The sequence below is a fragment of the Oncorhynchus clarkii genome, chromosome 26 (assembly GCF_045791955.1).
Source record: "Oncorhynchus clarkii lewisi isolate Uvic-CL-2024 chromosome 26, UVic_Ocla_1.0, whole genome shotgun sequence".
Classification (NCBI taxonomy): Eukaryota; Metazoa; Chordata; class Actinopteri; order Salmoniformes; family Salmonidae; genus Oncorhynchus; species Oncorhynchus clarkii.
Genome location: NC_092172.1, coordinates 22,380,391 through 22,524,569, shown reverse-complemented (window position 1 = coordinate 22,524,569; position 144,179 = coordinate 22,380,391). Strand labels below are relative to the sequence as shown.

The following is a 144,179-nucleotide window of genomic DNA, read 5'->3' as shown; positions in this document are numbered from 1 at the left end:
CACCGGTTAGATGTGGTAATATGTACATGTTGGTTGTAATGATGGTGTTGGAGTCGTGCCTGTCCATGCAGTCATGAGTGAACAGGGAGTACAGGAGGGGACTGAGCATGAACCCCTGAGGGGCCTCTGTGTTGAGGATCAGCGTGGCTGTTGTGTTGCTACCTACCCTCACCACCTGGGTGCGATCCGTCAGGAAGTCCAGGATCCAGTTGCAGAGGAAGGTGTTTAGTCCCAGGGTCCTTAGCTTAGTGATGAGCTTTGAGGGAACTATGGTGTTGAACGCTGAGCTGTAGTCAATGAACAACCTTCTCACCTATTTAACCCCTCTATCTCTTATTTTTTCAGATGTACCGCTTAACACTAAGGACAAGCAGAGATACTGTGTCGCAGCGCCTGTGTGATCTGCTCTCAGAACAATTCTGAACCGCTTTCAGATCAGGTCTTCTTAACTGATATACTACAGAGCTGTACAAGCTCCCCCTGCCACTTGTGAAGACACCACATGGTTCATTACAAACAGGTCACACTTATCCTTCCCGTCTGTCTCATTTAAATTGGAATTGATACAGTGTACAGTGTAAATTCTTTTTTATATTTGACTTATTATAAATGTACATCAAATTACTTTCACTCACTACTAATATTTCACTGAGTTAAATCTGCCATATGTCCATGTGCGCACAGAATATTTACGGCTTTGCTTTTGTTGTGGAAAAAGCTTAGTCCTCTCCCTGTTCTTTAAAGACATTGACTGGAAGAATTGGAGTTCAGGGGGACTGGCAAGAAAATGCCTTAATTGTCTGACCCTCTTTTCCAACTGAGCAATGATTGTGTCCATAGATGTTCCTATTTTGTGTTTCAGATCCAGGCTTACAGTTACACAAGCATACATGAAAAGATGTTGTCTTATTTAGTTCTAAGGATGGCAGCTGTCTTCTCTGCTCTTGTCTTACCTGAAAACAAGCCCTGTCCCTGAACACGTCATGACCCTATTGCAAACCCTAGCCATTGTGTATGATTTTTTTTGTGTATGTGGATAAGATTTTAAATTGCAGCGGTCATTATGTAGATATTAAGGGACTCTTATGATAAGTCATCTTCTTGCTAGTAATGTGTGTGTGTGTGTGTGTGCTTATGTTCAAAAACAAACCACTAAGGAATTAAGTGGTGGCATTATATTCAAATATGCATACAATTGTGTGTCCAACCAAAGTTCTTCTCTGTCCCAAATCAGGGGGTTATTCGTATCTAATATGTCTCTCAGACATGTTTTGTATCTAATGAAATATATATTTTTTAAAGATAGGCCATTTAATAGAGCACCGAAGAACAATTTACAACAGGGTTTCTTGACGCCTGTGGCCTTTGCAATCGTATGGCTGTTGGCAGTCTAGTTTAACTTGTAGGTACATACTGAATCACGTCCTGTCCTTCCAGTGCCTTTAAGTTATTTGGGTTAAAAACTACATATGTATCAACGGCCAAGGCTTCTCTGCTCCCAATGATATTACATGTGTTGCCAATTAAAGTTGATTGTGTCACTTTTACTCTTTTGACCTAAATATGTCCTATTGTTGAAGTGCTAATGCACGAGGAGCCAGTGTTTGGAGGATATATTGGCACAGGTGTTGTTAGGTCCGAGGCGAAGTCGAGGGCTGGCAAACCGTGCCAATGTATCCTCCAAACACCGGCTTCGAGGGCATTATCACTTTTATACAACAGGTTAACAACATTTTCAAATAATGATTGACATATTTTGATTAAAAAGGTTATTTTTATGAATTTATTCATACTATTTCATCCTTCCACAAAATATACACTGCTCAAAAAAATAAAGGGAACACTTAAATAACACATCCTAGATCTGAATGAGTGAAATATTCTAATTAAATACTTTTTTCTTTACATAGTTGAATGTTCTGACAACAAAATCACACAAAAATTATCAATGGAAATCAAATTTATCAACCCATGGAGGTCTGGATTTGCAGTCACACTCAAAATTAAAGTGGAAAACCACACTACAGGCTGATCCAACTTTGATGTAATGTCCTTAAAACAAGTCAAAATGGCCTCCACGTGCCTGTATGACCTCCCTACAACGCCTGGGCATGCTCCTGATGAGGTGGTGGGTGGTCTCCTGAGGGATCTCCTCCCAGACCTGGACTAAAGGATCCGCCAACTCCTGGACAGTCTGTGGTGCAACGTGGCGTTGGTGGATGGAGCGAGACATGATGTCCCAGATGTGCTCAATTGGATTCAGGCCTGGGGAACGGGCGGGCCAGTCCATAGCATCAATGCCTTCCTCTTGCAGGAACTTCTGACACACTTCAGCCACATGAGGTCTAGCATTGTCTTGCATTAGGAGGAACCCAGGGCCAACCGCACCAGCATATGGTCTCACAAGGGGTCTGAGGATCTCATCTCGGTACCTAATGGCAGTCAGGCTACCTCTGGCGAGCACATGGAGGGCTGTGCGTCCCCCCAAAGAAATGCCACGCCATGACTGACCCACCGCCAAACCAGTCATGCTGTAGGATGTTGCAGGCAGCAGAACGTTCTCCACGGCGTCTCCAGACTCTGTCACATGTGCTCAGTGTGAACCTGCTTTAATCTGTGAAGAGCACAGGGAGCCAGTGGCGAATTTGCCAATCTTGGTGTTCTCTGGCAAATGCAAACGTCCTGCACGGTGTTGGGCTGTAAGCACAACCCCCACCTGTGGACGTCGGGCCCTCATACCACCCTCAAGGAGTCTGTTTCTGTCCGTTTGAGCAGACACATACACATTTGTGGCCTGCTGGAGGTCATTTTATAGGGTTCTGGCAGTGCTCCTCCTGCTCCTTCTTGCACAAAGGCGGAGGTAGCGGTCCTGCTGCTGGGTTGTTGCCCTCCTATGGCCTCCTCCAAGTCTCCTGATGCACTGGCCTGTCTCCTGGTAGCGCCTCCATGCTCTCGACACTACGCTGACAGACACAGCAAACCTTCTTGCCACAGCTCGCATTGATGTGCCATCCTGGATGAGCTGCACTACCTGAGCCACTTGTGTGGGTTGTAGACGCCGTCTCATGCTACCACTAGAGTGAAAGCACCGCCAGCATTCAAAAGTGACCAAAACATCAGCCAGGAAGCATAGGATCTGAGAAGTGGTCTGTGGTCACCACCTGCAGAACCACTCCTTTATTGGGGGTGTCTTGCTAATTGCCTATAATTTCTACCTGTTGTCTATTCCATTTGCACAACAGCATGTGAAATGTATTGTCAATCAGTGTTGCTTCCTAAGTGGACAGTTTGATTTCACAGAAGTGTGATTGACTTGAAGTTCCATTGTGTTGTTTAAGTGTTCGCTTTATTTTTTTGAGCAGTGTAGTTCCGTCACAAATCTAGGGTTACTACCTAAGCCGGCTGGTCGTTAGTTCTATCGGTTTGGTTGCTAGACCCAGTTCAGTCGTTTTGTTCTGTATCTATGGACGTGACCCAGTTGTTCGTTCTAAATGTTCCATTGCAATACTGGCTGGCAACGTTCTTCTCCTTTGCTTGCTACCTAGCCAACTACGACTAACTTACTGTCACGTCAAAAAGTGCTGCCAGAATAACAGCGGAGTAGCTGTATTTGCATTTGTTTTCAAATCAAATTTTATTTGTCGCATACACATGGTTAGCAGGGATGAAGAATATGTACATAAAAATATATGAATGAGTGAACAGAACGGCATAGGCAAGATGCAGTAGATGGTACAGAGTACAGTATATACAAATGAGATGAGTAATGTAGGGTATGTAAACTTTAAAGTGGCTAGTGATACATGTATTACATAAAGATGGCAAGATGCAGTAGATGGTATATGGTACAGTATGAGATGAGTAATGTAGGGTATGTAAACATTAAATTGTGGCATTGTTTAAAGTGGCTAGTGATACATTTTTACATACATTTTTCCATTATTAAAGTGGCTGGAGTTGAGTCAGTATGTTGGCAGCAGCCACTCAATGTTAGTGGTGGCTGTTTAACAGTCTGATGGCCTTGAGATAGAAGCTGTTTTTCAGTCTCTCGGTCCCTGCTTTGATGCACCTGTACTGACCTCGCCTTCTGGATGATAGCGGGGTGAACAGGCAGGGGCTCGGGTGGTTGTTGTCCTTGATGATCTTTATGGCCTTCCTGTGACATCGGGTGGTTTAGGTGTCCTGGAGGGTAGTTTTCCCCCGGTGATGCGTTGTGCAGACCTCACTACCCTCTGGAGAGCCTTACGGTTGTGGTCGGAGCAGTTGCCGTACCAGGAGGTGATACAGCCCGACAGGATGCTCTCGATTGTGCATCTGTAAAAGTTTGAGTGCTTTTGGTGACAAGCCAAATTTCTTCAGCCTCCTGAGGTTGAAGAGGCGCTGCTGCGCCTTCTTCACCACGCTGTCTGTGTGGGTGGACCAATTCAGTTTGTCCCTGATGTGTACGCCGAGGAACTTAAAACTTACTACCCTCTCCACTACTGTCCTGTTGATGTGGATAGGGGGGTGCTCCCTCTGCTGTTTCCTGAAGTCCACGATGATCTCCTTTGTTTTGTTGAGTGTGAGGTTATTTTCCTGACACCACACTCCGAGGGCCCTCACCTCCTCCGTGTAGGCCTTCTCGTTGTTGTTGGTAATCAAGCCTACCACTGTAGTGTCATCTGCAAACTTGATTATTGAGTTGGAGGCGTGCATGGCCACGCAGTCGTGGGTGAACAGGGAGTACAGGAGAGGGCTCAGAACGCACCCTTGTGGGGCCCCAGTGTTGAGGATCAGCGGGGTGGAGGAGATGTTATCTACCCTCACCACCTGGGGGCGGCCCGTCAGGAAGTCCAGTACCCAGTTGCACAGGGCGGGGTCGACACCCAGGGTCTCGAGCTTGATGATCAGTTTTGATTGTACTATGGTGTTAAATGCTGAGCTGTAGTCAATGAACAGCATTCTCACATTGGTATTCCTCTTGTCCAGATGGGTTAGGGCAGTGTGCAGTGTGGTTGCGATTGCGTCTTCTGTGGACCTATTTGGGCGGTAAGCAAATTGGAGTGGGTCTAGGGTGTCAGGTAGGGTGGAGGTGATATGGTCCTTGACTAGTCTCTCAAAGCACTTCATGACGAAGGAAGTGAGTGCTACGGGGCGGTAGTCGTTTAGCTCAGTTACCTTAGCTTTCTTGGGAACAGGAACAATGGTGGCCCTCTTGAAGCATGTGGGAACAGCAGACTGGGATAAGGATTGACTGAATATGTCCGTAAACACACCAGCCAGCTGGTCTGTGCATGCTCTGAGGATGCGGCTGGGGATGCCGTCTGGGCCTACAGCCTTGCGAGGGTTAACACGTTTAAATGTTTTACGCACGTTGGCTGCAGTGCTTATGTCTGAGCCATTGAATTGAGACTCTACTTTGTCTGTATACTAACGCTTAGCTTGTTTGATTGCCTTGCGGAGGGAATAGCTACACTGTTTGTATTCGGTCATGTTTCCGGTCACCTTGCCCTCGCTAAAAGCAGTGGTTCGCGCTTCAGTTTTGTGCGAATGCTGCCATTAATCCACGGTTTCTGGTTTGGGAATGTTTTAATAGTTGCTGTGGGTATGACGTCGCTGATGCACTTGCTAATAAACTCGCTCACCGAATCAGCGTATTCGTCAATGTTGTTTGACGCAGTGCGGAACATAACCCAATCCACGTGATCAAAGCAATCTTGAAGCGTGGAATCAGATTGGTCAGACCAGCGTTGAACAGACCTGAGCGCGGGAGCTTTCTGTTTTAGTTTCTGTCTATAGGCTGGGAGCAACAAAATGGAGTCGTGGTCAGCTTTTCCAAAAGGAGGGCGGGGGAGGGCCTTATATGCATCGCAGAAGGTTTTACCAGCCCTGGTAGCACAATCAATATGCTGATAGAATTTAGGGAGTCTTGTTTTCAGGTTAGCCTTGTTAAAATCCCCAGCTACAATGAATGCAGCCTCAGGATATGTGGTTTCCAGAGTCAAATAAAGTTTGTTCAGTGTCGTCGATGTGTCTGCTTGGGGGGGAATATATGCGGCTGTGATTATAATCTAAGAGAATTCTCTTGGTAGATAATGCGGTTTACATTTGATTGTGAGGAATTCAGGTGAACAGAAGGACTTGAGTTCCTGTATGTTGTTATGATCACACCACGTCTCGTTAATCATAAGGGCATACCCCCCCCGCCCCTCTTCTTACCTGAAAGATGCATGTTTCTGTCGCCGCGATGCGTGAAGAAACCAGCTGGCTGTACCGACTCCGATAGCATGTCTCGAGTGAGCCATGTTTCCGTGAAGCAAAGAACGTTAGTCTCTTATGTCTCTCTAGAATGCTACCCTTGCTCGGATTTCATCAACCTTGTTGTCAAGAGACTGGACATTGGCCAGTAGTATGCTCGGGAGCGGTGCCCGATATGCCCGTCTCCGGATTCTGACCAGAAGACCGCTTCGTCTGCCCCTTTTACGGCGATGTTGTTTTGGTTCGCCGGCTGGGATCCGATCCATTGTCCTGGGTAGTGGTCAAAACACAGGATCCGCTTCGGGAAAGTCGTGTTCCTGGTCGTAATGATGGTGAGTTGACGTTGCTCTTATATCCAGTAGTTCCTCCCGACTGTATGTAATGAAACCTAAGATGACCTGGGGTACCAATGTAAGAAATAACACGTAAAAAAACAAAATACTGCATAGTTTCCTAGGAACGCGAAGCGAGGCGGCCGTCTCTGTCGGCGCCGGAAGGTTTCTAGTGACATTTATTTGGATACATCCATAACAATGAGATAATCAGGCGTGATTCTGCCTGGCTTTGAAAACATGCTCACTCGTCAGGACACTTGTTCAGAGGAGCTAGCCAACACAATCACTTCAAACTGAAGCTGGAAAGACTGCAATCTAGCTGCACTTTGTTTCGTTTGACCTGTTTTCCATTGACATTTCTTTGTATATATCCATAAAAATTGATGCCAGCTGATTCATCATTTCGATTGGCTGAGGAATGCTGCCTCTGTCTCGTCCCAACATGTTCATTTCTATGGGACAGCTGGAGAATGTTTCAATATTCAGAATGTTTCAATATTCAAAATGTTGCAGATGTCGGAGAGACAGCAAGTTTTATTCAAATCTCCGCTGTTGAAAACTAAATATTAGTCTTAAAATAAATGAGAATGTCTAGATGCTTTTTTTGTGGAGATCAAGTTTATTAAGTACCTGGCTGGGCTGATGAGACAGTGGATTGCACAGTCAGATGGAACAGAGTAAATAGGCATTTTAATGTCGTCATAGATTTAGCCGGTGGGAACTTGTGGAATAGACACTGGCTGGAATGCGGTTTTAACCAATCAGCATTCAGGATTAGACCCACCTGTTGTATAATCATAGATATTACACAACCACACCAGCATCTGTCACCACTACGGAACCTTGCTAGAACAAAGGCTGGAACTCTTCTATGTATTATTTATTTAATAGGGAAATAGGCTATTTACACAGTTGGCAAAGGTTTTAGGTTGTTAGTGTACCATCAGAATACTCACCAGATTATTATTTTTTCAATTGAAATGGTAGAATGCAATATACAATGTATATGTAATACATGCAGCCATTAGGTTTGCGTATTCCAGTTAGTCCTATATGCCAGAGAGAGCACCTTTTTATGCTCATAAAATAGGTGGTTGTTGTGTCTGAAAGTGTTCAACTTAAATAAGACATTCAATTACAAACTTTGGACATGTTGATGGTTTCGATGATTATCAGAATTACGAATGTGTTCTTGGTTTTGGTAAGCAGGGTTTTGGTAAGGACCCTTAACTTATCCGTGATGACAAAACAGACATGTTTCCTGCAGCACATAGTGGTAAATTATCTCTTGGCCTCTAGAGAGTACTCTTCACACAGCAGTTTAATGATGTTTCAGGAATGAGTTTCAGGGTTAGCCCTATGCTTGTACACTTGGAAAATGTTGAATGAAACTTGACTAATAGTGGAATATGTGACGGCCACAATTTAGTTCCGTGATGTGTAGGGAGGAGCCGTTTAATTTTATGCATAGATATTTACCCTGAATAATATAATTCAGATTAAATTATGGGGTAACTGGGCAAAATGTCTCCATGTTATTAGCACATAATCTCATCCTGGAATGTAAAACGCTACTGAAATGTTATGTTTAGTATGTTTCACCATTATATTTCACATGGGATCTATAGTACTGGTATTTGGTTATACTGTAGCAAATGCAATGTAATATTGAAGGAAACATTTTTTTAAAGATTAAGGAATTTTCTAGCATCACCAACACATCTGAGAGGTATACTACAAAGCAGGCTCAATGAGTTGGCCAAGCTAACTTTGATAAAACAACTTAAATTACTATTAAATAACTATTGAAAGCTAAGCTTAAATATGTGTTTTTGGTTTTTAATCAATTAGACCATGCCCATGTCAAGTTTGTCTTTCCCAAAAATAAGTAGGTAGTTCAGAATATTTTGGCAAGTTAGCTGGCTAACTCATTAATCCTGCTTTGTAGTATACCCCTCAGGATATCTTGTCAATAGTCCATTAAGCCCCAGCCGGACCTAGGCTTTAAGCCACACCCATCTGTGGTTTGTGGTTCCTCCCTGGTCCCCATTTACTCAATAGAACCACTCCTGTTTGTTAAACAGTGCTCACCCAATAGCACAATGCCAAAAGTTGGATAGCCATCAGCTACCTCTGATAAACTTTGATACAAACTGATATACTTTATTAATCTGTCTGTTCTATCACAGCTGTAGAATCAAATAGGAGGGGAAGCCCACATGAACATGCACAATTTCAGACACATCCACTACACGTGTTTCTCAATAGCACATGATACGATCCCCAAGCACGTGTGGAAATTCAGTATAGGCTTACTTGCACACAATCTTATATTTGCTTCCATAAAAACATACATTAAAGGCCCAGTGCAGTCAAAAACGCGATTTCCTGTATTTAAATACACTTAAGTGTTCAAAATATTTGTAATATATAGCCTCAATTTGTCAGGGCATGGACTCTACAAGGAGTCGAAGGCGGTCCACAGGGATGCTGGCCGATGTTGACTCAAATACTTCCCACAGGTGTCAATTTGCCTGTGAAAAACCCAGCAGCGTCGCAGTTCTTGACACAAACCGGTGTGCTTGGCAGCTATAACCATACCCTGTTTAAAAGGACTTAAATCTTTTGTCCTGCCAATTCACCCTCTGAATGGCACACATTCACAATCCATGTCTCAAGGCGTAACAATCCTTCTACATTGATTTAAAGAGGATTTTAACAAGTGACCCCAATAAGGGATCAAAGTTTTCTCCTGGATTCACTTGGTCACACTGTCATGGAACGAACAGGTGTCTTTAATATTTTGTACACTCTGTATATTTCCACACTATGAGGTTGGAATAACACTGAAATTGAACGAATTATAATGTCCTTTAGGTTTAAGAGCGGTTTGAAAAGACGACCTGAAATTTCAGCCTGTTTTGGTGGGATGGAGTTTTGGCGTTTTGATGGTGATATCATCATGCGGTAAATTACACTGAACAAAAATATAAACGCAACATGCAACAATTTCAGATTTATTTCAGATTTTACTGAGGTACATTTCATATAAAGAAATCAGGCAATTGAAATAAATTCATTACACTAATCTATGGATTTCACATGACTGGGAATAGAGATATGCATCTGTTTTTGGTCACTGATACCTTAAAAAAAAAAGTAGTGCATGGATCAGAAAACCAGTCAGTATCTGGAGTGAACACCATTTTCCTCTTGCAGCGCGACACATCTCTTTCTCATAGAGATGATCAGGCTGTTGGTTGTGGCCTGTGGAATATTGTCCCACTCCTCTTCAATGGCTGTGCAAAGTTGCGGGATATTGACGGGAACTGGAATACGCTGTGGTACACGTCGATCCAGAGCCTCCCAAATGTGTCCAAACATGTTCAATGGGCCAGCATTATCATGCTGCAACATGAGCTGATGGCGGCGGATGAATGGCAGGACAATGGGCCTCAGGATCTCATCATGGTATCTCTATGCAATCAAATTGCCATTGATAACATGCAATTGTGTTTATTGTCTGTACCTTATGTCTGCCCGTACCATAACCCCACCGCCACCATGGGGCACTCTGTTCACAACGTTGACATCAACAAACCACTCCCCCACACAATGTCTGCTATCTGCCCGGTACAGTTGAAACTGGGATTCATCTGTGAAGAGCACAGGTCTTCAGTGTACCAGTGGCCATCGAAGGTGAGCATTTGCCTACTGACATCGGTTACGACGCTGAACTGCAGTCAGGTCAAGACCCTGGTTACAAGGGGTTTGCGGGTGTGAGGCCGGTTGGATGTATTGCCAAATTCTCTAAAATTATGTTGGAGGTGGCTTATTGTAGAGAAATGAACATTCAATTCTCTGGCAACAGCTCTGGTGGACATCCCTGCAGTCAGCATGCCAATTGCACACTCCCTCAACTTGAGACATCTGTGGCGTTGTGTGACAAAACTGCACATTTCCATGTGACTTTTTATTGTCCCCAGCACAAGGTATACTTCTTGATATGCCACACCTGTAAGGTAGTTGGATTATCTTGGCAAAGGATAAATGCTCACTAACGGATGTAAACAAATGTGTGCCTATATTTTGAGGGAAATAAGCTTTTTGTGCGTATGGAACATTTCTGGAATATTTTAATTCAGCTGATGAAACATAGGACCAAGACTTGTTGCGTTTATGTGTTACGTTTATATTTTTGTTCAGTATAGGTAGTCCACCAACGTTTAGAACGCTTTTAGAACATGGGAGCCAAATGCTGAAACTATGGATACAACTTTTTTTGCCAGTGGGGGAGGCTGCCATGCAGATTATATTTGTTTTGCCCGCCTACAGACATCTATATTTGTCTGCTAATACAGGACTAGTAAAGGCCCAGTGCACTACTTTGTGAAAAAAATGTAAACTAAATGTATTTGTTTATGAGTGGTTACCAGCATTTGGAGGCATGCAGAGGTCATATTGAGCGTCTTACTGCATTGCTGTGGCAACCCACATTTTGTTGCAATGTGGAGGGCTCCGTATAGAAATTATTGGTTGATGGTAGGTGGAGGCGGGTGGTCCAGTATAAATACAAACTCACTTCCTTGACAACAGCTCTGACTTCTGCAGAGGCCGTATCCCAGTAAATGCTGTACGGCCACTGCAGACATCAGATTGACCATCTTTTATTCAGAGAAACATAAAACGTTGTGAGTGCATACTTTTTCGTACTGATGCCCCGTCGGAGTCGAACCGAAACCCATAGCATTGCAAGCACCATGCTCTACCAACTGAGCCACATCATCACAAACCACTTTGTGTCAATGTACTCAATTACTGTATTGTGCATTGTTCTTCTTCATGCTGATGGAAAGTCTACAGGGACAAACCTAGATGACCAGCCTATGTACTATACAGTAATGTACATTTACATTAAGTGAGTTGTAAGGATGGTAAATTAATAATGCACATAAAGTGGTTGTTTTCCATGTTATTTGATCAAGAACAAATATTTGATGTGGATGTTTTGGGTCTTTGCCATAACCTTGCACCTATTGATGTACATTTTTGAGGACAGGGTTTTGTTCTTTCTGGATTCCATTAGAATGATGATCGCAGAGAAACGGAGAGAGCAACAACTCTTACAAATCTGACTATTGAATCCTGCAAGATACTGTTCTTAATTGTACATCTGCCTTTTTTTTTTACCAAAGCAGAGATGCTGATTAAAAATAAATCTATGCTACAGACGTGTATAACACTCAGCTAATACAGGACTAGTAATATATTTTTCATTACGATTTTTCAGGGGGTACTGCAGCACCCTCAGCACACCTACTTCCACCGGCTATGTGTGCGCCACTAGAAATCCCTGTATTTGCATGTTTCTGTTAGTTGATACATCATGACAAAATACACACCATATTACTGTCCTGCTAATGTGACCTTGTAGGCTAACTGATCCAAATGGTTTCCCAATAAGGCAGACAAGATGCAGTTATTTTGAAATTAATATGCATTCAAAACGCCAGGCTTTTGAGCGAAATGTTTTTTTTAAACATTTTTTTAATTTAACTCTTGTTTTACCAGGTAAATTGACTGAGAACACATTCTCATTTACAGCAGTGACCTGGGAAATAGTTACAGAGGAGAGGATGGGGGATTAATGAGTCAATTGTAAACTGGGGATGATCAGGTGACAGTGATGGTATGAGTGCCAGATTGGGAATTTAGCCAGGACACCGGGGTCTTACGATAAGTGCTATGGGATCTTTAGTGATCACAGAGAATCAGGACACCCATTTAACGTCCTATCCGAAAGACGGCACCTTACACAGGGCAATGTCCCCAATCACTGCCCTGGGGCATTGGGATATTTTTTTAGACCAGAGGAAAGGGTGCCTCCTACTGGCTCTCCAATACCAAATGACATAGGTATATGTCCTGCTTTGTTTCATGCCAAAATTACTCAATATGCCTAGGCCGGATATTGCAACCATTTCGATCAGTTTGGGTGCATTCTTGACAGTCTAGCGAAGGCCCCGAAAGTTACATTAGCAGGCCACTCATATGGTGTAGGCCTATTTTGTCAGGATGTAGCCCGGTGTTAAGATAGGCCTACTTTAGGAAAATATGAGCTTTTCCTTCCAACTACCCGCCCCTTAATGCTGTAGCCTCTTTTACATTCAGCAAGCAACAGCAAACGCGTATCTTTCCTCCGATAGGCTATTAGTAGGCTAATGAAAATATTTTGAAATAAGTGTCCAACAAGCTTTTGTATTCTGGCTTTTCCTGGGACTCCACAATATTTAAAAGTAATATCCGTGGCAGCGGAGTGGCCAGGTGCGCAATTGCGCAACAGAACAATGAAGACAGACTGGCTCGAGATGTAGCCTATAGCCTAAATTAGAAGCGTATGCATATTAGCCCATAATTCAGAAACTCAATGTTAGACTTAATACTGCAGGGGTTTAAGGCTGAGTTTTTGTAAGGCACTTTGTGACATCTGCTGACGTAATAAGGACTTCATAAATAAATGTGATTGATTGAGTGAATATATCCAGTCAAATTACACGGCGAAAGAAAAAAATGTTTATCACGTTACGACATAGTTTAGGCTCCCTATGTGCGCTCCCGAGGTTGAGCTAATTGCGCTCATTCCCAGTCCGCGGTACACAGATGGAAAAGCTACTTTATTGTTTTAATTTTTTTAGGGACAAGAAATGTATCCTACCTAGGCTACAACAACACAATGTAATAAAGAACGTTATTGTTTTCAAGTGAGCACAAAACTCTAGTCTAGGCTATAAACTGCAGTGAATGTGTGAGTGGCTATTCAAATTAGCCTACATCAGTTTACAATAATTATGTATTCACTCGATAACAATAATACATTCCTCATTGCACTGTGTTGTTGTAGCCCAGGTTTAATAATTGTATTTTCTAAAAAAGTAAGCCTAGGCCTAATCAATTGTGAAGCTTTGAGCGCAGCCTGGAGGAACGCCCTACAAATTTGTAATTTCATAATCTGTTAACTGTTATTTTTCTTGGACTTTGACAGGTAAATGTTTAGCCTATAGCCCTAATATTTAGTTAACGAATAGCCTAATATCTAGATCATATTTAGCTTCTTACTTCGGCTTCACATCACTAGCCACTCTCTTCCAACTGTTCCCATGCCCAACAGGCTATAGGCTATGCAAGCCTTTCCAATAGGCATTCCTCTTCTCGTGACATCCCAGGAAAAGCTATAGGCTGCAAAAGCTACAGGACATTTATTTTGATATTTTTTTAATACTAGGCCTAATAGCCTATTTGGGGAAAGAAGCAGGCTTGCTCTTGCTAATTGCTGAATGTGGCCGCAGCATAGAACATGTATGTTGGGGAAAGTTAAGGAGAGAACGTGTATTGGTGTGATCACTTTTGTCAGGTTATGATAACATTGTTTTGTTTATAAAGGGGTGGATCAACTTAATATTGCGGAAAGAATGTTGCTTCAAATGTAATTGTCTGCATCATTTCCAATCCCCCATATTTTTTGGGTAAATATATATATATATCCATACACACATGCATACATATACACATATACACATACCTATATAGACATACATACATACGTTTTTTAAAAGAATATACCTTTATTATTATTCCGCACAAACCCTACTGCCGATCCCCCAATTGGAGTAAACTAATAAACACTTCTGCTTTTACCTTCAATTTCTACATTTTATACAAATTTTACAGGCACAGTCTACTTTACAATAGTTCTCTCGTTTGTTCTTAGTCCTTCCTCTATTTCTGATGTCCATCCAGTTTGATTTCTATTTGTAACTATGCTATTTCACAAACGTTCCGAACCTATATACATTTTACAGATCCCGTATGCTTTACATTGTTTATCTTGTTATTAGTATATTTTTCAACTGTGTTGTGATGCTTCACAAAATAATTGAACCTTCCTATTCTCATAGCTTCTACAGATTGTAAATTAAAAATAAACATTTTTGCTAAAATAATTATATTATTGATTGATTGACTATGGCTTTTCAAATCACCCAGTATTGCTATCTGTAGCGTTAGTTCTAGGCAAATGTTGCAATTCTTCAGCCATTCCTGGACCTGTGACTAAAAACGAGCTACATATGGACAATACCAAAATAAATGATCTAATGACTCTGCCTCCTCACAGCAGAATCTGCAGAGCTGGGAAGATTGTATCCCCCATATATATAACATTCTATTAGTTGCAAGAATTTTGTATAGTAATTTAAATAGAAAAACTCGAAGTTTTGAATCCGGCGTTGTTTTGCGTATCAATTCATAAACCATGTGCAATGGAATGGGTACATCGAAAATCTCTTCCCAACTATTTTGCAATTTATATGACACAGCTGTCAGTTTTTTGGTCCTTAAATTGGTATATGTTTTTATTTATCACACTTATTTAACCATTTATGTTATTTAATACAGGGCCGACATACAAGTTCCTTACTTTTTTCCCCCTTCTATGATAACATTGTTGCACTGATGCATAGCAAATATTCTGAACAAAAATATAAACACAACAAGTTTTGGTCCTATGTTTCATGAGCTGAAATAAAAGATCCCAGAAATGGAGCATTTCTCCTTTGTCAAGATAATCCATCCACCTGACAGGTGTGGCATATCAAGAAGCTGATTAAATAGCATGATCCTTACACAGGTGCACCTTGTGCCAGGGCCAATAAAAGGCCTACCTAAAACATGCCGTTTTGTCACACAACACAATGCCACAGATGTCTCAAGTTTTGAGGGAGCCTGCAATTGGCATGCTGACTGCAGGAATGTCCACCGGAGCTGTTGGCAGTGAATTGAATGTTGAGTTCTCTACCAGAAGCTGCCTCCAATGTTATTTTAGAGAATTTGGCAATACGTCCAACCGGCCTCACAACCACAGACTACAAGTAACCACGCCAGCCCAGGACCTCCACATGAAGCATCTTCATCTGTGAGATCATCTATGATCAGCCACCGCTGACAGCTGATGGAACTGTGGATTTGCACAACCGAAGAATTTCTGCACAAACTGTCAGAAACCGTCTCATGGAAGCTCATCTGTGTGCTCGATATCCTCACCAGGGTCTTGACCTGACTTCAGTTCGGCGTCGTAGCCGACTTCAGTGGACAAACGCTCACCTTCGAGGGCCACTGGTACACATTGGAGAAGTGTGCTCTTCACAAATAAATCAATTTATTGCCTTACATACCTTATCCTACCTCATTTGCACATGCTGTATATAGACTTCTACTGTATTATTGACTGTATGTTTGTTTATTCCATGTGTAACTCTGTGTTGTTGTATGCGTCAAACTGCTTTGCTTTATCTTGGCCAGGTCGCAGTTGCAAATGAGAGCTTGTTCTCAACTAGCCTACCTGTTTAAATAAAGGTTAAATTAAAAAATAAAAATCCCAGTGTCAACTGTTCAGGGCAGATGGCAACAGATGGCAGACAGTGTAAATGGCGTTGTGTGGGAGAGCGGTTTGCTGATGTTGTAAACAGAGTACCTTATGGTATGGGCAGGCATAAGCTACGGACAAAGAACACAATTGCAGGTTATCGATAGCAATTTGAATGCACAGAGATACCGTGATGAGATTCTGATGCCCATTGTCGTGCCATTCATCCGCCGCCATCACCTCATGTTTCAGCATGATAATGCACAGACCCATGTTGCAAGGATCTGTACACAATTCCTGGAAGCTGAAAATGTGTCCTGCATACTCAACAGACATCAAATCAAATGTTATTTGTCAAATGCGCCGAATACAACCTTACAGTGAAATGCTAACTTACAAGCCCTTAACCAACAATGCAGTTTTAAGAAAATACCCCCAAAAAGTAAGAGATAAGAATAAGAGTACAGAGTCTATGTGTGGGGGCACCGGTGTAGAGATAATTGAGGTAATATGTACATGTAGGTAGAGTTATTTAAGTGACTGTGCATAGATAATAACAGAGGGTAGCAGCAGCGTGGAGGGGGGCAATGCAAATAGTCTGGGTAGCCATTTGATTAGCTGTTCAGGAGTTTTATGGCTTGGGGGTAGAAGCTATTTAGGAGCCTCTTGGACCTAGACTTGGAGCTCCGGTACCGCTTGCCGTGCGGTAGGGAGAGAACAGGAGCACCCTCCATCCACATCTACGGGGCAGTAGTGGAGAAGGTGGAAAGTTTTAAGTTCCTCAGAGTACACATCACGGACAAACTGAAAATGGTCCACCCACACAGATAGCGTGGTGAAGAAGGCGCAACTGGGCCTGAGAGACTCAAACAGCTTCTATCTCAAGGCCATCTGACTGTTAAACAGCCAACATTAACATAGAGAGGCTGCTGCCAACATACAGACTTAAATCTCTGGCCACTTTAAGACATGGATTTAATTAAGGTATAACTAGTCACTTTAAATAATGCTACTTTAATCATGTTTACATATCCTCCATTACTCATCTCATATGTATATACTGTATTCCATACCATCTACTGCATCTTGCCTATGCCACACGGCCATCGCTCATCTATATATTTACATGTACATATTCTTAATCATCCCAATACATTTGTGTGCATAAGGTAGTCGTTGTGAATATGATAGATATTACTGCAATGTCGGAACTAGAAGCATAAGCATTTCGCTCTACTCGCATTAACATCCGCTAACCATGTGTATGTGACCAATAAAATTTGATTTGATTTGATGACTAGGGTGGCTGGAGTCTTTGACAATTTTTAGGGCCTTCCTCTGACACCACCTGGTATAGAGATCCTGGATAGCAGGAAGCTTGGCCCGGTGATGTACTGGGCCATACGCACTACCCTCTGTAGTGCCTTGCGGTCGGAGGCCGGGCAGTTGCCATACCAGGCAGTGATGTAACCAGTCAGGATGTTCTCGATGGTGCAGCTGTAAAACCTTTCTAGGATCTGAGGATCCATGCCAAATATTTTCAGTCTCCTGAGGGGGAATAGGTTTTGTCATGCCCTCTTCACGACTGTCTTGGTGTGCTTGGACCATGTTAGTTGGTGGTTAGTTGTTGGTGATGTGGACGCCAAGGAACTTGAAGCTCTCCACCTGCTCCACTACAGCCACGTCGATGAGAATGGGGGAGTGCTCGGTCCTCCTTCTCCTGTAGTCCACAATCATCTCCTTTGTCTTGATCACGTTGAGGGAGAGGTTGTCGTTCCTGCACCACACGGTCAGGTCTCTGATCACTTCCCTATAGGCTGTCTCATCGTTGTCGGTGATCAGGCCTACCACTGTTGTGTCGTCAGCAAACTTAATGATGGTGTTGGAGTCGTGCCTGGCGGTGCAGTCATGAGGGAACAGAGAGTACAGGAGGGGCTGAGGATGCACAGCTGAGGGGCCCCTGTGTTGAGGATCAGCGTGGTGGATGTGTTGTTACCTACCCTTAACACCTGGGGGTGGCCCATCATGAAGTTCAGGATCCAGTTGCAGAGGGAGGTGTTAGCTTAGTGATGAGCTTTGAGGGCAATATGGTGTTGAACACTGAGCTGTAGTCAATGATCAGCATTCTCACTTAGGTGATCCTTTTGTCCAGGTGTGAAAGGGCAGTGTGGAGTGCAATAGAGATTGCATCATCTGTGGATCTGTTGGTGCGGTATGCAAATTGGAGTGGGTCGAGGGTTTCTGGGATAATGGGGTTGATGTGAGCCATGACCATCCTTTCAAAGCAGTTCATGGCTACAGACGTGAATGCTACGGGTCTGTAGTCATTTAGGCAGGTTACCTTACTGTTCTTGGGCACAGGGACTATGGTGGTCTGCTTGAAACATGTTGGTATTACAGACTCAGACAGGGAGAGGTTGAAAATGTCAGTGAAGACACTTGCCAGTTGGTTAGCGCATGCTCAGAATATACGGCCTGGTAATCAGTCTGGCCCTGCGGCCTTGTGAATGTGGACCTGTTTGAAGGTCTTACTCACATCGGCTGCGTGATCACACAGTTGTCCGGAACAGCTGAGCCTCTCAAGCATGTTTCAGTGTTACTTACCTTCGAAAGCGAGCATAAAAGGGATTTAGCTCGTCTGGTAGGCTCGTGTCACTGGGCAGCTCGTGTCAGGGTTTCCCTTTGTAGTCCGTAATAGTTTTCAAGCCCTGCCACATCCGACGAGCGTCAGAGCCGGTGTATTTTGATTCAATCTAATCCTGTATTGATGCTTTGCTTGTTTGATGGTTCGTCTGAGGGCATAGTGGGATTTCTTATAAGCATCCAGATTAGTCTCCCGCTCCCGCTCCCAGCTCTAGCCTTTAGCCCGATGTGGATGTTGCCTGTAATCCATGGCTTCTGGTTGGGATATGTGCGTACAGTCACCGTGGCGACGACGTCCTCGATGCACTTATTGATAAAGCCAGTGACTGATGCAGTGTACTCCTCAATGCCATCAGTAGAATCCCAGAACATCTTCCAGTCTGTGCTAGCAAAGCAGTCTTGTAGTTTAGCATCTGCTTCATCTGACCTCTTTTTTAATGACCGAGTCACTGGTGCTTCCTGCTTTCATTTTTGCTTGGAAGCAGGAATCAGGAGGATAGAATTATGGTCAGATTTGTCAAACGGAGAGCAGGGGAGAGCTTTATACGTGTCTCTGTGTGTGGTGTAAAGGTGTTCTAGAGTATTTTTTTTCTCTGGTTACACATTTATCATGCTGATAGAAATTAGGCAAAACTGATTTAAGTTTCCCTGCATTAAAGTCCCTGGCCACTAGGAGCTGTGTGGTCTACAGCTTATCATGAGATACTCTACCTCAGGCGAGCAAAACATAGATATCGTGCACCAGTTGTTGTTCACAGGAAGGAAGGCAGGGGCAGATTAGCCACCTGATCCTCACAAATTCATTAAAAATCCTACAATGTGATTTTCTGGATTTTTTTTCTCATTTTGTCTGTCATAGTTGAAGTGTACCTATGATGAAAATTACAGGCCTCTCTCATCTTTTTAAGTGGGAGAACTTGCACAATTGGTGGCTGACTAAATACTTTTTTGCCCCACTGTATGATAAGTCAAGATAGTATTGGGTTCATTGTAACAATGAGACCTATTTTATGTTTTTTTTTTCAACATTAGACTGTTGTTGTAGAGTATGTATATGTAAAAGCAGCCACATACAATTGAGGAAGAGGGGTTTCGACCTTCATTGTGTGAGGTCCTAGCCACATGACCCTTGCCCTGACTTCCACAATGCTCCAGGGATGAGATCTGTCTGTTGGTCGGACGGTCTATCCAGCTGTCCAGTTGTTACAACTTATGTACTTATGTAAAAATATGTTTTAAAGATAATGTTGGACTGTAATTTTGGCAAAGTGGTGTATACTAATATTAGTGTGAGAGATTGGAAGTTTTTTTTGTCTCACCAAGTGTAATTCATGTGTATCTTGGAGGGTACCAATGAGCTACAAATATTTGCAGAAGAAAAGGGCTGACAAATATTGAAGTATGGACACCCAGCAGAGACTGTGTAATTGCATACGCAAACAGACGTATATGTTAAGTGTTTCACCACATAAAGTCTAATGTCCAGAACTGTTGCAACAAATCTGAGTCACTGCTTCCTGACGCTCCCTGCGGGCAGCCACTCCACCTGTGTATCTAGAGGTAGGTAGAACCTTGTCATTAGTGATAGAAGCCAAAGTACGAACTTATGCTCGAACGTTCCACAATTCCTCAAACAATTTGAGGTTTCTAAATTCTTTATAGCTACGTATAAGTATATATAGCAAAAAGTCTTTAAAAAAAAACATTTGAAGAATATTGTTACTTCTTGGGAGATTAACAAAGCCTTGCATAGTATTACTAATTAATTTTCTGCATACTAATTTAGGTAACAGCAATAACATCTAAAGTGGGAATGAAAGGCTCCTTCTTGTAAAGTTAAGATATGCAACAAAAAAAGTGATTTTTTCAGTTGTGAATATCATAGCATCACACCAAATGTAGCGTATGTAGCTACCACACTTTGTTTAGTTATGGCTACATATTGTTTTGTCTGCTTGGTTACAAAAAAGACGTAGACAAACGCCCAGGTTTGTCTGGCTCTCAGTGACACGCAATGTACACTGACAATCTCCTCCCAGAAAGAAATCCCCACTCCACCCATGGAGATCTAACCACAGACCTATGGGTTCTAACTGTAAAATGAAAAGCTCTGCGTGCAAAATATCGGAGAGAGGGACACATTGCTAATCATTTCTAAACTGTAAAACAAATATGTATGAAAATACCCTAAAATAAAAGGTGACATTCTGTACTATTGCCTCATGTAAAACATTTGATATCAAATTCAAAATGCTGGAGTATAGACCCAAATTAAAAAATGTAGCTTCACTGTACAAATAAATACAAAGGGGAGTGTAAATACACTACCAGTCAAAAGTTTTAGAACACCTACTCATTCAGGGGATTATCTTTTTTGGTAACTATATGATTCCATTTGTGTTATTTCATAGTTTTGATGTCCTCACTATTATTCTACAATGTAGAAAATAATAAAAAGAAAGAAAAAACATTGAGTAAGTAGGTGTTCGTAAACATTTGACTGGTAGTGTATATATTTTTTGCTTTACAGCAGAATTGATTAAATAATTCTCCTTTGCACTGCTCTTGAGAAATTGTTGTTCTAATAACTCATGGCTAAATATAAGGCCTACTGACCTACATATAAGGGAGGTCTCCCATGAAATTATTAATTTCAAATTATAATTATATCACATAAATGACATTAACTACAGCTTTATTACGTATTAAATGGACATGTATTCATGAGTGCCAAGATCCAGATCCTGTTCTTGGAAACGTAATGCTTACACGTTCTGGCACCGCAACCATTGCTATGACCAGCGTAAATATTTACCCTGGTGAGTCTAAGGTGTGGCAGTGAATGAAGTGGGAAGGACCATTTTTTCAGGTGATTAATGAGCTATGGGATGATTAGATTGCTACACCTTTCAATTAAGAGGTTAGGGCATCAGTGCAGAGTCCAAATTCTCTAGATGGGCTGACATTTCCTCCTATTGATTAAATTAAAATGTTGATATAATTTCAAGATTAATTGAAAGCTGCAATACAGTATATACAGCAAGACATAAAGTTGTTAGATGGTTCCTCATCCAAATAGTAGTCTGTGGGCCAGGAGAAACTGTAATCCATTCTCTAAACAGCCACTGTAAATGTCAGCTAACTTTAGCCACCGCTTGCAAAAAATTGATGGAACTGGTGGGTGCATGTGTGCAATTGTCAAAATGTCACAGTCAAATAAACGGAAATAATCATCATATTTGGTTTGATGTTAATAAAAGGGGATTTGGCTCATATTGAGGCTCAAACCCAGGACATCTGCCTTGTGAACCTCCTGAAATGTGAACCTCCTGAAATGCATTACCGTGCAACTGAGGACACTTCAGGCTGAGGAGTAAGTTTCACACAACCCCATGTGCCTTACAAATGTCCCTTCCATTGATTGTTAGTTAGTGGTGGCTAATGTTAGCTGAAGTTTGTAGTGGCTGTTTAAAGAAAACCGAAGCATGAAATACATTTTCTCCTGGCCCATAGACTACTTCCAGGGTGAGCAACCATCTAACATCAAATTGTTGTAAATTACCGAATTTCCAATGTGAGGTTAGGGCAAGCCTAGTTTGCACTATTGGGACTATTCCATTTGTTCCATTATAACAGGCAAGTTAATCTAATGCAACTCAAGTATTTGATGTATGTATTTGACCCAGTTCTGGTATTTGACCCAACTAACTTTGATGTATGGTATATGTACCGTCCTGGATATCTGTACCGATGACCCAAAATAATTATTAAGTTCATTATTGGCCATAGCGATATACAGCTGTTGTGTCCAGGTGTGTATGGCCCTTCTAGTGTGTCGTCTCCATGGCACTGTGCGCAAATGACTGAAACCAATTATTTTTCTAAATGTTATGGGGTAATTACGCATTATTCTTCTTGTTGCGTTAAACATGAATACTGGTATAATATACAAACTGATTTATTTGGTGACACTTTACTTTAAGGTAGGCTACAAATACAGTATGAACCACGTATTTGTAGTATATACAGTGCCTTGCGAAAGTATTCGGCCCCCTTGAACTTTGCGACCTTTTGAGGCTTCAAACATAAAGATATAAAACTGTATTTTTTTGTGAAGAATCAACAACAAGTGGGACACAATCATGAAGTGGAACGACATTTATTGGATATTTCAAACTTTTTTAACAAATCAAAAACTGAAAAATTGGGCGTGCAAAATTATTCAGCCCCTTTACTTTCAGTGCAGCAAACTCTCTCCAGAAGTTCAGTGAGGATCTCTGAATGATCCAATGTTGACCTAAATGACTAATGATGATAAATACAATCCACCTGTGTGTAATCAAGTCTCAGTATAAATGCACCTGCACTGTGATAGTCTCAGAGGTCCGTCAAAAGCGCAGAGAGCATTATGAAGAACAAGGAACACACCAGGCAGGTCCGAGATACTGTTGTGAAGAAGTTTAAAGCCGGATTTGGATACAAAAAGATTTCCCAAGCTTTAAACATCCCAAGGAGCACTGTGCAAGCGATAATATTGAAATGGAAGGAGTATCAGACCACTGCAAATCTACCAAGACCTGGCCGTCCCTCTAAACTTTCAGCTCATACAAGGAGAAGACTGATCAGAGATGCAGCCAAGAGGCCCATGATCACTCTGGATGAACTGCAGAGATCTACAGCTGAGGTGGGAGACTCTGTCCATAGGACAACAATCAGTCGTATATTGCACAAATCTGGCCTTTATGGAAGAGTGGCAAGAAGAAAGCCATTTCTTAAAGATATCCATAAAAAGTGTTGTTTAAAGTTTGCCACAAGCCACCTGGGAGACACACCAAACATGTGGAAGAAGGTGCTCTGGTCAGATGAAACCAAAATTGAACTTTTTGGCAACAATGCAAGACGTTATGTTTGGCGTAAAAGCAACACAGCTCATCACCCTGAACACACCATACCCACTGTCAAACATGGTGGTGGCAGCATCATGGTTTGGGCCTGCTTTTCTTCAGCAGGGACAGGGAAGATGGTTAAAATTGATGGGAAGATGGATGTAGCCAAATACAGGACCATTCTGGAAGAAGAACCTGATGGAGTCTGCAAAAGACCTGAGACTGGGACGGAGATTTGTCTTCCAACAAGACAATGATCCAAAACATAAAGCAAAATCTACAATGGAATGGTTCAAAAATAAACATATCCAGGTGTTAGAATGGCCAAGTCAAAGTCCAGACCTGAATCCAATCGAGAATCTGTGGAAAGAACTGAAAACTGCTGTTCACAAATGCTCTCCATCCAACCTCACTGAGCTCGAGCTGTTTTGCAAGGAGGAATGGGAAAAAAATTCAGTCTCTCGATGTGCAAAACTGATAGAGACATACCCCAAGCGACTTACAGCTGTAATCGCAGCAAAAGCTGGCGCTACAAAGTATTAACTTAAGGGGGCTGAATAATTTTGCATGCCCAATTTTTCAGTTTTTGATTTGTTAAAAAAGTTTGAAATATCCAATAAATGTCGTTCCACTTCATGATTGTGTCCCACTTGTTGTTGATTCTTCACAAAAAAATACAGTTTTATATCTTTATGTTTGAAGCCTGAAATGTGGCAAAAGGTCGCAAAGTTCAAGGGGGCCGAATACTTTCGCAAGGCACTGTAAGTGTGTATATACAGTCGAAGTCGGACGTTTACATACACCTTAGCCAAATACATTTAACTCAGTTTTTCACAAATCCTGACATTTAATCCTAGTAAAATGCCCTGTTTAGGTCAGTTAGGATCACCACTTTATTTTAAGAATGTGAAATGTCAGAATAATTGTAGAGAGAAGGATTTATTTAAGCTTTTATTTCTTTCATCACATTCCCAGTGAGTACACTCAATTAGTATTTGGTGGCATTGCCTTTAAATTGTTTAACTTGGGTCAAACGTTTCGGGTTGACTTCCACAAGCTTCCCACAATACGTTGGGTGGATTTTGGCCCATTCCTCCTGACAGAGCTGGTGTAACTGAGTCTGGTTTGTAGGCCTCCTTGCTCATACATGCTTTTTCAGCCCACAAATGTTCTAATGGATTGAGCTCAGGGCTTCGTGATGGCCACTCCAATACCTTGACTTTGTTGTCAAAGTATTGTTTAGCAATTCTGCCATAACTTTGGAAGTATGCTTGGGGTCATTGTCCATTTGGAAGACCCACTTACGAACGAGCTTTAACTTCCTGACTGATGTCTTGAGATGTTGCTTCAATATATCCACATACTTTTACTGCCTCATGACTCCATCTATTATGTGAAGTGCACCAGTCCCTCCTGCAACAAAGCACCCCCACAACATGATTCTGCCACCCCTGTGCTTCACGGTTGGGATGGTGTTCTTCGGCTTGCAAGCTTGCCCTTTTTCCTCCAAACATAGCAATGGTCATTATGGCCAAACAGTTCCATTTTTGTTTCATCAGACCAGAGGACATTTCTCCAAAAAGTACGATCTTTGTCCCCATTTGCAGTTGCAAACCGTAGTCTAACTTTTTTTATGGTGATTTTGGAGCATTGGCTTCTTCCTTGCTGAGCTGCCTTTCAGGTTATGTCGATATAGGACTAATTTTACTGTGTATATAATACTTTTGTAGCTGTTTCCTCCAGCATCTTCACAAGGTCCTTTGCTGTTGTTCTGGGGTTGATTTGCACTTTTTGCACCAAAGTACATTCATCTCTAGGAGACAGAACGTGTCTCCTTCCTGAGCAGTATGATGGCTGCGTGGTCGCACGGTGCTTATACTTGTTTGTACAGATGAAAGTGGTACCTTCAGGAGTTTGGAAATTGGAAGAACCAGACTTGTGGAGGTCTACAATTTATTTTCTGAGTTCTCTGCTGATTTCTTTTGATTTTCCCATGATGTCAAGCAAAGAGACACTGAGTTTGAAGGTAGGTCTTGAAAGACATCCACAGGTACACCTCCAATTGAGTCAAGTAATGTCAATTAGCCTATCAGAAGCTTCTAAAGCCATGACATAATTATTATTTTTTTGATTAAATAATCTGTCTGTAAGCAATTGTTAGAAAAAATACTTGTGTCATGCACAAAGTAGACTTGCCAAAACTATAATTTGTTAAACCCCCTACTTTTTTCAATTTCCGCATGAAGACATACCCAAATGTATGCCTGTAGCTCAGGCCCAGAATCAAGGATATGCATATTCTTGGTTTCATTTGAAAGAAAACACTCTGAAGTTTGTATAAATGTGAATTGAATGTAGGAGAATATAACACAATAGATCTGGTTTAGATAATTCAATGAAAAAAACATATGTGAAGGTTTAACGCAACAAGAAGATGCGTAATTACCCCATAACATTTAGCAAAATAATTGGTTTCAGTCATTTGCGCACAGTGCCATGAAGACGACACACTCGAAGGGCCATACACACCTGGACACAACAGCCAGAGAGCTCCAAAAAACGGTACAAGACAAAACAAACATTCAAATAGGATGATGGGGACAATTTCAGTGAAAAACATAAGAGGGCAACAGTACTTGTGCAAAGTTTCAAAATGATAACTTCCAAAACGAGTGTGCTACATGACATTTATCATGAAGTCACCCAGGTGTCCCACACAAGTAGCCAAAAATGTATCCAAGCTTCCAAATTGGTGAAGTTATACATTTTGAATGGAATAACTATATACAAAATACCAAAATGGTATTCTAACACACCCCCCCCCCAAAAAATGGAGAAAAAACATGAAAAAAATATATACATTTACAAAATAACACTTTCAATATTTGGAAGACCCTCAGTCCTCTACACAATATTGTGCTGCTGATGCCAGGTGCCATAGCAGTCTTTTTCTGCTGTAAAGCAGAGGGTCACCAAGCATGTGGTGCAGGTGATGGGGGACTTTATTTAGCAAAGAACACAGCAACGCCTCCATGCTGTGCCCTTTTGACCCTGAGGCACATCCATGCCTGCAGAAATACATTTGGGCAGATGAACACCACTTGTGGCAGGAGCAGAAGGGACAGAAGTAGAGGGGCCACAACGTGGTGCTGTGGTGCTGTAGCCAGCAAGCTCCTTGATGAGCAGCTCTCTGAAGGCTAGCTGTGACATTGGGGGCTTTCCACAGCTCTTAGCCATTTCCTTGTGTAGGATGAATGCATTCACCACAGCAATGTCGATGAAATGATAGAAGAAGGTCTTGTACCATTTCATCGTCTTATGGAGAACATTGTAATAGCCTATCAGCGCATCTGACAGGTCCACACTTCCCATGCTCTTGTTGTAGTCCTTTATTGCAGTTGGAATGGGGACATTTTTTGCGGTCCATGCCCCAGTAGCCATGAGACAACAGGTGTCCGGCTGGATGAACCAGCTTCAGTGGGGGATGGACACCTTGGCACTGGGGGCTCCCATTCGACGTCAGTGTCACTGTGAAAGAAAATGTTCAGTTAGAATAGTTTCACATATGACCCCTGTATCAACAGGTATAATAAACATATATATATATAGAGTACAGGAAACATAAGGTTGAATATATTATTATAGACCTGCTAGATCTACTGTCTCATTTATATTATGACATTTCAGCTAGATCTACTGTCTCTATTTTATTATGACAGACCAGCTAGATCTACTGTCTTTATTATATTACAACAGACTGTCACGAGTCCGATCGAGGGTGGTTTCCCTTCCCGGTCGGGTGGTGCTCGGCGGTCGTCGTCACCTGCCTATTAGCTGTCACTGATTGTCTTTCCTCCCCCTCCTTGTATGTTTATTGTTAGCACCTGTTCGTGAATCATTAGTTGGGCTTTATTAGACAGCCGGCCCGCCTGTTTCTTTGTGCGGGATCAATTATTGTGACCTTCGGTTATGTAGTAGAGGAACGTGTTTGTTCCTGGTCGTGTATTCTGTTGTACTATTTTCGTCCCCCGTGTTCGGGGCAGTTTGGTTGTGAGCACCCTGTGTTGCGTTAGTGCATTAAAGAGCACAGCATTGCACTCTCTGTTTCCTGCGTCTGACTCCACACCCACGACACCCGGAGCGTTACAGAATCCCTCACCGGTATTGAATGGAGTCAGCAGGAGCAGCAGCCAACCCTCTCCCATCGATGGAGGAACGGGTTCTCCACCACACCACCGTCCTCCATCGGATCGGATTGGCGATGGATCAAGTGATGGAGAGAATGGACCGATGGGAGAGGAGTAGTCTCCTCTCTCCACCTTCGGACCCCCGGCTCCGGACTCCCCATCTCCCGACTCCAGCACCCTCCGTCTGACGCTCCCGAGGGCTTATGATGGAGCGGCGGCGGGTTGCCAGGGGTTTTTACTCCAACTGGAGCTATACCTGGCCACCGTCAGACCCACTCCCTCGTGAGCGGAGAGGGTGCGTGTCCTCATCTCCTGCCTCACGGGTCGTGCTCTGGAGTGGGCGAACGCAGTCTGGAATGGCCCAGACTCAGCGAGGGAGAGACCAGAGCCAGAGTTTTCCCGCCGCTTCCGTGCCGTGTTTGATCACCCTCCAGAAGGGCAGTGGGAGAACAACTATTTCATCTCAGGCAGGAGAGGAGGAGCGCCCAGGATTACGCGCTGGAGTTCCGGACCTTGGCAGCAGGATCTGGGTGGAACGACAGGGCCCTTATTGACCACTACAGGTGTAGTCTCTGGGAGGACGTCCGCAGGGAGCTAGCGTGTTGGGACACCGCTCTTTCCCTGGATGAGCTGATTGACATGTCCATCCGACTGGACAATCTTCTGGCTGCCCGCGGGCGTTCGGAGAGGGTCCTGTGTGTTCCACCACCCAGCCGCTCCGCTCCCATTCCGATGGAGTTGGGAGGGGCCGTGCCGAGGGGTACCGGAGGAGGAGGCCTTCCCTGCACCAACTGTGGTCGGAGAGGACACACGGCCGATCGGTGCTGGGAGGGGTCTGTCTGGGAGTAGAGATGGCAGGCGGAACGCTTCTCGATCACCCCAGGTGAGTCAGCATAAAACTCACCCAGAACCCCCTGTTGGCCACATGTTTGTCTTAACTTTTTTCCTTCACTTTTTTCCCTCTTCCCAGCATAGGGCGCTAGTCGATTCAGGCGCAGCTGGGAACTTTATGGATCGCGGACTCGCCCTTAAGTTAGGGGTTCCGCTGGTGCCGATAGATTCTCCTTTTCCCATGTACTTCCTAGATAGCCGGCCATTAGGGTCAGGGATGGTCAGGGAGACCACGGTTCCACTGGACATGGTGACGCAGGGGAATCATAGGGAGCGTATCAGTCTTTATATTATTGATTCGCCTGCGTTTCCAGTGGTGCTAGAGATTCCCTGGCTGGCCAGGCACAATCCTAAAATTTTGTGGAGACAGGGGGTTCTCCAGGGGTGGTCAGAGGAGTGTTCTGGAAGGTGTTTGGGAGTTTCCATCGGTGCCACGTCGGTGGAAAGTCCAGACCAGGGTTCCACGGTGTGCATTCCCCCCGAGTATGCCAATTTGGCAATCTCTTTCAGTAAAGTGAAAGCGACTAAATTACCACCTTATCGACCGGGAAGGGTTAGATCTCCAGGTAAACGCTGCGCTTCCCAAGAGTCACGTGTACCCATTGTCCCAGGAGGAGACGTTGGCGATGGAGACATATGTCACGGAGTCGCTGGGACAGGGGTACATTCGGCCCTACATCTCACCCGTCTCCTCAAGTTTCTTTTTTGTGAAGAAAAAGAAGGGAGGTTTGCGTCCGTGTATTGATTATAGAGGTCTAAACGCCATCACAGTGGGGTATAATTACCCTCTATTTCGCATTGCTACAGCGGTGGAATTATTTCACGAAGCGCAGTTCTTCACAAAACTGGATCTCAGGAGCACGTATAGTCTGGTGCGTATTCGGAAGGGAGACGAGTGGAAAACCGCATTTAGTACCACATCGGGCCACTATGAGTACCTCGTCATGCCGTATGGGTTAAAGAATGCTCCAGCCGTTTTCCAATCCTTTGTAGACGAGATTCTCAGAGACCTGTGCGGGCAGGGAGTGGTTGTTTATATCGATGACATTCTGATCTACTCGGCCACTCACACCGCGCATGTGTCTCTGGTACGCAAGGTGCTTGGTAGACTGCTGGAGCATGACCTATACGTCAAGGCCTAGAAATGCGTGTTCTCTAAACGAGCCGTCTCCTTCCTGGGTTATCGCATTTCCACCTCGGGGGTGGTGATGGAGGGTGACCACATTAGGGCCGTGCGTAATTGGCCGACTCCGACCACGGTAAAAGAGGTGCAGCGGTTTTTGGGTTTTGCCAACTACTACCGGAGGTTTATCCAGGGTTTTGGCCAGATAGCGGCTCCCATTACCTCACTGCTGAAGGGGGGCCCGGTGCGGTTACAGTGGTCAGCAGAGGCGGACGGAGTTTTCAACAAGTTGAAGGCGCTGTTCACTGATGCACCCGTGTTGGCGCATCCGGACCCCTCTCTAGCATTCATAGTGGAGGTGGACGCGTCCGAGGCTGGGGTGGATGCCGTGCTATCACAGCGCTCGGGTACGCCACCAAAACTCCGCCCCTGCGCTTTCTTCTCAAGGAAGCTCAGCCCAGCGTAGCGTAACTATGATGTGGGGGACCGGGAGTTGCTAGCAGTGGTCAGAGCTCTGAAGGTGTGGAGACACTGGCTTGAGGGGGCTAAGCACCCCTTTCTCATCTGGACCGACCACCAGAATCTGGAGTATATTCGGGCAGCTAGGAGACTTAACCCACGTCAGGCAAGGTGGGCCATATTCTTCACCCGGTTCCGGTTTACATTGTCTTATAGACCGGGCTCCCAGAACGTAAAGGCTGATGCACTGTCCCGCCTTTACGACACGGAGGATAGGTCCACCGAACCTACTCCCATCCTTCCCGCCTCAAGGCTGGTAGCAACAGTGGTATGGGAGGTGGACTCGGACATCGAGCGGGCATTACGGGCGGAACCCGCGCCTCCTCAGTGTCCGGCGGGGCGAAAGTACGTGCCGCTTGGTGTTCGGGACCAACTGATTCGGTGGGCTCACGACCTACCCTCCTCGGGTCACCCTGGGGTGACGAGGACAGTGGGGAGCCTTCGGGGGAGGTATTGGTGGCCTACCTTGGCTAAGGACGTTAAGGTTTATGTCTCCTCCTGTTCGGTGTGCGCCCAGAGTAAGGCTCCTAGGCACCTTCCTAGAGGGAAGTTACAACCCCTCCCCGTTCCACAACGGCCATGGTCACGTCTATCCGTAGATTTCCTGACCGATCTTCCGCCGTCTCAGGGGAACACCACGGTTCTAGTGATTGTGGATCGGTTCTCTGCGTCCTGCATCTCCTCCCGTTGCCCGGTATCCCTACAGCCCTACAGACTGCGGAGGCATTATTCACCCACGTCTTTCGGCACTACGGGGTGCCGGAGGACATCGTTTCTGATCGGGGCCCCCAATTCACGTCCCGAGTATGGAGGGCATTCATGGAACGTTTGGCGGTCTCTGTCAGCCTGACCTCCGGTTATCACCCCGAGAGTAATGGGCAGGTGGAGAGAGTGAACCAGGAGATGGGTAGGTTTCTGCGGTCGTATTAACAGAATCGGCTAGGGGAGTGGGCACAATACATTCCCTGGGCTGAAATGGCCCAGAACTCACTACGCCACTCCTCTACTAACGTGTCCCCTTTTCAGTGTGTGTTGGGGTACCAGCCGGTCCTGGCACCATGGCATCCGAGCCAGACCGAAGCTCCTGCGGTGGAGGAATGGGTACAGCGCTCCAAGGAGACCTGGAGGGCCGTCCAGGAATCTCTCCAACAAGCGAGTGGACGGCAGAAGAGGAGTGCTGACCGCCACCGCAGTGAGGCCCCCGTGTTTGTACCGGGGGACAGGGTCTGGCTCGCGACCCGAAACCTGCCCCTCCGCTTGCCCTGCCGGAAGCTGGGTCCGCAGTGTGTAGGGCCCTTTGAAGTCCTGAGGAGAATAAACAAGGTGTGTTATCGATTACAACTCCCTTCCTATTATCGTATCAACCCCTCGTTTCATGTGTCTCTCCTCAGGCTGGTGGTAGCTGGTCCCCTGCAGGACAGTGAGGTGCCGGAGGTCCCCCCACCCCCCCTCTGGACATCGAGGGGTCCCCGGCGTATACGATACGGGCCATTCTGAACTCAAGACGCCGGTGTTGGCGCGCGTCGGGGGGGGGGGGGGGGGGGGGGGGTACTGTCACGAGTCCGACCGACGGTGGTTTCCCTTCCCACTCGGCGCTCGGCGGTCGTCGTCACCGACCTATTATTTGCCACTGATTGTCTTTCCTCCCCCTCCTTGCATGTTTATTGTTAGCACCTGTTCGTGAATCATTAGTTGGGCTTTATTAGACAGCCTGTTTCTTTGTGCGGGATTAATTATTGTGACCTTCAGTTATGTAGTAGAGGAACGTGTTTGTTCCTGGTCGTGTATTCTGTTGTACTATTTTCGTCCCCCGTGTTTGGGGCAGTTTGGTTGTGAGCACCCTGTGTTGCGTTAGTGCATTAAAGAGCACAGCATTGCACTCTCTGTTTCCTGCGTCTGACTCCACACCCACGACACCCAGAGAGTTACACAGACCAGCTGTGGCCATTGTTGTGGGCCTGCCCTCCCCTCAACAGCCTCAAATAGGCTATTTCATGTGGGGGTGGGTTGGGGTGGAGCGGCAGACACACACATCTCGGCCATGCTCCCTCTAATCCACAATATGTATATATACACACACAAACGTAGGCTATGGGTCATACACATACATACAAACGTACCCCCACCCACAATGTATAGCCAACGTGTACTTTACACATTTCATTACATTTTTATATATTGCTACTAAAATAAAATAAAAACCACAAATATTTTTTTCTATTATTAATTTCAAACAACGACATTAGCATGAGAAGAACTTACCAGTCCAAAACGATGTCCTCTCCGTTCAAAAAATATTCCTCCATTTGGGAATCAAAGCTATGCTAGCTAAATGAATCGTCCTCCAACAATCTCTGTCTCACTTTCCCGATCAATTTATTCTAAAATTGTGTGTACATCTGTATTTCTAGACTTAGATTTAGCTTTCCCTGACTTAGTCGCCATACTGATTGATATATAAACAGCTGAAGATGCGCTTTACCAAAAAAGTGCTGTGCGTAACATGCGCTCCTTCCAGTATGAATCTTCAATGGCGAATGACCCTCTTTACGCCAGAGTTTACTACATGGGTTGGTCGTCCAACACATAACCATTACATATTGCCATTTACCTCAGCTCATTGTCTATCTACCCAGCTAGATTTCAAGACGATCAGTGGTCATTGGGTTAAAATATAGTCAATCAATGAAACAGCGGTCAAATCATTGGTGCACAATGATGTCATTACTTGTTGTCTTCAAATCGCTTTCTTTCAGTCAATACGTCCCGCGAAATGACCCATAAAGTTTGGTTGTGTTACAAACAAACCAGTTGATTGCAATGAAACCAAACATGACTTGAAAAGTCACGTTTAGTGTGTGTATTTACATCGAATGTGTCGTCAAAAATTGAATGAGACGGAATTCACGACACAAGCGGTTCACAAAATGTTTCGTGTTAGGCTATAAAAATGGATTTTATGAAACAAAAGACCAGTCATTGTGTAACAACGAGCATTGGGATTGCAAACAGAGGAAGATCGTCAAAGGTAAACAAATTATTTTATTGCAATTTGTGATTTTGTTACGCCTGTGCTGGTTGAAATAGTTTCTTTTTATGTGGCTCTGTGCTCAGATAATCGCATCGTATGCTTTCGCAGTAAATCCTTTTTAAATCTGACAACGCAGTTGGATTAGCAAGATTCTAGGCTTTCGAAACATGTGAGACACTTGTATTTTCATGAATGTTTAATATTACTATTTATGTAGCGATCACCGTATGTTGTCGAATTTAATCCCGCTAACTAACGGGTTCGGTGCGCAGAGGTTAACAAGAAATTTGTGGAGTGGTTGAAAATTAGTTTTAATGACTCCAACCTACGTGTATGTAAACTTCCAACTTCAACTGTATATACTGTATTTTATACCATCTATAAGAGAGACTGGGAAAAGCAGGAGCTGAGACACAAAAACGCTGGTTGACTTGACAAACAAGACGAACTGGCAACAGACCCAACAGAGAACATAGGTATAAATACACAGGGGAAGACGGGTGACATCTGGAAGGGGGTGTCGACAATCCCAAAGTCAGGTAAAACAGATCAGGGTGTGACAGAGACAGCCTACAGGGAGGAGGTGAGGGTACTCAGAGTGTTGTCTCAGGAAAACAACCTCTCATTCAACGTCAATGAAACAAAGGAGATGATCGTGGACTTCAGGAAAAAGCAGATGGAGCACCCCCCTATCCACATCGAAGGGACAGCAGTGGAGAAGGTGGAAAGTTTTAAGTTCTTCGGCGTACACATCACAGGCAAACTGAAATGGTCCACCCATACAAACAGTATGGTAAAGAAGGCACAACAGCGCCTCTTCAACCTCAGAGGGCTATTGTGGCACATTTTCTGTAGGGAAGCTAATGATCCATCATGTATGGCATTCCTGGGAGTGTGTACACTTACATTCTTTATTACCATAGCATTTTTGTATGTTCTTTAAAGTTATGTACTTGAAAATGTATACATTGACCACTTTGGCACCTTTGGGCAAACTCCTGGCAGACTTGATACAAAATATTGTGTAGTGATGTAATTCTTCACTGGATTAGTCTGAAACTTTGCACAAACTGCTGCCATCTGACTCTTATCTCAATGTATGATATTTCTCTTGCATTTCAAAGATGATACTTTTTTTTTAAACGCATGTTTTTTTCTATGTATTTTCTTTTACCCGATCTTATGTGTTATTTTCTCCTACATTCATTTTAAATTTCCACAAACTTCAAAGTGCTTTCTTTCAAATGGTATCAATAATATGCATATCCTTGCTATAGGTCCTGAACTACAGGCAGTTAGATTTGGGTATGTCATTTTAGGCTAAAATTGAATCGGACCCCCGTAGCACTCCCTTCTGTCATCATGAAGTGCTTTCAGAGGCTAGTCAAGGATCATATCACCTCCACCTTACCTGTCACCCTAGGCCTAGACCCACTTCAATTTGCTTACCGCCCCAATAGGTCCACAGACAATGCAATTGCCATCACACTGCACACTGCCCTATCCCATCTGGACAAGAGGAATACCTATGTAAGAATGCTGTTCATTGACTAAAGCTCAGCATTCAACACCATAGTACCCTCCAAGCCCATCATTAAGCTTGAGGCCCTGGAGTCATTAAAACTAGTTTTTGAACCACTCCACAAACAAACTTTAGTTTTGTCATGTCGGTTAGGACATCAACTTTGTGCATGACACAAGTCATTTTTCCAATAATTGTTTACAGGCAGATTATTTCACTTATAATTCACTGTATCACAATTCCAGTGGGTCAGAAGATGACATACACTAAGTTGACTGTGCCTTTAAACAGCTTGTAAAATTCCATAAAAGGATGTAATGGCTTTAGAAGCTTCTGATAGGCTAATTGACATCATTTGAGTCAATTGGAGGTGTACCTGTGGATGTATTTCAAGGCCTACCTTAAAACTCAGTGCCTCTTTGCTTGACATCATGGGAAAACAAAAGAAACCATCCAAGACCTCAGAAGAAAAACTGTTGACCTCTTCAAGTCTGGTTCATCCTTGGGAGCAATTTCCAAACGCCTGAAGGTACCATGTTCATCTGTACAAACAATAGTACGCAAGTATAAACACCATGGGACCACGCAGCCGTCATACCGCTCAGGAAGGAGATGTGTTCTGTCTCCTAGAGATGAACGTATTTTGGTGCGAAAAGTGCAGATCAATCCCAGAACAACAGCAAAGGACCTTGTGAAGATGCTGGAGGAAACAGCTACAAAAGTATCTATATCCACAGTAAAATTAGTCCTATATCGACATAACCTGAAAGGCCTCTCAGCAAGGAAGAAGCCACTGCTCCAAAACCGCCATAAAAAAGCCAGACTATGGTTTGCAACTGCACATGGGGACAAAGATCGTACTTTTTGGAGAAATTACCTCTGGTCTGATGAAAGAAAAATATAACTGTTTGGTCATAATGACCCTTGTTAAGTTTGGAGGGAAAATGGGGAGGCTTGTCAGCCAAAGAACACCATCCCAACCGTGAAGCACGTGGGTGGCAGCGTCATGTTGTGGGGGTGCTTTGCTGCAGGAGGGACTGACGCACTTCACATAATAGATGGCATCAAGAGGAAGGGAAATTATGTGGATTTATTGAAGCAACATTTCAAGACATGTTAAAGCTTGGTCGCAAATGGGTCTTCCAAATGGACAATGACCCCAAGCATACTTCCAAAGTTGTGGCAGAATGGCTTAAGGACAACAAAGTCAAGGTATTGGAGTGGCCATCACAAAGCCCTGACATCAATCCCATAGAAAATTTGTGGGCAGAACTGAAAAGCTTGTGCGAGCAAGGAGGCCTATACAAACCTGACTCAGTTACACCAGCTCTGTCAGGAGGAATTGGCCAAAATTCACCCAACTTATTGTGGGAAGCTTGTGGAAGGCTACCTGAAACATTTGACCCAAGTTAAACAATTTAAAGGCCATGCTACCAAATACTAATTGAGTGTATGTAAACTTGTGACCCACTGGGAATGTGATAAAAGAAATAAAAGCTGAATTGAATCATTCCCTCTACTATTATTCTGACATTTCACATTCTTAAAATAAAGCGTTGATCCAAACTGACCTAAGACAGTACATTCTTACTAGGATTAAAAGTCAGGAATTGTGAAAAACTGAGTTTAAATGTATTTCGCTAAGGTGTATGTAAACTTCCAACTTCAACTGTATGTCCTGTTTTGTTCCATGCCAAATTAACTGCATAGGCCAACAGCCTAGGACTGATTTTGCAACCATTTGGTTCAGTTTGGGTGTATTTAGGTTTAGGTCTGTCTAGAAAGGTCTGTCCAGAAAGGTACATTAGCAGGCCACTCATATCGTGTAGACCTATTTTGTCAGGATTTAGTCCGGTGTTAAGATAGGTAAATATGGACTTCTCCTTCAACTCCCCGCCCATTAATGCTGTAGCCTATTTTACATTGGTGTATGCTAATATTAGTGTGAGAGATTTAAAGTTTTTTGGGGGGCTCAACAAGTGTTATTCATGTGTATCTTGGAGGGTACCAATGAGCAACAAATATTTGCAGAAGAAAAGGGCTGACAAATGTTGAAGTATGGACACCCAGCAGAGACTGTGTAATACGCTAACAGATGTATATGTTAAGTGTTTCACCACGTCTTCTGTCCAGAACTGTTGCAACAAATCTGAGTCACTGCTTCCTGATGCTCCCTGCGGGCAGCCACTCCACCTGTGTGTCTAGAGGTGGGTAGAGCTTTTGAACCAGTACCTTGTCATTGGTGATAGAACCCAAAGTTTGAACTGATGCTCGAACGTTCCACAATTCATCAAACACTTGTTTGAGGTGTCATGGTGTTGGCCTGGGGGATAGGTTTATGACAGTCATAACTACCTCTTCCCCCTTTCCTCTCTCTACCCTACTGATGTTACATTTGCAAACCCCTTTGGTTAACATAGAGATTCTGGGAGCATCAGAAGATGGGGGGAAATGAGCTATATTCTGGTAATCCGACCAATTGAACATATGCGGTGGAACTTAATGAATATGATGTCAGTTCGGTTGTCATCTGAGACATTCTCATCAATGATAAGATGACATAAACTCTACAGTGGAAAGTCTACACATCAGAGTTATCGGATTCACATGGAATTGTTGTTCAATTTAAATGTTTGAATATGAAATTATTCGTGATGGGATGAAATATGATTTTAGCTTCTAAAATGTGAGATTTGGGTTTTCATAAGGTTAGGGCTATGCTCAATCAGTGGCCCGCCCCTGTGAAGGGACATGGGCTATAAAACTTCTGGGCAGCACGGCCTTCCATCTACCACCAACCTACTGAAGCACAGCTCAGAGTAAATATTTATTACATTTTCCTTTTCCAAATGGGCGGTAATTTAGAATGCATAAGATACTGTATTTACGATAGCACAGCTTCTCCCTGTGTCCCTCAGTCTTCCCGCTCTTTCACTCAAACCCAGCCCCTTTTCTTTTGTGTAACCAGGTGTCATATCTGTTCTGCCCGCTAGGGACGTTTTCCTTTATGATGTAATTTGTAATCAAGTTATGATTAATTATGTGTATGTGTAATTCTGTGTGATTAGTTAAACCCAATTTTGTATTTCTGATTCAACTTGTTAGCCAGGGTTCGTGAAGATAACCAAGAATTTACAACTTTCAGATGAGACTGAATTAAGGTGAGGATTAATATTGATTGCTATTGATGTAAAATATTACTAGGTCTTTAAGAGTTTATTCGGAAGATAACAGCTCTATAAATATTATTTCATGGTGCCCCGACTCTCTAGTTAATTACATTTACATGATTAGCTCAATCAGGTCATATTGATTACGGATAAATTATTTTTATAGAATAGCATGTCATATCACTTAATCCGGCATAGCCAAAGACACGACAGAGGTTTCTAAATTCTTTATAGCTACACATATGTAAAGAAAAACTCTTCACACATTTTTTGAGGATATTGTTACATCCTGAGAGGTAAACAAAGCCTTGCATTGTATTATACATTTATTTGCTCAGAACTAATATAGGCAACGGCATTAACATCTAAAGTGGTAATGAAAAGCTCCCACTTGTAAAGTTAAGATATGCAAGCAAACAGAGTTTTTTTTAGATGTCAACATCATAACATCACACCAAATGTAGCGTATGTAGCTACCACACTTTGTTTAGTTATGGCTACATATTGTTTTGTCTGCTTGGTTACAAAAAAGACGTAGACAAACGCCCAAGTTTGTCTGGCTCTCGGTGACACGCAATGTACACTGACAATCTCCTCCCAGAAAGAAATCCCCACTCCACCCATGGAGATCTAACCACAGACCTATGGGTTCTAACTGTAAAATGAAAAGCTCTGTGTGTAAAATATCGACATGGTGTGAAGAGAGGGACACATTGCTGATCAGGGTTTTTACTTAGCATATGTTGTATTAGGCTGAAATTATACTCCCCTAGACATTCTCAGTAGAGGCTTTGTGACATCACCTTTCACTACACAGAGGGCTAAGTACAGAGATTTTGGTGCATGCCGTAAGTTAAAGCTTTAAGTACTGGTGTCTTGCTACGGTGAACGTTTGGTGGAGTATAAACCCAGCCTCAGTCACATGTTTGTTTAAATACTTATAAAACCTTCAAATGGGGGAGACAATATACATCAAGTTATTTAATTTCTAAACTGTTAAACATATGTATGAAAATACCCTCAAATATAAGGTGACATTCTGTAGGCTGGACAATAGAATGAGTCAAAATTCACCCAAGGCTGAAAAACGGCATTAGAACGTTGGCTACGCTGGAACACTAGCGTGAGCCTTGGAATCGAAGGTTCGCAGGACCTGTTTTGACTGGAATGATTCTTAGATTTCCATTTCGCCTAAATGGCACAAAAACATTCATCCCTTTTTATTTTACCAGTACAATCTGTTCGCTGGACAAAACTGGAAAAAAACAACTTGTGAAGAAAGTGAACATCCGCACTTCGATGGTGTCAACTGTGCTTATGCCTGCGTAATGAGTTGGGAAAAAGGAAAACTTTTGACTATTTCTGGTCTAGTGATCGATGACAAACGAGCTCACTGCCCAGACTTACAGAATTACAAAGAGGAGATTCTCTTGATTAAATTGTGCCAGACTTGAAAAAATCCAAATATATGCATTCTGAGATATTTGGCGAAATAGACTGGCATGCCTTTCCATAGGAAAACAATGGGGGGAGCTCAGCGTTCCAGGGGCAAAAAGTATTTTGGGGCTAGCATTTGATGACAAACGAGCTCGCTGCCCAGACCTACATAATCAGAAAGAGGAGATTCTCATGATTAAAATGGCATCCGACTTGAAAAAATCTAAATATACACATTGCTATATTTCCCCTATAGGAATTAATGGGACGACCTCAGAGTTCCATGTGTCATTTTTTGTTTTTGTTTACATTTTAACTATAAACAACGTGAGCAGGTCTCATTCCCAACAATAGCGAAGCAGGCATTGTGACGTAGAACAATAAGTTGGGAATAGAATGTTCGGAATGCAAGTTGGTGCCACGGTGCTCAAATGAACTAATAGGATCTGGCAGGGTGAAAAATACCCTAAAATAAGGCCTGTTTTTAAGTAATTACTTACAAAACGACGGCAAGCAGCTGGGAATATGGTCATATTATGAAACTGGGCTCCATGGCGGATGCAATGAACTAGTTTTTATCAGAAAAATTTCACATGTCCAGCCTACATTCTGTACTGTTGTCTCGTGTAAACATTTGATCTCAAATCCAAAGTGCTGGAGTATAGAGTCAAATTTTAGCTTCACTGTACAAATAAATACGAAGGGGAGTGTCTATATATTTTGATTTACAACCGGATTGATTGAGTCTCTGTAAGACTGCCAAAGCGATTCTCCTTTGCACTGCTCTTTAGAAATTGTTGTTCTGATAACTCATGGCTAAAAATAAGGCCTGCTGACCTACATATAAGGGAGGTCTCCCATCAAATGATTAGTTTCAAATTATAATTATATCACATCAATGACATTAAATACAGCTTTAATACTTATTAAATGGACATGTATTCATGAGTGCCAGGATCCATATCCTGTTCTTGGAAACGTAATGCTTACACATTTTGGCACCGCAACCATTGCTATGACCAGCGTAAATATTTACCCTGGTGAGTCTAAGGAGTGGCAGTGAATGAAGTGGGAAGGACCATTTAATGGCCATTTTTTCAGGTGATTAATGAACTATGGGATGATTAGATTGCTACACCTTTCAATTAAGAGGTTAGGGCGTCAGTGCAGAGTCCAATTTCTCTGGTTAGATGGGCTGACATATCTTCCTGTTGATGGAATTAAAATGTTGATATAATTTCAAGATTAATTGAAAGTTGCAGTACAGTACATACAGCAAGACATAAAGCAAGACAGGCTTTATTAAAGGGGACGTTCAGGATATTACAACTTGTTAGATGGTTCCTCATCCTAATAGTAGTCTGTGGGCCAGGATAAACTGTAATCCATTCTCTAAACAGCCACTGTAAATGTCAGCTAACTTTAGCCACCGCTTACAAAAAAAATATGTAACTGATGGTGGCATGTGTGCAATTGTCAAAATGTCACAGTCAAATAAACGGAAATAATCATCATATTTGGTTTGATGTTAATAAAAGGGGATTTGGCTCATATTGAGGCTCAAACCCAGGACCTCTGCTTTGCCGGCCCTCCCGAAGTGCATTTCCGGTCGGTACCATGCAAAAAGCTGACTATTTGCTTGTGCAAGTGGGGACACTTCTAGCTGAGGAGTAAGTTTCACACAACCCCATGTGCCCTTCACATATGCTTCCATTGATTGTTAGCTAGTAGTAGCTAAAGTTAGCTGAAGTTTGTAGTGGCTGTTTAAAGAAAAGTGAAGTAAGAGTTACATTTCTTCCTGGCCCACTGACTACTTTCAGGGGAAGAACCATCTAACATCAAGTTGTAAAATACCGAATTTCTAATGTGAGGTTTAGCCAAGCCTAGGTTGCACAATTGGGACTATTCCATTAGTTCCATTATAACAGGCAAGTTAATCTAGTGCAACTCAAATATTTGACAAATGTATTTGACCCAGGTCTGGTATTTTTCTTGCTTCAACTTTGACACAGCTAACTTTGGGATCACTAGAAATGTCCTTGTTTTCCATGAAAACATACATAAAATGAGTTGCAAAATGAATACGAAATATAGTCAAGGTTATAAATAATTATTTTAATTTAAATAATAATTGTGTCCTTCAAACTTTTCTTTCGTCAACGAATCCTCAATTGCAGCAATTACAGCCTTACAGACCTTTGGCATTCTAGTTATCAATTTGTTGAGGTAATCTGAAGAGATTTCACCCCATGTTTCATGAAGCACCTCCTACAAGTTGGATTGGCTTGATGGGCACTTCTTACATACCATATGGTCAAGCAGCTCCCACAACAGCTCAATAAGGTTGAGATCCAGTGATTGTGCTGACCACTTCATTATAGACAGAATACCAGCTGACTGCTTCTTTCCTAAATAGTTCTTGCATAGTTTGGAGCTGTCCTTTGGGTCAATGTCCTGTTGTAGGAGGAAATTGGCTCAAATGAAACACCGTCCACAGGGTATGGCATGGCGTTGCAAAATTGTGAATTTGCTTCCTTCTTCAAGATGCCTTTTACCCTGTACACATCTCCCACTTTACCACCACCAAAGCACACCCAGACCCTCACATTGCCTCCACCATGCTTGACAGATGGCGTCAAGCACTCATCCAGCATCTTTTCATTTTTTCTGCGTCTCACAAATGTTCTTCTTGTGATTCGAACACCTAAAACTTAGATTTGTCTGTTCATAACACTTTTTTTCCCCCAATCTTCATCTGTCCAGTGTCTGTGTTCTTTTGCCCATCTTAATCCTTTCTTTTCATTGGCCAGTCTGAGGTATGTTTTTTTCTTTGCAACTCTGCCTAGAAGGCCAGCATCCCGGAGTCGCCTATTCACTGTTGATGCTGAGACTGGTGTTTTGCGGGCACTATTTAATGAAGCTGCCAGTTGAGGACTTGTGAGCTGTCTGTTTTTCAAACGAGACACTGTAATGTACTTGTCCTCTTGCTCAGTTGTGCACCGGGGCCTCCCACTCCTCTTTCCATTCTGGTTAGAGCCAGTTTTAACCTGTTCTCTGAAGGGAGTAGTACACAGCGTTGTATGAGATCTTCAGTTTTTTGGCAATTTCTCGCATGGAATAGCCTTAATTTCTCAGAACAATTATAGACTGATGAGTTTCAGAAGAAATGTCTTTGTTTTGGGCCATTTTGAGCCTGTAATCAAACCCACAAATGCTGGTGCTCCAGATACTCAACTAGTCTAAAGAAGGCAAGTTTTAATGCTTCTTTAATCAGAACAACAGTTTTCAGCTGTGCTAACGTAATTGCAAAAGGGTTTTCTGATGATCAATTAGTCTTTTAAAATGATAAACTTGGATTAGTTAACACAACATGTCATTGGAACACAGGAGTGATGGTTGCTGATAACGGGCCTCTGTACACCTATGTAGATATTCCATTAAAAAAATCTGCAGTTTCCAGCTACAATAGTCATTTACAACATTAACAATGTCTACACTGTATTTCTGATCAATTTTATGTTATTTTAATGGACAAAAAATGTGCTTTTCTTTCACAAACAAGAACATTTCTAAGTGACTCCAAACTTTTGAACGGTATATGTTGTATATGTTAGGGATGCAATGGTACAGTGGGCCCACGGTTCGGTATGTATCATGGTTTGTGGGCCTCGGTATGGTTTTGGTATCTTTATATTTAAGAAAAGTGTGTGCTTGTATGAATCTCATACGAGTTTGCAACACGTAGCTCTTCATCTCCCAATCCAGTACATAGTGAACCGTCACAGTGAGGTAGCTTCCAGTACATAGTGAACCGTCACAGTGAGGTAGCTTTGAGTTGCTCTGGAGGTCCAACTATCAATGGTGTGAGCTAGATAGGGTGTCTGTGTCAATTCGTTTTCAATTTCTCTTTGTGATGTCTCATAGAGTTTGGGAATTACTTTGCCGCTGAAATGTGTACTGGAGAGGACATTGTAACGCGGTTACATTTTTACAAATCTTTGGCTATGAATACTCCCACTGCTTTCGTTATTTCATTATGTTTTTCTGAATTTGTTGGAAATTGTTGTTGGAAGACAGCAGCGAGAAATTGTTGTGTTTTCACTAACGAGTGAACTCTCCTAGCTCCAGCTCCACCTGCAAGGGATATGGCCGGGTGATGGTGACGTAAATGACACATTATGTTAGAAGTGTTTCCACTCGAGTAGAGGACAGTGTCAAAGCAATGCTTGCAGACTGTACTTTGTTTGTTTACGGTCTTTTTACCCTCGTCATCGTATTGAACGCTGAATACAAAAGGTTCCCACACAGCGGACTTGAAAGACGGCGGTGCCTCTTCAAATTTGCTTCTCTCTGTCTCGCTAGCACTCGCCATTGTCACGTTGGAGCTGAGAGAATATTTGTTTTTAGTTTCCCATATCTTCATGGGGCCCCTTTAGGGAGGTTTCCTACTGAGATATCATTGCACGTCGTCCATTGGTTGTTTAATGGGGAAGGGGTTGTGGTCACTGCGGTTGCCACATTTGGAGACATTGCTGTGGAGTAAAGTTTGTCACCCCTCAGGAGACCCCTAACGGCCTGTGGCCCCAAGCAGTTGCCTGCCAAGCCTGTTCACAAACTCCGCTTCTGGTTCTGTGGATCTGAATGTAAAAAGTGTATGTAGTCTGCAATGCAATAAGCAATTTTGGAAATGATCGGAAAATGACAGGCATAACGTAATTCCGTGGTTCATGTGTGCGTATTGAACCGTAGGAGGCGTACAGAACGGTCCGACAACATACTGTGTACCGTTGCATCCCTAGTATAAGTACCGTCCTGGATATCTGTACCGTTGACCCCAAATAATTATTAAGTTCATTATTGGCCATAGGGATATACAGCACAGAGCTCTCTGGTTGTTGTGTCCAGTTCTAAATGGCCCTTCTAGTATGTAGTCTCCATGGCACTGTGCGCTAATGACTGAAACCAATTATTTTGCTAAATGTTATGGGGTAATTGCGCATTATTCTTCTTGTGGCGTTAAAAATGAATACTGGTATAATGTACAAACTGATTTATTTGGTAACACTTTACTTTAAAGTAGGCTACACATACAGTATAAATCAATTATTTGAATATAAGTAGCTAAAATGCCTTTATTGTGTCCTATTAGCGATATATTAGGCTCTGGTTAAGTGTTTTCTAATTCAAGTATTATACGTCATGTGTTAGCCATAATAAAGGCAATATTATTTAATAATTGAGAAAGTTACACAAGAAACATACTTTTTGTAGACATTCTCCCATTCCTCTCTTCCCTCATCAACTCATCCCACCCCTCTGACTTCAAAATGGCCCGAGTTGCTTTCCCCCTCAAGAAACCAACACTCATCTAATGTCAAAAACTATATACCTGTATCCCTACTTTCTTTTCTTTCCAAAACACATGAGTGTGCTGTCTCTGATCAACTTTCTCGTTATTTCTCTCCGAACGACCTTCTTGACCCTAACCAGTAAGGCGTCAAGACGGGTCACTCAACCGCGAATGCTCTTCTCTGTTTCACGGAGGCTCTCCGCACTTCCAAAGCTGACTCTCTCTCCTCTGTTCTCATCCTCCTAGGTCTATCTGCTGCCTTCAACATCGTGAACCATCAGATCCTCCTCTCCACCCTCTCAGGGCTGTGGGTGTCAGGATCTGCACACTCTTGGATTCCACTCCGCTCCTACCAGGTGACATTGAGAGGATCTGTGTCTGCATCACATACTCTCACTACTGGTATCCCCCATGGCTCGGTTCTAGGCCCTCTCCTCTTCTCTCTATACGCCAAGTCGGCTCCGTAATATCCTCACATGGTCTCTCCTATCATTGCTACGCTATGACACTCAACTACTTTTCTTCTTCCCCCTTCTGACACCCAGGTGGGGGCACGCATCTGTGCGTGCCTGGCAAATATCTCAACGTGGATATCAGCCCACCACCTCAAACTCAACTCAACAAGACGGAACTGCTCTTCCTCCAGGGGAAGGCCTGCCTGCTCAAACACTTCTCCATTACGATTGACAACTCCGAAGTGTCGCCCTCTCAGAGTGCAAAGAACCTTGGCGTGACCCTGGACAACATCCTGTCGTTCTCTGCAAACATCAAAGCAGTGACCCGCTCCTGCATGCTCTACAACATCTGTAGAGTATGACCCAAGTTCTCTCATGTTACCCCGCTCCTCCGCACCCTCCACTGGCTTCCAGTCAAAGCTTGCATCCACTACAAGACCATGGTGCTTACCTACGGAACAGCAATAGGAACTGCCCCTCCCTAACTTCAGGCTATGTTCAAACCCTACACCCCAACCCAAGCACTCCATTCTGCCACCTCAGGTCTCTTGGCCCTCCCATCCCTACGGGAGGGCAGTTCCTGCTCTGCTCTGCTCAGGCCAGTCCTAGCTCTTCTCCTCCCCACTGAAAGCTACGTTATTGAGGAAAATTTTACTTTCTATGCCTGTGATATGTGGTTGTCCCACTGAGCTATCTTAAGATGAATGCAGTAACTGTAAGTCGATCTGGATAAGTGCGTCTGCTAAATGACAAAAATGTAAAAAATATGCAAATGTATTAGCTATCTCAATGTGGAAATAATAATGACATAGTGTGCTACTTGCAGAAATATTGTCCAGAAATTTCCTCATTGGGCAGATCAAATACATACAGTGCCTTGCGAAAGTATTCGGCCCCCTTGAACTTTGCGACCTTTTGCCACATTTCAGGCTTCAAACATAAAGATATAAAACTGTATTTTTTTGTGAAGAATCAACAACAAGTGGGACACAATCATGAAGTGGAACGACATTTATTGGATATTTCAAACTTTTTTAACAAATCAAAAACTGAAAAATTGGGCGTGCAAAATTATTCAGCCCCTTTACTTTCAGTGCAGCAAACACTCTCCAGAAGTTCAGTGAGGATCTCTGAATGATCCAATGTTGACCTAAATGACTAATGATGATAATTTCAATCCACCTGTGTGTAATCAAGTCTCCGTATAAATGCACCTGCACTGTGATAGTCTCAGAGGTCCGTTAAAAGCGCAGAGAGCATCATGAAGAACAAGGAACACACCAGGCAGGTCCGAGATACTGTTGTGAAGAAGTTTAAAGCCGGATTTGGATACAAAAAGATTTCCCAAGCTTTAAACATCCCAAGGAGCACTGTGCAAGTGATAATATTGAAATGGAAGGAGTATCAGACCACTGCAAATCTACCAAGACCTGGCCGTCCCTCTAAACTTTCAGCTCATACAAGGAGAAGACTGATCAGAGATGCAGCCAAGAGGCCCATGATCACTCTGGATGAACTGCAGAGATCTACAGCTGAGGTGGGAGACTCTGTCCATAGGACAACAATCAGTTGTATATTGCACAAATCTGGCCTTTATGGAAGAGTGGCAAGAAGAAAGCCATTTCTTAAAGATATCCATAAAAAGTGTTGTTTAAAGTTTGCCACAAGCCACCTGGGAGACACACCAAACATGTGGAAGAATGTGCTCTGGTCAGATGAAACCAAAATTGAACTTTTTGGCAACAATGCAAAACGTTATGTTTGGCGTAAAAGCAACACAGCTCATCACCCTGAACACACCATCCCCACTGTCAAACATGGTGGTGGCAGCATCATGGTTTGGGCCTGCTTTTCTTCAGCAGGGACAGGGAAGATGGTTAAAATTGATGGGAAGATGGATGGAGCCAAAAACAGGACCATTCTGGAAGAAAACCTGATGGAGTCTGCAAAAGCCCTGAGACTGGGACGGAGAATTGTCTTCCAACAAGACAATGATCCAAAACATAAAGCAAAATCTACAATGGAACTGTTCAAAAATAAACATATCCAGGTGTTAGAATGGCCAAGTCAAAGTCCAGACCTGAATCCAATCGAGAATCTGTGGAAAGAACTGAAAACTGCTGTTCACAAATGCTCTCCATCCAACCTCACTGAGCTCGAGCTGTTTTGCAAGGAGGAATGGGAAAAATGTCAGTCTCTCGATGTGCAAAACTGATAGAGACATACCCCAAGCGACTTACAGCTGTAATCGCAGCAAAAGGTGGCGCTACAAAGTATTAACTTAAGGGGGCTGAATAATTTTGCACGCCCAATTTTTCAGTTTTTGATTTGTTAAAAAAGTTTGAAATATCCAATAAATGTCGTTCCACTTCATGATTGTGTCCCACTTGTTGTTGATTCTTCACAAAAAAATACAGTTTTATATCTTTATGTTTGAAGCCTGAAATGTGGCAAAAGGTCGCAAAGTTCAAGGGGGCCGAATACTTTCGCAAGGCACTGTATGAAGAGCATCACTATCCAAATGTACATGGAAATCACTGTACACTAGCAGCAAATGCTAATACATAGAGGTCATTCTAATTTAAAGATACTATCAAAGTTTGTTTGCTAATTGTTATTAGATTCTTATGTGCATGCTTTTGAGTACCTAAAAATAACTTGTTACCATTTACTTTCAAGGATACGACTGTATGTTTAAATTACAAGATGGTATCAATATCCTTAATAATCTTGGCAAAGGTCTAGTTGGGAATACAGTTTATGTAGAATCTTTCTAACCCTTGTGTGAAATTCATGAATAGCTCAGTGACAATTGCATTTTCAAATCATCAATCACATTATGCTTTGCAACAAGAACACAGTTTTCAACAATACCTTCCGTTCAATCACAGTTTTAATGGCTGTATTTTTAATCCTAAAGGGGGTTTTCATGCCAAAACACTCATTTTGAACCTCAGTTCTGGGTCATTCCATTTGATTTCATTCACTTTTTGTCCACCCCCCTTTTGATTTGAACAAAACCTTCCATAAATATTTGCCCATGGTAGAAGTGGTCAGAAAGTGGAGCTAGAATTGCTCAAAGTTGACCTATTTTGCATACCCCATCTTACCATGAGACATCCATGTCTTCAGCACTGAAAAGGGTAAATGGTTGAGTATGTCATAATTTAAAACCTTGCAGACAGTGTTGTAAGACTATTTCAACTTAAATAGGAATGACTGTTCTATTATCTATATTTCTATGATGTCAATAGGTTTGTATGGAAGATTGACAAAACAATTTAAAACAATTGATGTTCCCATTCAAGTCAACATTCTCTAATGTGGGGACCTCCAACCATCTTTGTGCTACCATTTGAAAGTAGAAATGTTGACTTTATCTGTCAAAACATGACACCGTTGTCAGTCACAACATAAACCCCTCAGATGTTCTAAAATATGTTCTAAAATACACTCTTAAGCTACAACATATGCGAAGATTGGAGTACATGCATTTTTAGATAATTGATGTTAGAGGTAAAAAATGTATTAAAATATTTTTTTAAATTATTATTATAAAATAGTTTGACTACCCTGTTTGCAAGCTTTTAAATAATACCAAACTAAACCGCTGATCTTTTCAAGTGACGAAGACATGGATGTCTTAGGGTAGGGTGGGGTATGAAAAAGGGGTCAACTTTGAGCACCTCTATCTCCTAAATGTTTTGGCATTCAGGTCCAAAGGGTTACTTTCTGACTACTTCTACGATGGGCAAAAATGTATAGAAAGTTTTGTTCAAGTTAAAAGAGGTGCAGTCAAAACATTATTGAAATCAAATGGAACGACCCTTATACAAGAATATTGATATAAGGACATGAGGTGGTGGAGCTACATTCCACAGCACCACATAATCACATTGTGCATTACAACAATACTAATGGCATTTTGAAAACGTTTCGTGTTTATAAAACAATTAATTAGTAATGTAACCAAGGGTTTTCTTTCATATTAAGTCATGAGCAGCATTGCCATTGTGTGTAAAAACTCTTTATGATAAGAGAAACAATAAGAAATCGTAGCCTCAGTGTAAGGACAATAGATTGAGTCAGTAATCACTCTTATCAGAGGAACACACCTGCAGCGTGTTATTTTGGTCTGTTGAATGAGTCATCAAAAGATAAACAAAACATATTAACACAAACACTTTTTGACCTGTTTTGGTGTTTATTCAGTCCATATATATATTTTTATAAATAAATAAAATAATTCTAATAGATAACTAATGCAACAATAATGGTTATGGACAGTGTCTCCTGAATGATGGGTCAGGGATATATCCTCCTGGGCTGTGGCTCAACTCAAGACTAGGTTGACACATACATTTGGTTTATTTGGTTGGTCTCAATAAATATTGGAACTTGGTCACAAGGTAAACAAATCTAGGAACCACTTGTTGATGACACCTTTTTCTGTGCAATGATCAAATGGGGTTTAAACCTCTTATACTGAATTGAGAGGGCCATGAACTCCTTTGGATGGAGCCAATCCTTCTGCCACACCTTCACGTCTGTTAGAACTTAAGACCTTCCTTCCACTCAGGTGGTATAAAACCAAGCTAAATACCTTTCTCATACCACCTGTGTTCACTACCCAGAGGATGACCATGGGGACAACACAGACGCCCACATGGGTGTTAATATGGATGGCTCTGGCGATTGGTTTAACTGCCTCTCAAAGTGGTAGGTAGAATCCATGATTTTGATTTACATGAAACCTTGTACTTTAGTGTTGACAGGGCTAAACTGTATGTTACTGTATGTCATAGCGCTCTCATAATAGCTCCAATGTTTATCTCATTGGACAGCCTAACAATGAGGGAATATGCTCAGTCCTGCCTTTATGTGCCTTTTAAGCATGGGTTATGATTGATGAACAGGTAAATGTAGGATTGGCAAGAGAACTACATAACAGAGCCTGAAATATACAGGATTCCACAATGATTTACAGTACAACTTTATGTAACTTATTAACATACACTTTGATTTCAGAGGATACATCAAAGGCCACAGTTAACATCATCCCCTCAATGTCAAGGATACCTGAGATTGCAGGTAAGCTTCATAATACATGTGCTATACAGATGCATGAGCCCTGAGGATGATGACAATGATTAACACTGCAGCCTTACATATCCACAGACAATGGTGAAAGGACAAAAACCATGATGGAGACAGTCATAGCAAGTAGTGCAACAGGTTTTGTGGATTAGTTGATTTAAAAGCGTGAAGCAGCACTAGATTATTCATTTGTTGTTCAAGTTCATAAACATTATAGAGATTGGAAAGTCTTGGTTGTTTAGTTGATCAAATATTGAATTTTGCGTTTACTACTATATCCCATAGAAACGCCTTGAATAACACATTCGTAAATGCCAAAAAATGTATCCTAAGGAATACGGTTTTGAAGTGTCTGGAGACATAAGAAATCTCAGGAAATATTCGTGTTTTTGTACACATATTTAACCACCTTTTTATGTTGGCACAAAACTACCTCCATAATTCCAATCATTTGTATGGGTTAACTTCAGACGAGTCCCGTGACACTTGTGGAGGTCGAAGACCAAACTGTTCAGACGCTACAGACAGTAGTTGGCACATCGGCGGTACCGACATAAGACGAGTTCCATGACACCATAGAGTGGTCATATTAGCTAGTAGGCAAAATCGTTTGGACGCTAAAGACGTTTTTGTGAGAATACCGATTTTCAGGATGTCCCCTGGTGTGACAAACAGCTCTGTAGCTCTGCCACTTTCAACCTCAGATGCGGAAGGTGCACATAGGTGGATGCAGTGGATTGAGACGCAGCCCATGCAACAAAAAACACATATCCTTAGCTTAAACTGACAGATTTTGGTGGGGATTTTTGTATTATGTTAATTAGATTGACACACGGGTGTGTCAGTAGACTCTTATGGTGAGTGAGTGAGGCCAATCTAGCAGTCAACCAATGGACTCCTAGTTAAAAGCAACGTTTTACGAGGGGCAGGGTTTTACGTTACCTATTCATTTCTTTCTAAATATCTAAAGATAAAACCTGTTGAGTTGTATGCTATCATAGCTGAATTGGTTGTCCTTTTTCCCAGGAGTGAGTCCTATACATAATGGCCAAGTCTGCAGTACGTGGGGTAACTACCACTTCAAGACCTTTGATGGAGACATCTTTCAGCTCCCCTCCACCTGCAACTATGTTGTGACCTCACTGTGCCATAGCAGTTATGAGGATTTCAACATCCAGATGAGGCGGCAGGTGGTGGACAACCAGCCCACCATTAGCAAGATCACCATGAAGCTAGATGGCACAGTGGTGGAGCTATCCAAGGGTTCCGTTGTTGTTAATGGGAATAAGTAAGTTCCTCAAGAATTTCTCATGTAGCTGTTTTTAAATCAGTGCTCAAGTAGTTGGATGTCATATTGTTGTCCCAGTCGCGTTGATTTAACAGATAAGACTCAACCTTATACTGTGTAGTTATGCTCAAGCACATAATTACAGTGACAGAGATGAGAATGTTGTTTTTAAAGTACCAATGAACATGTCTCAAAATGAAGTCAATTGAGTTAATGTAAAAGTGGTTGGTCTGACTAAGTTCTAGTTGAATCTAGTGCTTTGTCTTCCTCTTCCTCCAGTGCCACCTTACCATTCAGCCAGTCTGGTATTCTCATTGAAGAGACTCCCTCCTACATCAAGATCAAAGCAAAACTGGGATTGGTAGCCATATGGAACCAGGATGATTCCTTCTTGGTAGTACAACAATTATGCATTTATGAATATTTCTAGGTGGAGTTAGGTTTTTGCGGTGTGGTCAATGTCTACATTTGAAGGTCTGTGCTGTGGTGGGCACTGTGTTAACAACAGTTAAGGTAGTCCTAATCTATAGTTATTTTATTAAGGAATAGGTTGTCACTCCTGTTAAATCCTTGTTTTGTTACAGTCATTTCCCGTTTTTGTCAAGGGTAATGGAGGGAAAATGTCACCCTAAAATGTCTAATGGTCTTCTATTTCAGGTGGAGATGGACATCAAATTCAGAAATAAGACCTGTGGTCTATGTGGAGATTTTAACGCAATTCAGCAATTTGATGAGTTCTATAGCCATGGTACATTTTCACTGACAATATCAACACATCAAAAATGGCCTATTATTTGGAATACAGTTGACATTTAACAATAATTGGATTTATTTTTATGCCAAAGGTATGAAATTGTCCGCTGTCGACTTCGGAAACTTCTGGAAATTGGATGGTCCCACTGAAAGCTGTACTGAAAACATACTGCCTTCAAATCAGAAATGCCCCAATCTGGTAGGTTACACTTTATCGCTTATGATAAGAATAGGGATATTGGCTAGGCTGCTGTGTACTTAACAACATGTGGGGTCCGAAATGACTGACTCCCTTGATAAAGATTTGCAAACATGACTGTATACTTCTACAGTATATTGTGTGCTCCATTTCTTTGAAAATTATATTATTTTATACTAATACAATTGCTCTGAGAAAGAGATTTTGTTTAAACGTCATATTTTCTTTCTCTCCAGTCACCCCTGTTTCCAATACCTTTCAATACCACACCTTGCAAATAATGGCACTGAGCCTTTTTCTAAAATGAGTTGGAGAACACATTCTGAGGGATTTTAGACCATTCCTCCATACAGAATCCTTCAAAATCCTTGATATCCATTGTCTGTGCTTATGGACGGCCCTCTTCATTTCAAACCACAGATTTTCAATGGGTGTCAAGTTCGGAGACTCAGTTTATTTATATAAATATATATAAATATATATTTATTTTAGGATTTTGATGTGTGCATGGGGTTATGGTATTGCTGGAAGATCCACTGAAGGCCAAGTGGCAGTGCCAACAAGGATTTTGCTAAAATATCCAGGTACTGGGTAAAGTTCATGATTGATCTTTACAAGAGCCCCAGGACCAGTGGAAGCAAAATAGCCCCTTTTTGCAATGGCCATCTCAGTCTCTCTTTGAAACCCATTGGACATCTGGGGTTTGAATTAAAGAGGGCAGTCCATAAGAACAGACAGAGGACATCAAAGATCCTAAACAGTGAAGGCTGCTGAGGGAAAGACGGCTCGTAATAATGTCGGGAACGGAGTAAAGGGAATACCATTCCACTAATTCCGCTCCAGCCATTACCACGAGCCCGTCCTCCCCAATTAAGTTGCCACCAACCTCCTGTGGTCCTAATTTGTTCTCCAACTCCTAAAACATTTTGGAAAAGGATTATTGCAGTTATCCTCACAAGGTGAAGTACTGAAAGACAGTGAAAATAGGGATGGCAATCATTTTGACCCCTACCTTTCTAAGATTATTTTTATTTACTTTTTAAACAAAATCTTTTTCTAGAAGCAATCGTATTAATTTTATACAGTAATTTCTGCTCGTCTTTATCAAGGGTGTCAATAATTTCAGACTCCACTGTATATGTCCTAATTATAACATCTCTCTGTTTTTGTTTGATAGAAACCAGTTTGTGAGCAGTTGCTCTCCGGTCCTGCCTTCAGCAGCTGTAAGGACTTGTTGGCCATCGACTCATTTGTTGAGGCCTGTGTATCTGACCTGTGCCACTGTGATAACAGCACCAACTCCTTCTGCCTGTGCAACACCATCTCAGAGTACTCCCGTCAGTGTGTTCATGCAGGGGGGAAGCCCAAACAATGGAGGACTGAACAGTTCTGCTGTAAGCATGCCCTTACTCCCCGTATCAACATTCAAATCGCACATTGGTTAGTTGCAACAGTGTACTCATATTTTGACATAACCGTATCTTTGCAGATAAGACATGCCCCTTCAACATGGAGTACCAGGAGTGTGGAAACCCCTGTGTTGACACCTGCTCCAACCCAGAGAGAGGCCAGCTGTGTGAGGAACACTGCTCAGATGGCTGCTTTTGTCCTCCAGGTAGGCAGACATATTTAAACGTTCTCTGCACATCCTCTTCTTCAAAGAGATGTAATAAAAATCCATTGGAATGGAGCAGACTGTATACTGAATTGCAAAGCAATTGATTCCATATTGTGGACTGGACTCTGTTGAGTTACAAAGGCAATTACGAGTTTGTTGTTTTGTAATGGCCTGGTATACTATCTGATTCATGTGGTATTTAGTTCCTGACACAAGGACAAGCCAGTTGATCAGAATATATCATGGAGTTTCAGAAATTGTCTGTCGAGACAGAAAAATACTGTGAATGTAGATTTTGGAGTAAAACAAAAGACATCGTTAATAGGTGTTGCCTATGAAGGGCAGTAGGTTGGGATGGAGACATAATAAACACATGTATGCTCTCACCCAAAGGAACCGTTTTTGATGACGTCAACAAGAATGGTTGTATCGCCTTGAGTCAATGCTCCTGCCGCCACAATGGAAAAACATACGCACCCGGAGAGTCTTATTCAAGCACTTGTAAAGATTGGTAAGAAAACCAGGCTAAGAATTCTGACTTGAGTCTAAAAGTTATTCCAGGGGTGACCATATGTAAGTTCCATTGAATAATTTATATTTTGCCCTTAGTTCTTGTGCTGGTGGTCAGTGGAAGTGTGTGGACAAGGACTGTCCTGGCACCTGTGCTGTGGAGGGAGGATCCCACATCAACACCTACGATGGAAAAACCTACACCTTCCATGGGGACTGCTCTTATGTTCTGACCAAGGTACAGTACAGTTTCCTCACCAAAGCTCTGTGTGCATGAATCTCAGTCACATTAAATACATTTTGAAACTTGCTACCTTCTTTGTAGTTATTATGTCTGTATTACAGCTTTGCCTCCATCTTCTTTATTTTTCTTCTGATATATCCAGTTTGTATGATGAAAATTGTAATATAGAAAAGGGCTTTCCAACCATGTTCCCTGAGTGCTACCTCCCTGTAGGTTTTCACTCCAACCCTAATTTAGCACACCTCATTCTAATATTAAGTTGGTTGATGAGCTGATTCAGGTTAGTTACAACTGCTGAATGAGCTAAAACCCACAGGAGAGTAGCTCTCCAGGAACAGAGTTGGGGAGCCCTCATATAGAACAGTACTATTCATCTTGCATTGATACATTTACCTATGGAGATATGTGGGTTGTTTACTCTGTCTCTTGTTTTACACTGAGATATTCCTTTTTCAAAAGAATTCGAAGGATATTTCCTTTCATTAAGGGAAATATTTGTAACAACTTATTTATGTTTTTTTCAGGACTGTGATGGGATGCAATTCACTGTACTGGGTGATCTGGTGCAGTGTGGGCTTTCTGACAGTGAGACTTGTCTAAAGGCTGTTACCCTGTCCCTCTCAGAAGGAGCCACTGTAAGTATTATTTGACTGACATGCTATCAGCCTTTGACTGCAGTAAATGTTTTTTCCCTAGTGTTGTTAGGTTTTAGACTTTAATGCATTGTTTGAATATCATGAATAAGCATATGGTTAAACAATGACCCTCTATGCAGGTGATCAACATACAACCCAATGGAAAAGCCTTTGTAAATGGAATCTATTCTCAGCTGCCCTTTTCTGCTGGTAAGTTACAGTTGCACAATAAACATACAGTACAATCAATGTAGTCATGACTAGGCATACATGAAACTTGTGTCCTACAGTTAAAGCACATCATTGTATGGGGAATACATAATGATACATGGGAATGTTGTGATGGTGATGCAGCTTTATCATTCAACACTGACACATATATTTCCTTAACATCATAATTCTGAATCTTACTCATTCCTTCCTCTTCCCTTTGTTCCTTATAGCTGGAGTAACTATTTTCAGAGCCTCCTCATTTTTCATCATTGTCCAGACCACCTTTGGCCTCCAGTTGGAAATCCAACTCTCACCAATCATGCAGGTCTATATTGCTGCAAGCATCGTTTGGCAGCAGAGAACTTGCGGTATGTCTCATCATCCATTGACCAACCACCACAGTCCACTGAGGTGTTCATGTTCTGGGAATGATTTATTTTCCCTGTATATAAATACATGTTCACCCTACAGGTCTTTGTGGAAACTTCAACAACAACCAAGGAGATGATTTCAAGGTCCTGAGCGGAGTGACTGAGGGCACAGCCATTGGTTTTGCAAACACCTGGAAAACACGAGCCAGCTGCCCAGACGTCAAGAGTAGCTTTGAAAGCCCCTGCAGTTTAAGTCTTGACAATGGTATCTGCATGGTTTATCACCTTTCCATGTCTGTTTTAATTGTTATGGAGAACGGTGCAAGTGTTTCTTAAAGTTGGCCTAACTGTGGTTTATTTTTTCACTTTTTCAGAGAAATATGCCCAGCACTGGTGCTCTCAGCTGGCTGATCCTAAAGGGTTGTTTGCTAAATGCCACACAGCAATAAGCCCAGACATGTACAAAGAAGTGAGACCATTTCACCATACTATTCATTTCACACAATTTCCTGAGGATAACTAATTTACAAATGTATGTAACGTGATGCCAGCTGTTATGGGGAATTTGAGAATTACGTTGCTTGCTGTTAGGTATTGTGTATCTGCACAGAACTTGTGCATATTATGCACACACAATTAATTAAAACTATTGTACAGTATAATATGGATGCTGTTCTGACTGTGGTTTTCTATTCAGAACTGCATGTATGACAGCTGCAACTGTGAGAAGAGTGAGGACTGCATGTGTGCTGCCGTCTCTTCTTATGTCCACGCTTGTGCTGCCGAGGGTATCCAACTCAACGGCTGGAGAGACACTATCTGCAGTGAGTGACAATCACACAGTAATACCTAAGAAGATGTGTAAATTGTGGGAGAATAAGATACAAATATTATAAATATTTACATCAAACACTAATTGTTGCCATCCCCAGACAAATACTCCACCTCGTGCCCTAGCACCATGGTCTACAGCTACAGCATAAAAAACAGTGATCGCTCCTGCCGCTGCTACAGCGACTCTGACTTTACCTGTTCAATCACCTTCGAGCCTGTGGATGGGTGTGTCTGTTCTGAGGGAACCTACCTGGATGATGAGGGCAAGTGTGTTCCACCAGCCAGCTGCCCTTGTTATTACAAGGGCTCAGTGGTGTCCCCTGGAGAGGTCATCAGCAAGGATGGAACCATGTGGTATGGACCGAGTTATTTACCTACCTATACTCAAGCTGTATATCAATGTAATTCACTACACATTTTATTGCATATTTTTGAGACTTTATGAACCAAGAGCCTTGGGTCTTGCTTTCCCGTAGTGAGCATAGCGACATTCAAGTACCATTAACAACATTTTATTTCAGCACCTGCAAGGAGGGAAAACTCCGTTGCATTGGAGATTCACCCGATCAGCCATGTAAGTTCATGTATATTAATTGTCAAAACAACTCACAATTTTGAGCTATTGTACTGTGCCAGGCAACACTGAATTTGAAATAAGTCCATTCTTTTAATGGCAATCTTCCAAATCCTATATACATTTATGGTGTGTGGTAATAGTATGCTATTGGCAACATAATCAGGCTATGTGCATTTTGAAATATTATCTCTCCATCCTAGTACACACTTTACAGAGCATATAGATTTGGTGAAAGACAAAACAGAGTCATGACACATGAATTCCCTTTATTTTCACAGCATGTGTTGCACCAATGGTTTTCTTCAACTGCTCCAATGCAAGCCCAGGAGTGAGAGGGTTAGAGTGTCAGAAGAGCTGCAACATTCTGGATATGGCCTGTGTAAGTCCCCTATTCACCTCGTCTCCAGGCCATTCTGCACAACGGATATAAGCTTGTGTACAAAACATTAAAAACACCTTCCTAATATTGATATTAATACACAATCCGTCTCAATTGTCTCAAGGCTTGAAAAATGTTCTTTAACTTTCTCCTTCTCTTCATCTACACTGATTGAAGTGGATTTAACAAGTGACATCAGTAAGGGATCAATGCTTTCAACTGGATTCCCCTGGTCAGTCTATGTCATGGAAAGAGGAGGTGTTCTTAATGTTTTCTACACTCAGTGTATAGTCAGTCATATAATGCCCATAGGATTGTGAATAGAAATTGAGTGTAAAATATAAACTTTCCTTTTTTTAAATATATATTTTTATATTAACATACAGGTAACCTCATATCCAAGCTATTGCACACAGAACATATAAGCTTGGTACATCAACGATTTAATTTTGTCCTTAGTGGGAGTAACCATATACTTCCATGGGAGTATCTTTACTGAGTAAAGCATGTGTTATCATTTAATTTGAGCGAACCATACGACTGCTAGGCGTAGCTCTGTGCTTGTGGTGTGCTAACGTATGGGGGAGGGTTAGGGGTAAGGTGTTGTGGGAGATGATTGGTTGGTAGATTAAGCTGAATAAGCCAATGCCTATGCCCTGGGAGTTTCTCCTGGTCTTTCTGTATTGGCTAATGGCTAATGAAGGCCAAGTTTGACCTTCTGGTCCACCAGACTCCACGCATTTGAGCGGAAGTTAACACAATTTTTACACAGTAGATTTTCAAATCAATAATTTTCACTTTACAGATCAGCACAGAGTGCATATCAGGCTGTATGTGTCCCTCTGGACTGGTATCCGATGGAAAAGGAGGCTGCATCAAGCCAGACCTTTGTCCTTGTTCTCACAATGGAGCTACTTACCAACCAGGAGACAGAATCAAGGTCGACTGCAATACTTGGTAAGGTTATCTTGCCTCAATTGGCGTTTTAAACCAATTAAGACTTCAGTCTGATATATCTGTTTTTGCCACTTTCAGCACTTGTAAAGACAGAAAATGGCAGTGCACAACTAACCTGTGCCTTGGAACCTGTGCCATTTATGGAGATGGACACTACATTACTTTTGATGGGAAACGATTCACTTTCGAAGGAGACTGTGAATACACACTTACAAAGGTATGCTTGCAGGGTTTCTTGATAGTCTAAGTGATCATCACCAATATTACATGCTGAACAATAAGGGTTTGTGTTAATTGTTTTAAGGTATATATACTGTAGGTGTTTCTGCGGAGTCTGAATAGCAATATTTGAAACTGTTTGGCCATGATCTGCTGTTGCTTTGTAGATGTTGCTGTAGCATTCCCAACAAGCTGAACCTTTTCACTATTTCAGTGATTGACTTACAACATGTATTGTTGTAGATAATGCTCCATCCACCAAAATACTATGTTGGCTGTTGTTAAATTTATGACTGAAACCTTAAACAGGACTACTGTGGTAGCAACAATGCCAACGGCAGCTTCAGAGTCATCACTGAGAACATCCCTTGTGGAACGACAGGCACCACCTGCTCCAAGGCCATTAAGCTCTTCCTGGGGGTAACTAGATTCCTGCTTTCTGCCTGGCACATACCATTACTGAAGCCAAGACTACTAATATTCGGTCATACATATATACATACATACATACATACATACACACACACACACACACACACACACACACACACACACACACACACACACACACACACACACACACACACACACACACACACACACACACACACACACACACACACACACATACACATACACATACACACACATACACATACACATACACATACACATACATACATACATACTATAAAGCACACAATATACACATAAATCAAAGCTTCATGAGGCCTGGCAAAAAAATGAACATTATGGCATACATTATAACATGATGAGTAATTACATAAATTAATATCTTAACTGCATACTCAAACTATTTAAAAAAAAATCTCTTTCAGAACAATGAACTAATTCTGACAGACGGGAACTACCAAGTCGTTGAGAGAAATACAGGGGAGGCGGTTCCTTACCAGATTCGCACAATGGGCATCTACCTTGTGATTGAAGCCAATAATGGGTTGATTCTCATGTGGGACAGGAAAACAAGCATGTTCATCAAACTGAACCCACAGTTCAAGGTACATTTCAACTTTGATTGGATGACACATTAGATATTAAAATATGGGTGTAGTGTTCCATCAACTGATATTCACAAGTCTGTTATGACTCCTTTTAATCACTCAACTGAATCTTTTGCTATGTCCTCTTCAGGGACATGTCTGTGGTCTGTGTGGAAACTATGATGGCAATGCAAACAATGACTTCACTACCAGGAGCCAGGCAGTAGTTGTCAACCCTCTAGACTTTGGAAACAGCTGGAAAGTCTCTGCAAGCTGCCCCGATGCAAAGAACAAAAGGAGCCCCTGTACTGCCAACCCTTACAGGCAGTCTTGGTCACAGAAGCAGTGCAGCATCATACAGAGCAACGTTTTCACAGACTGCCATTCTAAAGTAGGTTTAGACTTTAGTCGTTCACTGAATGTTTTGGGATTTGATGTGATCATGTCAAATAAGATCTGTTTTCCAATTAGGTGGACCCCTCTCCTTTCTACGATGCGTGTGTGACAGACTCGTGTGCTTGCGACAGTGGTGGAGACTGTGAGTGTTTCTGTACTGCTGTGGCAGCTTATGCAGAGGCCTGTAATGAGGCTGGAGCCTGCATAGCCTGGAGAAGCCCACAAATCTGCCGTGAGTTTCTAAATGTTCCATTCATTTAAGTGCTGACATAAAAATAGGCTTAATCCAGTCAGTTTAAACCGAATTGAAGATAGTACTTACAGAGAGCTTTTGTCCACCACATACAGCACTGTTCTGTGATTACTACAACCCCCCTGGAGAATGTGAGTGGCACTACAAGGCATGTGGAGCTCAGTGTATGAAGACCTGCAGGAATCCCTCCGGGAGCTGCTCAACTCAGATACCACCTCTTGAAGGTACAGTAGACATTCATTTAGGATCTATTTTGGGTAACTACAATTTTCTATAACAGGTACTTAGTATTTATTTAATGTTGAAGATAGAGTCCTTAATTGAAACAATAACAAAGTCGCCACCCCGCCTCTGTTTAGGTAAAAAGCTGAGGGAAGGCCCAGGAAAATTGTAACCACTCTCAAATCCATAGACAGAGCTATGGATGCAAGGGCTGACAATTCATGACATAAAAAGTTTTGTTTTAACCATGTTTTGAGGCTATAAAGTGTTTGATTTCATTTGTTTTGTTTACAAATATTGGGGTTAAACAAGTGTATATTTTAGGTTATTTTATGGGGCACGACATGCTTTCGTGACAAAGGATTCTAGCTTTAAATTACTATCAATTTTATCTGAATGGAATTGGCAGTGTGAAAGAAATGCAGGCTACATCTTTTACCAAACCATGCTAACTGAAAAGTGATCCAGCAAGTATATGGCTCAGCTTGATAGTAAAGAGTTTGTGTACCTGGTGTTGGTGGTATAATTATAGTATAAACTTGATCTCTAGAGAACTTGATCTGTAGTCTATTCATTTATTTTGTCTTTTTGTTGGACTATTCCAGTTTTACAATCATCAAGTATTTAGAAGAATAACTGTCTGAGGTCAATTTAGATATTCTTACATTTTCACTCCCTTTCTATTCACTGCGTTTCTTCACCATATCCCTCTATCAAAAAATAGCTTTTTGATCATTAATATTTGAATATTTTTCTTCTTCTTTAGGTTGCTATCCAAAATGTCCTCCTGCTCAACCCTTCTTTGATGAAGATATAATGAAGTGTGTGGAGAAGGAGCAGTGTGGCTGCTATGGCAGAGATGGAAAACACTACAATAATGGAGAAAAAGTACCGACCACAGAAAACTGTCAGACATGGTATGCCTTTAGTAATGCAGAGAATCTTGGTCTTGGCTAAAATTGTGAACACTGTAACTGTGTTTGAGTGTCAAGAATGAAACTAAGTAGAATTGTAAATGCTTCTTTTTCCAAAGCTATTGTAATTCTGTGACAGTGGACTGCAAATACGATGTACAAGGTATGAACAGATCCTTCAACCAAAACAACAACACATACATGATTTCTGCAACATTCCAGTACCCTAAAATATATCTTACCCTTTCAGCTTGCACTTGCACCTACAATGGGAACAAATACCCCAATGGGCATATCATCTATCACACCACAAATGGGCACGGCAGTTGTATCACAGCCATCTGTGGGAAGAATGGAACCACTCAGAGGGACATTTACCCATGTTCAACTACAACTCCAACTTTAACTCCATCTGTTCCTAACTCTACTCCATTCTCAACAGTGACAACAACTGTCTTTACTTTCTTAACACCCACAACTGGTGGGTACTTGAGACTAAGACTTGAATGACTGTGAATTAGTTGATGTGTGAAATGTAAAAACTACAGCAGGTATCTTTTGTGATCAAAATGGCTAAGGACATTGCTATTTATGCCCCATAATTAAATGTTTTTACATCATTTAAAATGGTTTGTTTGTTTCAAGTTCAACCAAATAACTGTAATGTAATCCCTGATTCTATAGCGCCAACCACAACTTCAACTTCAACAGAGACAACAGTATCTCCAACAACCTTTACTACTACATGTGGCTATCCATGTGTGTGGTCACAGTGGTTTGATACCACATTCCCTACACTAGGAACTCCAGGAGGAGACTCTGAAACCTACAACAACATAAGAGCAGAGGGACACGATATATGTGAGAAGCCAAGCAAGATCCAATGCAGAGCCGAGAAGTACCCAAATGTTAGCATAAGCCAAGTAGGCCAAGTGGTGCAGTGTAATGTAGCAGAAGGGTTGACTTGCAGAAATGAAGACCAGTCAGGCAAATTCCCACTGTGCTTTAACTACCAAGTTCGAGTCCTCTGCTGTGATGAAGATCTTTGTACATCTAAGCCTACAACCATTTCACCAACAACTACAAGACCACCTGTTACAACAAAAACTACTAACGCAACCACCTCCACTATATCAACAACCACGTTGAATACAAAACCCCCTAACTGCACAGTTTGTGAGTGGTCACCTTGGTATAATGTGGATTATCCTCAATTTGGTCCTGGGGGTGGCGACAATGAATCAATTAAAAAGATTCTAGAATCTGGAAAACATATTTGTGAAAAACCAGTGGATGTCATGTGCCAAGCAGTGCGATATCCAGGGATCCCATTGTCTGAATTAGGACAGAATGTAGACTGTAATACGAAGGTTGGACTAATATGCCAGAACAAAGATCAAGGCATTCCTCCAATATGCCTTGACTATGAAATTAAGGTGAAGTGTTGCAAGACTGTGAAATGTCACACTACAACACCAGTCCAAACAACTAAACCTACTGTCACAACAACAACAATGTCAGCATCCACATTACCTACAACAACAAGTAAACCAACAACAATCACTACTCCTCCAACCTCAACTCTACCTCTAACCACAACTACAACTCCTACCACTACTCCAACACCAAATACCACAATCTTAACATCGACTACACCACCTACCACATCAACAACAGTTACTCCCATCACTACTCCAACACCCACTACAAAGACCTCAACATCGACAGTTACATCGACAACAAAAACAACAACTCAGACTCCCAGCCCTAGTACAACTCTAACCACTACTCCTACATCAACCTCAACAGGAGTAACACCGACCACATGCGGTGGTGAAGAAAAATGTGTGTGGTCAGACTGGATCAACCTTGGTCAGCCAACGTCTGGCTCTGAAGGTGGAGATAATGAATCCATTAAGAGCATCATTTCTGCTGGTTATCACATTTGCTCAGCTCCAGAGGCAGTTGAATGTAGAGCAAAACAATACCCTGGACTTCAGATCTCGCAGCTTGGCCAAGACGTGACTTGCAATCCATCCGTTGGACTGATTTGTGAAAACAATATGCAAGGTCTTCAGCAAAAGTGCTTTGATTATGAGATTCGGGTGAAATGTTGTCAATGTGGAACCACAACACACATCCCAACCACCACCACAACAACGACAGGTCCTCACATCACTACTCCTACACCCACTACTACAACGTCAACATCAACAGCTCCACCTACAACAAAAACAACAACTCAGACTCCCAGCCCTGGTACAACTCTAACCACTACTCCTACATCAACATCAACAGGAGTAACACCGACCACATGCGGTGGTGAAGAAAAATGTGTGTGGTCAGACTGGATCAACCTTGGTCAGCCAACGTCTGGCTCTGAAGGTGGAGATAATGAATCCATCAAGAGCATCATTTCTGCTGGATATCACATTTGCTCAGCTCCAGAGGCAGTTGAATGTAGAGCAAAACAATACCCTGGACTTCAGATCTCGCAGCTTGGCCAAGACGTGACTTGCAATCCATCCGTTGGACTGATTTGTGAAAACAATATGCAAGGTCTTCAGCAAAAGTGCTTTGATTATGAGATTCGGGTGAAATGTTGTCAATGTGGAACCACAACACACATCCCAACCACCACCACAACAACGACAGGTCCTCACATCACTACTCCTACACCCACTACTACAACGTCAACATCAACAGCTCCACCTACAACAAAAACAACAACTCAGACTCCCAGCCCTAGTACAACTCTAACCACTACTCCTACATCAACCTCAACAGGAGTAACACCGACCACATGCGGTGGTGAAGAAAAATGTGTGTGGTCAGACTGGATCAACCTTGGTCAGCCAACGTCTGGCTCTGAAGGTGGAGATAATGAATCCATTAAGAGCATCATTTCTGCTGGTTATCACATTTGCTCAGCTCCAGAGGCAGTTGAATGTAGAGCAAAACAATACCCTGGACTTCAGATCTCGCAGCTTGGCCAAGACGTGACTTGCAATCCATCCGTTGGACTGATTTGTGAAAACAATATGCAAGGTCTTCAGCAAAAGTGCTTTGATTATGAGATTCGGGTGAAATGTTGTCAATGTGGAACCACAACACACATTCCAACCACCACCACAACAACGACAGGTCCTCACATCACTACTCCTACACCCACTACTACAACGTCAACATCAACAGCTCCACCTACAACAAAAACAACAACTCAGACTCCCAGCCCTAGTACAACTCTAACCACTACTCCTACATCAACATCAACAGGAGTAACACCGACCACATGCGGTGGTGAAGAAAAATGTGTGTGGTCAGACTGGATCAACCTTGGTCAGCCAACGTCTGGCTCTGAAGGTGGAGATAATGAATCCATTAAGAGCATCATTTCTGCTGGTTATCACATTTGCTCAGCTCCAGAGGCAGTTGAATGTAGAGCAAAACAATACCCTGGACTTCAGATCTCGCAGCTTGGCCAAGACGTGACTTGCAATCCATCCGTTGGACTGATTTGTGAAAACAATATGCAAGGTCTTCAGCAAAAGTGCTTTGATTATGAGATTCGGGTGAAATGTTGTCAATGTGGAACCACAACACACATCCCAACCACCACCACAACAACGACAGGTCCTCACATCACTACTCCTACACCCACTACTACAACGTCAACATCAACAGCTCCACCTACAACAAAAACAACAACTCAGACTCCCAGCCCTGGTACAACTCTAACCACTACTCCTACATCAACATCAACAGGAGTAACACCGACCACATGCGGTGGTGAAGAAAAATGTGTGTGGTCAGACTGGATCAACCTTGGTCAGCCAACGTCTGGCTCTGAAGGTGGAGATAATGAATCCATTAAGAGCATAATTTCTGCTGGATATCACATTTGCTCAGCTCCAGAGGCAGTTGAATGTAGAGCAAAACAATACCCTGGACTTCAGATCTCGCAGCTTGGCCAAGACGTGACTTGCAATCCATCCGTTGGACTGATTTGTGAAAACAATATGCAAGGTCTTCAGCAAAAGTGCTTTGATTATGAGATTCGGGTGAAATGTTGTCAATGTGGAACCACAACACACATCCCAACCACCACCACAACAACGACAGGTCCTCACATCACTACTCCTACACCCACTACTACAACGTCAACATCAACAGCTCTACCTACAACAAAAACAACAACTCAGACTCCCAGCCCTAGTACAACTCTAACCACTACTCCTACATCAACCTCAACAGGAGTAACACCGACCACATGCGGTGGTGAAGAAAAATGTGTGTGGTCAGACTGGATCAACCTTGGTCAGCCAACGTCTGGCTCTGAAGGTGGAGATAATGAATCCATTAAGAGCATCATTTCTGCTGGTTATCACATTTGCTCAGCTCCAGAGGCAGTTGAATGTAGAGCAAAACAATACCCTGGACTTCAGATCTCGCAGCTTGGCCAAGACGTGACTTGCAATCCATCCGTTGGACTGATTTGTGAAAACAATATGCAAGGTCTTCAGCAAAAGTGCTTTGATTATGAGATTCGGGTGAAATGTTGTCAATGTGGAACCACAACACACATTCCAACCACCACCACAACAACGACAGGTCCTCACATCACTACTCCTACACCCACTACTACAACGTCAACATCAACAGCTCCACCTACAACAAAAACAACAACTCAGACTCCCAGCCCTAGTACAACTCTAACCACTACTCCTACATCAACATCAACAGGAGTAACACCGACCACATGCGGTGGTGAAGAAAAATGTGTGTGGTCAGACTGGATCAACCTTGGTCAGCCAACGTCTGGCTCTGAAGGTGGAGATAATGAATCCATTAAGAGCATCATTTCTGCTGGTTATCACATTTGCTCAGCTCCAGAGGCAGTTGAATGTAGAGCAAAACAATACCCTGGACTTCAGATCTCGCAGCTTGGCCAAGACGTGACTTGCAATCCATCCGTTGGACTGATTTGTGAAAACAATATGCAAGGTCTTCAGCAAAAGTGCTTTGATTATGAGATTCGGGTGAAATGTTGTCAATGTGGAACCACAACACACATCCCAACCACCACCACAACAACGACAGGTCCTCACATCACTACTCCTACACCCACTACGACAACGTCAACATCAACAGCTCCACCTACAACAAAAACAACAACTCAGACTCCCAGCCCTAGTACAACTCTAACCACTACTCCTACATCAACATCAACAGGAGTAACACCGACCACATGCGGTGGTGAAGAAAAATGTGTGTGGTCAGACTGGATCAACCTTGGTCAGCCAACGTCTGGCTCTGAAGGTGGAGATAATGAATCCATTAAGAGCATCATTTCTGCTGGTTATCACATTTGCTCAGCTCCAGAGGCAGTTGAATGTAGAGCAAAACAATACCCTGGACTTCAGATCTCGCAGCTTGGCCAAGACGTGACTTGCAATCCATCCGTTGGACTGATTTGTGAAAACAATATGCAAGGTCTTCAGCAAAAGTGCTTTGATTATGAGATTCGGGTGAAATGTTGTCAATGTGGAACCACAACACACATCCCAACCACCACCACAACAACGACAGGTCCTCACATCACTACTCCTACACCCACTACTACAACGTCAACATCAACAGCTCCACCTACAACAAAAACAACAACTCAGACTCCCAGCCCTAGTACAACTCTAACCACTACTCCTACATCAACCTCAACAGGAGTAACACCGACCACATGCGGTGGTGAAGAAAAATGTGTGTGGTCAGACTGGATCAACCTTGGTCAGCCAACGTCTGGCTCTGAAGGTGGAGATAATGAATCCATTAAGAGCATAATTTCTGCTGGTTATCACATTTGCTCAGCTCCAGAGGCAGTTGAATGTAGAGCAAAACAATACCCTGGACTTCAGATCTCGCAGCTTGGCCAAGACGTGACTTGCAATCCATCCGTTGGACTGATTTGTGAAAACAATATGCAAGGTCTTCAGCAAAAGTGCTTTGATTATGAGATTCGGGTGAAATGTTGTCAATGTGGAACCACAACACACATCCCAACCACCACCACAACAACGACAGGTCCTCACATCACTACTCCTACACCCACTACTACAACGTCAACATCAACAGCTCCACCTACAACAAAAACAACAACTCAGACTCCCAGCCCTAGTACAACTCTAACCACTACTCCTACATCAACATCAACAGGAGTAACACCGACCACATGCGGTGGTGAAGAAAAATGTGTGTGGTCAGACTGGATCAACCTTGGTCAGCCAACGTCTGGCTCTGAAGGTGGAGATAATGAATCCATTAAGAGCATCATTTCTGCTGGTTATCACATTTGCTCAGCTCCAGAGGCAGTTGAATGTAGAGCAAAACAATACCCTGGACTTCAGATCTCGCAGCTTGGCCAAGACGTGACTTGCAATCCATCCGTTGGACTGATTTGTGAAAACAATATGCAAGGTCTTCAGCAAAAGTGCTTTGATTATGAGATTCGGGTGAAATGTTGTCAATGTGGAACCACAACACACATTCCAACCACCACCACAACAACGACAGGTCCTCACATCACTACTCCTACACCCACTACTACAACGTCAACATCAACAGCTCCACCTACAACAAAAACAACAACTCAGACTCCCAGCCCTGGTACAACTCTAACCACTACTCCTACATCAACATCAACAGGAGTAACACCGACCACATGCGGTGGTGAAGAAAAATGTGTGTGGTCAGACTGGATCAACCTTGGTCAGCCAACGTCTGGCTCTGAAGGTGGAGATAATGAATCCATTAAGAGCATCATTTCTGCTGGATATCACATTTGCTCAGCTCCAGAGGCAGTTGAATGTAGAGCAAAACAATACCCTGGACTTCAGATCTCGCAGCTTGGCCAAGACGTGACTTGCAATCCATCCGTTGGACTGATTTGTGAAAACAATATGCAAGGTCTTCAGCAAAAGTGCTTTGATTATGAGATTCGGGTGAAATGTTGTCAATGTGGAACCACAACACACATCCCAACCACCACCACAACAACGACAGGTCCTCACATCACTACTCCTACACCCACTACTACAACGTCAACATCAACAGCTCCACCTACAACAAAAACAACAACTCAGACTCCCAGCCCTAGTACAACTCTAACCACTACTCCTACATCAACCTCAACAGGAGTAACACCGACCACATGCGGTGGTGAAGAAAAATGTGTGTGGTCAGACTGGATCAACCTTGGTCAGCCAACGTCTGGCTCTGAAGGTGGAGATAATGAATCCATTAAGAGCATCATTTCTGCTGGTTATCACATTTGCTCAGCTCCAGAGGCAGTTGAATGTAGAGCAAAACAATACCCTGGACTTCAGATCTCGCAGCTTGGCCAAGACGTGACTTGCAATCCATCCGTTGGACTGATTTGTGAAAACAATATGCAAGGTCTTCAGCAAAAGTGCTTTGATTATGAGATTCGGGTGAAATGTTGTCAATGTGGAACCACAACACACATTCCAACCATCACCACAACAACGACAGGTCCTCACATCACTACTCCTACACCCACTACTACAACGTCAACATCAACAGCTCCACCTACAACAAAAACAACAACTCAGACTCCCAGCCCTAGTACAACTCTAACCACTACTCCTACATCAACATCAACAGGAGTAACACCGACCACATGCGGTGGTGAAGAAAAATGTGTGTGGTCAGACTGGATCAACCTTGGTCAGCCAACGTCTGGCTCTGAAGGTGGAGATAATGAATCCATTAAGAGCATCATTTCTGCTGGTTATCACATTTGCTCAGCTCCAGAGGCAGTTGAATGTAGAGCAAAACAATACCCTGGACTTCAGATCTCGCAGCTTGGCCAAGACGTGACTTGCAATCCATCCGTTGGACTGATTTGTGAAAACAATATGCAAGGTCTTCAGCAAAAGTGCTTTGATTATGAGATTCGGGTGAAATGTTGTCAATGTGGAACCACAACACACATCCCAACCACCACCACAACAACGACAGGTCCTCACATCACTACTCCTACACCCACTACGACAACGTCAACATCAACAGCTCCACCTACAACAAAAACAACAACGCAGACTCCCAGCCCTAGTACAACTCTAACCACTACTCCTACATCAACATCAACAGGAGTAACACCGACCACATGCGGTGGTGAAGAAAAATGTGTGTGGTCAGACTGGATCAACCTTGGTCAGCCAACGTCTGGCTCTGAAGGTGGAGATAATGAATCCATTAAGAGCATAATTTCTGCTGGTTATCACATTTGCTCAGCTCCAGAGGCAGTTGAATGTAGAGCAAAACAATACCCTGGACTTCAGATCTCGCAGCTTGGCCAAGACGTGACTTGCAATCCATCCGTTGGACTGATTTGTGAAAACAATATGCAAGGTCTTCAGCAAAAGTGCTTTGATTATGAGATTCGGGTGAAATGTTGTCAATGTGGAACCACAACACACATCCCAACCACCACCACAACAACGACAGGTCCTCACATCACTACTCCTACACCCACTACTACAACGTCAACATCAACAGCTCCACCTACAACAAAAACAACAACTCAGACTCCCAGCCCTAGTACAACTCTAACCACTACTCCTACATCAACATCAACAGGAGTAACACCGACCACATGCGGTGGTGAAGAAAAATGTGTGTGGTCAGACTGGATCAACCTTGGTCAGCCAACGTCTGGCTCTGAAGGTGGAGATAATGAATCCATTAAGAGCATCATTTCTGCTGGTTATCACATTTGCTCAGCTCCAGAGGCAGTTGAATGTAGAGCAAAACAATACCCTGGACTTCAGATCTCGCAGCTTGGCCAAGACGTGACTTGCAATCCATCCGTTGGACTGATTTGTGAAAACAATATGCAAGGTCTTCAGCAAAAGTGCTTTGATTATGAGATTCGGGTGAAATGTTGTCAATGTGGAACCACAACACACATTCCAACCACCACCACAACAACGACAGGTCCTCACATCACTACTCCTACACCCACTACTACAACGTCAACATCAACAGCTCCACCTACAACAAAAACAACAACTCAGACTCCCAGCCCTGGTACAACTCTAACCACTACTCCTACATCAACATCAACAGGAGTAACACCGACCACATGCGGTGGTGAAGAAAAATGTGTGTGGTCAGACTGGATCAACCTTGGTCAGCCAACGTCTGGCTCTGAAGGTGGAGATAATGAATCCATTAAGAGCATCATTTCTGCTGGATATCACATTTGCTCAGCTCCAGAGGCAGTTGAATGTAGAGCAAAACAATACCCTGGACTTCAGATCTCGCAGCTTGGCCAAGACGTGACTTGCAATCCATCCGTTGGACTGATTTGTCAAAACAATATGCAAGGTCTTCAGCAAAAGTGCTTTGATTATGAGATTCGGGTGAAATGTTGTCAATGTGGAACCACAACACACATCCCAACCACCACCACAACAACGACAGGTCCTCACATCACTACTCCTACACCCACTACTACAACGTCAACATCAACAGCTCCACCTACAACAAAAACAACAACTCAGACTCCCAGCCCTAGTACAACTCTAACCACTACTCCTACATCAACCTCAACAGGAGTAACACCGACCACATGCGGTGGTGAAGAAAAATGTGTGTGGTCAGACTGGATCAACCTTGGTCAGCCAACGTCTGGCTCTGAAGGTGGAGATAATGAATCCATTAAGAGCATCATTTCTGCTGGTTATCACATTTGCTCAGCTCCAGAGGCAGTTGAATGTAGAGCAAAACAATACCCTGGACTTCAGATCTCGCAGCTTGGCCAAGACGTGACTTGCAATCCATCTGTTGGACTGATTTGTGAAAACAATATGCAAGGTCTTCAGCAAAAGTGCTTTGATTATGAGATTCGGGTGAAATGTTGTCAATGTGGAACCACAACACACATTCCAACCACCACCACAACAACGACAGGTCCTCACATCACTACTCCTACACCCACTACTACAACGTCAACATCAACAGCTCCACCTACAACAAAAACAACAACTCAGACTCCCAGCCCTAGTACAACTCTAACCACTACTCCTACATCAACCTCAACAGGAGTAACACCTACCCAATGCAGTGGTGAAGAAAAATGTGTGTGGTCAGACTGGATCAACCTTGGTCAGCCAACGTCTGGCTCTGAAGGTGGAGATAATGAATCCATTAAGAGCATCATTTCTGCTGGTTATCACATTTGCTCAGCTCCAGAGGCAGTTGAATGTAGAGCAAAACAATACCCTGGACTTCAGATCTCGCAGCTTGGCCAAGACGTGACTTGCAATCCATCCGTTGGACTGATTTGTGAAAACAATATGCAAGGTCTTCAGCAAAAGTGCTTTGATTATGAGATTCGGGTGAAATGTTGTCAATGTGGAACCACAACACACATCCCAACCACCACCACAACAACGACAGGTCCTCACATCACTACTCCTACACCCACTACTACAACGTCAACATCAACAGCTCCACCTACAACAAAAACAACAACTCAGACTCCCAGCCCTAGTACAACTCTAACCACTACTCCTACATCAACCTCAACAGGAGTAACACCGACCACATGCGGTGGTGAAGAAAAATGTGTGTGGTCAGACTGGATCAACCTTGGTCAGCCAACGTCTGGCTCTGAAGGTGGAGATAATGAATCCATTAAGAGCATCATTTCTGCTGGTTATCACATTTGCTCAGCTCCAGAGGCAGTTGAATGTAGAGCAAAACAATACCCTGGACTTCAGATCTCGCAGCTTGGCCAAGACGTGACTTGCAATCCATCCGTTGGACTGATTTGTGAAAACAATATGCAAGGTCTTCAGCAAAAGTGCTTTGATTATGAGATTCGGGTGAAATGTTGTCAATGTGGAACCACAACACACATCCCAACCACCACAACAACGACAGGTCCTCACATCACTACTCCTACACCCACTACTTCAACCTCAACATCGACAGCTCCACCAACAACAAAAACAACAACTCAGACACCCAGCCCTAGTACAACTCTAACCACTACTCCTACATCAACCTCAACAGGAGTAACACCGACCACATGCGGTGGTGAAGAAAAATGTGTGTGGTCAGACTGGATCAACCTTGGTCAGCCAACGTCTGGCTCTGAAGGTGGAGATAATGAATCCATTAAGAGCATCATTTCTGCTGGTTATCACATTTGCTCAGCTCCAGAGGCAGTTGAATGTAGAGCAAAACAATACCCTGGACTTCAGATCTCGCAGCTTGGCCAAGACGTGACTTGCAATCCATCCGTTGGACTGATTTGTGAAAACAATATGCAAGGTCTTCAGCAAAAGTGCTTTGATTATGAGATTCGGGTGAAATGTTGTCAATGTGGAACCACAACACACATCCCAACCACCACCACAACAACGACAGGTCCTCACATCACTACTCCTACACCCACTACTACAACGTCAACATCAACAGCTCCACCTACAACAAAAACAACAACTCAGACTCCCAGCCCTAGTACAACTCTAACCACTACTCCTACATCAACCTCAACAGGAGTAACACCGACCACATGCGGTGGTGAAGAAAAATGTGTGTGGTCAGACTGGATCAACCTTGGTCAGCCAACGTCTGGCTCTGAAGGTGGAGATAATGAATCCATTAAGAGCATCATTTCTGCTGGTTATCACATTTGCTCAGCTCCAGAGGCAGTTGAATGTAGAGCAAAACAATACCCTGGACTTCAGATCTCGCAGCTTGGCCAAGACGTGACTTGCAATCCATCCGTTGGACTGATTTGTGAAAACAATATGCAAGGTCTTCAGCAAAAGTGCTTTGATTATGAGATTCGGGTGAAATGTTGTCAATGTGGAACCACAACACACATCCCAACCACCACCACAACAACGACAGGTCCTCACATCACTACTCCTACACCCACTACTACAACGTCAACATCAACAGCTCCACCTACAACAAAAACAACAACTCAGACTCCCAGCCCTAGTACAACTCTAACCACTACTCCTACATCAACCTCAACAGGAGTAACACCGACCACATGCGGTGGTGAAGAAAAATGTGTGTGGTCAGACTGGATCAACCTTGGTCAGCCAACGTCTGGCTCTGAAGGTGGAGATAATGAATCCATTAAGAGCATCATTTCTGCTGGTTATCACATTTGCTCAGCTCCAGAGGCAGTTGAATGTAGAGCAAAACAATACCCTGGACTTCAGATCTCGCAGCTTGGCCAAGACGTGACTTGCAATCCATCCGTTGGACTGATTTGTGAAAACAATATGCAAGGTCTTCAGCAAAAGTGCTTTGATTATGAGATTCGGGTGAAATGTTGTCAATGTGGAACCACAACACACATCCCAACCACCACCACAACAACGACAGGTCCTCACATCACTACTCCTACACCCACTACTACAACGTCAACGTCAACAGTTCCATCTACAACAAAAACAACAACTCAGCCTCCCACCACTACTATTATTCCTACAACTCCCTTTTTTGTAATAACTGGTGAAACAGCGAAACCTTCGATTCCAGTCACATTACCCCATCATTGTTCTTTTTGCCATTTCAATCATACTGATTTCCTCATTGGTAAGTTTTATTTTTCACCTTTCCAAGTTTGAAACCTTTTGTACTATTAGTTCAGCTATTAGTGATGTTCAATTTGTATGTCATTTCACATGTTAAGTTGGAAAACTTGCTTAATGATTACACCTCAAATTACTTTCAGGCTCAATTGTTTATAATGTCTCTGACCATGATGGATGGTGCTACATTGGTCTCTGCAACAAGACTTGTGAAATAGAAACACATTTGACCAGCTGTGGTACATCAACTACCCCAGTTACTCCTACTTCACCAACCACTTCACAGCCCCCAACAATAACAGTTCCGCATGTAACATATCCATCTGAGAAGAACTGTGACCATGACCATCCTCCAAGACAGGTTTTACTCTGCTATAGATAATAACTTTTGTTGCATAGGAATTATTATGTACAAAGGGATGATTACATTACAAAAATAATTGAATGATTTTATGGACATTTCATGTAGGCCTAATATATTTCTGTGTTTGTAGAATGGTGACAGCTGGAAACATAACCAATGCACCAACGGAACATGCACCAACGGGAAAGTTAGTTATGAGCATGTACATTGTGAGACTCCGAAGCCTATAACATGTGAAAATAACTATCCTCCAATCCAAGTGTTTGACGAATCTGGATGCTGTTTCCACTATGAGTGTCAATGTAAGTTTACCACCCCCCCCCCCAAAAAAAATAGATATGTTTACTCTTTGTGTCACAAATTCTACTTTAGCCATTGATTTTAGTTTGACTTGTTTAGGTTTATCTAATAGTTACCAGCAGTAAATGTATATGCATGTCTAACATTGGAAAACGTTCAGCACAGCACCATTAATTTTGCATAAAACATTCCACATCTGTGTCCTTTTAAATGCTAATCATTCTCTTCTTACAAAGGTATCTGCTATGGTTGGGGAGACCCTCACTATGTCACCTTTGATGGAACATACTATGGCTTCCAAGGAAATTGTTCTTACGTCTTGGTCAAAGAAATCCTGCCAAAGTACAACTTCAGTGTTGTAATCGACAATTACTATTGTGATGCCCCAGATGGACTTTCCTGTCCTCAGTCTCTGACAATTTATTATCAATCTTACAAGATATTCATGACCAAGAAGGACGTTGATGGAGATTTCACAAGTCTGGTAATTAAAATATCTCAAATACTGTATGTTCAAGACATTTTCAGTCGTTTTTTCATTTAAGAGGGATTCGTTTTGGGTTTAGCTTAGATATTGATTAGCTTCCATTTAAGATTGATATACTTCCTTTATGTATTAGATATAGGATACAGTTCTAGAATACTATTGGGTATAAAAATATTGAATTATTGTAACCATTTTGTCCATCTCTTAATATTTTGGTCCTAGATTTATGTCAACCAGAAACGCATCATCCCAGCATATGAGACCAAGGACTTCCGCATCACAGACAACGGAATTGAGACCCTTTTAGTCATACCAGCAATTAATGCCAAGGTGTCATTCACTGGTCTTATGTTTAGCATATACCTGCCCTGGGACAAGTTCAGTGGCAACACTGAGGGACAGTGTGGTGAGTACAGGTGTTTTATGGTCACTTTGTTAAGATGATTACCCCATGATGTCTCATTGTCTAACAATGGTTTTCAATCTTATTCAGGTACATGTGACAACAACCGGACAGATGACTGCCGCTTGCCAAATGGGACTATCGATTCATCTTGTCCTGACATGGCACACCAATGGCATGTTGCTGACCACAATAACAGTCAGTGCACACCACCACCACCAGAGCCGACACCACCACGAGGCTGTGATCCACCCATTTGTCATCTCATTCAAAGCAAGTAAGTAGCAATTAGTATTTACAGTAAACCTAGCTCTTATGTCGGATCGATAACCTCCCAATCATAATAATCTCAGTGCCAACAGTAACTTGACATACTAAAACACGGCAATCATTTGACAAAGCCTGATGACAAAACAAAGTGAATTATCATATTTAAGTATCTACTCTAACTGAAGCGTGACATCTTTTCTAGGGTCTTTGAGAGTTGCCATAAGATAATCCCCTACGAGCCATTCCTTGTGGCATGTATCTTTGATGCGTGTAATATGGATGATGTTACCATTGGCTGCACCAGCTTGCAGACCTATGCTGATGCATGTGCACAAGCAGGAGTCTGTATTGAGTGGAGAAATTATACAAATGGACAATGTGGTAAGTAGGTCACTCCTCAAGACCATAAAGCTCAGATAGCTTTTCTATGATGTTGCTTATTGGTTATTAACCTTTTTATCTCCCCCGCTACAGACTTCACATGTGAGAAACCCAAGGTTTATAAAGCCTGCGGTCCACAAGTTGAACCAACCTGTAATGCCTGGTATGTATAATGCTGTTGTTGTTCAGTGGATGGGTATAATAATGGGCAAAAGTCTTTCAGCTATTGAAACATTTTTTGAATATCTCTGCAGGTACAATTTCAAATTCATCCAGACTCAAAATGAGTTCAGTGTCATGGGAGATATACAATTGGAGGGATGTTATTGTCCCCCTGGGACCACTCTTATGAGTTCCAGCTCAAACTACTGTATCCCCAGCTGTGGTAAGAATGGTCAAATAACAGCATTGTATAATGAGGGTGTGGTGACTTACTGTATGGTGCTGTGATAGTAGCTACATCCTGCTGACCTTCACTTTGGGAAGGACAAAGTGTTAATTGTTCGTTGCTACTGTAGTGGTCTTTTGAAAGCTGGATCAGCTTTTTGTATAACAAACAAAAAATATCCACAGCATTTTTCACAGATACTTCAATTGTGCGGGTTTTGGTTTATTTTGATTGATATTGATTTCCTCAAGTGCTTCCGGTAATATAAAATGCATCATCAAAATGAAGTTGTGGAATGTATTTCAATTACTTAGTTTTTGTAATGTATTTTTTTCTCTTTGGTTCATTAGATATTTGCCCATTGCCAAATGGAGAATGGAAAGAGGTAAAATTGTGTTTGAATTTCACTCACAGGTTTAAGCAGGGAAGAGAAACTATTCATTTCTGATATACACATTAACTTAAGGATCGGCGTCCCATCAATGGGACAGTTGTAAATCATGCAGCGCGTTATGTCAAGATCGCAGATTTTAGAGAAACAACAAATGTCGGTAAATATAAGTGTCTTATATCGGCTGAAAGCTTAAATTCCTGTTAATATAACTGCACTGTCCAATTTACAGTAGCTATTACTGCAAAAAAATGCCATGCAATTGTTTGAGTAGAGCTCCTAACAACAACACAATTTTTTCACTGTGATAGGTTTGATAAATTCACCTCTGAAGGTAAAATGTATACTTATATTCTGAAATCTTGCTCTGATTTACTATCCAAAGGGTCCCAGAGATAACATGAAGTGTCGTTTTGTTTAATAAAATCCCTTTTCCTATCCTAAAAAGGTCCATATAGCACGCACAATCTATTTTATATTTCCACTCGTTCAATTTGCAAAGAAAGGAATCTGTGAAAATCTCACCTTAAATGTTGTTTCAATGAGTCAAATCACATTCGTATGTATTCCTCAGAGATCCTAGAAGGTAACAAGACTTCACTATATCATTAGGGGTGTAGTATATCCTATAGAACACCATATTTGGTCAGAGAGCGACGCCTTCATGGCACGCCGATGACTCGGGCGACCATCACTTGAACAACTGTATCTTTGTCAAATAAGCACCAATCGGGGTAAAACAAAGCTAGCTAGATATCCAATGAGCTGGGCTTAACGGGAGTATCCGGAAACCATGTATATGTCGTAAACTGTAGCTACTAACCTTGTACGACAGCATGCCTTTTTCATTTTTGACAAAAATGTCCACAAACTTCAAAGTGTTTCCGTTCAAATGGTACCAAGAATATGCATATCCTTGCTTCAGTGACTGAGCTACAGGCAGTTAGATTTGAGTATGTAATATAGACGAAAATTGAAAAAAAAGGTAATGTAGCTTGTATTTCACTTTTGGCAATCATGTATAGTAATGTATGCAATAATAATAATTATAATAATAATAATAATAATGTATTACAATTCTATAGTGCTTTCATAAAACCTCAAAGCGCTTCAGTAATTACTAATTCCACACACTGAATGATTGAACTTTGTACTGGTAGTGTCCATACAAGCCTTAGTGTACTTAAATTGTTCCTCATTGCAGGCTAATGAGACCTGGGTGAGCAACTGCCAGGAGTGTGTGTGTGACCCGTACAGTCTGGAAATCCAGTGCCAGCCTATGGCATGCCAACATCAGCCTCCTCTCACCTGTGATCAGGAGGGCCAAGTTAAGGTCGTAGAAACCGTTGACTGTTGTCAAAAGGACAAATGCGGTGAGTGACTTGTTTGGATAATGTGCTTTATATGTGGGCTTTTTAACATCTCGGTAAAAAAAAAAATCCAACCACTGTGGCCATTCGCATAGTTTTTAAAACAATAGTTTTTTCTTTCCAAACAGAGTGTGATGTCACACGATGCTCTACTTCCAAGATAACTTGCCCAGTCGGATTCGAGACAGAGGCAACTATGGGAGTCTGCTGCCTAACTTATCAATGCGGTGAGTTTGCGTCTGCATGTGTTTGAGTGTGCGTGTACAGTATTTGTGCATATCCTAGAAATCCCAACAGGTTAGTTGCATTATTGAATGATTATCCATGTTCTTTGCCCCACAGTGCCAAAGGATGTCTGTGTGTTTAACAACACTGAATATCAGGTGAGAATGCATTCTATGCTATTTTCATTTTGGCCAGTCCCACCACTTCTAAATTATCAACTTAATTAAAGAGTACAACGTTATTTTTACTTGCATACATTAATTAAAAAACAAGTTAAACTATGCAAATTCCTCCTTTAAGCAATTAGAGGCCTCTATCAGGGTGCCAACAATGTTTTTGGTCAATCCATTTATGAGATTAGATAGGACAAAAAAAGTGTCTCAATTCATAGACTTTAGATACAAATATCATATTTTCTCATTCCAGCCTGGTGCCAATGTTCCTGAGGACAAGTGTAAGAATTGTGTGTGTGGTGACAGTGTAGATGCCCAAAGCCATCTACATATCATTGAGTGTCATCCTACTGAATGTGACACTCACTGCCAGCAGGTAAGTGATCTCCATTGACGCATCGACACCCTTTGGCCTCATTATGTAATTCAACATACTTAGTGTAATGTGAGTTCTTATCCATGTCAAAATATTATAATAACACTGATTCCTCTGTGTTTTCTCCTCTCTGGTCTGTCTTCTTCCTTTCAGGGCTATGATCATCAAGCCGTTCCTGGGCAGTGTTGTGGGAAGTGTGTACAGACAAGCTGTGTGGTTATGCTGCCAGATAACACCACACACACTATTCAGGTAAAATAGCATCAAGACGCATTATTTATCTCTCACAGATTCTCAATTTGTATTTTTTTTTTTTTTTACAATTCGTAAAACATATCAGTCCTATTTCACTTGATTATTTAAAAACATCAACATGTAATTTTACTGTAGCAATAAAGTTTTATGCAAAATAACTATCTTAGCAATGATACAGTATATCGTATATCATTTGAAGAATCTCCTGTTGATATCTTTCATATTCTCACCTCTACAGCCTGGTTCCATCTGGATACCATCGGGAAACAAGTGTCTCAAGTATGAGTGCGTAAAGATTCAGGACCAACTCATCCCAATCGAGGCTAAGACTGTGTGCCCTGTCTTCCACCCAGAAGACTGCGTACCCGTGAGTTACAATAACCATCTGGCAAATTATCTGGGCCCGGATAACTGGCCCATTTAAAAACAACTGGACAATGTGCAAAATCATTTGTGAAATAAAGTTTAAACATGCCCAGTCACTCAGACCAAGGCCTGTTGCTTAATATAGTATGCCTACTGTGTATTTATGTGAGGTTATTGACACCTGTTGCTTAAAGTGAACAATACAAGAACACTGCACTGAAAAATATGTGGAGACAGTTTGGTAAATGCTACGTCAGTGACTTAAAAATGTTCTTGTTTTTTCTTCCATTTTCTTGTTTTTAAGGGAACTGAAGTCATTGCTCCAGATGGTTGCTGCCATGGCTGTGAGTGTCTTTTTAACACCATCCTTTTTGATAGACATTTGTAAATCATTCTTGCCCTTTATCAGGCATTGGGGAAAGTGTTTTAGCTATTGCCATGGTCCTCAGGATGATTAACGTTAATTCATTTGAAAATGTCACTTTTATGTGCAGGTATTCCAATAACTAAGCCATGCAACGTGACAAAGAGCAAAGTGTACCTGGACAGCAATGGCTGCAAGTCTGCAAACACGGTGGAAGTGACAACATGCAGTGGATCCTGTGTCACCTACGCCATGTGAGTATTTTGATCATTCCTGAAATATTTCAGGAACACTAACACATTCCTCCCAATAAAACAGAATCCGGCTGCCTGTCTAAATGCAAACTACAAATTATATTTTCAGTAATATGTTATGTTACAATGGCTGTGTTTACAAAGGCAGCCCAATTCTGATATTTTTCCCAATTATTGTCAAAAGAGCTCATCTGATTGGTCAGAAAGATCAGAATTAGGCAGCCTGTGTAAACGCAGCCAATGTTACATAATTACAACTGCTACAATCATTACTTCCACATAATGACATCATCTCTCCTTTCTGTTTTCAGGTATTCTCTTGAGGCCAACATGATGGAGCGCTCTTGTACCTGCTGTCGGGAAGAATCCACCACCAAGAAGGAAGTGGAGATGATCTGCCCAGACGGTTCAAAGTTCAACCACTCCTACATCCACATCAATAAATGTGGCTGCCAGAGGACAGAGTGCGTGACCCCGGAGGAGACCCAGGTCACAAGGTCACGACGCAGGAGAAGATGAATGACTCTCCACTACCATCCCTTTACTGCTTAGATTAGTTTTCTATTTATGTTCAACTTGTTCATGTTCCTGCAAAGTAATCTGCTAAAAGTAGGAGAAATTGTTTCAGCTTCGTATTCATTTTTTATTTTATTTTTGCCAAAATAAAGTTGGCAATAGGCTGTGCATATATACCACATTCTCGTTTTCATTCCTTTTTGAAATTCTGTTGAGAAATATTTGATTGCAGACACCCAGTTCAACAATGGCCTATCCTCTTCCAGACAAACAACCACAATTCAAAGTGTCAAACACTTATTTCAATTTGAGATGGTGTTAGGTTAGAGAAACGGATCAATAATCAGAAGGTTGCTGGTTTCAGATCCCTGGCACCACTTCCTACTGTTGTTCTTGAGCAACACACTTAGTTAACCTCTACATATCTCCAGGGGCAGCACTGAGGCTGACACTGTGCTCCTCCCTATACAGTACTAAAGACACATTTTCCACTTTGATGGACAAATAAAGTAATCAAATATTTGTCCTAACTCATCTATCATATTAAATACTATACAAAATAGTATACAAAATAGAAACTGTATTGTCCGGGCAATAATTGTCCTTCGGCTTCACCGAAAATGAAAATCAGATAATTTCATTTTAACTGTACCAAGTGTACAAAGTACAAAATGTAAAAAATGCAAAGGGAAATACATGGGGCTTGTGTGATTATATAAAACAAAGTGAAATACATGGGGCATGTGTGATTATATAAAACAAAGTGAAATACATGGGGCATGTGTGATTATATAAAACAAAGGGAAATACATGGGGCTTGTGTGATTATATAAAACAAAGTGAAATACATGGGGCATGTGTGATTATATAAAACAAAGTGAAATACATGGGGCATGTGTGATTATATAAAACAAAGGGAAATACATGGGGCTTGTGTGATTATATAAAACAAACACAGTATTATTATGCACTTAAACGATTTCTTTCAAATGATTTTGATAGTGTTTGTCAAACTGCGTGAACAGAAATGGGAATGTTCCCACCTTAGTTGGAGGGAATTATAAAACTATTTTGCTGTTATAACCAGTCCTCTGTTACAGATGACTTATCTTACTGATGTTGTAGCCTCACAACAATCACACAAAAAGTGGATCAATATACTCATTCAAATCAAAACTAATATTGCAGAAAAGAGCACTCTGCCTGCTTTATAGCATGATCATGTTATACTGACTTGTCTACAACTGGCACGACAAGTGTTGGTGTCCAAAGGGACATTTTGCTGACAGCTTTTGGTTAGTTGAGGCTTCAATGGCTCTTTAAAATGAGAAATACTCTCTACAGTTTCTTGAAACCCCTTATATTAAATAGAATGATAGATAATGGAATAATGGGCCCTTCAATAGACCACCACAGTCAAAGCACTTGACAAACAATTTCGATTTCAATCAAAGTCAGTGTAGTGCCAATTGCTATGGACAGGACATGACAGATATTTAGAAGATTATGCCTTGAAGTGCCACAGTGGATTGGATATGCATTTAAATTGTAATTAGATCAATAATTGTATTGACTCTGAATCAACATTGAAAGTCCCACCTAAGAAGGTAAACAACATTCCTGTGAGATGAAAAAGTATGCAGTAGAACAGGTAGGGTCAACTTAATAGGGACCCCATTGCCCAAAGGCCATAATACTAGGACTGTTTATTAGTTTTACCTAGGCACTGTATATTTGCTGCCAAGTCATCAAAAAAGGAACTCTGAGCTCACAGAAAGTGGGTTATATGTGTGACATAATTAGACCAGGGACAGTAAAATACACATGAAATAATATAATGGTCAAATAAATAAGCTAATGTATTTTTATTTTATTTTATTAAACATAGTGTTGTTGGGGAGCCTATATAGCCAATAAAACAGTAACATACAGTGGGGCAAAAAAGTATTTAGTCAGCCACCAATTGTGCAAGTTCTCCCACTTAAAAAGATGAGAGAGGCCTGTAATTTTCATCATAGGTACAGTTCAACTATGACAGACAAAATGAGAAGAAAAAAAATCCAGAAAATCACATTGTAGGATTTTTAATGAATTTATTTGCAAATTATGGTGGAAAATAAATATTTCGTCAATAACAAAAGTTTATCTCAATACTTTGTTATATACCCTTTGTTGGCAATGACAGAGGTCAAACATTTTCTGTAAGTCTTCACAAGGTTTTCACACACTGTTGCTGGTATTTTGGCCCATTCCTCCATGCAGATCTCCTCTAGAGCAGTGATGTTTTGGGGCTGTTGCTGGGCAACACGGACTTTCAACTCCCTCCAAAGATTTTCTATGGGGTTGAGATCTGGAGCCTGGCTAGGCCACTCCAGGACCTTGAAATGCTTCTTACGAAGCCACTCTTTCGTTGCCCGGGCGGTGTGTTTGGGATCATTGTCATGCTGAAAGACCCAGCCACGTTTCATCTTCAATGCCCTTGCTGATGGAAGGAGGTTTTCACTCAAAATCTCACGATACATGTCCCCATTCATTCTTTCCTTTACACGGATCAGTCGTCCTGGTCCCTTGGCAGAAAAACAGCCCCAAAGCATGATGTTTCCACCCCCATGCTTCACAGTAGGTATGGTGTTCTTTGGATGCAACTCAGCATTCTTTGTCCTCCAAACACGAAGAGTTGAGTTTTTACCAAAAAGTTATATTTTGGTTTCATCTGACCATATGACATTCTCCCAATCTTCTTCTGGATCATCCAAATGCTCTCTAGCAAACTTCAGACAGGCCTGGACATGTACTGGCTTAAACAGTGGGACACGTCTGGCACTGCAGGATTTGAGTCCCTGGCGGCGTAGTGTGTTACTGATGGTAGGCTTTGTTACTTTGGTCCCAGCTCTCTGCAGGTCATTCACTAGGTCCCCCCGTGTGGTTCTGGGATTTTTGCTCACCGTTCTTGGGATCATTTTGACCCCACGGGGTGAGATCTTGCGTGGAGCCCCAGATCGAGGGAGATTATCAGTGGTCTTGTATGTCTTCCATTTCCCAATAATTACTCCCACAGTTGATTTCTTCAAACCAAGCTGCTTACCTATTGCAGATTCAGTCTTCCCAGCCTGGTGCAGGTCTACAATTTTGTTTCTGGTGTCCTTTGACAGCTCTTTGGTCTTGGCCATAGTGGAGTTTGGAGTGTGACTGTTTGAGGTTGTGGACAGGTGTCTTTTATACTGATAACAAGTTCAAACAGTTGCCATTAATACAGGTAACGAGTGGAGGACAGAGGAGCCTCTTAAAGAAGAAGTTACAGGTCTGTGAGAGCCAGAAATCTTGCTTGTTTGTAGGTGACCAAATACTTATTTTCCACCATAATTTGCAAATAAATTCATTAAAAATCCTACAATGTGATTTTCTGGATTTTTTTTTCTAATTTTGTCTGTCATAGTTGAAGTGTACCTATGATGAAAATGACAGCCCTCTCTCATATTTTTAAGTGGGAGAACTTGCACAATTGGTGGCTGACTAAATACTTTTTTGCCCCACTGTATGTTGCTCAAATGTGTGCGCCACACTGGATAGTTAATTATGATTAATTTCTCCCACTCTATTCAACATGTTTTAATATTACACTTACTTTTACATAAAGGTTCCTCTTTCAACCTACCTCAATCTAACCTGTAGTTACACTTAATATTAAGCTGTCACCCATAAATCATCACAGTTGGTTTGAGTTATTCAGAGTGCTCATCAGCTTGCTCTGTATGATATTACTTCTGTATGCTGAATTGAGTTTACTCTCAACCTCAGTCTATTTACTAAGATCTTGTGTAATAATGGTTCCATACAAAAACCAAGTATAGCTATGACGATAGAAAAGCCAAATATGTAACACAGAGCTGCTAAAATCATCAAGCCTTTGGGTAAGGTTGAACCGCACACAGCCTCTGGCAAGACCTAGGTGGAGATGCGTGGGGAAGGGTGGATAGGCTATTCAGTCAGCGAAGGCTTTGTTAAGAAAGAAACCACCTGGGGTGTAGACACAAGGGCACATGACATAGCCTAGGCAGTGTGAAAGACATTTAAAGGTTGGGCCAGTTATCAGGCATAAATCAGTCAATAGCATTTTGGAAGAGCGCCCTAGGTACGGTAGTGAGGTTTGAGCTCTGTATGAATTCCAGACTGACCACTATGAATATTCCATTGTCAATGTAAAGATGGGTCAGATACAAAAAGTACTAACCTACAAGCCTGTAACAGATTCTTTCTTCCCTTTAGCAGATTAATGTAGACATGATCATATACAGATATGATAATTTCACACATAGGTCGACTCTGTCAGCAATGGATCATAGAATTCCTGTTAGGCAAGTTAGATGATTGACTTAATAAGAAAATGCAATTCTTCAACAAAGATGAATCAACTGACAGTATCATATTTCATGTCATGTGTGGAGGGATGAAACAACATTTCTATCATGCCAAGGTGGCGTCACCCCGAACTAGCGGAGGATTCTCTACCACGAGTCGAACCAGCGAGCCACTACGCCAGCCTATCCATCAGTCTGCCCAGGTCAGTGATGGCCGATTGTGCCTCCCGGACAAATATGACGGGACGCCATATAAATCCTGTGGCTTTCTATTCCAGTGCTCCCTCTATATCGACCATCAGATGGGAGCCCCCACCACCGAGAGGTCCAAGGTTGCCACGGTTATTTCCCTGTTGACCGGACGGGCGTTGGAGTTGGCTACGACCATCTGGGAGAAGATGAGCTGGGTTCCTATGAGAGGTTCATGGCTCTGTTCAGGGGTTTCTTAGATTATCCACCGGAAAGTAGAGAGGGGGGTGAGCTCCTACTCCAACTACAGCAGGATGGCCAGATCGCTGCGGAGTACCCACTCACTGTCCGGACAGTGGAAGCATCCAGAGGATGGAATGAGCCGGCACTCTACACCCTATTCAGAAGGGGACTGCACGAAGAGGTCCAGACAGAGTTGGCCTGCCAAGACGACACCCTCTCTTTGGATGCATTCATCACGATGGCCAGCCGTCTGGATAACCTCCTTTGGGAGCGTCAACACCTCCATCACCTCTCTCCTTCCTCCATTGACCATTCTGAGTCAGAGCCTGAACCAATGGAGGTAGCGGCATACGCCTCCCCGCGGCTGAGTGACACCATCGGCGACAGCTTTGGGTCTGTCCCTATTATGGTCAAGAGGGGCACCAGCTTCAACGGTGTCCGCTATGTTCCAACCCGGGGTTCACGAGAGGCAGAGGGACAGCCCCATGATCATCTGTCTCCTGGGTTGGAGTGAGTATTCCATCACTTTCTGCAAAACCCTTTCTAGTATTGATTTCACTGGCTGCCTGTCCCTCATTTGTTGTTTCTACAGCTCTAGTGGACTCCGGTGCCGCAGGGAATTTTATGGACCAGGTCCTTGCCTCCTACCTGAGCATCACCTCATATCTGCTTTCCTCTCCTTTTCCGATTCAAGTGCTGGATCGTGGGCCACTGGGATCCGGGACTATCACACACATCACAGCACCACTCAGCCTCACCGATGACCTGCTTTCTCTTCCTCTGTGGTTCCATGTCAGTCAAGAGTCCTGTGGTTGCCCTTCAGCCCAACATCCCAGAGGTATACCAAGACCTGCGGGAGGTTTTCTCCAAGACCCGTGCCATCTGTCTCCGTCCTCATTGCCCCTTGGGACTGTGCCGTTGATCTGCATGTAAGCTCTGCGCCTCCGTGCAGCCGCATCTACCCTCTGTCGGTGGCTGAAACCAAGGCTATGGAGGAATACATCCATGAGGCTCCAACAGGGTTTCATTCGCAGTCCTTCTTTTTCATGGCCAAGAAGGATGGAGGGTTATGCCCATGCATTGATTACAGAGGTCTGAATTCCATCACCACAAGGTACCACTACCATCTCCCGTTGGTGCTGACCACAATCAAACAACTCTTTACCAAATTGGACCTGCGGAGTGCCTACAATCTTATATGCATTCAGGAGGATGAATGGAAAATGGCTTTCAGCACAATGTCTGGTCACTACGAGTACTTTGTGATGCCTTATGGATTAGCCAATGCTCCGTCAGTGTTCCAGGCATTAGTCAACAAGGTGTTCTGGGTCATGCTCGGAAACCAGGTGGCCATGTATATCGATGACATCCTGGTCTACTCGGCTAACTTGGAGGATCACATCGCTCAAGTCCAAGTAGTCCTGGAACGCTCCTGGCCAACCATCTGTATGTCAAAGCGAAGTGCCATTCCATCAGGATGCTGTCTCCTTTTTGGGTTACCAGATCGGCCTTCAAAGAGTGGTGGATGGTAAAAAGGTCGATGCTGTCATGTCATGGCCAGTCCTAACCACCATAAAGGTGTTATGACGGATTTTGGGGTATGCCAACTTCTATCGGCGTTTCATTAAGAACTTTAGCTCTATCGCCTCTCCTCAAGGGTGGTCCCCGTAAGTTGGGGTGAAGGAATGCAGCCAACGAAACCTTCCACCTACTGAAGGGACGTTTCACGTTGCTCAAACACCCAAATCATATGCTGCCCTTCGTGGTGGAGTTGGACGCTTCAGAAGTGGATGTGGGGGCTGTCCTGTCACAATGACAAGGTAATCCACAGAAATTGTATCAATGTGCATATTACTCAAACAACTGTCTCTTGCTAAGAGGAACTATGATGTCTGAGATCGGGACCACCTGGTGATGAAGTTGGCATTAGAGGAGTGGAGACACTGGCTGGAGGGCGCAAAGGATTTATCATCCTCACTGACCATCGGAACCTGGAGTACATGCGGACAGCGAGGCGGCTGAACCCGCGACAAGCAAGGTGGGCGCTTTTCTTCACTAGAGTCTACTTCACTCTGACATATTGCCCAGCTTCAAAGAACATCAAAGCCAATGCCCTGTCCCTTCTCTACGATTCAGGAGAGGTTCCTGTCCTGAGTGCACCCATAATTCCGCCCTCTTGAGTCGTAGGCCCCGTGCTCTGGGACATCGATGTAGACATTCGCCAGGCCAAGGAAATGGAACCCGCTACCTATCCTCCTGAGCGAACCTATGTTCCCAGAGGGATAATGGATCGGCTGTGGACCTGGGCGCACACAGCTGTCGTTGCTGGACATCCAGGTATCACCCGCACTATTCAATCTCTGGAAAGTACTGGTGGCACACCTTGGCGCAGAACATCACTCGCTATGTCAACTCTAAATCTCTCAGTCACGCCATGATCGGTTTCACCTGTCCTTGTGATTGTCTCCACCCCCTCCAGGTGTCGCTTATTTTCCCCAGTGTATTTATCCCTGTTTCCGGTCTCTCTGTGCAAGTTTGTCTTGTGTGTTTCCAAGTCAACCAGCATTTTCCTGTTCTCCTGCTTTTTGCATTCTCCTTTTTCTAGTCTCCCATTTTTGACCCTTGCCTGTTTCTGAACTTTGTACCCGCCTACCTGACCATTCTGCCTACCTGGACCACGAGCCTGTCTGCCACTCTGTACCTCCTGGACTCTGATCTGGTTTTGACCTTTTTGCCTTTCCACGACCATTCTCTTGCCTACCCCTTTGGGATTAATAAACATTGTAAGACTCCAACCATCTGCCTCCTGTGTCTGCATTTGGGTCTTGCCTTGTGCCTTGATACTCCCTGGCACGCCCTAGCAGGGAAACTCCTTCCTCTTCCTGTGCCTCAGCGTACCTGGTCTCATCTATTGATTTGTCACTGATCTCCCCTTTGATGGTTTCACCACCCATTTGGTGGTTGTGGACAGATTCTCTAAATCCTGCAGTTTTATCCCTCTTTCTGGTCTCCCTGCCTCTCTCCGGGTTGCTGCGGGACTGTTCCAGCAGGTCTTCCAGCAATGACATTCCGGAGGACATCATCTCCGACCGTGGCCCCCAATTCACGTTAAGGGTATGGAAAGCCTTCATGGAGAAGCTGGGGGTCATGGTCAGCCTCACTTCTGGGTACCGGCCTCCATCTAAAGGGCAGGTGGAGAGGATGAACCAGAAGCTGGGGAGGTTCCTGAGGAGTCACTGCCAGGACCGGTAGTGGGAGTGGGCCCAATTCCTTTCCTGGGTGGAGTACGCCCACAATTCATTGCGTCACTCCTACAACGGGCTGACTGCCTTCCAGTGTGTTCTGGGATACCAGCCAGCCCTGGTTCCATGGACCCTGAGCCAGATCAAAGCTCCTGTGGTGAATGAGTGAGTGGTTCAGGCGCACTGAGGAGGTTTTGAACGATGCCCAGGTGAGGCCCTCCGCAGACAAAAGGAGCAGGTAGATCGCCACCGCAGTGAGGCTCCCGTGTTCGCGTATGGCTCTCCACCAGGAACCTCCCACTCTGCCTGCCCTGTATGAATCTGAGCCCCCAGTTTGTGGGGCTGTTCAAGGTTCTCCGGAGGGTCAACAAGGTAACATATAAATCAAGCTCCCCACGAACTACCGGCTCTCACCCTTTTAATGTTTCCTCCCTCAGGCTGGTGGTTCCTGGTCCCCTGGCTGATGCCGTCCTCCATAACACCCCTTCACCTCCCCTGGACATAGAGGGGAACCCCGCCTATGCCATCAGATCCCTCCTGGACTCCCAACGTCATGGGGGCCGACTCCAGTACTTGGTGGACTGGGAGGAGTACGGTCCAGAGGAGCGGTGTTGGGTCCCGGTGGACGATATTCTATATTGCTGAGATTTCCCCCTTCACCCACTGGCCTGCCCCTCTTACTCGGGGACATCCTCCTGACCGGCATCCCCCTGGGGCTGGAGCCGCGCATCAGGGGATTCTGTCATGCATACTCCCACACCTAGACTTTATCACTACCTTGATTACTTTCCCTTTATCTAGCACTCTGTAGCCTTACTCATCAGGCAGTATTGGTTCTGTTTTCTTGTCTAGACACTTCTTTTGTTTTGTATCTCTCCATGTTCGTTATTAAACTCACCAACTGCACCTGCTTCCAGACTCCCTGCATCTCCGTTACAGGCATGCAGGTATAGCAAACTTCTTTAATGGGTTTTTAGTAAAATGTCTACTTTTTGGTAATTTAGTAAAAGAAAATGGAGCATATTTCCAGTGTTGAGACTTTACATTTTTTTAATGTATGCTTAAAGTGAGGGTTTAAAGGTGTGTCTAAACTTAACAATAACCATAAGCCTTAAAATGACAACCACCAATTGAACAGGGATGGTTTGGTTTGACATAAAAATTAATGTTATATTTTCAAACATAAATGTGGAAAATGTAGATAGTCCCTATGCTGTTGCAAAAGGAACTTATGCTACTAAAGCTATGTGCTTTATGTGCATGTGCATACCAACAAGTAATTCCTGTTGAATTTAAACATTTTTCAACCAAAAATAATAGGTTGATAGACTTAGTGGTCATATATGAAAGCTAAAATGATTAACACAGTTGTGAAGAAATGCACATCAGTGTGTCAAAATTATTTTGAAAACAATGGCTCATCTTTTTTTAATCAGGATGCAGTTCCTGGATCAGCATGGTGAGTCACACTAGCCTATGAATACTAACTATGCATACAATTAGTATGATCACTCCTTTAAGCAACAGCAGAGAGACAAATGTTTGCATTTGGACAATGTGTGCTCAAGCTACTGAGCCAATAAAGTGGATGAATGTATTATTAATCCGTTATACATTGCCAGAGTTTGGGATGGCCATGGAGATGGCCATACAACTTTTTGTTCTAACAAACCTCACTACGTATTATGAATGCATCTGTAATTATACATTAAAATATACATTACATAAAGAAAAAGCATGTATTGTGTTGTGGACACCAGGAGGAGTATCTGCTCCTTTCGGAATAATGGGGATCCTAATACAATACCAAATACCAAAAGCTCAAACCACTGGAGTGGAGATGCTGCCTGAGATAGATACTGAATGAGGAAGGGAAGGAAATCACATAAGACTAAGTAAATGATCTTGTGCAATATAGATGTATAATAGGAGTATAATAAAGGACATTATGAACCACCTAAGTTTATAATAACAATAGGGGTACACAACGATTCCCAATGATAGAATACTTAATGAACAGCTACATCTGTATGTAAATGCTCATGCTTAACATACTGTTAATGTAATTAAAAACCTCATAAGACAGAACATTGAAGTCTTAAAGTCATCATTGAGTCATGTTTAACCTTTGGCCCCACCTTTGTTTTAACCTTTAAGGTCCCTCCTCAAATACAGGTGGTTATAAAGACCAGATCCATCCTAAGCACCTCTCTCATATCACCTGTGCAGGACCTGTTCACTACCCACAGGATCACCATGGGGACAACCAAGGATACACCGATATGGAGGCTGATATGCCTGGTACTACTGATCAGATCAACACAAACAGGTTGGTAGAATATTCATTCATTTGCCTATATCAGAAACTGTTCTGATTAATACTATAATATAATTATTCTACATTTTTAAAAGTGTGACAAATCTGTAAAATCTACATATTATGTCATAAATCAGACTGAATGTTAATTACAAATAGTAAGTATTCAGGACAACACCAAATTATTATGATTATTGATGCTTGGAATGTATGTATGGAAGAATGTCATCGACATGTTAATTCAGCAGGTAGGTTTAAAATCTATAGGTTTCCAATCTGTAACCACAAGTTTAGTTTACAAATATACCCTATCAATATATGATTTGGTGACTTTCAGATTTGATAATATATCTATATATATTTTATGCAAAATCTCATTATCAAAAAAATGTATGTATTAGCTACTCATAAATGTACTAACACACAGAACATTGATTAAATGTATTACAAAAGCATTTTGAAGAATTCGACAGTAGGCATACAGTAGCAGTTGTTACGCAATCAGTAATAACGGTTCTCCTGTTTTCTACTTTAGGGCAGCAAACACATTTACTACGATCATATGATTACATTATTCATCCTATTTCTGTTCCTTATACACATTTGTTTATGAGATTGTTTCCATCTAAATTTGAAAATGTTACACGTAGTGAAAAATGAGGAAACTTATAGAAATTGTTATCATTAGTGATTGTTATCATGAGTGGTTGTAGTATAGTTTATAGTGTTATAAATACATAAAGCACTCCCCACACTGGGTGTGTGTTTGTACTTTTGAAAAAAAAAATGTTTGATCGGGAACGAAAACAAGAACAGAATACAAACTCAAATGTATATCTTTAAAATAACAGTTGTCGTAAGTCTGATGTGTGATATTACTCAAATAACAGGACAGGAAACTGACAGGGTACTGACAGAAAACATCTGATGCCTAAATATGTAAAATAGGAACTGAACAGTCATCGGAATTCAATATGTTTAGTTTACAAAGCAGATGACACTTGATTCTGGAATCTTTAGGTCCGTTTTATTTGTTGGATGACGTGCAGAGCTGAGCTTTCCAAAAGCTTGGACCACACCTATGCGATTCAAAGAACATCAAAGTACTGTAGTTCAGGCACAGAATACTCCGCTAACGCAGGAACATTTCCTTTAAAATTAAATTGCATGATAGCGCTGAACTTTGGCAATACGGTTTGAATTGAGCCTTAGGTTCGCTGTAAATATTGAATGGGTCACATCATGCTTCAAATGCTCCTTGGTCTGGACATACTGCTGTGTAAATCAAATACACTTCCAAAAGCGCAGTGCAACAATCTATATCTGCAATGATTGATTTCCATCCGTAATGTACATATAATATTGTAAAATACTCATGAATTGCTTTTATTTCAGTGAGCCCCACCACAAGTGTAACAATCATCCCGACTATGATCACGACTATACCCACACTTTCAGGTAAATGACTGACAGAATGCACACCAAATAAATGACTGGGTATCCATCAATAAGCTAAGAAGTAACTGACATTTGTATTCCTTGTCCCTCAGGAGTGAATGTCTCACACAATGACCAGGTCTGCAGCACATGGGGTAACTATCACTTCAAGACCTTTGACGGGGACTTTTTCCAGCTCCCCTCTACCTGCAACCATGTTGTGACCTCACTGTGTAAGAGCAGCTATGAGGCTTTCAACATCCAGATGAGGCGGCAGGTGGTGGACAACCAGCCCACCATTAGCAAGATCACCATGAAGCTGGATGGTGTAGTGGTGGAGCTATCCAAGGGTGTTGTTGTGGTCAATGGGCAGACGTGAGTTTCCCTGTCATTTGACTTATACGCCATTCTGCAAGCACCTCTCTTGAGGATTTTATGTGCTACATTCTGGAGTTTAATAAAAATTACAATCATAACGATGACCTTTAACCATCTTCTTCCTCCTGAAGGGTGACCCTGCCGGTCAGCTTGTCTGGAGTCAGCATCATGAAGACTACTTCCAATGTGAAGGTCGTAGCCAAACTGGGGCTGGTTGCCGTCTGGAACAAGGATGACTCCCTAATGGTAAAATACCTGCTTTTATAACTTTCCTCTTCAATGGTTGATTAGTTATTTATACTACATTTTTCTTTAGATTAAAAGCAGAAAATCTTTGTTATCATTGGCAATGATCAGCAGTTAATCGTGAGTGAGAGACACCTATTTTTGGCTGCACCTTCTCTCATGTTGGTTAAATCACTGTCTACTCACCTCGAGATATGTTAACATTGAAAGGCAGAATTACCTGAAGAACGACGATGAATTTAACAGGATCTGTGAAGATGTATAGGTTATACACACACAGGACAATGTTCCAATGTTTATCTGATGAAGTGTTTGCAAATACTTGTAGATTTGAATTAGATTTTCTGTCACTCCCTAATATAAAGACTAATAAAAATAAAGGTTTTAAATGTGGAGGATAGCCAAGACTTAGAACACGTGAATGGTGCTGAACACGATGAGATTTTTTGTTTTACCTAACACCTTGCGTCTGATCATTCTACAGATTGAAATGAACGAGAAGTACAGAAACCAGACCTGCGGACTGTGTGGTGACTTCAATGAAGTCCAAACATACAATGAGTTCATCATCAATGGTAAAAACAAATCTGACCAAACTATTGAAATTTAACTACATTACATACTGTAGGTGGAAAAGCTAATTGTCAATGTCTGTGTTGTTGCAGGTGGGAAACTCTCTAGCTCTGACTATGGAAACCTCTGGAAACTGGATGGTCCTCTGGAAGTCTGTGAGGAGCCTACACTAACTTCTGAGGAGAGTTGTGGAGATGAGGTATTACATTTCACACCGCAGAAGAAGAATACAAAACAATATTAATAGAAGTTAGAAATGGCAATTATTCCATATGATCCATCAAATGTTTTCTATATGGGAACCTGTTATGGTTTGTCTCTATTTGTAGGAATTTTGTCAGCAGCTGTTCTCCAGTGCAGCTTTCAGTAGCTGCACTAATTATTTGGACAAGGACGCCTTCGTCGAGACCTGCCTGGCTGACCTGTGCCACTGTGATAACAGCACCAACTCCTTCTGCCTGTGCAACACTATCTCAGAGTACTCCCGTCAGTGTGTTCATGCAGGGGGGAAGCCCCAGCAATGGAGGACTGAACAGTTCTGCTGTAAGCATGCAGATACTCTTCAACATGACCACAAAACACTTAATGATCATGTTCACAATCTATTTTAAGGAATCTGTTAATCACAATGTTTATTTTCTCAGATAAGACATGCCCCGACAACATGGAGTACCAGGAGTGTGGAAGCCCCTGTGTTGACACCTGCTCCAACCCAGTGGCCAGCCAGTTGTGTGAAGACCACTGTACAGGCGGCTGCTTCTGTCCTCTAGGTACCACATAGCTTCAACTCTGTTGTACAAATTAACCTTAAGCACATCATGAAAACACCACACTTTTACCCATTCTGCCTTTTATGTCAATGTTTGCAACGTATCTGAATATGGTGACAAAGGAAGAAGTAAATAATAAATGTTTTTCTCAGTTACTTCTTGGAGTCAGTGCAGTTTTCTGTGTAAAGTAAACATTAGAGTAACACTCCTTACTGAATGCAGTTATAGCAATCTCTTAAACAGTGAATTTTCTGTCAGGAACTAAAATCTTTCTGAATATTGTCTTACAATTCTGCCTGATCTCTCACCAAATAGGTACTGTTTTCGATGATGTCAACAACAGTGGCTGTATTCCAGTGAGGGAATGCCTCTGTGTCCACAATGGACAATTATACAAGTCTGGAGAATCTTACACCAGCAACTGTAAAGAATGGTATGCTAAGTACATCATCGGATTTAAACATGACATATCCCATGCCTCATTATCATGAATCATGCCAAATCATTCCAAACAGATGAGCCTGTATAAATTCTCCCTTTAGCACCTGCGCTGGTGGTCAGTGGGCCTGCACAGACAAGGACTGTCCTGGGACCTGCTCTGTGGAGGGAGGATCCCACATCAACACCTATGATGGGAAAGCCTACACCTTTCACGGGGGCTGCTCTTACATTCTGACCAAGGTCAGTGCATGTGGTGCAGTATAGCAAGGCAATATAAACTAGTAGAAAATATTCATACATTTTCAGTGCAAAGGTGAGGTAAAATAGCTTTTCCTGCCATATGTTGAAAGGGGGGTCAAAGGGGTCATTCTTTAAGTGAGTCACTCTCATTTCATGTTTTTGCATTTAAACTCGTGCTTGTTTTTTCCCAGCAATGCAATGGAACTGAATTCACCGTGCTGGGAGACATTGTGAAGTGTGGGTTGACTGACACTGAGACGTGTATGAGGGCTGTTACCCTTGCCCTCTCCAGCAGATCCACCGTAAGTCAACTCTCCAAATATGTTTCAGAGCAAAAAATACAGGGACCTGTCAACTCATTTTCAAACAAAAACACTTCTTTAAGATAATCATACTGGTTTGCAAATAAATGTCCCTCAAATGTTTTGTCTTAACACATAATAAATAACCTTATTTAAAATTGCCCTGATTAGGCAAATATTGCTGGGCTGTTTGCAATCTTATAAAATGCTTATGTATGGAAACAAACGAGAATTTAATAAAATGTATTATCTTCTCTAATTCACAGGTGATCCGAGTCCAGTCATGTGGAAGTGTTTTTGTAAATCAGATTCTTTCTCAGCTCCCACTCTATACAGGTGAGATAATCCAAATTAATCTGTAGTGTGGATCAGTGTATAAAAACCATATCAATTATATTCACTAGATGAAGCATTGATGGTTTCCCTCTATTTATTTCATGTATTGCAGCTGAAGTGACCGTCTTCAAGCCCTCCTCATTCTACATTGTTATCCAGACAACTCTTGGAGTTCAACTTCAGATCCAGCTTTCACCAGTTATGCAGATCTACATAACTGCCATCTCATCCTACAAAGGAACAACCTGTGGTATGCTTCAGATTCATCCATCAGTTTCATACCTTTTTCTTCAGTATCTCTATTCATAAAAATCTAACACATCATACGGCTTCAATTATTTTTCCACAGGCCTTTGCGGAAACTACAATAATGTTCAGGCAGATGATTTCAGAGTCATCAGTGGATTGGTGGAGGGCACAGCTGTAGCTTTTGCCAACACATGGAAGACCATGTCTAGCTGCCCTGATGTCAAGACTAGCTTTGAAAACCCCTGCAGTTTGAGCATTGAAAATGGTACATATTTATTAAGCCTACAGATTAATCACTTGTTGAATGATTATAACAAATTTATATGAGATAGTATATGCGTATGTTGAAATTATGACTGTCTTTTTCACAGAGAAATATGCCCAGCACTGGTGTTCCATGTTATCAGATCCTAAAGGAGTGTTCTCACCTTGCCATTCTGAAATAAGACCTGACACCTACAAAACCGTAAGTTAGTTAAGAAGGATACAATCACAAAGTAAAACCTTTAAACTCTTATGTGATGAGGTTTTAGTCCTGAAACACTTTGACTCTTTTTTCTCCAACAGAATTGCATGTATGACAGCTGTAACTGTGAGAAGAGTGAGGACTGCATGTGTGCTGCCGTCTCCTCTTATGTCCACGCTTGTGCTGCCGAGGGTATCCAGCTCACTGGCTGGAGAGACACAATCTGCAGTGAGTAGACAATGCGTCATTTTAATGAGTGCTGCAAATTGATTAGAACAGAATGATTTACTGTACAACTGTAGGGTTGAGTTACTAAATACAAATAACCTGAGGAAATAACTGCACAAATACAAAGATATAAGGAAAACAAAAATGGTCTTGCTAATACTAATCAAATCTAATGACTTTTCTCAGACAAATTTGCCACTTGCCCCAGTCAAACAGTTTATACCTACAACATGACCAGCTGTGGACGCACCTGCCGCTCCCTGAGCATGACAGACCAATCTTGCCAGGTGGAGTTTGTTCCAGTGGACGGATGTGGCTGTGCAGAGGGCACCTACATGGACGAGGCTGGCCAGTGTGTTGCCCCCACCAACTGTCCCTGTTATGACAAGGGCTCGGTGGTCCCTGCAGGAGAGACTATCAGCAGAGACGGTGCAACCTGGTAAGCACCTCCCTCATACGTATAAAGCTAGGAGACGCAGTACTAATGAAACTTGATGGATATATTCAAAGCTGTGAATTCAATTATGTCATAATGATATTTGCTGTTAATTTGATTATCTAACTATAACTATTAATACTGTAACTATTTAACAGCACTTGCAGACAAGGGACACTGAGTTGCACTGGGGGAGCAATATTATTTAGTAAGTGTTATGTTCTTTGCTTCCAATGTAGTAGCTATTTATAAAATATATGGCTCGATATTATGTAACCCTTTACATGCATCCTTCACAAAACAGGTACATATGAAATGAACCAAGAGAATTCAAGCAATCCATTTAAGACAATGTGATTAATTATGATGAATGTGGATATTTCTGGATATATGACAATTATATTCTTCTTGTTTGAGAATTGAAAATCGTTTTTTAAAACTTGTATTCTCATATATCCCCAGTATGCACACTGCCAATGGTTTTCTTCAACTGCTCAACTGCACCTCCAGGAGCGTCAGGTTCAGAGTGTCAAAAGAGCTGCAAAACTCTGGACATGACCTGTGTGAGTCCCTTATTCACTCTAAATTGGATTGTCACATACTGTCACTATTATACAGATTCTTGTTGAATGAACAAAAACCCTGGAAAATCGAAATGATGTCAAATAGACACCCCCCCCCCCCCCCCCCGCGCGCGCACAAAATCTCTTTCATTTGCCATGACTTCTTTATGTACTTTTTTTTTGTTAAATCCCTTTAGATTAGCACAGAGTGCACATCAGGTTGTATGTGCCCCAACGGACTGGTGTCTGATGGAAACGGAGACTGCATCAAGGAGGAACTTTGTCCTTGTGCTCACAATGGAGCTACTTACCAAGCTGGAGAGACCCTTAAGGTTGACTGCAATACATGGTATGCCTGTTTTGTGTCTTACATCTCATGGGGGAGAAAACATAAAGAACACAGACTTACAAATAATGAAAAACCTGACATTATGTGTGTGTTGTTCACAGTACTTGCAAGGACAGACAATGGCAGTGTACCACACATCTTTGTGATGGAGTTTGTGCAATCTATGGAGAGGGTCACTATATCACTTTTGATGAGAAAAGGTTCAACTTTAATGGAAACTGTGAATACACTCTCATTCAGGTCTGTGTCTCTTTATTTGGTAGAATTGTAACAGCATCGAAAAGTGTGAATTTGAACAATATTAATAATATGTTTCATTCTCACAGGACTACTGTGGCAATACTAATGGCAGTGGCAGCTTCAGAGTTCTCACTGAGAATGTTCCTTGTGGAACTAAAGGCACCACCTGCTCCAAGACCATCAAGCTCTTCCTGGGGGTAATGAGCAACTTGACTTCACACAATACTGTACATTCCATCCCTCGTGTAAAGAACAATCAACAAATCATCAACTAAACATCAGGTTGATATCCGATTTCAGACCAAGTTATGTACGAAAACATATTTCTCTTCTTCAGACCAGTGAGCTCATACTGGCAGATGGGAACGCTCAAGTTGTCAGGAGTACTCCAGAAGAGCAGTTTCCTAAACAGATCAGCCTTCTGGGGAATTATCTGGTCATTGAAGTCAAAAGTGGTCTAATCCTCATGTGGGACAAGAAGACCAGTCTCTTTATCAAGCTTAGCCCACAATACCAGGTACATTAAGATACTCTGATAAAGAACTGAATTCAGTATTCAGTCAAAACTGATATTACCAAGACTTTTGTAGAACCCTGCCAAATCAGTCATTTTAATTCATGATCTATTTTCTTCAGGGGCTGGTGTGTGGTCTGTGTGGAAACTATGACGGCAACGCAAACAATGACTTCACCACTAGAGCCCAAGCGACTGTTGTTGATCCGGTGGAATTTGGAAACAGCTGGAAAGTTTCATCAAGCTGTCCAAGTGTAACTGCTGTAGTGCACCCATGTGCCTCCAACCCGTACAGAGCGTCTTGGGCCCAGAAACAGTGCAGCATCATTAACAGTGATGTCTTCACAGCCTGCCAGAACCAGGTATGGATATATTCAACTAGGATATATTAGTAGCGTGGTGGCTTATTTCTGCTTTACCAAATGAGGATAGTTACAAACTTCACATACCAGTCAGATTTATGCTTAAACTACATTTTTAATAATAATAAGCTTTGCAATAGCATTTGACCTTCAATGATGCGCTATCTCTAATGAACCATTGAAAGTGACTACAGAAAAGTACAAAGATCTTTTATAGCCAAGATACACCCCTCTCAAATTACATGACGAACCACAGATCTTACAAACAGTTCACAAAGAAAGACTTTTACTTGAGAGAGAGAGGAGTATCCCATAGCCAGATAGCATTCACTATAAATTATCGTTCAGTTTGGTCCCTACGACGAGGTTCTAATCTCGTTCCTGGTACTTCATAGCACAGAACCATTACCTCATAGAATGGCATAACTCAATTGTCAACTCTAGATACACCCATCTCAAGTAAATCCCCTCTTGACCCCTCTCCCTGAACAAACTCACTGAGGGGAGTGACTTGCGCTCAGACAAGTAATTGGTTCCCCCTTAATCACGCCATCCCTTCACATGGTTTAACAGATACATTCACATATGAAGACAATGTTCCATCCTGTCCTCTTCCCTTTCTGATATTCTGCATAGCACCAGGGATATGTGAAAGACAAGTCTGACCTCTCCCCTCTCTAGGCCGCAAGTGACTGAGCCCCAGCTGAGGGAAGAAATGCAACTGCCAACACTAGAGTCTATAAGAAATACATTCTAATAAAAAGTATATCCCATAAGAATATGATGCAGATATCAGATCAAATTTATTTTTATAGCCCTTCGTACATCAGCTGATATCTCAAAGTGCTGTACAGAAACCCAGCCTAAAACCCTAAACAGCAAGCAATGCAGGTGTCGAAGCACGGTGGCTAGGAAAAACTCCCTAGAAAGGCCAAAACCTAGGAAGAAACTTAGAGAGGAACCAGGCTATGTGGGGTCCTCTTCTGGCTGTGCCGGGTGGAGATTATAACAGAACATGGCCAAGATGTTAAAATGTTCATAAATGACCAGCATGGTCAAATAATAATAATCACAGGCAGAACAGTTGAAACTGGAGCAGCAGCACGGCCAGGTGGACTTGGGACAGCAAGGAGTCATCATGCCAGGTAGTCCTGAGGCATGGTCCTAGGGCTCAGGTCCGCCGAGAGAGAGAAAGAAAGAGAGAAAGAGAGAATTAGAGAGAGCATACTTAAATTCACACAGTGACTCAGCCCCTGTAATAGGGTTAGAGGGAGAGAATCCCAGTGGAAAGAGGGGAACCGGCCAGGCAGAGACAGCAAGGGCGGTTCGTTGCTCCAGAGCCTTTCCGTTCACCTTCACACTCCTGGGCCAGACTACACTCAATCATATGACCCACAGAAGAGATGAGTCTTCAGTAAAGACTTAAAGTTGAGACCGAGTTTGCGTCTCTCACATGGGTGGGCAGACCATTCCATAAAAATGGAGCTCTGTAGGAGAAAGCCCTGCCTCCAGCTGTTTGCTTAGAAATTCTAGGGACAATTAGGAGGCCTGCGTCTTGTGACCGTAGCGTACGTGTAGGTATGTACGGCAGGACCAAATCAGAGAGATAGGTAGGAGCAAGCCCATGTAATGCTTTGTAGGTTAGCAGTAAACCCTTGAAATCAGCCCCTGCCTTGACAGGAAGCCAGTGTAGGGAGGCTAGCACTGGAGTAATATGATCAAATTTTTTGGTTCTAGTCAGGATTCTAGCAGCCGTATTTAGCACTAACTAAAGTTTATTTAGTGCTTTATCCGGTAGCCGGAAAGTAGAGCATTGCAGTAGTCTAACCTAGAAGTAACAAAAGCATGGATTCATTTTTCTGCATCATTTTTGGACACAGTTTCTGATTTTGCAATGTTACGTAGATGGAAAAAAGCTGAAACAGTCTTGATATGTTCTTCAAAAGAGAGATCAGGGTCCAGAGTAACGCCGAGGTCCTTCACAGTTTTATTTGAGACGACTGTACAACCATTAAGAATAATTGTCAGATTCAACAGAAGATCTCTTTGTTTCTTGGGACCTAGAACAAGCATCTCTGTTTTGTCCGAGTTTAAAAGTAGAAAGTTTGCAGCCATCCACTTCCTTATGTCTGAAACACAGGCTTCTAGCGAGGGCAATTTTGGGGCTTCACCATGTTTCATTGAAATGTACAGCTGTGTCATAGCAGTGAAAGTTAACATTATGTTTTCGAATGACATCCCCAAGAGGTAAAATATATAGTGAAAACAGTAGTGGTCCTAAAACGGAACCTTGAGGAACACTGACATTTACAGTTGATTTGTCAGAGGACAAACCATTCACAGAGACAAACTGATATCTTTCCGACAGATAAACCAGGTCAGAACTTGTCCGTGTAGACCAATTTGGGTTTCCAATCTCTCCAAAAGAATGTGGTGATCGATGATGGATAGCAGCCTGTAATATGACATCTTAATTACTTATGTTGCCCAACTAATTCTGATTCATCCACCACACTAGTAAGATATGTGGATTTGTGTTTTGTGGACAAAGAAATGTACTTCACCATGCAACTTCTGTATATCTTACAACACATTTCTGTGCTTTTAAGGTGGACCCCTCTCCTTACTACGATGCTTGTGTGAGAGACTCATGTGCTTGTGACAGTGGTGGAGACTGCGAGTGCTTCTGTACCGCAGTGGCAGCTTATGCAAAGGCCTGTAATGAAGCTGGAGCATGCGTAGCCTGGAGAACCCCTCGAATTTGCCGTAAGTTTCTTCACAATCAACAGTCAATGTGATTTTCGAACTACATTAATGCACTTGTCAATTCAATACTGGACTAGGTTGACACATTATCATATAGGACAGTTGATCATGGAAAGGCATCATTATTCTAGTTCAAATAATGACAACTTTTTTCCCACCATATTTTGTACACCACATACAGCACTGTTCTGTGATTACTACAACCCTACTGGAGAATGTGAGTGGCACTACAAGGCATGTGGAGCTCAGTGTATGAAGACCTGCAGAAACCCTTCCGGAGACTGTTCTAGTTTAATTCCAGCATTGGAAGGTGACCGTCTAACTCATATTTTGTCTCATTTTGGATATTATTTCTGAATAACAATTGTAATTGAAACTGACTCCAACAATTGTTATACATCTACATGCTGTATGTCTGAGCAGCCTCAGGCTACATTTACACTGACTACTGTTATCCATAACAAGACCTTTTGTAACCTCTTGGCTATTGTGCTTATTACAGGCTGCTATCCTAACTGTCCTGCGGCACAACCTTACTTCAATGAGGAGACAATGAAGTGTGTGGAGAGGGAACAATGTGGCTGTTATGACTATGAAGGAAACCAGTACACCAATGGACAGAATCTTCCGGCACAAAATTGTGAAACATGGTATGTTTGAATAATTCAGTTCACAGTACGTGTACTATTTCAGAGCATATTCTGAATGTTACAACTGTGAAAGTATTAGGTACTCTGTGCTATGTTAATTCTGGGGAAGAGGGTAAGAGTTCGGCAAAGATTGGAAGGGCTAGTGCTAGTTTTTCCATAGTGATGCTAACTATGGTTGTATGACAATCTGAAAATGTGCCCTGCTCCCCATGCATTTCACAACTTACTTAATTACCAAGTCCTGAATAGTCCTCTTACCTCTTTACTGGTATTTCATTTGAACCTCTGAATAATTTCAATGTTTAAATATGTTTTCTTCTTTTAAAGCACCTGCACAATGACTGGAGTGAGCTGTAGTTATGATGTAAATGGTAAGGATGACATCCCCAAATAAAAGTAACATATTTAGCAATAACCAAAGCAACATTGATTAAATCTAATTGTAAAATACTTTCCCCCCTGCAGATTGTACATGCTTGCATAATGGTAAACAACACCCATATGGAGAAACCCTCTACAATACAACAGATGGGATTGGTAACTGCATAGTTGCTGTTTGTGCCTCGAACGGAACCATTACCAGGAACATTTCGCCTTGTAAAGTGACCACAACTCCAGTACCAACCACAACATCCCCTCTGACCACAACAACAACACAGGCCTCTACGACAACACTAAAGCCCACAACTGTCTTCCACTTCTCAACACCTGGTAAGCAGAGAAGCTCTTGAATGATTCAAGTGCAGCCAGATGTTTATATCATAGTGATTAATGGAAATTTATATGGCAATTAATAGAAATGGGTATGTAACGTGTTAGTAAATGCCTTTTCGGGTCCAAAAAAGTTGAGGACAATCAAACTCGGACAAGAACGGACCCAAGAACAATTATACTCAAACCCGAAGACAACCAGACCTGGGTCTGGGTCTGGGTCTAGACCAAATCCGATTGGACCCTATTTAAAAAAATGACGTTTATCAGCCAAATTCCTCCACTGGTTAACAAAAAGGACTTTATATTTTGCTTTCTATAAGTATGTAATTTAACCTTATTAGCATAATTTAAATATGCTATACGCTATGCAGAGCTTTGAATGGGTAATTTCGGGTCCACTCAGGTTTATCAGCTGTACTTACAATTGACTCGAGACCTGATGACAATCAAACAGGAATCGACCTGAACCCGGGTAAAACGTTGCATTTTGGTGGTGTCTTGAGTATTCGGGATTGGGTGGACCCGTGAAGACCTCTAGGTGGTAATGAAATGTTTAATTCATATTAATGATATGTTAAAATGTAGAATTGGAAATACGAGCTATTTGGTAAACTAAAAAGTTATTTTTCTGGCCGGGTTAACGAAGTAAATATATTTTTCAAAAACAGAACCAACATCAACATCAACATGGACGTCAACAACAATGGAGACCGCAACAACAACGGTACCCTCAACAAGTGGAGAAGAATCTACATCGACCACAGCTGAAACTTCAACAAAGGAAGAAACAACAACTGAGACCATCGCATCCACAAAGCCACCTAAAGAAGTCACCACAGGCCCAACAACCACTTCCACCACTGTAATTGTTGAAACCTCTACTTCAACATCACAGCCCACAGCAACAGGTGAAGAAACATCAGGGCCAGTTGTAATTACATTCAATCCCACTACTTTAACAACAACAACAGAGGTAACTACATCTACCACAGGTGTAACTACAACAGTTGAAGAAACCACAACTGAGACAATTCCATCTACATCCACAAAGCCACCTAAAGAAGTCACCTCCGGCCCAACAACCACTTCCACCACTGTAATTGTTGAAACCTCTACTTCAACATCACAGCCCACAGCAACAGGTGAAGAAACATCAGGGCCAGTTGTCATTACATCCAATCCCACTACTTTAACAACAACAACAATTGCACCCACAACAACGACACCTACCACAGGTGTAACAACAACAGTTGAAGAAACCACAACGGAGACAATTTCATCTACAGCCACAAAGCCACCTAAAGAAGTCACCTCCGGCCCAACAACCACTTCCACCACTGTAATTGTTGAAACCTCTACTTCAACATCACATCCCACAACAACAGGTGAAGAAACAACAGGGCCAGTTGTCATAACGTCCAATCCCACTACTTTAACAACAACTACAATTGCACCCACAACAACGACACCTACCACGGGTGGAACTACAAGAATTGAAGAAACCACATCTGAGTCAATTTCAACTACATCCACAAAGCCACCTAAAGAAGTCCCCACAGGCCCAACAACCACTTCCACCACTGTAATTGCTGAAACCTCTACTTCAACATCACAGCCCACAACAACAAGTGAAGAAACATCAGGGCCAGTTGTCATTACATCCAATCCCACTACTTCAACAACAACAACAACAGAGGTAACGACACCTACCACAGGTGGAACTACAACAGTTGAAGAAACCACAACTGAGACAATTCCATCTACATCCACAAAGCCACCTAAAGAAGTCACCTCCGGCCCAACAACAACTTCCACCACTGTAATTGTTGAAACCTCTACTTCAACATCACAGCCCACAACATCAGGTGAAGAAACATCAGGGCCAGTTGTCATAACTTCCAATCCCACTACTTTAACAACAACAACAGAGGTAACTACACCTACCACAGGTGTAACGACAACAATTGAAGAAACCACAACTGAGACAATTCCATCTACATCCACAAAGCCACCTAAAGAAATCACCTCCGGCCCAACAACAACTTCCACCACTGTAATTGTTGAAACCTCTACTTCAACATCACAGCCCACAACAACAGGTGAAGAAACATCAGGGCCAGTTGTCATAACTTCCAATCCCACTACTTTAACAACAACAACAGAGGTAACTACACCTACCACAGGTGTAACGACAACAGTTGAAGAAACCACAACTGAGACAATTTCATCTACAAAACCACCTAAAGAAGTCACCTCCGGCCCATCAACAACTTCCACCACTGTAATTGTTGAAACCTCTACCTCAACATCACAGCCCACAGCAACAGGTGAAGAAACATCAGGGCCAGTTGTCATAACTTCCAATCCCACTACTTTAACAACAACTACAATTGCACCCACAACAACGACACCTACCACGGGTGGAACTACAAGAATTGAAGAAACCACATCTGAGTCAATTTCAACTACATCCACAAAGCCACCTAAAGAAGTCCCCACAGGCCCAACAACCACTTCCACCACTGTAATTGCTGAAACCTCTACTTCAACATCACAGCCCACAGCAACAGGTAAAGAAACATCAGGGCCAGATGTCATAACTTCCAATCCCACTACTTTAACAACAACCACAGAGGTAACTACACCTACCACAGGTGTAACAACAAGAGTTGAAGAAACCACAACGGAGACAATTTCATCTACAGCCACAAAGCCACCTAAAGAAATCACCTCCGGCCCATCAACAACTTCCACCACTGTAATTGTTGAAACCTCAACTTCATCATCACAGCCCACAACAACAGGTGAAGAAACATCAGGGCCAGTTGTCATAACTTCTAATCCCACTACTTTAACAACAACAACAGAGGTAACTACACCTAACACAGGTGTAACGACAACAGTTGTAGAAACCACAACTGAGACAATTTCATCTACATCCACCGAGTCACCTAAAGAAGTCCCCACGGGCCAAACAACCACTTCCACCACTGTAAATGTTGAAACCTCTACTTCAACATCACAGTCCACAGCAACAGGTGAAGAAACAACAGGGCCAGTTGTCATAACTTCCAATCCCACTACTTTAACAACAACTACAATTGCACCCACAACAATGACACCTACCACAGGTGTAACAACAGCAGTTGAAGAAACCACAACTGAGTCAATTTCATCTACATCCACAAAGCCACCTAAAGAAGTCCCCACGGGCCCAACAACCACTTCCACCACTGTAATTGCTGAAACCTCTACTTCAACATCACAGCCCACAGCAACAGGTGAAGAAACATCAGGGCCAGTTGTCATTACATCCAATCCCACTACTTTAACAACAACAACAATTGCATCCACAACAATGACACCTACCACAGGTGTAACAACAACAGTTGAAGAAACCACAAATGAGACAAGTCCATCTACAAAACCACTTAAAGAAGTCACCTCCGGCCCATCAACAACTTCCACCACTGTAATTGTTGAAACCTCTACTTCAACATCACAGCCCACAGCAACAGGTGAAGAAACAACAGGGCCAGTTGTCATTACATCCAATCCCACTACTTTAACAACAACAACAATTACACCCACAACAATGACACCTACCACAGGTGGAACGACAACAGTTGAAGAAACCACAACTGAGACAATTTCATCTACAAAACCACCTAAAGAAGTCACCTCCGGCCCATCAACAACTTCCACCACTGTAATTGTTGAAACCTCTACTTCAACATCACAGCCCACAACAACAGGTGAAGAAACATCAGGGCCAGTTGTCATAACTTCCAATCCCACTACTTTAACAACAACAACAGAGGTAACTACACCTACCACAGGTGTAACGACAAGAGTTGAAGAAACCACAACGGAGACAATTTCATCTACAGCCACAAAGCCACCTAAAGAAATCACCTCCGGCCCATCAACAACTTCCACCACTGCAATTGTTGAAACCTCTACTTCAACATCACAGCCCACAACAACAGGTGAAGAAACATCAGGGCCAGTTGTCATAACTTCCAATCCCACTACTTTAACAACAACAACAGAGGTAACTACACCTAACACAGGTGTAACGACAACAGTTGTAGAAACCACAACTGAGACAATTTCATCTACATCCACCGAGTCACCTAAAGAAGTCCCCACGGGCCCAACAACCACTTCCACCACTGTAAATGTTGAAACCTCTACTTCAACATCACAGCCCACAGCAACAGGTGAAGAAACAACAGGGCCAGTTGTCATAACTTCCAATCCCACTACTTTAACAACAACTACAATTGCACCCACAACAATGACACCTACCACAGGTGTAACAAAAACAGTTGAAGAAACCACAACGGAGACAATTTCATCTACAGCCACAAAGCCACCTAAAGAATTCACCCCTGGCCCAACAACCACTTCCACCACTGTAATTGCTGAAACCTCTACTTCAACATCACAGCCCACAACAACAAGTGAAGAAACATCAGGGCCAGTTGTCATTACATCCAATCCCACTACTTCAACAACAACAACAACAGAGGTAACAACACCTACCACAGGTGGAACTACAACAGTTGAAGAAACCACAACTGAGACAATTCCATCTACATCCACAAAGCCACCTAAAGAAGTCACCTCCGGCCCAACAACAACTTCCACCACTGTAATTGTTGAAACCTCTACTTCAACATCACAGCCCACAACAACAGGTGAAGAAACATCAGGGCCAGTTGTCATAACTTCCAATCCCACTACTTTAACAACAACAACAGAGGTAACTACACCTACCACAGGTGTAACGACAACAATTGAAGAAACCACAACTGAGACAATTTCATCTACAAAACCACCTAAAGAAGTCACCTCCGGCCCATCAACAACTTCCACCACTGTAATTGTTGAAACCTCTACCTCAACATCACAGCCCACAGCAACAGGTAAAGAAACATCAGGGCCAGTTGTCATTACATCCAATCCCACTACTTTAACAACAACAACAGAGGTAACTACACCTACCACAGGTGGAACTACAACAGTTGAAGAAACCACAACTGAGACAATTTCATCTACATCCACCGAGTCACCTAAAGAAGTCCCCACGGGCCCAACAACCACTTCCACCACTGTAAATGTTGAAACCTCTACTTCAACATCACAGCCCACAGCAACAGGTGAAGAAACAACAGGGCCAGTTGTCATAACTTCCAATCCCACTACTTTAACAACAACTACAATTGCACCCACAACAATGACACCTACCACAGGTGTAACAAAAACAGTTGAAGAAACCACAACGGAGACAATTTCATCTACAGCCACAAAGCCACCTAAAGAATTCACCCCTGGCCCAACAACCACTTCCACCACTGTAATTGCTGAAACCTCTACTTCAACATCACAGCCCACAACAACAAGTGAAGAAACATCAGGGCCAGTTGTCATTACATCCAATCCCACTACTTCAACAACAACAACAACAGAGGTAACGACACCTACCACAGGTGGAACTACAACAGTTGAAGAAACCACAACTGAGACAATTCCATCTACATCCACAAAGCCACCTAAAGAAGTCACCTCCGGCCCAACAACAACTTCCACCACTGTAATTGTTGAAACCTCTACTTCAACATCACAGCCCACAACAACAGGTGAAGAAACATCAGGGCCAGTTGTCATAACTTCCAATCCCACTACTTTAACAACAACAACAGAGGTAACTACACCTACCACAGGTGTAACGACAACAATTGAAGAAACCACAACTGAGACAATTTCATCTACAAAACCACCTAAAGAAGTCACCTCCGGCCCATCAACAACTTCCACCACTGTAATTGTTGAAACCTCTACCTCAACATCACAGCCCACAGCAACAGGTAAAGAAACATCAGGGCCAGTTGTCATTACATCCAATCCCACTACTTTAACAACAACAACAGAGGTAACTACACCTACCACAGGTGGAACTACAACAGTTGAAGAAACCACAACTGAGACAATTTCATCTACAGCCACAAAGCCACCTAAAGAAGTCCCCACGGGCCCAACAACCACTTCCACAACTGTAATTGTTGAAACCTCTACTTCAACATCACAGCCCACAACAACAGGTGAAGAAACATCAGGGCCAGTTGTCATAACGTCCAATCCCACTACTTTAACAACAACTACAATTGCACCCACAACAACGACACCTACCACGGGTGGAACTACAAGAATTGAAGAAACCACATCTGAGTCAATTTCATCTACAGCCACAAAGCCACCTAAAGAAGTCATCTCCGGCCCAACAACAACTTCCACCACTGCAATTGTTGAAACCTCTACTTCAACATCACAGCCCACAACAACAGGTGAAGAAACATCAGGGCCAGTTGTCATTACATCCAATCCCACTACTTTAACAACAACAACAGAGGTAAATACACCTACCACAGGTGGAACTACAACAGTTGAAGAAACCACAACTGAGACAATTCCATCTACATCCACAAAGCCACCTAAAGAAGTCCCCACAGGCCCAACAACCACTTCCACCACTGTAAATGTTGAAACCTCTACTTCAACATCACAGCCCACAGCAACAGGTGAAGAAACATCAGGGCCAGTTGTCATTACATCCAGTCCCACTACTTTAACAACAACAACAGAGGTAACTACACCTACCACAGGTGGAACTACAACTGTTGAAGAAACCACAACTGAGACAATTTCATCTGCATCCACAAAGCCACCTAAAGAAGTCACCTCCGGCCCATCAACAACTTCCACCACTGTAATTGTTGAAACCTCTACTTCAACATCACAGCCCACAACAACAGGTGAAGAAACATCAGGGCCAGTTGTCATAACTTCCAATCCCACTACTTTAACAACAACAACAGAGGTAACTACACCTACCACAGGTGTAACGACAAGAGTTGAAGAAACCACAACGGAGACAATTTCATCTACAGCCACAAAGCCACCTAAAGAAGTCACCTCCGGCCCATCAACAACTTCCACGACTGTAATTGTTGAAACCTCTACTTCAACATCACAGCCCACAACAACAGGTGAAGAAACATCAGGGCCAGTTGTCATAACTTCCAATCCCACTACTTTAACAACAACAACAGAGGTAACTACACCTAACACAGGTGCAACGACAACAGTTGTAGAAACCACAACTGAGACAATTTCATCTACATCCACCGAGTCACCTAAAGAAGTCCCCACGGGCCCAACAACCACTTCCACCACTGTAAATGTTGAAACCTCTACTTCAACATCACAGCCCACAGCAACAGGTGAAGAAACAACAGGGCCAGTTGTCATAACTTCCAATCCTACTACCTTAACAACAACTACAATTGCACCCACAACAACGACACCTACCACGGGTGGAACTACAAGAATTGAAGAAACCACATCTGAGTCCATTTCATCTACATCCACAAAGCCACCTAAAGAAGTCCCCACGGGCCCAACAACAACTTCCACGACTGTAATTGTTGAAACCTCTACTTCAACATCACAGCCCACAGCAACAGGTGAAGAAACAACAGGGCCAGTTGTCATTACATCCAATCCCACTACTTTAACAACAACAACAATTACACCCACAACAATGACACCTACCACAGGTGGAACGACAACAGTTGAAGAAACCACAACTGAGACAATTTCATCTACAAAACCACCTAAAGAAGTCACCTCCGGCCCATCAACAACTTCCACGACTGTAATTGTTGAAACCTCTACTTCAACATCACAGCCCACAGCAACAGGTGAAGAAACATCAGGGCCAGTTGTCATAACTTCCAATCCCACTACTTTAACAACAACAACAGAGGTAACTACACCTACCACAGGTGTAACGACAAGAGTTGAAGAAACCACAACGGAGACAATTTCATCTACAGCCACAAAGCCACCTAAAGAAATCACCTCCGGCCCATCAACAACTTCCACCACTGTAATTGTTGAAACCTCTACTTCAACATCACAGCCCACAACAACAGGTGAAGAAACATCAGGGCCAGTTGTCATAACGTCCAATCCCACTACTTTAACAACAACTACAATTGCACCCACAACAACGACACCTACCACGGGTGGAACTACAAGAATTGAAGAAACCACATCTGAGTCAATTTCATCTACAGTCACAAAGCCACCTAAAGAAGTCACCTCCGGCCCAACAACAACTTCCACCACTGTAATTGTTGAAACCTCTACTTCAACATCACAGCCCACAACAACAGGTGAAGAAACATCAGGGCCAGTTGTCATAACTTCCAATCCCACTACTTTAACAACAACAACAGAGGTAACTACACCTACCACAGGTGTAACGACAAGAGTTGAAGAAACCACAACGGAGACAATTTCATCTACAGCCACAAAGCCACCTAAAGAAATCACCTCCGGCCCATCAACAACTTCCACCACTGTAATTGTTGAAACCTCTACTTCAACATCACAGCCCACAACAACAGGTGAAGAAACATCAGGGCCAGTTGTCATAACGTCCAATCCCACTACTTTAACAACAACTACAATTGCACCCACAACAACGACACCTACCACGGGTGGAACTACAAGAATTGAAGAAACCACATCTGAGTCAATTTCATCTACAGTCACAAAGCCACCTAAAGAAGTCACCTCCGGCCCAACAACAACTTCCACCACTGTAATTGTTGAAACCTCCACTTCAACATCACAGCCCACAACAACAGGTGAAGAAACATCAGGGCCAGTTGTCATTACATCCAATCCCACTACTTTAACAACAACAACAGAGGTAAATACACCTACCACAGGTGGAACTACAACAGTTGAAGAAACCACAACTGAGACAATTCCATCTACATCCACAAAGCCACCTAAAGAAGTCCCCACAGGCCCAACAACCACTTCCACCACTGTAAATGTTGAAACCTCTACTTCAACATCACAGCCCACAGCAACAGGTGAAGAAACATCAGGGCCAGTTGTCATTACATCCAGTCCCACTACTTTAACAACAACAACAGAGGTAACTACACCTACCACAGGTGGAACTACAACTGTTGAAGAAACCACAACTGAGACAATTTCATCTGCATCCACAAAGCCACCTAAAGAAGTCACCTCCGGCCCATCAACAACTTCCACCACTGTAATTGTTGAAACCTCTACTTCAACATCACAGCCCACAACAACAGGTGAAGAAACATCAGGGCCAGTTGTCATAACTTCCAATCCCACTACTTTAACAACAACAACAGAGGTAACTACACCTACCACAGGTGTAACGACAAGAGTTGAAGAAACCACAACGGAGACAATTTCATCTACAGCCACAAAGCCACCTAAAGAAGTCACCTCCGGCCCATCAACAACTTCCACCACTGTAATTGTTGAAACCTCTACTTCAACATCACAGCCCACAACAACAGGTGAAGAAACATCAGGGCCAGTTGTCATAACTTCCAATCCCACTACTTTAACAACAACAACAGAGGTAACTACACCTAACACAGGTGTAACGACAACAGTTGTAGAAACCACAACTGAGACAATTTCATCTACATCCACCGAGTCACCTAAAGAAGTCCCCACGGGCCCAACAACCACTTCCACCACTGTAAATGTTGAAACCTCTACTTCAACATCACAGCCCACAGCAACAGGTGAAGAAACAACAGGGCCAGTTGTCATAACTTCCAATCCTACTACCTTAACAACAACTACAATTGCACCCACAACAACGACACCTACCACGGGTGGAACTACAAGAATTGAAGAAACCACATCTGAGTCCATTTCATCTACATCCACAAAGCCACCTAAAGAAGTCCCCACGGGCCCAACAACAACTTCCACCACTGTAATTGTAGAAACCTCTACTTCAACATCACAGCCCACAGCAACAGGTGAAGAAACAACAGGGCCAGTTGTCATTACATCCAATCCCACTACTTTAACAACAACAACAATTACACCCACAACAATGACACCTACCACAGGTGGAACGACAACAGTTGAAGAAACCACAACTGAGACAATTTCATCTACAAAACCACCTAAAGAAGTCACCTCCGGCCCATCAACAACTTCCAAGACTGTAATTGTTGAAACCTCTACTTCAACATCACAGCCCACAGCAACAGGTGAAGAAACATCAGGGCCAGTTGTCATAACTTCCAATCCCACTACTTTAACAACAACAACAGAGGGAACTACACCTACCACAGGTGTAACGACAAGAGTTGAAGAAACCACAACGGAGACAATTTCATCTACAGCCACAAAGCCACCTAAAGAAATCACCTCCGGCCCATCAACAACTTCCACCACTGTAATTGTTGAAACCTCTACTTCAACATCACAGCCCACAACAACAGGTGAAGAAACATCAGGGCCAGTTGTCATAACGTCCAATCCCACTACTTTAACAACAACTACAATTGCACCCACAACAACGACACCTACCACGGGTGGAACTACAAGAATTGAAGAAACCACATCTGAGTCAATTTCATCTACAGTCACAAAGCCACCTAAAGAAGTCACCTCCGGCCCAACAACAACTTCCACCACTGTAATTGTTGAAACCTCTACTTCAACATCACAGCCCACAACAACAGGTGAAGAAACATCAGGGCCAGTTGTCATTACATCCAATCCCACTACTTTAACAACAACAACAGAGGTAACTACACCTACCACAGGTGGAACTACAACTGTTGAAGAAACCACAACTGAGACAATTTCATCTACATCCACAAAGCCACCTAAAGAAGTCACCTCCGGCCCATCAACAACTTCCACCACTGTAATTGTTGAAACCTCTACTTCAACATCACAGCCCACAACAACAGGTGAAGAAACATCAGGGCCAGTTGTCATAACTTCCAATCCCACTACTTTAAAAACAACAACAGAGGAGACTACACCTACCACAGGTGTAACGACAACAGTTGTAGAAACCACATCTGAGACAATTTCATCTACATCCACAAAGCCACCTAAAGAAGTCCCCACGGGCCCAACAACCACTTCCACCACTGTAAATGTTGAAACCTCTACTTCAACATCACAGCCCACAACAACAGGTGAAGAAACATCAGGGCCAGTTGTCATTACATCCAATCCCACTACTTTAACAACAACTACAGAGGTAACTACACCTACCACAGGTGGAACTACAACAGTTGAAGAAACCACAACTGAGACAATTCCATCTACATCCACAAAGCCACCTAAAGAAGTCACCACAGGCCCAATTACATATTCCACATCTGCTGAAGTTGTAACTTTGACATCACAGCCTTCAACAACAAGTACAGAAACAACAGAGCCAGTTGTAATCACAGGCCCATTAGAAACAACAAGAAATCCTTCAGCATCGCCACAAGTGATTATTACACCAACATCACAAGTAGTCACCACCAGCCAGTGTATGTGCCATGTTAATGGGACACAATATCTACCAGGTAACATGTTATAAATGTCATTTAGACAATCAAAATCAATTTCATTTCACTAATCTTTTAATTCATTTTCATTTGTAAAAGGAAATGTTGTAACACTTGCCTTTCTTAACAATCAGGGGACCTAGTGTATAATGTGACTGATGGTTCAGGGTGGTGCTTCACCGCTTACTGCAAAGCAACGTGTCAAGTTGAAGTGGAATCAAATCCATGTCCTTCCTCTACACCACCCACTGTTTCACCCACAACGTCAGAAGAGACAACGACCACACCACCAAACACCCAATCCTCCCCAGACTGCACTAGCGTTCAGCCACCAAGAAAGGTCATTTATTCCCTAAAAATCTTTTTGGGGCTGTAATAATTAAATGGGTGAATATGTATATATCTCTTTGTGGTGTAATGCTTGAGACATGGAATATGTATGTGTGCAATTCAGAGGTTGAATGGGCAAGACAAAAGATTGAAGTGACTTTCAACGGAGTATGGTAGTAGGGGCCAAGCTCACTTGTTTGTGTCAAGAACTGCAACACTGCTGGGTTTTTCACGCTAAACCGTTTCCTTTATGTATCAAGAATGGTCCACCACCCTAAGGACATCCAGCCACTGTGGGAAGCACTGGAGACAACATGGGCCAGCGTCCCTGTGGAAAGCTTTCGACACCTTGTAGAGTCCACTTAGAGTATGTTTAACCCTCCTTGTGAATGTTTGAGTAATTGCTTTCCCTTATCAAATCAATGGCAGAATGGAGAGTCTTGGCAGCTGAATAGCTGTACCACAGCAATTTGCCAGGACGGCATTGTTGTCCATCTACCAGTAAAATGCAAGCCAGTGGAGCCACTACAGTGTGAGAATGGTCGTCCACCTGTCAAGGTCTATGATTCAACTGGATGCTGCTTTACATATGAATGTGAATGTAAGTGACAACATACAACCCAACAATCTGAATGAAAATAAGACATTGTTGCTCATTCATATTCATTTGTCCTCTGTCAATAGCTTAGACAATGATCAACTCATATTTTAACATGTTGCAGGTGTCTGCAGTGGATGGGGTGGATCTCACTACATGACATTTGATGGAGTGTATTACAATTTCCAGGAGAACTGCTCATACATCTTAGTGAAAGAAATCAACTTCAAATACAACCTTACCATTATTGTTGATAATCACTACTGTGGAAACGCCGACAGTGGATTCTGTCCTCAGTCCCTTATCATTCACTACAAGTCCTATGAAGTGATTCTTACCCAGCAGAGATCTGGTGAAACAACAGAAAACGTGGTAACTATTTAAAAAATATCATTCCCATTGCTTGTATTTTTCTATGCTGCTGCGTTTTTATGCTGCTGCGTTATCATGCATTATTCAAATCCCATAACTTTAAATTAAAACCAATAATGAGGTTAATATTGTCATGTTACTACTTTCAAGATAACACATGACTCAACCATCTAAATGTGTATCCATTTTTGCACAACTGCAGGTATATGTCAACAGTAAACGAATCTACCCAGCTTACAGAATGGGTGACATTGCTCTAACAAGTACTGGTGTGGAGGTTGTGCTGGAGATCCCTGATCTTAAGGTTCAGGTGTCTTACAAAGGGTCATCATTTAGCATCAACCTTCCTTACTCCCTCTTCCAAAGCAGCACAGAGGGCCAGTGTGGTGAGTATTATAAAAGAGGGTCAATATACATTTCACAGTTTCAAACTTCCAGTAGATGCTCCTATCGAGACCACCCTATAGAAATTGCATACAACAAAAAACTATGGCCTGGCCTTGCTAACTAGGTCTTACACTATGCAAAATCCCTATTTTTCAAGGTACCTGTGATAATTCCCAGAAGAATGACTGCCAGTCACCTAATGGTCAGATACAGAGCTGCTCAGTCGCAGCTAGCCAGTGGCTAATTCCAAACCAGGACTGTCCAACTCCTCCAACAGCGCCACCCGCAAGCACATCCCCTACCCCCTGCAAGACAGCCGTTTGTGAAATCATGAACAGCAAGTAAGGAACATATCAAACTAAGTTCGAGAAAGGGAACAAGCACACAATAGGAATGGCTAAATGATAATTAACTTCCTAATGTGTTTTATCAATTGTAATGTACATTTTCTGTCATGTTAATTTGCTTGTATTTGAAACTTGTTTCTATCATAATACAGGTACTGTTCCATTGGCATTTCTGGTTAAAGGTTGCACTCCATGCATCTCTCTAAATCACTATGTTCTTTTCTGTCAAAGGGTCTTTGAGGAATGCCATAAAACGGTTTCTCCTGATGCCTTTGTTCAGGCCTGTAGATCAGATGTCTGCTACAATGCTAATTCTAGCTGCTCTAGTCTGGAGGCGTATGCATCTGAATGTGCAAATAAAGGGATCTGCATTGAATGGAGGAAGTTCACCCATGGAGAATGTGGTGAGCTATGAATCCAAGCATAGTAGTCATGCCACAAATTCATAGGCAGCGGCTTAACAAAAATGTTTGCTGTTGTTTAGCATAACTGTGACCTATTTTTGTCCTGCAGAGCATACATGCCCAGCCACTAAGGTGTACATGCCATGTGGTCCAGCAGTTGAACCAACATGTAATACCAGGTAAGCTTTAGTCTGATTGGATGTCATATGAATTTCCTTCATATGAGCCTTCTTTTAAATAAATTATATACTGCATAATCCCAAACCTATTTTGTACGCAGATATAATGAGAAGTATTTGAACAACCAAACCCAAACGATCAATAAGACGAAGGAGGGTTGCTTCTGTCCATCTAAAACCGTCTTGTTCAGCACCTACTCTGATACTTGTGTGGTCTCCTGTGGTAAGAATGGGTTATGGGTCATTTTGCAGGTAGCTATCAATATAAGAATGAGACCTTTCTGTACTTTTAAACCTTGAATTCAGCATGAATCACAGTTTACTGGCTTTACTGGCTCCACAAAATGTGGAGGTGTGAAGAACTTGACCCCAACTATGTGAGACAAACATTTTAAACACACCCTGTGTTTATTTTCAGGCTGCACCGGACCTGATGGCAACCCCCAAATGGTAAGAATTTCCTCCATCTAAATATTCTCCATATATTCATTCTCACATAGACATATCATGAGATGCATTTCACGTGAGTCAGGGAAACTCACATACTTAGGATGGATACTTTTCATTGATAGGTCTTGTCCTCTTTATTCCTTCCAAAGAACAGACCAGAAAACGTTTAATCTCTGAATAACCACTTCCAACCCATTCCTTCTCACCTTATGATGGTTCATATTAACTGTCATGGTTAAATCCAGTTCATTGCAGAACAACAACATTTGAGTTTGTCTTTTCTATCTATGTATTGACCTGACATTACCCTGTTTTTCCATTAAGCCTGGTGATACATGGGAGAGTGGTTGCCAGCAGTGCACCTGTGACATGGACTCCATGATTGTCCAGTGCCAGCCTATCACCTGCCCCACATCAGCCACACCCATCTGCAATGAGACTGGTTACAGACTGGTGAACAAGACAGAAGGCTGCTGCCAGAAATATACATGTGGTGAGTGATGGAACAGACCCTTTGGTAAATCATTAGAAAGCCAACTCTTATTCATACAGTACTAGACCAAGATTATCTGAAGTGTTGTGTAGGGTCATAGGGGTTATTTGACCCTCTATCGGCGTGTCTTTTAATCACTTCTCATTGGTTACCTCTGTAACAGAGTGTGATGCACTGCTTTGCCCCAAAGTCATGATGGACTGCCAGCCAGGGTGGGAGGCAATTATAAGCACATCCAACTCAAGCTGCTGTCCAGAGTATACCTGTGGTAAGACCCTTTGATTTTCTTCATCAGCGGTTTAGTTAGTTCATTGACTTTGTAATTCCCAGGTATCACTGGTTTGAATTACGTTTGTGTTAACTATGACATGAATCACTGGTATCACTGACTGATTCCTTATCAATGTGTGTCTGTTCAGTTCCTAAGGGTGTATGTGTCTACAATAACATTGAGTACCAGGTAAGAATAAATCATTTCAAATAAATGTAATTAAATTCAACAAGCTTCTGAAAGACACCCACACACATAGCTTGAGATAAGCTGTATTGTGTTTGCTGCCCTCATAATTGGCCACATTCTACTGTAGAACTGCTCCCTTTGCACTCTGACCCTCCTCTATTCAAACAGTCTGTTATTGTGGATTTTAACGTGTCTCTCCCTTTCACTCCAGCCTGGTGCTGAAGTTCCTAAAGGAACATGTGAGAATTGTATCTGCAGCTCGACCATGGATCCTAGCACCAAACTCAACAACATTGTGTGCACAAATATCTCCTGCGACACTACATGTTCACAGGTAGTTATGTCTCTCTTAACAAACATGATACATGGATTTACGTATTTATAAGAAACTTGCAGTAGCCTACTCTGAAGGCTTATGAAGTAGGTTACCAATGATTTACTAATATACTCTCCATGCTCGTATTAGGGCTTCCAGTATCAGGCCATACCTGGTCAGTGTTGTGGGAAATGTGTACAGACAAGCTGTGTGGTTAATATGCCAGATAAGACCAAACACACTATTCAGGTGAGTACCACAAGAGTGTATGAGGATGCATAATCTGTCTGCATGATCTGAAACTCCATCATAATTCTTCATCTTCTCCTTGTGCGACAGGTGAACGAAACATGGTCACCACCTGGTGACAAATGTGTGATGTACACGTGTGACAAAAGTGATGACCAATATATACCAGTAGAGGTGAAGACTGTGTGCCCTGATTTCAGCCCAGAGATCTGTGTCCCAGTGAGTTTCTATCCTATCTCACCTCCTTCTTGGGGACAATCAACACTGAAGTTACACTGTTTCCCATTCTCACTCAGAATGTTACTATAATGTGTAGCGCTCTTGGGTCATAGAGATAGATGTTTCAGTAACATTTAGAATGGAAGGGAGCTCACATAATGTATACAATCTAACGCTTATAAATCATCTCTCCTATTTTTCACTGCAGGGCACAGAAAAGACAGATGCAAATGGATGCTGCAAGACCTGTAAGTAACACGTCCAGCCAAATCATTCCTAATAACCACCTATCTACTGGTTAATAATAGCATGCTATGTCACCAAAATAAGACCAACAGGAAACATTGTGTGCCTACATACTGGCCAAAAATGTATATGTTGGCTGTTTCTGCTTCATCTACTGTCATACTGTTTCAAACAATAACTCTTGATGCATCTTTCCTGACCAGGCACAGAACGCAGCAATGTCTGTGAGATGAAGTACACCACCACTAGCATTGTCATCAGTGGCTGTGTGACCGCTGAGCCTGTGGAGATCAATTCCTGCTCAGGAAACTGTGGAACCTCTTCCATGTAAGTACTACGGATATTGAATGCAGCACTAGTCAATGTCATGCAGGCCCCAGTCAGTCATCACCTATTCACTGTCTAGTTTGCCCTTTATGAACTAGAAGCCAATTTGACTTACTTATTGTTCCTGTGCTCATCTTGTCAAGACAACCCAGGGAATTCAAGCCCTCTTTTCAACTTGTCTTGTGTGTCTGTGAATGTGCAGGTACTCAGCAGAGGCGAACACCATGATGCACTACTGCTCCTGCTGCCAAGAGGCGACCACTAGCCAGAAAGAGGTGGAGCTGCTCTGCCCTGATGGGTCAAAGGTCAAGCACTCCTACATCCACGTTGAGTCATGCGGATGTCATGTCACAGACTGTGACACAGGCACGACTGCCACCCCGGGAACAACCAGACAGCGCAGGAGGAGGCGCTAAACGTCTAGGGAGACAACATCGGAATTGTTCTCATGACATCGAATGTTTTAGTGCGAATTTGTTTTCTTGTTACGTTTTAATTCAATCTGTCATGTCAGTGTATTTCTACAATCAGCAGCACTTAGTATTATGTTCTTATACCTTCATTATAGAATGAATGTATTTTCTATGATAAATGTAGAGGGTAATCTTTTTTCGCATTTGTAGTGATTAATAAACAACAGCAACATCATGTGCTTCTGCATGTTCCTTTTGCTCTTTGAGCAATTCTCACAATCCTTCAAGCTATTCACAGTGACCACTATAAGTAACATTGTGCTAATTAGAAGTATGTACAGGTAACTGGCAAAATAACAGTAACAACATAAAGTGTCCTCATACGGCTATGGGCCGACACGAGCCGCCAGAACAGCTTTAATGCAGCTTGGCATAGATTCATCAAGCGTCTGAAGCTCTATGTTGAGGTATGCGACTCCATTGTTCCACGAGAAATTCCATAATTTGGTGTTTTGTTGATGGTGGTGGAAAATGCTGTCTGAGGCTTCCCTCTAGTATCTCCCATACATGATCAATTGGGTTGAGATCTGGTGATAGACAGCCACGGCATATGGTTTACATCGTTTTCATGCTCATCTAACCATTCAGTGACCACTCGTGCCCTGTGCATGAGGGCATTGTCATCTACTCCCATCAGGATATACATTTTTCACCATACTTTAGGTTGGTATATTGATGCAACAAAACCACCAGTAAGCCACAAGTTAATAAGGTATAGAAAATATGTAGCTAGAATAGGGTAGTGATGTTCCTGTATCATTGACAACATGGTGAGGTGTAAAGGGGCAATCTGCAGTTCAGACAAAAACAAAGTGGATACCCCGCCTCTGTTTTATTAAAAGCTGGGGGATGGGGCTGTAGAAATGTAACCACTCTCAAATTCACAAACAGCTATGGATGTAAGGACCGACGATCCATGAGATCAAAATGATTCTTTAAGGGCCAGACTCAATCCGACCACGTTTTGTCCACTATATGCAAGTTTTGAAGGCAATGTTCCAGCGATCGCAAAGACCACAATAACGGTAAACGCAGCACATGTCGGCTCAATCGAAAATGACCTTTATGTCAATTGCTCTGTAACACAGATCTTCCACAGTCCAGATTGAATCTAGGCCTTAATCATGTTGAGTCTATGCATGGTTTGTTTAAAATTATATTGTTTATAAACAAAGAAGTAAAACAAGCTTATATTTTGTGTTCTGTTGGGGTATGACAGTTGATCTAAGATCATAAGTCATTTTTTAGTTATATTCTTCAAAAACCAATGGGTAAATTTCAATCATTTTAAAGTCCAAAAATGGCATGGCAAACAAACCAGTAGGTTGAGATATACACTACAAGACCAAACAAATGCAGATAAAACATTTATTTCCATAATGTGTCATTCGTAAAGGAAACATTGGAATTAACTGCAAATATAATGTAATGCCCATTCAAACCAGATAACCAATTAAATTGCTGTAGCACATAGCATTACAACAGAATCAGAACAACCTTCCTAACTTACGCTAAAGTGCCTTTGAACATAATTGTGCACATTGATCTAAAAGGACTGCAAATGTGAAATAAATGATATGCTTTCTTTAGCTTAGGAAGGTACATTTAAGTAAAAATAAGTGGACTGGCTAAATGTGTAAGAGTTAAATGGACATGTCTGGCTAACCATGACACATTCATGTTCAACATATGTCTATGATAATGGTATATGTGTGAGAAAAACTGAGAATGTTACAGTACTGTGTAAAAGTTTTAGGCAGGTGTGAAAAAATGCTTTAAAGTAAGAATGCTTTCAAAAATAGACATGTTAATAGATTATATTTATCAATTAACAAAATACAAAGTGGGTGAACAGAAGAACAATCAAATCCATATTTGGTGTGACCAACCTTTGCCTTCAAAACAGCATCAATTCTTCTAGGTACACTTGCACAAAGTCAGATATTTTGTAGGCATACAGTTGAAGTCGGAAGTTTACATACACCTTAGGCAAATACATTTGGCTAAGGTGATGCCATCTATTTGGCTAAGGTGATGCCATGATGCCATCTATTTTGTGAAGTGCACCAGTCCTCCTGCAGCAAAGCACCCCCATAACATGATGCTACCACCCCCGTGCTTTACGGTTGGGATGGTGTTCTTCGGCTTGCAAGCCTCCCCCTTTTTCCTCCAAACATAACGATGGTCATTATGGCCAACCAGTTCTATTTTGGTTTCATCAGACCAGATGACATTTCTCCAAAAAGTAAGATCTTTGTCCACATGTGCAGTTGCAAACCGTAGTCTGGCTTTTTTTTATTGCGGCTTTGAAGCAGTGTCTTTTCTTTGCTGAGCGGACTTTTCGCACCAAAGTACGTTAATCTCTAGGAAACAGAACGCATCTCCTTCCTGAACGGTGTGACGGCTGCGTGGTCCCATAGTGTTTATACCTGTGTATGATTGTTTGTACAGATGAAAGTGGCACCTTCTGGCATTTGGAAATTGCTCCCAAGGATGAACCAGACTTGTAAAGGTCTACAATTTATTTTCTGAGGTCTTGGCTGATATCTTTTGATTTTCTCATGATGTCAAGCAAAGAGGCACTGAGTTTGAGGTAGGCCTCGAAATATATCAACAGGTACACCTCCAATTGACTCAAATTATGTCAATTGGACTATCAGAAGCTTCTAAAGCCATGACATAATTTTCTGGAATTTCCCAAGCTGATTAGTTGCACCGTCAACTTAGTGCATGTAAAATTCTGATCCACTTGAATTGTGATACAATGAATTACAAGTTAAATAATCTGTCTGTAAACAATGGTTGGGAAAATTACTTGTGTCTTGAACAAAGTAGACGTCCTATCCGACTTGCCAAAACTATAGTTTGTTAACAAGAAATGTGTGGAGTGGTTGAAAAATGAGTTTTAATTACTCCAACCTAAGTGCATGTAAACTTCCGACTTTAACTGTATAGTCAGGTGTATGATTAAACAATTATACCAAACAGGTGCCAATGATCATCAATTCAATATGTTGATAGAAACACAATCATTAACTTAAACAGAAACAGCTGTGTAGTAGGAATACAACTGGGTGAGGAACAGCCAAACTCAGCTAACAAGGTAAGGTTGCTGAAGACAGTTTACTGTCAAAAGTCATACACCATGGCAAGACTTAGCACAGCAACAAGACACAGGGTAGTTATACTGCATCAGCAGGCAGAAATTTCAAGGCAGACAGGGGTTTCCATATGTGCTGTCCAAGCTCTTTTGAAGAAGCACAAAGAAACGGGCAACGTTGAGGACCATAGACGACGTTGAGGACCATACTTCCCTTCACAATCGCAAGATGTCCAGCAGTGCTATCAGCTCAGAATTGGCAGAAAACAGTGGTACCCTGGTATACCCATCTACTATCCGGAGAAGTCTGATCAGAAGTGGCCTTCATGGAAGACTTGCGGCCAACAAGCCATACCTCCGACGTGGAAACAAGGCCAAGCGACTCAACTATGCACAAAAACACAGGAACTGGGGTGCAGAAAAATGGCAGCAGGTGCTCTGGACTGTGAAATATTTGGCTGTAGCAGAATGCAGTTTGTTCGTTGAAGGGCTAGAACGTGGTACACGAATGAGTGTCTGCAGGCAACAGTGAAGCATGGTGGAGGTTCCTTGCATGTTTGGGGCTGCATATCTGCAAATGGAGTTGAGGATTTGGTCAGAATGAATGGTCTCCTCAATGCTGAGAAGTATAGGCAGATACTTATCCAAAATGCAATACCATCAGGGAGGCATCTGATTGGCCCCATATTTATTCTGCAGCATGACAACGACCCCATACAGCGAAAATCATTAAGAACTATCTTCAGCGTAAAGAAGAACAAGGAGTCCTGGAAGTGACTGTATGGCCCACACAGAGCCCTGATCTCAACATCATTGAGTCTGTCTGGGATTACATGAAGAGAGAAGCACTTGAGGCTGCCTAAATCCACAGAAGAACTGTGGTTAGTTCTCCAAGATGTTTGGGCCAACCTACCTGCCAAGTTCCTTCAAAAGCTGTGTGCCATTAATACAGGTAACGAGTGGAGGACAAAGGAGCCTCTTAAAGAAGGTCTGTGAGAGACTTAAATCTTGCTTGTTTGTAGGTGACCAAATACTTATTTTCCACCATAATTTGCAAATAAATTCATTAAAAATCCTACAATGTGATTTTCTGGATTTCTTTTCTCATTTTGTCTGTCATAGTTGAAGTGTACCTATGATGAAAATTACAGGCCTATCTCATCTTTTTAAGTGGGAGAACTTGCACAATTGGTGGCTGACTAAATACTTTTTTGCCCCACTGTACAAGTGATGGCTCCAATAAATAACAAACTAAATAAAACATGCAAAATATGACCATACGTTTTTGTGTGTGTCACATATGGCAAATGCTTGGGTACTACCTTGACATCTCTGATCTGCTTGCATCAATAAATGAATGCTAGAACATTGGTCGCCTGTGTTAGCTATTTGTATTTAGTGTCTTGATAATTGCATAACGTTGCAAGTTCTACAAATTGTATCTTTTGTTTGCATGTAAGCATGTCTTTTTTTGTCGGTCCTGTCAGTGTTGAGTGATCACATGCCTCAGCACGCATAGAAGGCTACTTTGCCTGCTTGCAAATGTGTGCTCAAAGTGGGGATGTTTCATAGTTTTTCTGATTATCTTATCTACCCACCACCAATTAACCACTTTAAAAAAAATTTTTTTACAGAAAACCACAGAGCCACCATTGCAATATAGGCCTACACTCAGGAAAAAGTGCCATCTAAAACCTAAAAGGATTCTTCCGCTGTACCCATAGGAGAACACTTTTTGGTTACAGGTAGAACTCCTTCTATGCCTAGGTAGAACCCTTTTGGGATCTGTTCAACAGCGGGTTCTACGAACCAAGAATACTTCTACCTGCATCTTCTACCTGGTGACAGCCAAATAACCCTGTTGGAACCCCTTTTTCAAAGAGTGTAGTCAACAAGTTCAACCTATTAAGTTTACACCATTTAATTCTGTACTCAAACATTTTCCTGATATTCAAGATAGCACCACCATCTTTGAAGGTTTTCGTCAACCTCTGCTCAGACTTAAATAGCAGTGTTCTAAGAACCTCCACCAGGGGTGACTGTAGTTTCCTAAAACTGACAAAAAGGAGACACAAGAGGGCACCCAACACTCATTTTAGATCCCAATGGGTCTTTATTTTCATACTGTACGCTCTCACGCTCATCACTATCTCCTTTGTTATAGTCTCTCTGTGGATACATGATCACATTCTATTAACTGTAGGCTACAACATAGCTCAAGGTGGCTACATTGGAATGTTGGACTGCACGGGAAAAAACTGTACGTTTCTGACATTTATGGTTGATATTTAATTCATATAAATATAGATTTTTTATTTATTTTTATTTAACCTTTATTTAGGTAGGCAAGTCAGTTAAGAACAAATTCTTTGTACAATGACGGCCTAACAAAAGGCAAAAGGCTTCATGCGGGGACGGGATTGGGATTTAAAATATATATATATAAATATAGGAAAAAACACACATTATGACGAGAGACAGCACAACACTACATGAAGAGAGACCTAAGACAACAACATAGCAAGGCAACAACACATGACAACAAAGCATGGTAGCAACACAACATGGTAGCAGCACTATACTTTGTACAAACATTATTGGGCACAGACAACAGCACAAAGGGCAAGAAGGTAGAGACAACAATACATCAAGCAAAGCAGCCACAACTGTCAGTAAGAGTGTCCATGATTGAGTCTTTGAAAGAAAATATAAAACTGTCCAGTTTGAGTGTTTGCTGCAGCTCGTTCCAGTCGCTAGCTGCAGCGAACTGAAAAGAGGAGCGACCCAGGAATGTGTGGTCTTTGGGGAACTTTAACAGAATGTGACTGCCAGAACAAGTGTTGTATGTGGAGGATGCGGGCTGCAGTAAATATCTCAGATAGGGGGGAGTGAAGCCTAAGAGGGTTTTATAAATAAGCATCAACCAGTGGGTCTTGCAACGGGTATACTGAGATGACCAGTTTACAGAGGAGTAAAGAGTGCAGTGATGTGTCCTATAAGGAGCATTGGTGGCAAATCTGATGGCCGAATGGTAAAGAACATCTAACCGCTCGAGAGCACCCTTACCTGCCGATCTATAAATTATAGATCCGTAATCTAGCATGGGTAGGATGGTCATCTGAATCAGGTTTAGTTTGGAAGCTGGGGTGAAAAAAGAGAGATTACGATAGAGGAAACCAAGTCTAGATTTAACTCTAGCCTACAGCTGTGATATATTCTGAGAGAAGGACAGTGTACCGTCTAGCCATACTCACAAGCACTTGAATGAGGTGAGTACCTCAAGCTCTAAACCCTCAGAGGTAGTAATCACACGTGTGCGGAGAGGAGCATTCTTCTTACCAAGCCACATGACCTTTGTTTTGGAGGTGTTCAGATCAAGGTTAAGGGTAGAGAAAGCTTGTTGGACACTAAGAAATCTTTGTTGTATAGCATTTAACACAAAATCCGGGAAGGGGCCAGCTGAGTATAATATCAGTATAGTATCATCTGCATATAAATGGATGAGAGATCTTCCTACTGTCTGAGCTATGTTGTTGATGTAAATTGAGAAGAGCGTGGGGCCTAGAATCAAGCCTCTGGGTACTCCCTTGGTGACAGGCAGTGGCTGAGACAGCAGATTTTCTGACTTTATACACTGCACTCTATTTGAGAGACACCAATACTCCTTAGCCGACCCACAAGAATGGAATGGTCTACCGTATCAAAAGCTTTGGCCAATAAAGTAAATAAAAATAGCAGCACAACATTGCTTAGAATCAAGGGCAATGGTGATATCATTGAGGACTTTTAAGGTCGCAGTGACACATCCATAACCTGAGGGGAACCAGATTGCATACCAAAATATCAAATATAAACTATGTACCTTATGACTTTCATTAACACAAAGGTGTCGCGCAGACGTTTGCAAGGCGTTGGTATCGTCATGTCAGTCAGACATTCAATGGTAGGCGATAGCAACACGGTGGCCTAGGCTGAATTTAGGCCTTTATCCCCCCTCATAGATACTCACTAAGCAAGCCGCTGTCTGCCCTCCTGAAGCATTTTACCAGTGGTGCCACGCAAAAAAACGATCTATTTGCTGGTGCGAGTGGGGACACTTCAGGCTGAGGAGTAAGTTTCACACATGCTACAAAGTCAATATTTTCATTTGATTTCTCCTCCTTGTAAAATGTTGTGGGTAACAGTGCAACGCATCAGATTAGTTGTGACCGGGCTTGTCTAAATTGCTAGTTGGGTCATAGGGTGGGGGCAATCCAATGAGATGATTCTGAGGCTGTTGGAACTGACTCTGATGGTTGTCAGTTCTTTTTAAATTGAGCTTTCGCGGCACCTCATAGTCATAGCACAGCACATAATACTCTGTGTGCATATTCTCCAGCTACGTTATAGTCTCTCTGTGGATACATTATCACTTTCTATTAACAGTTAACAGCAACCTGGAGATCATCTAGACTAGCCCTGTTATCACTCATATGGAGAGAAAAAGAGAGAGAGTATGAATAAGACAGTGGTGCACTGTGCCATAAGACCGCCTCCTCCACGTAATATTCTTTATTCCGTTAATGGACCCTGCCTCAGTAATTGATGGCCAGTTTGTGGGTGAAGGTTGACTTTGTCGTAACCCGGCACAGGGGAGAGAAGGATATAGAAACATACAGAGCTACTTATGCTGGTGTAATCACTTCACTTAATCATATTTAACCATATTAAAAGTGCCAATCTGCATGAAAAGGAGATTTCTCGCTGTGGGTACACATGGGCTTTTATTGGTATTCAGCTAAAGGTGTACTCTGAGCTACATGTAGAACTACACTTCCACTTTATAACCAGTAAGTGGAGCTCCGAGTCTCTAGAAATCCAGAGGTTTGCATTGTTTTTTTATCTGTTCAAGTGATAAGTGCCTTTTCCACTAGGAGTTGAGCAGAACCAGCGTAGCAAAAGTGTGTGTGTGTGTGTGTGTGTGTGTGTGTGTGTGTGTGTGTGTGTGTGTACTCTGATTTATAACAAGTGTGTGCATGCAGTGCAGCAGGGATTCTATTCAAGTGTGTGTTCAGTACAGAACAAGTCAACAAATCAATCCTGGGCAGGAAGCTGTGTGATTGTCCCCTATCTCCTCCAATCTCTCTGTAGTCTCTGTAATCTGTACAGTTCCACAGTAAGGTCCCTCTATCAGTGTTATGCACATATTTAGGCGTATACAGCTCTCTGATTAACTCAGTGAAATGATGGTATATCTGTTACATTGAAATGACACAAGGCCATGTGTCTTTGCCTTTGTACTGTGAGGGAATGATTATGTTGACATCTGTGGAGCCACCACTAAACTTTCACAGACACACCCAACAACATACACTCACACACACTAGTGTTCACTCTGGGGGTAATTGACTGTCTGTGCTCAGCTGAAGAGGTCTGATGGTGCCTCCAAGGTGTCTCTCATCAGTCTGGGTAAATAGGAGGAGATGGAGAGAGGGAAGAGAGAGAGCAACAGGGCTAAAAGGCAAGGGATGGATGGATGGAAAGATGGAGTGAGTATAATCAAACCATAGGGAAAAGGTCAATGGAGGAAAGCCCACTCACTGCATCTCAATCTCTCACTCACCTTCTCTCTCTCTACCCATTCGGGAGTCATTGAAAACATAATTACTAGACCTAGAAATCATTCCTTTGCTCACAAGCCATTGTCCTCATAATAACGTCTACCAGGGTAAACAATAAGAGAGTACATTTCTTCAGCACTTGGAGAGGAGTGGAAAAGGGTCACTGCAGAAGAAACGGAGGAAGAGGAACACAGAGAAGAGTGGGATAGGGAGAAGGACGCACACACACACACACACACACACACACTGCTCACCCCCCATAGAAAATAAAGAATAAGATAGCCTTTTTACTGTATTTTAAAGGTCAGAAAAGAGGAACTGAATCAAATCTTTAGAAAATTGGGCTGGAGATTGTGAGTGTATTCTGAAGGCAGAGTGGAGTGAAGAGAGATATGAATGATTTAGACCGGAAACCCATAAATGAGTGAAATAATGCAGAGAAACTGAGTCTCAAGATGGAAGCAAAAAATTCTAACCAAATAAAACAGGTGAATGGTTGTGAAAAAGCAGGGACGGTTGTGATTCACTGCTGTTTTAATGAGGCTTTTGTTAGACATCGCTCAGAAAGATGACCTTCTCTCCTCAATCTTAAATGTAGTCTTTTTTCCTCCATTATATTTCTCAACATCCCTTCCCAAGACATGCTTTCTCATTCAGTTTCTTTTACTATTCTTTCTCTGTCGCTTCACTCTCTCTGTCTCCCTCTCTCTCTCTCTCTCTCTCTCTCTCGCTTCTTCCTTCATTCCAATCCTTTTGAACCTAGGCGCAGGCTTCACCAGGCTGCCACCCAGCAGCATGTGGATATCTGTCTTGCAGAGTTATTTTAGGATGTGCTCCTGTATCTGTTGTACATTGAGCAGTAACAGGTTGTGTTGAGGTAAAAAGAGAGAGGATAACTCAGCCTCATCCCACATTGCAAGATGGAGAGACACATTTATCATCCTCTACATGGGTGCTTGGGAGTGAACATGTCATATTCGTCTGTTAGGCTCTCAAAATACACTACATGACCAAAAGTATATGGACACCTGCTTGTCGAACATCTCTTTCCAAAATAATGGCCATTAATATGAAGTTGGTCCCCCCTTTGCTGCAATAACTCTTCTGGGAAGGCTTTCCACTGGATGTTGGAACATTGCTGTGGGGACTTGCTTCCATTTGGCCACAAGAGCATTAGTGAGTTTGGGCACTGATGTTGGACAATTAGACCTGGCTCGCAGTCAGCGTTCCAATGGTGTTTGATGGGGTTGAGGTCAGGGCTCTGTGCAGGCCAGTCAAGTTCTTCCACACCGATCTCGACAAACCATTTATGTATGGATCTGGCTTAGCATGGGGGCATTGTCATGCTGAAACAGGAAAGGGCCTTCCCCAAACTGTTGCCACAAAGTTGGAAGCACAGAATCATCTAGAATGTCATTGGAACTAAGGGGCCTAGCCTAAACCATTATTCCTCCTCCACCAAACTTTTCCGCCAAACCCATATTCGTCCGTCGGACTGCCAGATTGGGAAGCGTGATTCATCACTCCAGAGAACGCGTTTCCACTGCTCCATAGTCCAGTGGCGGCGAGCTTTACATCACTCCAGCCCTCGCCTGGCATTGCGCATGGTGATCTTAGGCTTGTGCGGCTACTCGACCATGGAAACCCATTTCATGAAGCTCCAGACGAACAGTTCTTGTGCTGACGTTGCACAAGGCTCGGCGCTCTGCAATTTTTACCTGCTACACACTTCAGCACTCGGCGGTCCCGTTCTTTGAACTTGTGTTGCCTACCACTTTGCGGCTGAGCCGTTGATGCTTCTAGACGTTTGCATTTCACAATAACAGCACTTACATTTGACCTGGGCAGCTCTAGCAGGGCAGAAATTTGACGAATTGACTTGTTAGAAAGGTGGCATCCTATGATGGTGCTATGTGTGTGTCTGTGTGTGTGTGTGTGTTTGTGTCTTCCGGAGTCTGAGCTTATCTTTGGTATTTGTTCCGTAGTGTTGTACCGATAAAGATCCAATCAGGAACTAATTTACATCCTGATATGAACAATAAAATGTACACTGTTTGATTTTTGTCAGCAGAGCAGTGAGGATAAAATCAGACTATTCCTGAGAACGATTCCTGAACTATTCCTGAGAATCACCTGGAACACTGAGGAAGGAGGACATGATGACCTTTCAAGTGATTCAAGGCACATACTGTACTGTATATGGAATGGCAGCAAAAGCAAGCACATGGCTTCCAATCCTTCTTTATTAAATAAACAACTTTATATAGTAGTTCTTTAATCCTAGTTAAATACAGTAAAATGTAATCGTTTCAGTGGATATAGTTGAATGTCAATGAGTTAAGTAAAAAATGTAAAAAACATTCAAAAGGTGATATGCAGTGCAGGTGCTACAAGTGCTCCCAGAGTGTTGTGTTAATCTATTGCCATAAATATGTATTTGTACTGGGTCACTTCTCATCACTCTTCTTATCTCTCATGTTGCTATGGTGGTAAATTTCCAACGTTCTCTTTAAGGACAATATTTTTTTGTCCCAGTGCTGTTGCTTGGCAGCTGGACAGGTCTGTGACTAGGAGTCCTAATTCACTTTACTGGGTAATGGGCCCAGTTGGCTGACAAACACTTGAGGAAGCATTCCGCCCAATCAAAGCAAAGCTGTTTTGATTGTCTGGAAATCAATTTATGTTCCCTGTAATTTCATCAAAGGACTGAGGAGTGTCTAATTAGCCATCATTGCAGTACACTTAACACACACACTCGGGCGCACGCACACACACATATGCACCCAAACACAACATGTATTGACCCAGGGGGTTGAATATTGTATCTTGTCAAGATATATTAGTGTTTTATTTGTAATTTTTTCAAAATTCCACACATTTCAAACCGCAATAACTTGTTTTCCGTGTTCAACACAAACTATAATGTCCCATTGCCAATATCACTTGGTTGAAGAAGTTTATCATTGTTTGGTAATGCTGTATCCTGATGTTGTCCCATTTGAGCTTGAGGAAGAAAATCCCAACATGATGCAAATTCCACATATGAAGACAGAAAAGGGTTAATTGTAGCAATGAGGTACATTTTACGTTTTATTTACAACATTAGACTCTTTTTTTACCGTACATACAGTGGGGCAAAAAAGTATTTAGTCAGCCACCAATTGTGCAAGTTCTCCCTTTTAAAACGATGAGAGAGGCCTGTAATTTTCATCATAGGTACACTTCAACTATGACAGACAAAATGAGAAAAAAAATCCAGAAAATCACATTGTAGGATTTTTAATGAATTTATTTGTAAATTACGATGAAAATTACAGGCCTCTCTCATCTTTTTAAGTGGGAGAACTTGCACAATTGGTGGCTGACTAAATACTTTTTTGCCCCACTGTACGTAAATGCAGCCACATTCACTTGAGGCAGAAAGGTTTTGACCCTCATTATCTGAGGTCTTAGCCCTGACTTCTAGATTGCTCCAGGGGTGGGGGTGAGATCCGTCTGTCAGTCATGTTATACATGTTATACTTTTTCAGCTAATGATGGACTGTAATTTTGGCAAAGTGGTTGTATGCTAATCTTAGCGTGAGAAAGACTAGCAGGTTTTTTGGTTGCTTACCAATGTGTATCTTGGATGGCACCAGTGAGTTGCAAATATTTGCAAAAGGGCTGACAAATATTGAGGTATGGACACCCAGCAAGGACTGTGTAATTGCATACGCAAACAGAAGTGTTTAAGTGCCTGTGTTTCACCACATAAGGTCTTTCCATCCAGAACTGTTTTTACAAATCCGAGTCACTGCTTCCTGACACTCCCTGCGGGCAGCCACTCCACCTGTGTATCTAGAGGTGGGTAGGGCTTTTGAACCAGTACCTTGTCATTGGTGATAGAACCCAAAGTATGAACTGATGCACAATTCATCAAACACTTTTTTGAGGTTTCTAAATTCTTTAGCTACAAGTATGTATAAAAAAACTCTTCAAAAAACATTTGAAGAATATTGTTACATCTTGGGAGACTTGCATAGTATTATTCATTAATTTGCTCAGAACTAATACAGGTTAGCATATCAAGTGGGAATGAAAAGCTTCTACTTGTAAAGTTAAGATATGCAAACAGAAAAACATTATTTTGGAAGCTTTTTGTTGTTGTCAGCATCATAACAACACACCAAATGTACAGTATACAGTATGTAGTTACCATACTTTGTTTAGTTATGTTTGCATATTGTTTTGTCTGCTTGGTTACAATAAAGACGTAGACTTAACGCCCAGGTTTGTTTGGCTCTTAGTGACACGCAATATACACTGACAATCTCCTCCCAGAAAGAAATCCACCCCCCCACACATGTAGTTCTAACCACAGACCTATGGGTTCTAACTGTAAAATGAAATGCTCTGTGTGCAAAATATCAACACGGTGTGGAGAGAGAGAGACTTTACTAATCAGGGTTTTCACTTTTATGCTTTATACTCCCCTAGACATACTCAGTAGAGGCTTTGTGACATCTCCATTCACCACACAGAGGGCTAAGTACAGAGATTTTGGTGCATTTAAAATGTTACCTTTATTTAACTAGACAAGTCATTTAAGAACAAATTCTTATTTACAATGACAGCCTACCAGGGAACAGTGGGTTAACTGCCTTGTTCAGGGGCAGAACAGCAGATCTTTACCTTGTCAGCAACCTTTCGGTTACTGGCCCAAAGCTCTAACCACTAGGCTACCAGCCACCCCGACTTGCATGCAGTAAGTTAAAGCTTTAAGTACTGGTGTCTTGCTACGGTGAACGTTTGGTGGAGAAAAACCCAGCCTTAGCTAGACGTCATTCTCACTAGCATGGGCTTTGCATTTTCCCTTTGGACTAAATAGCCCTGTCACAGATATGGATTGAGACATTTCCAAATCAGGAAGGAGGAGGAGATAGTCATTTTTGGAAGGTATTGTTTGATGCATGTATATGTCCTTCTTCGAAATGGAGTTGGGGATTATTAATCATTCACAAACCTGATGGTTTAAAGAAATAAATACTTTTAGCTCTGATGTTGCAACTTTACTTTTTCTGAGATTTTGCATCTTTGGGACCTTGTCTAAGTTACCAAAGTTGTTTTTGACTAGAATAATTGACTTGAAAAAGTCTAAAACAACATATATACAGAGACATAAGACACATTCAATCCCATGCAGTTATGTACAGTTGAAGTCGGAAGTTTATATACACATAGGTTGGAGTCATTATAACTTGTTTTTCAACCACTCAACAAATGTCTTGATAACAAACTATAGTTTTGGGAAGTCAGTTAGGACATCTACTTTGTGCATGACACAGGAACTTTTTCCAATAATTGTTTACAGACAGATTTTTTCACTCATAACTCACAATTCCACTGGATCAGAAGTTTACACACACTAAATTGACTGTGCAATTAATCAGCTTGGAAAATTCCAGAAAATTCATGGCTTTAGAAGCTGCTGAAAGGCTAATTGACATAATTTGAGTCAATTGGAGGTGTACCTGTGGATATATTTCAAGGCCTACCTTCAAACTCAGTGCCTCTTTGCTTGACATCATGGGGAAATCAAAAGATATCAGCCAAGACCTCCACATGTAGACCTCCACAAGTCTGGATCATCCTTGGGAGCAATTTCCAAACGTCTGAAGATATCACGTTCATATGTACAAACAATAGTATGCAAGTATAAACACCATGGGACCATGCAGCTGTCAAACCGCTCAGGAAGGAGACATGTTCTGTCTCCAAGAGATGATCGTACTTTGGTGCGAAAAGTACAAATCTATCCCAGAACAACAGCAAAGGACCTTGTGAAGATGCTGGAGGACACAGGTACAAAAGTATCTATACCCACAGTAAAATGAGTCCTATATCAACATAACCTGAAAGGCCGCTCAGCAAGAAAGAAACCACTGCTCCAAAACCGCCATAAAAAAGCCAGACAACGGTTTCCAACTGCACATGGGGACATAGATCATACTTTTTGGAGAAATGTCCTCTGGTCTGATGAAACAATAATAGAACTGTTTGGCCATAATGACCATCGTTATGTTTGGAGGGAAAAGGGGGAGGCTTGCAAGCCAAAGAACACCATCCCAACCGTGTGGCAGCATCATGTTGTGGGGGTGCTTTGCTGCAGGAGGGACTGGTGCACTTCACAAAATAGATGACATCATGAGGATGGAAAATTATGTAGATATATTGAAGCAACATCTCAAGACATCAGTCAGGAAGTTAAAGCTTGGTTACAAATGGGTCTTCCAAATGAACAATGACCCCAAGCATACTTCCAAAGTCTTGGCAGAATGCCTTAAGGACAACAAAGTCAAGGTATTAGAGTGGCCATCGCAAAGCCCTGACCTCAATCCTATAGAACATTTGTGGGCAGAACTGAAAAAGCATGTGCGAGCAAGGAGGCCCACAAACCTGACTCAGTTACACCAGCTCTGTCAGGAGGAATGGGCCAAAATTCACCCAACTTATTGCGGGAAGCTTGTGGAAGGCTACCCAAAACATTTGACCCAAGTTAAACAATTTAAAGGCAATTCTACCGTATACTAATTGAGTGTATGTAAACTTCTGACCCACTGGGAATGTGATGAAAGAAATAAAAGCTGAAATAAATCATTCTCTCTACTATTATTCTGACATTTCACATTCTTAAAATAAACTGGTTATCCTAACTGACCTAAGACAGGGAATTTGTACTAGGGTAAAATGTCAGGAATGGTGAAAAACTCAGTTTACATGTATTTGGCTGAGGTGTATGTAAACTTCCGACTTCAACTGTATGTACTCTCCCCTACATTTATTTGTACAGGGAAGCTGAAACGTTTATCTCTATACTCCAGCATTTTAGATGTGAAGTCAAATGTTTTATATGAGGCAACAGTACAGAATGTCACCATTTATCCTCACTATAAGTGAATTTATCAAAATACTTATAACACTTCAAATGGGGGGACTAGATACCTAAAGTGCTTTCATGTATAAATGGTAAAACAGATACAGTATGTATGAAAATACCCTCAAGTAAAAGGTGACATTCTTCTGTTGGCTTATATAAAACATTTGATATCACATCCAAAGTGTTGTAGTATAGAGCCAAATGTAACATTCTAGCTTCACTGTCCAAATAAATATGATGGGGAGTGTATGTATAGCTCAAGATCAATTGCAGGATTGATTGAATAGCTAAGTCCCTGTGAGACTGCCAAATGATACTCCTTTGCGCTGTGCTTGAGAAATTTTGTTCTGATATCACTCATGACTAAATGGAAGGCCTGCTGACCTCTCAGGGAGGTCCTCCATCAAATTATTGGTTTCAAATGATAATTCTCTGATACTTCTATCACATCAAGGACGTCAAATACAGCTTTATTACTTTTTAAATTGGCGCATATTCATGAGATCCAGGATCCAGATCCTGTTCTTTATAGCGTAATGCTGACTAATTTTGGCAGTGCAACCATTCCTATGACCAGCCTACATATTGGTGAGTCTAAGGCGTGGCAGTGCATGAAGTGGGAATGACCAATCAATGACAAGAGGTTAGTTCATCAGTGCAGAGTCCAATTTCGCTGGTCTTATATGGCTAGATTGGCTGACATTTCTCCCTGTTGGTTAAATTGATTTTTGTATATAATTTCAAGATTAATTGAAAGCTACAATACAGTACATACAGTAAGACATACATCAAGACAGGCTTTATTAAAGGGGAAGTTCAGGATTTTACAACTTGTTAGATGGTTCCTCATCCTAAAAGTAGTCTGTGGGCCAGGAAAAACTGTTATCCATTCACTGAACAGCCACCACAAATGCTGCCCACTGCTAGCTAAAAATCTATGGAAGTTATGTGTGCAATTGTGAAAATGTCAAATAAACTGAAAACAACTTCATATCTGGTTTGATGTTACTAAAAGGTGATTAAGACATTTTTTAAAACATGCACATGTGAAGGACGTCACTCTGCTTAGCGAGTGCCACCTCCTGATTTGGCTCACACCGAGGCTCAAACCCAGGACCTCTGCCTTGCTAGTACGCTTGACTGCCCTCCTGTTTGACCCAAGTCTGGTATTTTTTTTGCTTCAACTCTGACCCAACTACGTTTGATGAATGGGACAGTTGAAGTCGGAGGTTTACATACACCTTAGCCAAATACATTTAAACTGAGTTTTTCACAATTCCTGACATTTTATCCTAGTAAAAATTCCCTGTCTTAGGTCAGTTAGGATCACCACTTTTTTTTAAGAATGTGAAATGTCAGAATAATAGTAGAGAGAGAGTGATTTATTTCAGCTTTTATTTCTTTCATCCCATTCCCAGTGGGTCAGAAGTTTACATACACTCAATTAGTATTTGGTAGCATTGCCTTTAAATTGTTTAACTTGAGTCAGACGTTTTGGGTAGCCTTCCACTGTAACGTTCGTCTGAAGAAGTAGACCAAGGTGCAGCGTGGTAAGTGTTCATGATCTTTAATACTCAGAACACCAAACAAAAACAACAAAAGGAATAACGAACGTCACGTTCTGCCGGCTTCACAGAGCTAACAAAAAACAAGATCCCTCAACATAGGTGGGAAAACAGGCTACCTAAGTATGATTCCCAATCAGAGACAACGATAGACAGCTGCCTCAGATTGGGAACCACACTAGGCCAAAACCAAAGAAATACAAAACATAGAATGCCCACCCCACATCACACCCTGACCTCACCAAATAGAGAAATAAAACGGCTCTAAGGTCAGGGCATGACAGTACCCCCCCCCCCCCCCCCCCCCCAAAAAAAAAAAGGTGCGGACTCCTGGCCGCAAACCTGAACCTACAGGGGAGGGTCCGGGTGCGCATCTACCCTTGGCGGCGGCTCCGGTTCGGGACGTAGCTCCCGCTCCGCCTCTGGCTCCCCGCACCTTGGTGGTGCCTACGGTGCGGGGACCCTCGCCGCCGGCCCCGGAATGGGGACCCTCGCCGCCGGCCCCGGACTGCGGACCCTCGCTGCAGGGCCCGAACTGAGGACCCTCGTTGCAGGCTCCGGACTGGGGACCCTCGTTGCAGGCCCCGGACTGGGACCATTGCTGGAGGCTCCGGACTGGAGACGTCGCTGTAGGCTCCGGACTGGGGACCGTCGCTGGAGGCTCCGGACTGGGGACCGTCGCTGGCGGCTCCGGACTGGAGACTGTCGCTGGAGGCTCCTTGCCTTGGATCCTTACTGCAGGCTCTGGGCCATGGATCATCACTGGAGGCTTCGTGCCATGGATCATCAATGGAGGCTTTGTGCCATGGATCATCACTGGAGGCTTCATGCCATGGATCATCACTGGAGGCTTTGTGCCATAGATCATCACTGGAGACTTTGTGCCATGGATCATCACTGGAGGCTTCGTGCCATGGATCATCACTGGAGGCTTCGGGCCATGGATCATCACTGGAGGCTGGGTTTGTGGAGCTGGCACAGGATATACTGGGCTGTGGAGACGCACTGGAGGTCTGGAGCGCAGAGCTGGCACCACCCTTCCTGGCTGGATGCTCACCCTAGCCCGGCAACTGCGGGGCACTGGCACAGGACGTACTGGGCTGTGGAGACGCACAGGAGACACAGTGCGCAGAGCCGGCGCAGGATATCTTGGACCGAAGAGACGCACTGGAGGCCAAATGGGCTGAGCCGGCACCATCCGTCCTGGCTGAATGCCCACTCTAGCTCGACAAACGCGAGGAGCTGGCACAGAGCGCACCGGGCTGTGCATGCGCACCGGTGACACACGGCGCAGAGCCGCATAACATGGTGCCTGACTAGTCACTCTCTCCCCACGATAAGCACGGGGAGTTGGCTCAGGTCTATAACCTGACTCCGCCAATTTCCCCGTGTGGCTGCCTCTCGTGCATGCTTCCTCATTGCCAACACCTCGTATCTTCGCCGTTCCGCCTTTGCTGCTTCTAGCTTCTCCTTAGGACGGCGATACTCTCCAGCCTGTGTCCAGGGTCCCTTGCCTTCCAGTATCTCCTCCCATGTCCATTCCTCCAGAAAACGCTGCTTGGTCTTTTTGTGGTGGGATCTTCTGTAAAGTTTGTCTGAAGATGTAGACCAAGGTGCAGTGTGGTAAGTGTTCATGATCTTTAATACTCAGGACACCAAACAAAAACAACAAAAGGAATAATGAATGTCACGTTCTGCCGGCTTCACAGAGCTAACAAAAAACAAGATCCCACAATATAGGTGGGAAAACAGGCTACCTAAGTATGATTCCCAATCAGAGACAACGATAGACAGCTGCCTCAGATTGGGAACCACACTAGGCCAAAACCAAAGAAATACAAAACATAGAATGCCCACCCCACATCACACCCTGACCTCACCAAATAGAGAAATAAAATGGCTCTAAGGTCAGGGCATGACAGTACCCCCCCCCCCCCCCCCCCCCCCCCCCCAAAAAAAAGGTGCGGACTCCTGGCCGCAAACCTGAACCTACAGGGGAGGGTCCGGGTGCGCATCTACCCTTGGCATCTACCCTTGGCGGCGGCTCCGCGGCGGCTCCGGTTCTCATTGCCTGCGTCCGTAATGGGTCTGCAGTCAAACGACCACCCCTCATCATTGTCAAATGCTCCCTAAAACACTTCAGCGAGCAGGTCTTCCTAATGGACCTGGCACGGGTATCCTGGAAGGATATTGACCTCATTCCTCAGTAGAGGATGCCTGGTTGGTCTTTAAAGGTGCTTTCCTCACCATCTTAAATAAGCATGCCCAATTCAAAAACTGTAGAACCAGGAACAGATATAGCCCTTGGTTCACTCCAGACCTGACTGCCCTTGACCAGTACAAAAACATCCTGTGGCGTACTGCATTAGCATCAAATAGCCCCCGCGATATGCAACTTTTCAGGGAAGTTAGGAACCAATATACACAGGCAGTTAAGAAAGCAAAGGCTAGCTTTTATAAACAGAAATTTGCATCATGTAGCACAAACTCCAAAAAGTTCTGGGACACTGTCAAGTCCATGGAGAATAAGAGCACCTACTCCCAGCTGCCCACTGCACTGAGGCTAGGAAACACTGTCCCCACCGAAAAATCCACGATAATTGAGAATTTCAATAAGCATTTTTCTACGGCTTGCCATGCTTTCCACCTGGCTACCCCTACCCTGGTCAACAGCCCTGAACCCCCCACAGCAACTTCCCCAAACCGCCCCCATTTCTCCTTCACCCAAGTCCAGATAGCTGATGTTCTGAAAGAGCTGCAAAATCTAGACCCCTACAAATCAGCTGGGGTAAACAATCTGGACCCTCTCTTTCTAAAATAATCCACCGCAATTGTTGCAAACTATATTACTAGCCTGTTCAACCTCTCTTTCATATTGTCTGAGATCCCAAAAGATTGGAAAGCTTCCACAGTCATCCCTGTCTTCAAAGGGGGATACACTCTAGACCCAAACTGCTACAGACCTATATCTATCCTACCCTGCCTTTCTAAGGTCTTTTAAAGCCAAGTTAACAAACAGATCACCAACCATTTAGAATCTCCACTATGCAATCTGGTTTCTGAGCTGGTCATGGGTGCACCTCAGCCACGCTCAAGGTACTAAACAATATCCTAACGTCCATCGATAGAAGACAGTACTGTGCAGCCATATTCATCGACCTGGCCAAGGCCTTCGACTCTGTCAATCACCACATTCTTATCGTCAGACTCAACAGCCTTGGTTTCTCAAATGACTGCCTCTTCTGGTCCAACTACTTCTCAGACAGAGTTCAGTGTGTTAAATCAGAGGGCCTGTTGTCCAGACCTCTGGCAGTCTCTATGGGGGTGCCATAGGGTTCAATTCTCGGGCCGACTCTTTTCTCTGTGTACATCAATGATGTAGGTGATTCTCTGATCCACCTGTACGCAGACGACACCATTCTGTATACTTCTGGCCCTTCTTTGGACACTGTGTTAACAAACTTCAAAAAAAAGCTTTGTTGCCATACAACTCTCCTTCCGTGGCCTCCAACTGCTCTTAAAGCATGTAAAACTAAATGCATACTCTTCAACCGATCGCTGCCCGCACCTGCCAGCCAATCCAGCGTTACTACTCTGGACGGTTCAGACTTAGAATATGTGGACAGCTACAAATACCTAGGTGTCTGGTTAGACTAAACTCTCCTCCCAGACTCACATTAAGCATTAAGCATCTCCAATCCAAAATTATATCTAGAAACGGCTTCCTATTTCGAAACAAAGCATCCTTCACTCATGCTGCCAAACATACCCTCGTAAAACGGACTATCCTACCGATCCTTGACTTCGGTGATGTAATTTACAAAATAGTCTCCAACACTCTACTCAGAAAATTGGATGCAGTCTATCAAATTGGATGCAGTCTATTGTTTTTTGTTTGTTTTTTGCTCCTTTGCACCCCAGTATCTCTACTTGCACATTCATCTACTGCACATCTATTACCACAGTGTTTAATTGATAAATTGTAATTACTTCGCCACTGCGGCCTATTCATTGCCTTACCTCCCTAATCTTACCTCATTTGCACACACTGTATATAGATTTTTTTCTATTGTGTTATTGACTATACATTTGTTTATTCCATGTGTAAGTCTGTGTTGTTGTTTTTGTCACACTGCTTTGCTTTATCTTGGCCAGGTCGCAGTTGTAAATGAGATCTTGTTCTCAACTGATCTACCTGGTTAAATTAAATCAAGGTGAATTAAAATAAAAACAAAAAGATTAGAAGTCATGAGTTAGCCATAATAAAGACATTACTATTTAATAAAGAGCATAGTACACAAGTAGCTGTCTCAATGTGGAACTAATAAAGACAGTGTTTTATTTGCATCAATATGCAGCAAGTGCTATTGTCACGTTCTGACCATAGTTCTTTTGTGTTTTCTTTGTTTTAGTGTTGGTCAGGACGTGAGCTGAGTGGGCATTCTATGTTGTGTGTCTAGTTTTCCCATTTCTATGTTTGGCCTGATATGGTTCTCAATCAGAGGCAGGTGTTAGTCATTGTCTCTGATTGGGAACCATATTTAGGTAGCCTGTTTTGTGTTGGGTTTTGTGGGTGGTTGTCTTCTGTCTTTGTGTCTATGCACCAGATAGGTCTGTTTCGGTTTTTCACATTTGTTGTTTTGGTATTTTGTAGTGTTCATGTTTATGGTCTTTATTAAACATTGAACTCTAACCACGCTGCGCTTTGGTCCGATCCTTCGTCCACAGAAAACCGTTACAGCTATACATTGTTGCCTTTCATATTTGATGACCTCATTGGACACATTAAATACATATGAAGAGCATCACTGTCCAAATTCACATGGAGACCTCTGTACAGTATACTAGCAGCAAGTGATAATACATAGTGGTCATTTTAATTTAAAGATGCTATTGAAAGAAGTTTATTTGCTAATTGTTATTAGATACGTATGTACTGTACATGCTTATGAACTACACATTAGTGGCTAATATGTGTGCCAAAATATAAAATGTTACCATTTATTTACATTCAAGGATATGACTGTATGTTTGAATCACAAACTGGTATCAATATCCTTAATAGTCTTGTCAGACTATTAATCTCTCTAACCCTTGTGTGAAATTAATGAATAGCTCAGTGACAATTGCATTTTCTAATCTGAAGTCAAGTGATGATTTGCAACAGGAACACAGCTTTAACAATACATTCTATTCATTAACAGTTTTAATGGGCGTATTTTGAAGCCAAAAATGGGTTTTCATGCCCAAACGTTTTGAACCTTCTGGGTCGTTCCATTTGATTTCAATCAGTTTTCAAGTTCAATCCAACATGTCAAAATGAACTTTTTTATCCTGTTTTCGTATTGTTAAAAGTATGTGTTTGTTTGATTTGAACAACATTTTCCATAGCTATTTGCTGTGATAGAAGTGGTCAGAATCATTTATGAGATAGAAGTTCTTAAAGTTGACCATCCATATCTTCAGCACTGGAAAAGATAAACGGTTTAATTTTAAATCATTTAAAATCTTAAAAACAGGATTGTAAAGCTACTTTATAATATCTTGAACATCTATTTTAAAATAAAACTAGATTTTTTTTTATCCACCAAGATGGCTTCCGGTCTACACTGTCGAACGTCAACTTAAATAAGAATGGCTATTCAATTATCTATATTTTTATCATTTCAATCGGTTTTGTGTGG

The 144,179-nt window shown here is 42.4% G+C and overlaps 3 protein-coding genes across 6 annotated transcripts in view; all 3 read left to right on the top strand.

The window, feature by feature from the left end:
- LOC139384461 (AP-2 complex subunit alpha-2) overlaps positions 1-1,857 on the top strand; it is an 18,575-nt gene extending 16,718 nt beyond the window's left edge. For 2 of the 4 annotated variants that reach the window (XM_071129234.1, XM_071129236.1), the window contains one exon: positions 346-1,854. In XM_071129234.1, the coding sequence (XP_070985335.1) occupies positions 346-423 (78 nt within the window). In that variant the 3' untranslated portion in view covers positions 424-1,854. Of the gene's footprint in view, positions 1-345 lie in introns of all 4 variants that reach the window. The other 2 variants (XM_071129235.1, XM_071129233.1) reach the window with 2 other exon arrangements.
- A 26,058-nt stretch (positions 1,858-27,915) lies between these two features.
- On the top strand, positions 27,916-81,470 carry LOC139384582 (mucin-5B-like). Its single transcript, XM_071129414.1, has 60 exons — positions 27,916-28,004; positions 28,144-28,404; positions 30,399-30,587; positions 30,760-30,824; positions 30,949-31,149; positions 33,732-34,031; positions 44,999-45,154; positions 45,298-45,563; positions 51,306-51,592; positions 51,872-51,986; positions 52,250-52,340; positions 52,438-52,544; positions 53,722-53,938; positions 54,034-54,159; positions 54,556-54,673; positions 54,772-54,910; positions 55,441-55,551; positions 55,692-55,761; positions 55,995-56,132; positions 56,236-56,400; positions 56,510-56,604; positions 56,833-56,959; positions 57,068-57,323; positions 57,491-57,543; positions 57,825-57,925; positions 58,731-58,882; positions 58,961-59,099; positions 59,411-59,521; positions 59,941-60,120; positions 60,254-60,493; positions 60,574-60,730; positions 60,847-60,975; positions 61,740-61,890; positions 62,007-62,050; positions 62,138-62,368; positions 62,572-62,646; positions 62,929-63,712; positions 64,016-64,201; positions 64,508-64,690; positions 65,018-65,149; positions 65,504-65,715; positions 68,506-68,649; positions 74,672-74,889; positions 75,023-75,194; positions 75,429-75,676; positions 75,902-76,085; positions 76,173-76,359; positions 76,555-76,733; positions 76,827-76,896; positions 76,988-77,118; positions 77,472-77,506; positions 78,717-78,885; positions 79,011-79,109; positions 79,225-79,265; positions 79,534-79,656; positions 79,810-79,908; positions 80,150-80,278; positions 80,582-80,621; positions 80,772-80,895; positions 81,207-81,470. The coding sequence occupies exons 1-60, from the start codon at positions 27,916-27,918 to the stop codon at positions 81,412-81,414; spliced, it is 9,549 nt and encodes a 3,182-aa protein (XP_070985515.1). The 3' UTR covers positions 81,415-81,470.
- A 10,200-nt stretch (positions 81,471-91,670) lies between these two features.
- On the top strand, positions 91,671-121,489 carry LOC139384581 (mucin-2-like). Its single transcript, XM_071129413.1, has 49 exons — positions 91,671-91,772; positions 93,156-93,218; positions 93,311-93,572; positions 93,707-93,821; positions 94,306-94,396; positions 94,487-94,593; positions 94,724-94,937; positions 95,039-95,164; positions 95,480-95,597; positions 95,707-95,845; positions 96,037-96,147; positions 96,414-96,483; positions 96,596-96,733; positions 96,833-96,997; positions 97,104-97,198; positions 97,300-97,426; positions 97,613-97,865; positions 98,021-98,070; positions 98,325-98,425; positions 98,623-98,774; positions 98,876-99,014; positions 99,101-99,211; positions 99,352-99,531; positions 99,651-99,890; positions 102,500-102,656; positions 102,838-102,966; positions 103,159-103,306; positions 103,634-103,677; positions 103,772-104,017; positions 105,655-105,839; positions 115,011-115,482; positions 115,599-115,804; positions 116,224-116,395; positions 116,517-116,764; positions 116,967-117,150; positions 117,309-117,492; positions 117,730-117,902; positions 118,012-118,081; positions 118,183-118,304; positions 118,500-118,531; positions 118,856-119,024; positions 119,188-119,292; positions 119,444-119,484; positions 119,696-119,818; positions 119,951-120,049; positions 120,140-120,268; positions 120,477-120,516; positions 120,718-120,841; positions 121,044-121,489. The coding sequence occupies exons 1-49, from the start codon at positions 91,700-91,702 to the stop codon at positions 121,255-121,257; spliced, it is 7,056 nt and encodes a 2,351-aa protein (XP_070985514.1). The 5' UTR covers positions 91,671-91,699; the 3' UTR covers positions 121,258-121,489.
- Positions 121,490-144,179: the final 22,690 nt, after the last annotated feature.

Bases quoted from the DNA above. Each gene is read 5' to 3' on its own strand.
- LOC139384582 (XM_071129414.1), top strand. From the start codon at position 27,916: ATGGAGCGGCGGCGGGTTGCCAGGGGTTTTTACTCCAACTGGAGCTAT. The intron at 52,545-53,721 runs GTAGGTTACACT...TTTGTTTGATAG, and splicing joins ATCAGAAATGCCCCAATCTG to AAACCAGTTTGTGAGCAGTT. The intron at 79,110-79,224 runs GTGAGTTTGCGT...TTTGCCCCACAG, and splicing joins CTGCCTAACTTATCAATGCG to TGCCAAAGGATGTCTGTGTG.
- LOC139384581 (XM_071129413.1), top strand. From the start codon at position 91,700: ATGGGGACAACCAAGGATACACCGATATGGAGGCTGATATGCCTGGTA. The intron at 93,219-93,310 runs GTAAATGACTGA...CTTGTCCCTCAG, and splicing joins GACTATACCCACACTTTCAG to GAGTGAATGTCTCACACAAT. The intron at 118,532-118,855 runs GTAAGAATTTCC...TTTTCCATTAAG, and splicing joins CTGATGGCAACCCCCAAATG to CCTGGTGATACATGGGAGAG.